This window comes from Aulonocara sp. 'chitande type north' Nkhata Bay, linkage group LG18 (genome assembly GCF_057382095.1).
Source record: "Aulonocara sp. 'chitande type north' Nkhata Bay isolate Kocher_YH1m ecotype deep benthic linkage group LG18, A_spYH_male_GT1.1, whole genome shotgun sequence".
In the NCBI taxonomy this organism is placed as follows: domain Eukaryota; kingdom Metazoa; phylum Chordata; class Actinopteri; order Cichliformes; family Cichlidae; genus Aulonocara; species Aulonocara sp. 'chitande type north' Nkhata Bay.
The window spans coordinates 24876015-24977600 of NC_141361.1; the positions used below are offsets into that span (position 1 = coordinate 24876015).

Sequence of the window (101586 nt, forward strand, 5' to 3'; positions counted from 1 at the left end):
GAACCATTAGGACAGGGCGGATCCAGGCTTTCAATTTGATTAATCCAAATTCCGACCCTGCCATCCAAACTGTACAGGACAAACTGAGGCTGGCAACAGTGTTTTCAGTCTTTTGTTATGCAATTTCAGCAAGCCCTTATGAACTGTAGCCTCAGTTCCTGATTCTAAGCATCTCATTAGATGTGGTCTTCAGGTGTTGTAGCTGATCTGCTTGGAGGTTCAATGTGTTATTCAGAGATACTCTTCTGGATAATTTCGATTGTCTGCTCTCAACAAGTCATTTCACCCAGAGAACTGCTGCTCATTGCAGTCTGTTTTTTTATTTTTTATTTTTTTTAGCATTGGCTGTAAACCCTAGAGATGTTTGTGTGGGGAAATCCCACACAGATCAGCACTTCAGAGTCACTTACATCACTTTTCTCTTCCATTCTGATGCTCGCTTTAAATTTCAGCAGGTCGTCTACATGCCTAAATGTTACTGCTATGTGATTGGCTTGTTAGATATTCATGTTAACAAGCACTTGAATGGATGTCCACAACAAATTGGCTGGTAAATTTATACAGTACTATACAGTAGAACACCCTTTAACTCTTCAGGGGAGTATTTTTAATAGACAGACTTAAAAAATCTATGAGAACTTTTTTTTTTTTTAGCAAGTTTTCTATTATTGGATGAATAATTCTCAAAGCTGCCAAAAAAGTTGCTGCTGCCTCTACAAAGAAAATAGGGGTCACAGAGGGGCATAACAAGCAAAAGAGAAAAGAAAGAAAGGAAAACATCCCTCCACCCTTGTAGAATCCCAGATTTACAACACAAATCAGTTGAACAGACACAACTCTAAAGCAATCTGTTTACCTGGGACAATAGGAAACAAATTTAATAGACAGATTTCCACACAGCATATAGGATCAAAGTCCTGTAAAAGGCATATCTTACTCCTAGAACAGTTTCAGTCTTTGATCTATTATTTCTTATCACTATTCTGCACCAAGACTTCTAATGTCTGACCATCAAATGTCGAGAAGTTTCACAATCAGGGGTTCAAGACAAACAGTGATTCTGCTTTTAAAAGCACAACACCTGTGCAAGTGGCCTTCATTAAAGCACGTTGGCCCGATGGGTTTGTTTTCTCTGAAATCATTTATTTCTACTGATTAATCCCCAATGCATTCCCATGCTGCAATTTATTGCGACTCTATTTTTATGTGCTCCTCTGAAGGAGAAGCTTTAAACGTGCTGCAGAAGAAAATCCATGTACTTACTTAATAGACCTCAGTTCTATAATAAATTCCAACCAAAGCAACAAAATGTAATGGTCCTACTAAATCAAAGGGGTATTTTCCAACAATTAAATTTTTTTTTAATGAAATCTCTCTTTGTATTACTATCCCTCCTTTACAGCACAGCTGGCCAACAGGGTTTTACAAGTATTGACGTGTAGAATACTTTTTTTTCTCTACATATGGCTATTTTAAATAGGCAGACTTTAAAAATATACATATATCTGAACTTATGTACTTCAAGTTGTCTATTATTGGATGAGTAATCCTCACAGCTGCATGGCACTAACAGATATTTGACGGACAGTCCTCTGGCCACTTGACACCCCGGCAAGTATAGGCTATTTTAGAAATGCGTGTCCTAACTCCTCCAGCACCAACGCCGTCTGCGCCCAGCCCCTCTCTCTGTCTCCATCTAACCGATCCCCTCACAGCTGTGACAGTGAAGCCTGTACAATGTCTTAGTGAGAGCATGCAACAGCTGCGAGCTGCGCGTCACACACGGCAGCCTGCGAGAGGTGACTGCGGGCTCTGAATGCAGCACCCATTCTTAATATTTCTGCCTGGTAATACAAAAACTATGCACATGAATTATTAAATTCCATACTGCAAGGCTTGTGCTGTATAGCACGAGGTAATCGGCTACACGCCTGTTGATTTTATGTGCTTTCCATGGACCAACAAGTGGAAATGTGATGTGCAAACAGACACAAATTGTTGCCGTCGTGTTTTTCCCTTAAACATGCGGATACTTTACGAACAAGGCAATCATGCAGAGTTGGTCATAAATTTTAGTGACGCTCGGGATGTATGTGGGCATGTTGGATATGGGTGACGTAGCAGTAAAAAAGTGATTTCTGATTATACAAGGCGGTTATGGCAACACTGACAAACTCGATGCATTAGGTCCGCAGTGGCTTAACATGATCGACCCGTCAGTGTGCGGGATTTAAACACCTTTCTTGCATAGTCCCGCTCCTGTAATAGGCCAATCTTTAACACTCGGGAGTGATCGATCTGCTGCAACCTGTGCGCATGGCAGGGAATGGACCGATATTGAGTCGAAGGCGGTGTTTTGGCTGTATAGTGACGTTTTAAGGCAGGTCTTGGTCAAACCTACCAATGATACAAGTCGGTCCTATTCTGCTGGGATTGATCGCAATGAACGGGTGTCGGAGCTCTGCACGGCAAAGGAGCAACCACAGCGAGACGAGGCGATCAAGGGGATGCGGCATCGGTACGCGGGAGCTGTCCATCAGCACCAAATCCCCGACGAAAACCGAGGAAACAGCAAGCAGAGCCGAGACCAAGTCGCGCCTGTTTTCAGCCTGCCGCCCCCGCCCTCTTCTCACCACCGAGATCGCACTTCTACCACCGCCGCTCATCGCCAGAGCCTCCAGGAGCTCCCCTGTCTGAGCCAGCCCTCTCGGAGACCTGTTCACAGCGGCGACCCTCTACCTCTGGCGAGCTACGACACCGCCCAGCGACCTTCACACCGAGTCAGTGAACCTAACACCGGGCAGCCGGCACACCTGCACCAGGATCCCTGGGCCCCGGCCGGCTCTCAGCTGCAGCAGCAGCAGCCTCCGCCGCCGCAGTCAGAGAAGCAGCCCGTTTTTCCGAGCTGCCACTGCAGTTTTTCAGAGCAGGAGGCGAGCTTGTCTCAAAACCAGTCCCATCCTTTCCAGCCTCTCCCACCTCATCCCTCCCCGCCTATTCCGCCGCCTATTCCGCCGCCACCAACGTCGTCCTCTTCCTCTCTGCTCTTTTCCCGGGAATCTAAGAGGGGGGATCGTCTCCGAAGGAGTGCCAGTAATTACCAACAGGCAAGCATCGTGGAACGCTGCAGGGGAGGAGGAGGAGGAGCAGGAGGGCACCGAGACCACAGGCAGTTGTTGCAGCAACAGCAGCAGCAGCAACAGCATCAGCAGCAGCAACAGCATCAGCAGCAGCACTGTTATTTAAGACTCCAGCAGAAAGACCCCTCCCCTGAAGAAATCCGTGCAAACTCACAGAAAGGGCGCTCTTTAAATGTATGCGAGTCAACCGAGGCTAGGAGAGCATTCGAGTTTCAGACTCAGGACCTGCAGCAGCAGCAGCAGCAGCAGCAACAGATCCCACAATTACGAGCGCAGCAACAGCTACTGGTGGGGAGCAGCTTGCCTATCAACTACTGCGCCAGCGACTCAGGAGAGCTATGTAGGACTCATCGGGCTCCACTGCTGCAACAGCAAGAGCAGCAGCAGCGGCAGCAGCGGCAGCAAGGCGCACTGGGGCTCTGTCCCCAGCGTCCGCAGCACTGTGAACAAGACCGCAATAAGTCTGGGAGGATCACCGCGCAGAGCGACCAGCCAAACAACCGCGACTCCCGCGTAACCCCCCCGGTAACACAACAGGCATACGCGGGGAACTCGTCCGCGACTACCGGCAGCAACAGCAGCAAAGACAGCCCCAACTACGGCTCGAGCTATCACCTGTGGCCCGAGAGTCCACATAAAGGAGAGGAAAGGATACGCATAGACCTCCACAAGGTAGATTTTTCTCCCCTACTCCCTTCCCCTCCTCTCCACATTTTATCATGCGGTTTCGGAGACAGCTCCAGATGACAAAATAAACTGCTCCTAAGATTTTCAGTGAATGACCACGCCTGCGATATGATTTTTGATAGAACACATTAACCTACGCGTTCGGTGCGCGCACTCGTGTGCGAATCGTCATTCAGTAATCTATTAGGTGGCTTTAACAGAATGCGCGAAACTACCGCACATATAACCAACTCTGTGTTTCCTTTCTTTACCTGGAAGCTTGTTTATTTCGCGTGGTCACACACAAGCGTCCGCATGCAAGTCCAAAAACACACACACCAAACGCACACTCGCGCGCGCACACACCTGTTCCATGTTGCGGTGTTGTTTTAGGCAGTACATTAGAAATATTCAAATGGCGCTGATTAGAAACAGGGAGGTTTGTGTTTTCCACAGAACATGAGGACATTTTTATATTTTGGCTCTGAGACAGTAGAGTCAGTGCTCAGCTTAATGTTATTAGGCCCTGATACCTGGCTCTGTGAGCACACTCACTTCATACATTGCTGCATGTTCCTGCTCGCAGAGATCTCTCTCCCAACAGCCACAGTGCATTCCACACTGTATTAAGACGACTAAATATCGACTGGGTACAAAAAATAAAAAATGGGAATAACTGAGGGTAGGAGTGAGTTATAACAACTCAACAGACATCAGAAGTGAAAGTGGTAACAACAAGTGGAATGTGCGTATGTCTGTCAAAATCCCCAAAAAATTGGGGAAAAAGAAGGAGGGGGTGGGAAATTTAAAGAACTATGAATGCTTCTTGATCCAGTTAGCCATTTGTTCCAAAGTCGCTGATAAAACAGTGACTTGATGTTCTTTAGGCTACTCAAAGTTGGAGGGTAAGGAGTTTTATTGTAGTTTGGACAGAAGGAAAAGATAAGGCAGACAAAGATAAATTGGAAAGTGTTAAACCGGATTGTTGATGATAATGATTGCTGATGATGTTCCCCCGCAGCACACCGAGTACTCTTTTAAAAGTGACACTGAGAAATCTAGTTCTTGAATCATGACTGAGTGTACTGATGGACCTAGGAGGTTTTTGTTTCATTTTAAAATGATTATTAAGTTAGTTGCCACCTTTGTTATTTCCTCCCCCCCTTCAGCATTTCCTCCCACTGCTGTCAAGGTGAAGTTTTTACAGGACAGGGAAAAAAAGGAACAGGAAGGCGTTGATGAGGGCTCAGCAGCATCTAAATCTCACCAAGAGGCTCCTTTTTAAAATGCCACAGCTGTTTTCTGAGGCTGAGCTGGCACCAGTTGCAAAAGGTGTTATATCGAACCACCTTGACACGACTGTTCTGAACTTGGCTCGATTTTGGAGCGTCAGCAAAACGTCCAAAAATGACCAAGTGGCTTCAGGAAAAGTACACTTTTTTCCTTGAAGTTAACAACTTCACAGGCTCTGTGAAGGAAAAATCAAGAGTAGCGTCTCTACCTTTTCTAGTTGCATAATATTACAGTTGTGTCCATACTACAGAGTCTGCTTTGATCTCCAGATCCCTAAAAAATAATGTTATAAGTTATTACCAGAAGTATGACGGTCGGCTCTGGTGCTGCTGCTGGCGTCACTGCATCATAGATGAAGGCACAGGTGATATGTTGTTCACCAGGTATCAGTTGTCTTTGGTTAGTTAGTTAAACATTAATGTGAATCACAAACAAGTGAACAAGAATGGAAAACACAATGTTTGGGAAGAACATAAGAATGCTGCGAAACTATTATCTCTATATAATAGCAAATGAGCCAATATTGCACTAATTATAGTGTAAAAACTCATTATAAAGATTAAATGAACAATAGTCCAAGTGCATGCTCATTACTGTGTAAAGAATCTGGGATTTTTAATAAGCTTAAAATCCTTTGCCAACGTGATATTGAGTGATTTCAAGAGCCACAGAGGCATTGAAAGCTGTGAAATGGTCTGAGGTGTCCGCACATAGTGGGACACCAGTCAGGGCTACAAAAAAGCCTCCGAACGAGAAGCAAGATGAATACGATGAACTTTGTGCACTCTCAAAAATAATCAAAATGCCGTTATGTATTGTAATTATCCCCATTTGTATGCAGCTTTCCAGCATGTAATTGGCACTGTGAACAAGACATTTATTATCACACAACTATTACACAATCCCGTTTCAATCATGAAAATGGAAATGAGGACGAAAGAACGAAGGAAAAAGAAAAACAATCGAGGAACTGCTGCTATGAAACTCTGTTAAGTAACAGCCCTAAGTAACAGCTCAGGTTGACCATGCCAAGTATTTTGGTACGGCGAGAAATGCTTATTTATCCGCAGACGTTTGTGGGATCGTGGTTACATCTTATTGACTCACCCTTAATGAGACAGCCCATACCCCCTCACCCATCTGAAATCCCTTAAACAAAACACTTGTGACAGAACAAGCCCGATAAAGTGTATACGGTTACAGTATCAGCACACCCTGAAACTCAATAGCTAGCCCACTGAACTGATGGCAGGTAGTACGATATTGTGTCCTGCCTCAGTAACATTGTGCTTTGAAAGCTGCGTTGCTGCTTCTATTGTGCCGGGCTGTGTAAGTACTCTAATGCCTGCCACTTACTGCTATGGTGATATTCCCTGCAGGGACATTGTAGCACATAAACACCAGTGGATTTGCTTTCCTTTAATAAGTTGTTTTTTTTGAGTATATACCAACACTGTGTGTAGCAGACACCTGTGATTAATCGGGATACAGTTTGTCTGATTCAATGCCAGGAATTAAAGGAGGTTTGTCTGAAATTTTAAATGTGATAAAATAAATACAAGGCTTTGTATGCAGAGTCATGGAAATCGAGGTGGGTTTCCTTTTTTTGCACTCTTTTTTGTTATATTAACGTGGCTTCTGTCTCTTGTTGGAACACCAAAGATGACATGTGGGAGCACAAGCCGGGGGAATCCATCCTGGCACTTTCATAGAGCATTGTAGGGCAACATCTCAGATTTTTAGATTTTCTACAACATTTTCTACAAGCTTTTCCTTATCATCACTTTTTCAATGCCATAAATGACAAATTATGGCATTAAGCTAATTTATGTAGTTTAAAAAATAATATTAATTATAAAAACACAAGATAAAATCAAACAATTGCATCAGGAGACATCTTCAGAATTTTGTTTTGTTAAAACAACAGGTCAGATCACCCAAATGATCCACTTTCAGCGATACTGATTAGAGAAAAGTAGCAAATCCATGTAAGAGGCTGGAACCAGAAAATATTCTGAAATGACACACCTTTATAGACACACTTAAATATCTCCACCGAGTAGGTTGTCTGATTGTTTTAGTTTGAATATTAGTTTCTTTGAGTGTTTGAAAATTTTACAGGAATTGGAACTTAAAAGAGATGAAACTAATGAGAACTTTTAAATTAGTGAAAGATTTCAGTCTTATTATTTTTTTGATCTGATAAAATCGGACATTCCGATATATCGGCAGATATTTTTTTTCTTTCGCAAACACAAAACATAAACATGTTTTCTTAACACTTGTTATGTGTAGTTATTTATTTACTCATTTACACTGGTTGCTGTGTTTGTGTCACTCCAAACACGTGTTGCTAACAGGAAGTTGCTGAGTGTGCTTTGGTGGACAAACCACGTGATGTCAACGCTCATACGATGTTAAAGGGTGTTTCTTCTTTACTTTTAAAATTTCCATGTATTGTTTGTTATAAAGGCCGGTACTGATGAATTAGCAAATAGCTAAACTCACCCAACGATATTGGCCTGCCAGTGTCAGCTTATATTTTCTGAGGAGCTATGTGTTACAGCTGATCAGCAGTCAAAATCCAAGCACAAGAGAAAGGTCTTCACAAATAAAACGATATAGCTTAAAATGTTTTTAAGAAAGATATAAGTTATAATTCTGCTAGAAAAATGGCACCGATGATCAATTATTAAGTAGTTTCTTGTTCATTTTCTGTCACCAAACTAACCTGTCAATGTGCTAATCATTTCACTTCTTCTCAGTTTACCCAATGTGGCATTAGAGGCTGCGCAGCAAATCAGTCAGTTTTACACTGGATAAAACTGCCCTTAAGGGAAAACCAATATAAAAAGTCGATCTAGAAAGAAGAGAAGAAAAAAAGAAAAAGAAGAAAAAAATATATTTATAACCTGGTGTCACCTTTCTCTCTTTGACCTGTCGCATCACACATTTGTTGGATGCAACAGGCCTGCTTTACTGTACTGTAGCGGTATGTATGCGTGTGTGTGTGTGCCGGGCGATTGCCAGCCCACCTTTCAGGAGAACATAAGGTTGTATGTGTCACTGCAGAATGGATGGCTTGAAAGAGGAGGAAAGCTATTACAGTAAAACCTTTTGTGCAGCTCCTGCCAAATGGCGGTCCAACATGGTTATAATCACTCTATATGATCTAGGTCAACACAGTATATATCAAAGTGCCACTTGCAACCAACTTTGTGTCTCGTTGACGCTGTCTGGAAGATTTAGCGTGGTTGTGTTTGCAAGAGGTCTGAACAGTAGCAGGGGAATGATTATTTCCTTAAAAGAGGGCGAGGAAACATTTGATTCGCCAGATGTTGCTCTTCTCCATTTAAAGCTTCTTGTTTAGCATGTAATTTTTTCTCCTTTCCGGGCATTCAATTTTTCTTGTAACCGAGATCGTTTATTTCTAATTGAATCCTACCTGGACGCTTGTGCACTTGAGCTGTCTAAATTAAGGAAATGTTGAGGTAATTCAGCTTCTGGCTCTCTTTAAAAAACTAGTTTATCTTATCATTGTGTGTGTGTGTGTGTGTGTGTGTGTGTTTGGGTTGGCTCCATAATAACGCTGAGGTAACGCTGTCTGCTGGAACTCGAAACAATTGATGTAGACAGATCTGCTTACAGCATTATGATTTACTGGCAGGCTTATGCCAGGAGAAACATTATGTTCATTTAAACTTTCTCTATCGGTCATCTCCCTGCTGTTGTTGTTGTAGGGCCTCTGTTTGTTTTGCTCTCATTAGATGCCCATGTTTCCACTGGCCTATGCATTGGAGGGCTAGCCAACACCTTCAAAGTAAACACACCCGACAGAACAATTAAATGTCAGAGACAGGGCAGCTCACATTCTAGCTCGCATTAGAAGGAGTGGCACCGCTGTATATCTCTGATAAAGCTGAATGAAGTGAGGTAGGTGTTGAGCAGTGGGGGCCTCTTAGTTTTTGGCTGCAGCTGGCAAAATACGCAGGCAGTAAGTATGAACATGAAGCTCATTTAATAATTGATTGCTGTTTTCCCTAGTTTTGTGTGTGTGTGCGTGTGTTACGGTCTGTTTAAGTGCTACACTGCACTCCAGCTCTGAAATAGATTTGTGTTACCATGTGTGTTGCTATGGAGAGATCAGCCTTGTATTGTGTAGCAGATTCTCTCTGGGTTACTGAGTTTGGTCAAGGAATCATGTGCAGAGCAAGACTATCCATTAGATTTACAAGTCATTTCAAGCCTGTCTTTGCCACATGCAAGACACACTTAACAGCACTGTTTGCACTTGACACACACACACACACACACACACACACACACACACACACACACACACACACACACACACACACACACACACACACACTCCAGCATAGCCCACACAAACACTGGCATTGCTGTAAGAGGTGTTCAAATAGTTCTCCACTTATTCTAGTTCATTTGCATTTCATTTGAATGATCCTGCACAAGGAGAGTTGTTGAATTACTTGCGGTCTAGTTGAATACAAAGAGTGGAAAGAAAGCGTGCTGGGGGGGTTTCCTCGGTCACGTCGTGGCTTCCCACGAGTAGAGCCAAGGCCTGTTTTCACTCTGTTAGCCGTCAGTGGAGTTTGTAGCTTGAGTGCTGGACCTTTCATGGTGTTTTCCTTTTCTAATATGTGTTGCTGCTTACAAATTAATTTTAAAAAACGTTGTTGGGTGCCGACGGAGGCCAATCCATGACTGGTAGTGTTGCATGTGTGTTTTTTCTGTTTAGATATGCTTTTACTGCACTGACAGTATTTTTTTAGAACAACCATGCTGAAAAATGAAGCAGTTGCCAGTAAGACACCTTCTAGATTGTTTTTCATGGTGGACTGAAAAGACAGTACTTTTCGAAGTTCAAAACACCGCTGGCTGAAATTCAGCCCCAAACCATGACAGAGCCTCCACCGTGTTTCACAGATGGCTGTAGACACTTACTGTTCTCTCCTGATCTCCTCCTCAGATATTGACAATGATTTGAAAACAGACAATATTTAAAGGAAATCTGTGAAAGACCTTCAGAAAGACTGAATAACTAATGTTCAAGACCACTGTGACAGAAAATCTTTCTCCATGGAAGAAAATCTAAAGAAATGAGAGGTGGCTCAAGACTTTTGCACAGTGCAGCATGTGAATGTTGCTTTTATTTCTCAGATTTAGTTTTAAGATTTCAACTTCAGTCTGGCTGATGTAAATCTGACCATTATTGCTTTATCATGGATGTAACCTTACATATATACAGTAGTTACATATATTGCTCAAGCCCAGTTCTACATTCAGAGTGTCATAGATTTATAACATGAGATTGATTAGATGTATTTTATAAAGTGTAGGCTAAAGTGTAGCTATCTAGATTTGTAGGTACAGTGTCTGCATTTAACTATTCAGTATTGTAATCAGATTCTAACTATTTGTACAAAGAGTAAACTGTTGCATCAAACACTGTTTACAATTAGGACTATGCCATACCATGCTGTCCTGGTATAAAGTTTTACGTGATTAAAAAAAAGTGCCATACCTTGATATGAAGGATGTAGCAACATCGTGCATCAACTTCCCTATTGTGTACAGCGATGACACAAGCCCAGACATGTCTGAGAGAAAGAGCCATGTGTCGGTCTCCGATCACCTAAGTAATTTAATACCTAAAAGGGGGGCTACCTTAGCAACCTCCAGCAAAGGAGAGCAAAATATACAAGAATTTCTTTTCTGATAAAGGTAGAAACAACTACTTGAGGCAAAAACACACTTTTGAGTACAACCAGTTTACAGAAAAGAGGCAAAACTAGCAGCTGGTGATGTGTAACCCAAAGTTAAAATGTGACTCAACCGAGCATCACTTGAGCACTCACTACATTCCCTCCATATGACAGGATGAGCAAACAGCGGATGGAAATGACAGATATGGTATTATTGTGCAGCTCGAGGAGAGTTACGAGGTTAAATTATATAGTTGTTGTTAAACTGTTTTCCCTAGTTTTGTGTGTGTGTGTGTCTGTGTGTGTCTGTGTGTGCTACGCTGTGTTCAAATTCTATGCTGCTCGTCTGCTCTGAAATGTTACCATGTGTGCTGATAGAGAGAGATCAGCCTTGTATTGTGTAGCAGATTCTCTTTGGGTTACTGAGTTTGGTTAAGAAATCATGTGCAGAGCAAGACTGTCTATTAGATTTACAAGTCATTTCACTCTTGTCTTTACCAAAAGCAAGACACACTTAACAGCACTGTTTGCACATCACACACACACACACACACACACACACACACACACACACACACACACACACACACACACACACACACACACACACACACACACACACACTGGCATTGCTGTAAGAGGTGTTCAAATAGTTCTCCACTTGTTCTAGTTCATTTGCATTTCATTTGAATGATCCTGCACAATAAGAGTTGTATTGAATTACTTGCGGTCTAGTTGAATACAAAGAGTGGAAAGAAAGCGTGCTGGGGGGGTTTCCTCGGTCACGTCGCTCCTTCCCACGAGTAGAGCCAAGGTATGTTTTCACTCTGTTAGCCGTCAGTGGAGTTTGCAGCTTGACTGTTGGACCTTTTGTAACTGGCAGTTGTCTGCCTGTTTATTGCACTAAGGAGTGCTGTTTAGTGCTGCACGCCCTCCCCCTTGTGCAGAAAGATGCCAGCCAGGATTGGGTGGCTCTTTAAATGTCTCAGTCGCATACAGCTGTGCATAACGTTTAGGCTGTCAGATGTGGCAACGCGGCAGAGCTGTGGCTTGGTTCTGTAGAGACCAAGCAGATTCTGTTTATTTGCTACCGGTAAGGGATTCTGCAACTTTACATAGTTGATTATCATGCTCGTGGTTATAGCTGTGTGTGTGGAAATGTGCTGCAAGGCTGGTGGTGAGGATGCTGTGCGCGGGTGATCTGCTTGTTGGTGAGCACTTTCCGTGAGACACATCAGGTAATCATATACGGAATAATTGATGACGAGGAAAAGAAAACAGCAGCTTAATAACAACTAGTATGTTTTTTGGCGGATAAAGAGGAGTCTGGCTGGGGAGGTTTGGACAAACCAGCAAGCAGCCTGTAGGGCCACCCTTTCTAATTAATTTTCTTTTTCTTGTGATTGATTATAGTGATTGTATTTAAGATTTATTAATATTAAAAGAAATATTTTGAAAATTGTTAAATAAATTATAAATAATTTTTGGGGAAAGCTTTGTTTGTCTCAGCTCATTTTCTTTGACCAAGCGTGTTCCTTAGAATTTAGATAATTAAATGTGAGGGCGGGGCCAGATTCTGGCGGTGTGACAGGTTCACACTGGTCAGTTGATTTGAGACAAAGTGTTAGTTCTTTATTTTTTCATGTTTGAACAAAAACAGCAGTGTGCATTTCAAGGGACCTTTCGACGTTGGCTGTGGAATCCCTGCAGGCCAATTTGTGGTCATACTGAACTAATCTCTTCTGTCTCCCATAATGTGGAATGAGGTTCAAGAGCTGTGGGACTTGGTTCAGCAGCTACAGGTGGAAAAAGAACATTTGCTACAGGAAAAGGCAACTAATCCCCTGCCGGCAGCATTTGGCTCAAGCACTGGCTCTCCGGCTGGTGACTCTCACCCTGCTCTTACTGTACCTATTGAACGTTTACTGTACATTTCTAGAGAAAGATAATGTCCAGTTTTTAGGGCCTCTTCTGGGATTGCAGTGAAGAAAATTAAAGCTACATTGAGAACCAGAAACTTAAAACCTGTTGATCAAGCTTATTTTATATGTGAACATTTGGAAGGGGAAGCTAACAATGAGATCAGGGTTAGTAATATGTGTACGGACCAAGAGCAGAGAGGGAATATCCAGATAAGATTTTCACTTTTCTTGAAGAGTTGTATGGTTGCCCTAAATCCTATTTGCAATAAAGCTTTTTCTCGAGGAAGCAGCGAGAGGAAGAGTCATTACAGGAATTTTCACATGCTCTGTGCTGTCTTATGAAAAAAGGTTGAATGGTGTGTCCCTAGGGGAGCATGTTTTGGTATTTTCAGAGACCAGTTCAATGAGCATGTGTATGACCCAAATTTTAGAACGGTTGGTGCATCAGTCACCAGGTTATACTTTGGATGTGCGAGCTGAAGCTATCCGTTGGGAGTGGGAAGGGCAACCCAATGAGCCTAGGGGCATGGGGACATCTTGTCCCGTCCCTTAGTGCTTTACAGTGCTCTAGAGGTGTCGCACCTACTAACACGGGTTGGACAGAAATTGCTGAGTTAAAAGAATTGTTAAAAAAACAGCAGGAACAGCTTAACCAGCTGACCCAGGGTCTCATGGTATTGCAAACCGCTCCCCACACTATTGCTAGGTTTAAATGCCCTGATACCGTTTTGCATAGACACTGTCAAAAGCCAGGCCACTATGTTAGGGAATGTTACACACGTGGATTCAGAGGAACAGGCACTTAGGGACCCTGCGCCAGCTGCTGTATGTACTATAGCTCAGGATGTGGGAAACTATTTCCCCTTGATCTGAAGAACAGAGCGTCAGGAGGGTCTAATAAAGGCTTACCTGCATCAGATCCCATTTCTCACATTCCTGCCCCTAGTTTAGTGGCATTGTGCCCTTTCGTGACAGTTAAAGTGGATGGGGTGCCGCTAAAGTGCCTGTTAGACAATTACCAAGAGCTTCTTTAGGGAACATTTCCAGGACGCCCCAAGGTCTCACCAGTCGTTGCAATTGCAGGCTTCCAACGGGTTAGAGATTATGTAGAGCTGGATGTAGAAGTGCTGGAAAAAATGTGCCTCATAAAGGTGAGTGTAAAGTACCACCCTGGTCAAAAGCCCTCTCCTGATGTCCCAAGAGTACTGGGTAAGATGTCCTGTGTTCACACCTAGTGGTGTGGTCAAGTGAGTGGCTGCTATGTGTTTGCAGCAACTCTTTGAGTCAGATGCAGTGTTGTTTAAGCCCCTTGTTGATAATTAGTCCCTCTCAGAGCGTGTGCTTGTCTCTCCAGGAATGGTTACTGTCAGGGAAGGCACAGTATATGTGCCAGTAGTCAACATAGGTGGTACCATGGTTTACTTGCACCCCCATTGTCCACTTGGTGTGTTAAGCCAGGCACAGATTGTAAGCTTGCCCAAGGGGATTTCTACTGTGATTCAGGAGCCCAGTCCTGTCACAGCTAGGCTTTCGTCCCATGATGCTTTGGGTAGTTCAGTAAGAGAACAGATAAGGTCTTTGTACCTCTCTTCTCTCCCTTTGTTAGAGCAAGACAAAGTTGGGGTAATGTTGTTTTCAGATGGTGACCTGGATCACACAAGCTTAGTTACCCATGACCTCCTCTTGCTTGATGATGTCCCAATGAGACAGAGGTATAGGCGTATGCCTCCCTCCAACTATGATGATGTGAGAGCCCGCATTTGCCAATTGCTAGAGAGTACTGTTATAAGAGAGTGGCAGCCTGTATGCCTCTCCCATCGTCCTAGTTCGTAAAAGAAGGACAGTAGCCTACAACTCTGTGTGGACTGCAGACTACGAAATAGTGAAACCAGGAAGGCTCAAAGTAAAACTTGAGAAGTGCCAGTTTTTCCATTGCCAAGTACAGTATCTTGGTTATGTGGTGTCAGCTGCTGCAGTAGCGACTGATCCCAAGAAGGTGGCTGCAGTAGTGGAGTGGCCAACGCCAAGGACAGTATCAGAATTAAGATAATTTCTTGGGTTTTCAAGCTGGTAGTGCGGTTTGTCAAGGTGGCTGCCCCACTCCACCAGCTGGTGGCTGACCTCACTAGGAAGAAAAATTGTTGCGGGAGTGTGGCCCTGTATGATGCCTAACAGCTCAGAGAGAAGTTTTCAGGACCTCAAACCCCTGATGTCCTCACTTGTCTTGGCGTATGCTGATTTTAGCCTTCCCTTTATTCTGAAGATGGACCCCAACCACAAAGGACTTGAAGCAGTCCTGTCCCAGGAACAAGAGGGTAAAGTGAGACCCATCAACTATGCCAGCTGAAGTCTTCATCCAGCTGAAAAGAACTACAGCTCAATGAAACTGGAGTCCCTGGCAATGAAATTCACCAAAAGAATATCTCCTGGGCCACAGGTATCTGGTGTGGACGGCTCAAACAACCCCCTCAGTCATCTAAAACACAGCCAAGCTTGCAGCTACAAAGCAACGCTGGGTGTCAGAGTTTGCAGTGTATGATTATAAAGTGTGGACAAAGCAACCAGATGCTTATGCACTGTCCAGACAACACCTCTCTCCAACAGCGGTAGGGGCGGAACCTATCTGTTCAGGAACCACTGTGCCACACGTGGTTCAAAAGGCTGATAAAACAAACAAGGCAGTCCAGGTCACTATTTCTGCTGTACCAGAATATTCAACAGATGATTTGTTGGCCTTGCAGAAGGCCAATCCTGTTATAAGTGCTGTTCTATCTTTTTGTCTGCAAGAGCGATTTCCTAGCCGTTCTGATAGGCAGAACCTTCCCCCTGATGCATTAGGATTACTGGGTCGGCTGGTGAAAGAGGGAGTGCTGCATCAGAGGTACTAGCGGCCTGATGGGGGTGAGTGTGTGCTCCAATTGGTCTTACCTGACTGTTTACAAGGGGAAGTTTTTCAACAGTTGCATACCTACCATGGTCACCAGGGAGCTGAAAGGACAACAGAGTTAATCCTGCAGCGGTGTTACTGGCCTGCTCTGGGGATGATGATTAAAGACTTGTGTCAGAGATGCAGAAGGTGTAGTGTGGCTAAAAATATCCAGCCGCAGGTTTGGGAAACTAAGGGGCACCTGCTACTGTCAAGGCCGAATGGAATTCTAGCACTGGACTTTTCTCTGCTGGAACCTGCACAAGTTGGCAGGGAGTATGCGCTTGTAATGACTCTCGTTTTCTCTAAGTTCATCCAGGTCATTCCCACTCGGGACCAGCAGGCTTCGACACAGAGGTCTTGGTCAAGGAATGGTTCTATAAGTTTGGAGTCCCACTTCGGTCACACTCTAACCAGGATTGAAGTTTTGAGAAATAGTTTTCCTCTCCTCCCCAACTAACCCAGGAGCTGTGGGAGCTAGTCCAGATAGTGAAGCTGAGAACTGTGGTTGAGTAACGGTTCGCTTGGTAGGGTAACTTGCAGCAACCTCACCTGTACCTGTCAGGGCTACAGGTAATGCTGAGGCAAGCTCAAGTCACACACCACCTCCAGGAGGAATCAGGAAGTCCACCTGAAAGACAGCTGGAAAACCAATTTACATCATCTACCATCAGCAGCGAGTGGTGGGGTACTTTCTTAAATAGCTGGCTCTAGTAAGTTGGTATACTGTTTTAATAAATTGTCAGGATGCCAATTTTCAACACCCAGGCAGAATGTAACTGGCAGTTGCCTGCATGGTTATTGCACTAAGGGGCCACACTTTCATGGTGTTTTTCTTTTTTAATACGTGTTGCAGCTTACAAATTAATTTTTTAAAACTTTGTTGCGTGCCAACTCCCCACCATGGCTCTTTGCTTAATAAATGACCACAGTTAATTTATATGGTAATTCCTGTGAGATGTTAGCCAAGTGATGCCAGGCATATAATGTATCACTGCAATGCATATGCTTTATGGCTAATTAGGTTATTGATCTGAGGCTGGTCCTGCGTTAGGGCATGATCACAACACACAAGAGTATGAAAGTATGAGTAATGTGGCTTTAAGCAGTCATTTGTCATTCCTTACAATGTCCTAAAGATGCAGATGTACAGTGATGCTCCACAGTGTGTGCGTGCACGGCTGCAGGTGTGTTCGCGCATGCGTCCTTCTACGTATCTTTGAATATTGTCGAGATGTAAGCTCACTGAGTCATTTCAATATTGCCTGCTGGCTGTTTTCAAATGTTTGTTAAACACAGTGTTTGGAAGGAGTGCAGAGTGCAATAATGGGATGTGAAAGATGTGTGATTTCATCATACTTTTGCTCACACAATCCACTAACGCTTTGCTCGCAACCTGCCCTTGAAAATTCAAGTTTGGAAAGCTCGCCATTGTGAGAATCTGTACGATGTTTGCTTTGTGTGTAGTGCTTAATTTACAGAACATGATACACAAACTATTTCCCTGCACTATTCATTCACAGCCTCCTCTGGCCCCTGATAAATATGCAGTGAACGCAAAAAACCTGATCCGCATCTAGTCAGATGCACCCTGCAGTTAGCGGTTTGTAGACAATGTGAATACTATTTGTTACCCTTATACAAACAAGGGTGTTTCTTTGGAAATAATAAAAAAAGAGTAATGCAAGCACCTAATCAGGAAGACTGTGTATTTGTGTGTATTCTACTGTGTGTGTATGTGTGTAATACATTCAAATTACTGAGGCGTGTGTGCGCACCTGTGTTTTACTATTTCCAGCTATAGTGGCTCTTCTCTAACATATGAGCTTTGCAAATTGAAAGAGAATATGAGTTGAGTGAAGCTGCTTTCCTTTGTTACCTCAAATCACCTAGCTGGAGAATATGAAATAGCTGTCATGGATAACACAAGCTGCAGAGAAACAGCTACTCCACTGGGCATTTCTCCGGTGTGTGTGTGTGTGTGTGTGTGTGTGTGTGTGTGTGTGTGTGTGTGTGTGTGTGTGTGTGTGTGTGTGTGTGTGTGTGTGTGTATGTGTGTGTGCTCGGCTGCATGTTCTGTGTTTGCACTTGGTTTAAGTATTAAGCGGAAGAGAGTGAGCGAGTGAGTGGGAGGATTGCTTTAGTTTATCATTATCATGTGCGTACCACAGTCAGCGCTTTAACTGGAAAAGGTGACATTAATTCTTTTCCAGCTTCTCATGTAGAAGAGCATATTATCCTCCACTGTATCACTGCACTGTATTCTTTGCCAGGAATGCTTCCTTGTTTGAGTCATAGCTTGCTTAATTATGCATCTGCAGTAGTCTTTAGAATGGGGATGTATTAATGGGTTTTGGATTTGGGTTACATTTCTTTTGCGGTTGAATAAATAAAAGCATTAGCAAATACAGTACTGTGCAAAAGTCTTAAGGTGCCTCTCATTTCTTTATTTTTTGATAGGAAAATGGGAAACAGGTGCAGCAATTTATTAAAATGTACGAACAGTAGTCTTCAGGAATAGTTCTCCAGGCTTCTTTTGTTCTGTTCTCTGTCCAGATTATCTCACATTGCTTCAACAATGCTGAGGTCTGGGCTCTCGGGAGAGCAATCCATGACTGATAGTGTTGCATGTGTGCTTTTCTTTTTAGATATGCTTTTACTGCACTGACAGCATTTTTTAAAATCAATCTCATTCTGAAAAATGAAGCCGTTGCCGCACTTCCTAGATTGTATTTCATTGTGGACTGAAAAGACAGTACTTTTCTGAGTTCATAATTCCATCAGTTTTGACAAGCTCTTCAAAACCTGCCTGAAATTCAGCCCCAAACCATGACAGAGCCTCCACCATGTTTCACAGATGGCTGTAGAAACTTACTGTTCTCTCCTGATCTCCTCCTCAGATATCGACAATGATTTAAAAGCGGACAATATTTAAAGGAAATCTGTGAAAGACCTTCAGAAAGACTGAATAACTAATGCTCAAGACCACTTTGACAATGACTGAAAATCTTACTCCATGGAAGAAAATCTAAAGACATGAGAGGTGGCTCAAGACTTTTGCACAGTGCAGCATGTGAATGTTGCTTTTATTTCTCAGATTTAGTTTTGAGATTTCAACTTCAGTCTGGCTGATGTAAATCTGACCATTATTGCTTTATCATGGATGTAACCTTAGTTACATATATTGCTCAAGCCCAGTTCTACATTTAGAGTGTCATAGATTTATAACGTGAGATGGATCACATGTATTGTATGAAGTGTAGGCTAGCTGTATAGTTTCAATCCACAAGTATGACTTGAAATCAAGTCATACTTGTGGTTTGTAGTGTTTTCCTCCCTGATTTCCCGTCGTCTATGATAGTGGTCTTATACAGCTGCTCCAGCCTAAAATAATCAGCTTCCTTCTAACTTTAACTCTTAGTGGTCCAGTGGTCTTTGTCTCCACTTTTTCCTCTTTAACCCTTTCATGAACAAAGCTGCTGTCTCCCGTCTCTTTCTTTGAGAGTTCGTTTTCAATCATTTGTTTCTGCTCCCCAGCCACCTCTTATTCTCTGTCACAAAGGAAAAAAAGTCTTTTAAATAGAATCAATTTACACTAAGGAGCCCAGGGGGTATTAGAAACTGCAGCACTTAATTTCATAACTTCAAAAAAAGAAAAAAAAAACCACAGAGGGAAGCTGTAGCTTAAGGCCGTTAGCACCATTCCCAGAACTTTTATCTTGCTGTAGTATAGTAGGGTGTGGGGTCTGGTTATGGTTCATCACCTGAAAACAAGATTATGCAGAGAAGAAAGTACAGCAGTGTGTTAAATTTCCTCTGGATGTGTCTCTGGGTGAATTCACATGCATGCTTTTCCAACTGGCCTCTGTTTCACTTCACCAGAGAAAAAGGGGGTAGTTCATTGCCAGATAAGGATATTCAATTAGTTTGAGTCTATGGAAGGCTGCTGCAACAGTCAGAGCACGCTGGAGCCGGGTGACATATGGTAAGGGCTCTCTGTTAGAATAGAATAGAAACTCGATATCTTCTCATTTCATCTTGTCACTGTTTCAGTAATTTTCCCAGTGGAATGTCAGGCATATACTGTCTGCTTGAGTAGATATCATTTTTCCTCCTTTTTTCAACAGGAAGACCACATGGAAGATGGCTAGAAGAGGGGAAATGTAGCTGAAAGATTCATTTGGATTTTTTCTCCATTGGTGTTTATTCTCCATAGAAAAATGTGCATAGTGTTTAGGGACAATTTATTTATTTCATGAACTGGTGTGTTTACAATTGTCAGGAAGATATTTGGCTCTGAGATCCTAAAAAATATGAGAATTTGTCTGAATCCCCATAAGTGTGTCTTTCTCTCCCTCTCTTGTCCTCTAGCTTCTCCTCTTGGCTTGTGTCTTCCTCCCATCATAAATCTCAAGCTGGATGTTTCCAGGCAACTCTCCAGTCAATCTTTACTGAGTTTGTTGCGCTATCGATCTGTCCTGTGCTATAGGTTGTCCTGGCTTCTCTCTCCGCTATTGATGTTTGTGCCTCGGGGAAAGAAAGAAACTGCCTCAGCCTGAATTTACTGGGGGCCAGTTTTCAAATGACTTACAATCACCTCGCAATGAAAATAGAAATTGTCAGGCGGTGCCGTTTATACATTGATGCTGTTGTAAAGTCTCACAGTAGCGAATGAAGCTTTGTAAGAGTCCAAGATTGTGGGATTGTAATGTGGATTATGGGCACTTAAGGGTGATAATGCCACTGTGGAATATAGGGCCACTGTGGTGCTATTGGGATGTCAAATAGCCACCCAGGGAGTAGTCGCCTAATGAGGTTGGTTTAGTCCACTGGGAACACATAAGCCAGCCATATTTCAAGCTTTTGTGGTTTGGTGTGTTTGTGAGTCTTGTGTCCCTGACCACATGCATTACTGAGCACGCTGATTAATGGGACAAAAGGTCAATGGCATGAGAAACTATTTAGGGCATAAATCATACAAAACATAATGCCCCATACGATCCCACATACATTCTTAGACATGTAATTTTAAACTACTGCTACTCCTTGCACTATTGATCATTAGCAACAAGCTATTCAATGAAGTTGAATTCAATTTATTTTATAAGGCCAGATCACATCACATCTCTGAGCACTTTACATTGTAAGGAAAACCTTACAATCTCACAGAGACACCCACTGATTGTCTATAGGCTAGAGTTGGATGTCTCGAGACCGGTCTTGGTCTCGAGACCACTTTTACGTGGTCTTGGTCTTGTCTTGGTCTCGCTGTCTCGGTCTTGCTGTCTCAGATCAACATAGTGGTCGGGAGATTTGGAGTCAACAGTATCCATGACACACAGCGTAACGTTCGATAATGTATCATGCGCAAAAGCTTTAGCTCTAAGAGCCGTGCTTAGAGAGTGCTTTGTAGTGAATCAGAATAGTCGACTCCCATTGAGCGAGAGCCGGCTCCTCCATTAATTTCCTTTCGCTGCTCAGCTGTCACACAGCGACACACAGTGGCTCAGCCATGCTCAAATCCCTCCAAATTGTAGATTATAATCTTCAGTTTGATATTACAATTTTATCTATATATAAAGTATAACTGAAACCAGTTACATATTTCCCATTCTTTAGACAGTTGTTGGAGGTGATCGCTGTTTTGTCAGATGACTTTGGGGCCAGTCAGTACCATCATGTCAGCCCTCAAAAGCACACAAAAGTTAGTCTTTTTTGTCCCGGTCTTGGTCTCGGTCTTGGTCTCGTCTAGACTTGGTCTTGGTCTTGTCTTGGTCTCGATACCCTCTGGTCTTGGTTTTGTCTTGGTCTCTGATTAGGCGGTCTTGACTACAAGTCTACTATAGGCATTGCTCGGCAGATGTATACACGGATCGGTACCTACTATAACTGAGCCCCACTTTTTTTATAGGCTCCAGCTCCAGGAAGTAAAATTCCCATTCATTTGTTTCCATTAGCGTTTCAGAAATGCTTAGATAAAGAGTTCTAAGCTGTGACCCAAGCCAAAACTACAAGCTTGGCTTGGATCACAAGAAAAATGTAAAAAGACAAGGCAAAAGGTCCACGACTGTGTAAATAATTACAAACTCATTCCATAATGCACTGCAAGCCCCAGATTCCACCAACCTTGTTATATTTAAACCTTCTCATTATCCTAGTACTCTGTGACGTAATAGATTGTAATATATTTTGCGGTGTGTGAAGAAAAGCATAGCTTAGTTATCGATACAGTTCAGTGCTGTGTTCTTGACCGCAATCACCGTTCTTGTGGTTTCTGGCGTTTTGTACTCACTGAGCTGACGTTTGCAGGTTGAAACATTTGCATTAACAGTGAATTAACAGTGGTATAACATCAAGATGTCGCTGTTTCTATTTAGGATTGAAAGTTGTTTTTAAAACAAGTGAGCAACTGTGGTTCCGATAGGAGGACATACCATCACGTTGCAGTGTTGTCCCATATGGAAAAGAAATAGTAAAAACTTATATGATTTACTCATGAAAGTGGCCACTTTCTCATTACTTTCATATATTGTTTTAGTAAGTATCCAAAACATACAAGTTTCAATATATAATTTTTCAAGGGATCTTATATCTGTTTTCACTCTTGGATGCTTTTCATACAAGTTTCACACAAGACAGATACAAACTTTATAAGATTTATATATATCTTTTCCATATGGGGTGTCTTATTTCAACATCATGGGTCACCGTCAAATCTCTATGGATTCTAAATTCCATCTAAAATCTATAGTCGCATTCACATACATATATTTACATTCTTGTTTGGCGCTTTCTTTTTCATGCTCTGTTGCATCCACCTTGAAAGTCAGATGTCGCTCCTGAGTTCAGTAGTAAAGTCAGAAAAAGAAGGAAAAGCACGATTTGTTTAGCTCCTTAGCAAGTTACAGCCATTCATGCATTACTAGCAATACAGCGCAGTGCTTGTTTTGTTGCACTTAAAAACACTACAGCACGTTCACAGGTAGACTCTTTTCACAAATACACAACACTTAAGGATTAGATATCTGCAGCGCAGATGTTGAGTTCGACAGATGTGTGCGGCTGCCGTAGTGTAGTAGTTGACACATTTGAAAAATTCCTGGTTTAACACAAATCCCCTTTGGTTTACACCAGAAAGGACGTCTACTGCCAATTCAAACATGCAGCACTACCTGCTGTTGCCGCTGAAGGGAGCTTTTTCTTAGTTTTGCTAATATTTAAGCAGTGGATTGTTAAGCCGGGGTCTTTGGAATTGCTCTAACCTTGTGTCAGTTAAAATTTCCAACTGGGAATTTGGAAATTGGGAATTTCAACATCTAATTTTAAGTCGCACACACCATCAGCACCATTGTACTCACTGCTTGTAGTTTGCTCTACACCTGTAACAAAAGTTAAGAAATAAATGACTGGTTTATGTCATCGTGTCGCAAAAAATGGGGCTAAAAGCCCCACTAAAAACACCAGTAAACTGAAAGCCAGGCCGCGACTGCTGAAAACCTTCCAAAAGTGCCACCCCACCTTGCAGCTGGTGAGAAATGAGCATTGTGTTTCCTTTGGGAGGCAGTTAATGCTGCTGTTTGCCTCTCTAGAATATTAATACCGCCTCCGTTCATTATGGCCAAATATTTGATCATACTTACTATACTAAAAACATTGACTCTTTATTTTGTGGATATATTCACATTTCCTTTCCCTTTGTGTTCACTGTGAGCATGTCCCAGAAACGGATGGCACAGGTCCCCTTTTTGAAAGTTTTTGATGTTGACGTACTGAATTCAGTTTCAGTTCAGTTTCATTTTATCGTGCCAAAGTTTTTATTGAGGTAATTTAATAGAACAAAAGGAAAGGATGACTGTAGTGCTGTGTGAGAGAAGGTATGATTTCTGGCCAGAAATGTCTCTCACAGAGTTCGTCAAACACCTGTTCTGTCCTTCTAAATGGGTTATTGGCACAAATCTGGAATCAATCAAGCAATCAGGCATAATGGGAGTCTCTGAGGGTGAACTGGGCAATACTGTTGATTAGCTGAAAGAAAGAAGATGCTTTCCTGTTTCTACATGCAGTACTTGATTACAGTAGTTCTAATATATTTACTCTCCAACCATGCAACATTTAAGGATCCACACACGGCCAGATTTAATGTACATTTTATTTTACTGTATATTATCAATCTCAGTTCACACGTTATGGTCTGTTCTGCAGATGAGTTTGTAACAGCCCTCTCCTTTAATTTGCTGAAAATTAAAATTGTCCCTAATGAGGCAATGGGTGTCCCACAGGAAAAATACCCCTCCTCCCATTAGTTCTAACGCCAATCTCCCCAGGACCTAGATTATAAAGCACACACTCACACATGAAGTAACCTTGTTGGGTCCTAATTATAACAGCTTTGTGTCTCAGTTGAACACAGTGCATTATTAGTCCTAACAATATCACGTTCCCACAGGCGTGTACCTGTGTCCTTCCTTCCGTGAAGGCTTTGTCTTGTTTTTGGCTACTTTTTCTTTCATCTCTAAATGCAGCAAAAAGAGGGCAAGAGGGAGGGTGAGCTTAACAAGACGCCAATAATTGTCTCTGTTATCAAACAGGCCATCAATCTTAATTACAGGATGCGTAGAGAGTGAATTTCCAGACAGTGATTCTACCACTGAGTTTAAAATCTCATGGACAATAACTAAACTCAGTACAAAGAAAACTCAGTACAAAGAAATACAAATCAGACCCCATGCTGTTACTGCAGATGGTTTGGACCATTTGATGGGCGTCTGTATTTGAACCAGCTCCAACCTCAGCAATTTGTATGATAGGATCTAATCCTTAAGTGACATTCTGGGCCACACTCCATACCAGTTGGTGGCGGTAATGCACCTAGAAGTTTTTTGCACACTGCCATAAAAACAGAAGAAGGATAAGGAGTGGAACAGGAGACAGGTAACTCAAAATGCAGAGAAAACACAATTAATGTGGCATTTACAAAGCAGTGAGCGAACAATATAAATCTAATGTGTGCACCATTAGACATGTCTTTGTCTATGATTGGCTTATAATTGAAAATTTACTTATACAGTAATAATGTCAGTCTGTTGTAAGTACAGAAACCTAAATAGCATTGTTTTTCTATTTTGTTATAGAACATGAGGTTGTTACAAAATCCAAGCAAAATTTTAATTATTTGTATATGCACATAATTATTTGGGCAACGGCAGCTTCTGACCTATTTATGCTGGCAAGCCCAGCTGGCCAGGATTCATTTTGCAAAGTGAAGAACAAAAACCTATCACACTGAGAGCAACAGGGCATGCAGTGGGTCTGAAAAACAGAAGCAGCAATGCTTCTAGGGTACCAGGTTCTAAAACACACAAAGAAGACCTTCAATGCTCTAAAATGACAGAGTTACACAAATTAACTGTGATTTTTTCAGCAGCACTTTCATGATGTGAATCTCTCGTTCCACCACATCCCAAAGGTGCTCTCTTATACTGATTTCTGGTGACTCTGGAGACCATACAGTACAGTGTGAATACAGTGAACTCATTGTTATGTTCAAGAAACCGATTTGAGATGATTTAATCTTTGTGACATGGTGTGTTATTTCTCTGGAAGAAACCATTAGACAACCATCATGGACATGGTCAGCGACAATATTTGAGCAACCAAAAGAAAATATCTCCCACACCCTTACAGCTCAACCACCAACCTGAACCATCGATATTTCATATTTTCACATTTTCATAAAATTCTGACACTATCATCAAAATTCTGCAGAAGAAATTGAGACTCGCCAGACCAGGCAGCATTTTTCCAATTTTGTTGTCCACTTTTGGTGAGTCCATGTAAATTGCAGTTTTCTCAGTTCGTAGCTGATAAGAGTGTCACTCAGTCTCTTGTGCTGCTTTAACTCTTCTGCTTTAAGGTTTGATGCGTTGAGCATTTAGAGACAGACTACTACATAACTTTGAGCTGAAAGTACGGGAAAAGTAACTCAAACACACATTTCAACCAAGCACTCTGGCTATTCTCTGACCTCTGACAAAGCATTTTCACCCAGAGCATTACCATTCACTGGATATTCTCTTTTTTTCCCTTTTGGATGGGTGGGAATTCTTTGTAAACCCTAGAGATGTGTGGTGACGTCAAAAAATCCCACTAGATCAGCAGTTCTCAAAAACTCAGACCAGCCCATCTGGCACCACCAACCACGCCACGTTCAAAGTCACTTATATCACCTCTCTTCCCCATTCTGATGCTCTGTTTTAACATCAGCAGCACATCTTGACCATATCTACATTGTCTTAATAAGCAGTGCAAGAGGTGTACCCATTAACTTGTTACAAACCTGCTCTAGCCTCGCTCCAGGCACACGACCAGCTCACCTCAGCGCACTTCAAGTTGTTCAGACATTACAGATTGTATCAGACATGTGAACTCAGTCCGACTTTACATTTCTGTGTATCCTGTGAGAACTTTGAACGTCTGCTTTCTCCTTACTCCCTAGAACTGCTGTGTCTTCACAAAACACTCAGAATAGCTGTAGCTTATCCCGGAGGTAGACACCCCTACAGAGATATGAGGGCATGAAGTATAAGGTGATAAGGCTGAGCACAAAGAGTCTCACCTTTTCCACTACTGCAAGATAACAGGTTTAAAATCATGGTGTTATTCCTCAGACCTGATGTGTCTAAAGAATATGCTGTTCACCTTTAAACATTTAATGTTCCAGCATGATTCATTAAATATATAATTATTTCAATCAGCTCAGCACACAGATAGCTCTGACAGAGTAATTTCCTTTATGAGTGTGGGGCTGCAGCTACTGGTTATCCCCTGTCTTTGCTAGTGCTGAGTAATGATCCACATGCTGGCTAGGGATGGATGGAGGAGCCCTGTTTCCTGCTGGCCTGTCAGAGAAATGTGACAGCGTCTAGTGTGCAGGGACAAACTGGAGAGTGTAGCCTGCAGCTCTCAATCACTCCAGGGGCTGGCAGAGACACCCATAGGGAGCTGTCTGTCTTCTCTTTCATTTATCTCTTTCTGTTTTCACCCTTTTATGTTTCCTCGATTTCTAGATCCCTACCTTACTTTGTCGCTTTTCCCGCGTCTCCCTCATTTGTGACCTTCCTTTCATATCGGACTTGTCAGCATCTGTCGTCTGCTCGCAGATTTTACACAAACACATGGATCTTCTCAAACAATTTCTCCTCGAGCTCGTTTTCGTTGCTTTACGCTGTCTGCATCAATATCCAACCTAATCCAGAGCGTGGCAGAGACTCAGCATGTACTTCTATCACACATATGCAACCCCCCGACCACCCCCACTCCTCCTGCCACACACACACAATTAAACAGACTGGCACCCACGTGCTCAAACTTACAAACACTCACCCAATTAATATTAATAATACACTATTCCATTTTAGAGTATATAAGCCTTCAAGACTACAACACAGGAGTGAGGATTTTCTATTTGATTTGAGCTGGATGGAGAATGAAGCAGAGAGGGAGAAATGCAAGACGAAGAGTTGCCATCATCTAAACTGTTCTGCACTGAGGCTTTTCAATTTCATTATAAGTCTCAATTTCAAAAAGCCTGAATGCTACGTGCTGTTCAGCCTAAAATTGAGCTGTTGGTTGGCTGGACAGGCAGCCCCCACCCATGGCTCCTCTGTGGGGTCATCAGGGGATGACAATGGTCCGGCTTGCCTTTCTGCTGTTTAGTCTGGGTGAAGGGAAACATATGAAAAGCAAAGGGGCTCGGGTAGCTGGCTAACTGGGTGAGAGTATTTTGGAATTGGTTGGGTGCTCTGAGATTTTGGAAAGCAATGTGAGGACTCTTGGTGTAAAATCTGTGAAGGACTCTTGAGTTATACAAAGAGGAATCCAGAGTTAGATTTTAGTATGTTTAAGTTGTCTGCTATTTTTATTGTGCATATTTTCAGTTTTATTATCACACTCTGGTTTATTTTTTTAGCACTAAAAAATCCTTCTCTGATACACACCAGCTCATAGTTTACTCTGAAAATGATTTTTTAACCCATATGAACAAAACATGTAGGCCATGTCTTTAAAAAAAAAACAAAATTCTTTTTCTTGCTTCTGTTTTTGAACTTGAGCACTTTTTCCTTAAATGAGTTTACAACAGCAAGTGGATCATACATTGACTTAAAATAGCTAGCCTGTCCCTGGTTGGTCCTTGACCATAATGAGATTTTTAAACAAACAAATCTTCAAAACACTTTTATGGCATGAACAAGTTCCTGCTTCCGTATGGAGGAAGTCTTTCATGGAGTGCCAAGCAAACTCCAACCAGTGACTCTGGAGTTTTTACCCAGTTGATCCCCTCTGATTTAGGCCGAAGTAGTAGTTTGCTTTAGGTCGATGTCTTGGAAGAAACTATGATTCTGGCCATAAGGTTCTCTGATACTAGCTGCAGCAACTTGCTTCAAAATTGTCTGTTCAGAATACAGTCTGTCTGTGATTCCCTTACAGTGACCACAGGACCTGCACCGGGTCTGAAACCATCAGACATGGAGCTTGATTTGGCAACAAAGTGGTTTTTCCATCGGAAATGAGACCGTGCATAGGGTCACAGTGGTTTCTTTAGTGAAGATAGTAGATTAGTGCCATATTTCCCCTGATTCTATCCACTAAAGAGCCTTTTGAAGCTTTGCCTCCTTATTGTGGTTCTCTATCAATGGAAAGAATTGGGGCTTTCTATACTTACAGCCAAGCTTTCTTCAGGCACGACAAATACCACTTGTACAGTCAACTCTTGTTGGTCAATCTATCAGCCAGGACATCACTGTGGAAGTCCAAAAAAACAAAACATTATCAACACAGCAATAAACAGGCTGGTTATGTAATGTGTCATAGAACTGATACTGTATGTGTACCGAATATAGTAATTTACTTTGTTGCTTATTTTTGCAGTTTCCTTAGTTTCAGTGGTCGGCGTTGTCTTTCCATCTTGTGCTGATGTACAGTTTACAGTGACAGTTTAATTCCCAGGCTTGCAAAATGCCTTTAAATCTCTGGCGCCAGTTCTCCTCTTGCCCTCATGAGCTGAATCTGTCGGGAGTTCTTCTTGCTGATGCTCATCATCTCTGCTCCAATGTGTCAACACACAGGTGTTTAGCCTGATTGTGTGTATTTATAGTCTGAGTATGCCAATGGACAATCGCAAACAAATGTTTGTTGCTGGCTAATTGTTCCTACAGGTAGTCTGACCAATGAGCAGTGCTCACACCTAGTGAGAACTGCAAATTAACAGATAACTATAGAGAGGGGGAATCTGTACAACTTCTTTTTCTTTTTTGCATTTTTTTCCTGCTAAATCATTGCAAGATTTTAGAAGCCAAGGCCAAAACATCCAGCATCAAAGGTAAGCAGATGCTCAGCCATAACTTGTGAGTTATATAAAGTATGATGTAGGCTAAAAATGTTGTGGCTTAAATTGTTGACATCACTAAACACTAGTAAGTTCAAGGTCTCATGTCTCATGAAACAGCTACAAAATGATGGTCATTTTGTTCTGTTCAGAACATGAGATGAGCAGGATATACAGTTGGGTGTGCCTAATTTTGTATCTGCCAAGAAGAGCTTTTATAATGTTTTTTTATTTTAATTATTTTTGCTTTTAATTCAGTTTCAGTTCATTCACTGAGTGCGTTTTTTCTTCTTCTTTCAGTTTAGTTTTGTGTTTGAAAATGTTTAGACTTAGTTTATTTTTTCTCTTATTAATTCCAACCTCAGTTTTAACCTCTCTAATTATAATTGCATGGAGGTTATATGTCGAAGACAAGATATATGAACACCAGTAAAGATAAAACAAGAAAAGCACAGAAGTTTTTGAAAGCAGCTGACTCGGTCTTGCACACATACAAAGTCTCAAACATGTAAATAAATACATCATCAGACAAGTTTCGATTTTTTCTTTTCTCTTTTGTACCTGATCAACAAACTTAAAAACTAAGTATATTACATAATAACTAACTGAAACTTTACACCGATTTATTTTATTTTTTTCTTACGTTTTTTTTTGTATTCTTAGTTTTAAGGTTAGTTTTAATGAACTATAATAACATTTCTATGAATTTCCTAATGTGGGAGTATGGCATTCCAAAGCGCAGCATTAATTTGTACTGCATGATAGGGCTGATCATTTAATTTGTTTTCACTGGAGGTGAACACTTGCTTCTTAAGAAGTCACACCCGCGTGCAGGTTGGGACAAAACACTGGTGCAAATCAGGTTGGACGATGGGCAACAGAAGCAGGAAGTCGGGGAGTAGATGGGCGTTCACAGCGCTTTTAGACTGGAAAGTGTGCCCGTCACATGCGGTCAGCAGGGTCCATATTAATGCTAATGACCCGTTTTAAGCCAGCAGTTTCGTAGAAGATCTGCAACGAGAGGCTGCGTTCACTGAGCGTCCGACACGTGAATGACAATGGTAAGCGAGAGAGAGCGGCTGGATTGCTCAGCGCTGCTCTGCGCTGCTGCATTTCTTACTTTTTAAACGTACTGTTTAAAAAAATATTTAATTTGACTGAAATGAATGGAAATGTTTGCATGGAGCGGTATGGTTGATTTGCAGTGGAAATTGTGGAAAAGCTCAGAGTGACTAATTTAGATTTTTCAAAACTTGCTCAACAGTGACTGTAGTGACTGTAATTAATCTGTTGGAAATATTTCAAAATTTTCAGCCATGAAACTGAGTGAAAGGGACGTGTTTATGGTGGAAAGTAGATACCACCAGGAGAAAGGAGAGAGGACTACACTGGCCGGGCGGCACTCTATCAGGCTGGTTTATTAGTTTAGTCCAGGGCTCGGCAACCCTAGGCACGCGTGCCAACTGATGGCACGACCATAGCTGGACTGGCCATCGGGCATACCGGGCATTTGCTCAGTGGCCCGATGATTTATTTATTTATTTATTTTTGTAACGGTATAAACAATGAAAGGTGGTGGATTGGCCAGATGCTGGCGTAAAATAACTCAGTTGTTTGGTGGTGGCTGTGGCGGAGCTTCCACAGACAGATTCAGTAACATTAACAAGTGGTGGAGGCCAGCAGGTGGATAAGGGAGAGGGAAGGCAGGAGGAGGAGAGGCAGCCGCTGGTCCGAGTGTCAGGTGAACTGAACTTCAGGTAAGAAGTTATAACCTGCAGTCTATCTGGGTCGGCAGGTGTAGTTTATTTTCGTTGTGCTGACTTTTTACAGTCAGTTACAATAACTCATACTGCGTACTAGCTAGCATGACAGAGTTTCTATACAGCTGGGTGGGTGCTATGATGTTACTGATAGTGAACTTTATTTTATTCATAAGGTTAGTTAGTAGAGTTGCCAACCATCTTAAAAAGACGGAATCGTCCCGCATTCACAGAAATTATTACCCTTTTGGTGTTGTCTAGGATGGAAAAAGACACAAAGGTGGATTTATTCTGTCGTTAGCCGCACAGCTGCCTCTTCTTCTCCTCTCATTCTCTCCCCTCCCTCTCCTGTTGCTACTTTAATCATGAAACTGATCAATAATCAGCTGATCGGCTTTTCTCTCTTGTTTGTTTATCGCCCACTTTGCGCCAGAACGGGGCAATCACGGAGGTCGCGCTAAACAACAGCACGTTTAAGCTTGATCAGCTGTTGTTAGAATGTATTTAATATTAATTTCTAGTATCAGCTGATGTTTGCTGGAGCCACAGCTGTAAAAGCTGCTGGTCATGATATCGGTTTGGTTATGTGATGAGAGGGAAACATGAAGATGAAACCAGGAGATGTCCTTACTGAATCATCAGAGCTGAACAGGTGATGGAGAAACAGGTTTACCTTTTAGGTGACATGAATGAGTTGAAGAGAAGTTATGAACTGTTTCTGAGAGACAAATAACACCAGGATCCTTTTTTAAGTAGCTGACAGCTGGTAACTGTGCAGGGGCGGGTCTAGCAAAGTGTTGCCAGGGGGCCAGGTAGAGCATTAACAGCGAAAGGGGGCACAAAGAAATACTTTCTTATTCTCATTTAAAATGTCTGGCTGTTATTAAATAATTATCTGAATCTTACAACCAAAGTTTTTATCTGATGTAAAATGTATAGAAATCATGCATATACCAACAAGACTGTACATCACTGTCACAGCAGCGTCTGTTTTCATTCAAAGGCTTTATGGCTTTAATACCTGGTGGTCTGGTCTCTAGTCAAAATTTCCCGGGCTGTTTTTTTTGTCCCAGTCCAGCCCTGGGCATGACACGCAGTGAATTAATCTGAGAGGGTGCATCAAAAAATAAATGGCCCCGCCAGCGGTGCACATCGCAAATTGGGACTTTCAGGTGTATGGACCAATGTTTTATTTTCTGATCAAACCAGAAATCTTTAATGAGCAGCTGGATTTGTCTCGCATTAACTGGCTGAGTTAATGTCAGTTAATGCAACATCGAAGCAGCTGGAATCCATAGCTTGCATTTTCACCTGCTGGACATCACTACCTGACAAGTTTAACTGTCTTCAGAACATTGCAGAGGCCTTATTGACAGTATTTGGCTCTACATATCTGTGTGAGCAGATTTTCTCTCACATGAGTGTCCTCAGGTAGCCGTCTGAATGCTGGACACTCGGAGACCTGTGTCTCTGAGTGGGAGACCAGAGATCATACATGTGTGTCTCTGTATTAACAGACATGCCATATTGGCTTAGTTTATTTTTCTTATCATTGTTGTGAGGAGACCACAAATAGCATTTGCATTTTCTGTTGTACAGTTCATTTGCTGTTATGGATAAAAAGTCTTTTTTTGTTTCAAAACAGCTGATAACTATTCGCTGATAGCTGCCAACATCTGCAAACAAATATAATTCTATAAAGTGGTCCTATATATTGTGTAACTGTTCATATAGAGCGTTATTAAATTTATTGCTAAAGCAATCATATGGCACACTGACTTCTGAGGAAATTTTAAATGGCACTCGCCATCAGAAAGGTTGCCTACCCCTGGTTTAGTCTATTGAAGTAAGCATACTAACACACACTGATTTACAGACTCACTCAAAACACAAGGATGACTGTCAGGAAAAAAGCCATCTTATACATGTGAAACGCTTGAGTCAGAATACCTCTGTGTTGGACGACCTTTTTACTGTACATTCTCACAGAAATCCACAAGCGATGCTTGAAGTAGTGGTCTTCAGTAAGTCTCTGTGATATAATTTTTTTGTCAGCTTTTATAGTTTGCCATCCATATTTGCATATCAAGCATCTCAGGAAGTTTGACTGAGACTAAAAATAACACGGGATCAGCAAGAAGTGAAACTTCAGTGTTATTTACCTCCCACACAAAAGTTGGAAATTATCTCTTGAGAATGAGTGACATCATATTAATAACATTTAAAACCAAAGGAATAAGGATATTTTGCAGTTGCTCACCAGTTACTATGACAATCCCAAGCATTTAAAGGAAAGACAGGCTTTTCTGCTTTGGATCTTAATGCTAGTAAAAGGACTTTATTGATGCATTGGTAATGACTTTTGAAATATTTATTAGAATTTAATAAAATGGCTTTCTAAATACAGATTGCTTATGGTTGAGATCGATCCAGCTGTATTTTGCGGGATGATTCAGCTCTGCTGTTTCTCTTCTGACGCAGTCTGTACATATCTTTGATTCACGACCGGTGATATTTTTTGACATTTGTGTCTCAAGAATTTAGAGTATTGTGGAAAAAGTCCCTTTCTGCTTCTCCATGAAACTTGTCTTTGGATGGAAGCATGACATGCTCTAAAACCTCCTGGTTGAGCGGCTGTGTTGACTTTGGCCTGGATAAAACACAGTGGACCAACTGCCAGCAGACAACATGGCCTTCAACATCATCAGACTGCAGAAACTTTACACTGGGTTTTAAAATACCCTGGATATTTACTTTAATCTTCCACTAAACTCCCGGACCTTGATTTCCAGATAAAGTGCAACATAGCATAGCATTGAATCCACTGGCTGTCTGGCTTGGGATGTTCTGTGTGTACTAATAATAATTTGAGATACTGGATTTCTGATGGGCTATAATGAGTAATCATTTGAAATTTATATTTAAAAAATTACTGTTTTGAGATGCCTTTTGTATTGGGTTATGTTGACTGCTTCAAGGGTTTCCTGAAGCAGAGGAAGCCAGAGGAAGGCATAATTTGTGTGAAATCTTTTCAAACTTTACTTGACACTGAAATAAATCCATATTTGGGGATTCTAATCCTCGATGTCAATAAGATGCAAACTGTTAGAATTAATTTAAATTCATTCACAAGACCCTTTTATCTGCGGGAAAAGTTAGATTAGGAAAATTCAGCTCCTCCTGTTCTAATTATATCCTCTTCCATCATCTTTGGTAGGACTGCCATATCAGCATCTAATTCTGCAGTCTTTCCTGTCATTCAAACGTAAAGTTCACTCACTTCAGTCTTCACAAGTGTACAGAGGTCCTAATGGCACAGATTAAAAAGCAATTTAATACAGGAAAGGGGATTAGAAACACTATGGGCTGCACTTATCCTTAACCTTTAGTCCTGTTCTCATGGAGCCACAATATGTGCAAGATGATAGCATCACAGGCCCAGAGTTAGTAAATTTCCATTAGGGCTGCCCTTCTGTATTCCCACCAGCACATTTAAAGGCATTAGGCATGCTTTGTCAGGGCTGATAAAAAAGAGCCAGCAGTGCTATCGCACACCCCTGACTTGTTTCGGAAAAAGCACTGTTCCATGTGAAGTTTTCATAACCCATTATGATAATCGGCCCAAGTCTCTGAAGGGCAAGGGATAGACCGGCAGATAGATGCTTCTGGGGTGACTGCTCTATAGTCTCTGCATGGATTGAACATTTTCTGTCTGCGTTGCCGGGGCAGAAACTCATTCCTATCTACCAAGAACAGCAGAAGTGATATAGGACTCAGTAAAAGAGGAGGCACATCTCATAGGAGGCACATCTCATGGCATCGGGTTAGAAGGTGATTTTAAAACGAAAGAGAAAAAAATGAGTCCCCATCCCCCTTATAATGAAGAATATACTGTTTTCAGTGGTGAAAACTTAATATTTTCACAAGGATGCTTGTGTCATCCTTTGTTCTTCAGCTTTCCTGTAAGCTTGCTGTGCCTTCAACAGACATGAAAAGCAATAAACACTTTATACTGTTTTGTTAAATTAGTGAGAAGCTGGGACACCTGAATCAAGGAGATCCGTGTTATTTTTTTCTTCTTCTTCTTCTCCTCTTTTGGGCAGCTAGCTGCTCATCTCTGCAGGGGAAAAATGTTTGTCTGACAGGAAAAAGGGCCATGCTGTGCATTAATCATTTATATCTAAATTTGTGCTGCGCAAAGATTCAATTTTCTGCACTTTGTAGGGTCCAATATTGGTTATATGGTTTTATTTATACATCAAAACCCCTTTCATCCATTATTAATTTATTTTTGAGTCATGCAGTTTGGATGGCATTTCTTGAAGGGGAGCTCTTTTTGTGGGAAAACCTCCACAAAAACAGGGCACCAAATGTTTAACAGGAAAAATCCTGCTTTTACTACTCACAAAAACAGGCTGTTCTTAATGAAGAGCTGTAACTTGGTTAGAAGCTATCAGTTTGTTACTCAAGGAAAAACCCTCCATATGTGGGGCTTTGAAACCAGAACTATTGCTATTTTGATTCATGCTGTACGCTTGGACACATGTCCTGCTAAGCACTAAATTTGTCTCCTTTTATAACCAATATTGTTTTGCAAGATCCTCTCGTCTCCGTGCCCTCTCCAGAGCTGCAGTGATGTAACTCCCACATCAATGCTCTATTTAAAGTCTAAACCTGTGCGTCTCTTCAACCTGCTGTCGGTTTTTACACCTTTAATTATTATAATTTATTTTTTTTATAAAGTTGTGGTAGTATTGTGCTAATTCCTTTGCTTCCTGTTCACAGGCCAATACTGAGCAGAAGAAGCTGAGCCATGCTGGATCCAAGCCCTCCCTCTCTGAGAGCTGTGGCCGACTCCCTCAGATAGCCATGAACACCTGCAAGTACAATGGCGGAGTGGTGAGACCACTAGTGGGCAGCCTGGCGTCCTCGTCGCGCCGCAACCTCGCGGAGCTCGACTCGGAGACGCAACCCTTGCAGACGCTGCACAGCTCTGGCCTGGAGGTGGTGGTGTCCAAGGGCAACGGCGGCGAAGACCCCAGCAAGGCATCCAACGAGAGCTTGGTCAGGGAGGGCAGTGGGCGGGGCAGTGGGCGGGCACCCCAGAAGAAGAACAGGGACATTGGCTACAAGCTCGGCCACCGGAGGGCGTTGTTTGAGAAGCGGAAACGGTTAAGCGATTACGCTCTAATCTTTGGGATGTTTGGGATTGTTGTCATGGTGACAGAGACGGAACTGTCATGGGGGGTTTACACTAAGGTAGGTTGTGCGTGCGTGCGTCTGTGTGTGTGTGTGTGATGCATGAGTGGGAGCCCTGTGTGTTGTCACTTCTATTGTTATGTTTGAGTTGTGTGGGGTTGGCAGCTGTCAGTTTCATGAAGAGTGATTATTAGCACAGACACTGACGTACAGTATGCAACAAAGCAACTGGGAGTATTGCTCCAATAGAAGTAAAAAGAAGTGTCATGTGATCTGCACAATGACTAATAGACTATTTATTCTATTAAAAGATATTGTCTTTTTGGAACTTGTTTTGTCTTTTTGGGGGGTTTTTTTTGCTGGTAGGTCTATTTTTGTCACTACTTAAAAGTTTTAGTTATTGGCATTATATTGGCACGTACCCAAAGGACTGATTCCATTGCTATTGCTATTATTGGCAGAAGGAAACTGGGATAGTGGAGCAAAGCGGACATCAAGAGCCATAAAGATTCATACAAAGAGAGATAAAGACACATAGAAATGAAGAGGTCGGCAAGTGAGAATAAAAGGTGGGAATGAAGTTCCAGCTTTTTCAAACTGCATCAGTTTGTAGGAGTGGCAATGACGCAGCACACTCTAGAGACAAGAGGGACTCTTGAACGAGGACACTGGCGAGGCAGTGGGTTTTCAGGGTCACTGTTGTGACCAAGCTACCACCCCTTGGCCTGTCATTGTCCATCAGTGTCAAACAGTCAACCCTAGTGTGTCATATATGGGGGAAGAATATCCTTCACTTAGTGCGGCACAAGTCCCACCACATTATTTTTTACTGTGGAGCTGACACTGCAGCGATATGATAGGTCACAGAGCTGTTTTCTTTCTTCTCTGGAGTCAGTAAAAACAAAGTAGAATAGAAGAGCTAGTGTTTGAAAAGTGCACGGTCTGTTGACTGTTCTCAAGCCTTGAGTTTTGAGCTGTCACAAGCCAGGAATTAATCTGACTGAAAACCTGATGAATGGATGCCATAATACTAGTTTCATACTACCATGCACCTAAACACAAAGCACTCTTCCTGACACAACCCCAAGGGGACAAAAAGCCCCCAGGTTTCTCCGACTGGCAGTGAGCTACTGACCTTTAGTATGCCAAGCAAATCTGTACACCACTACAGAGCCATCCCACTTATTTAAACTTCTTTATTTAAAAAAACACAAAAAAACCACTTGAACATTACAACAATGACATTTCTGTTAATAAAAGCAACAAAAGTACAGAGCAGAAAATCTTAACATTATGTTGCTGACAGGCACAGACTGAGATGTTAGGATGATTGCTGAGTGGCCTGCTAAAGTTTACTATGAGGTATAACGTTTGTTACATTACATTAGCTTGAACATTCACATAACATTAGCAACTGCAAACGTGTGTCACAGCTGATCTCCAGGATAACATAAAGAGAATGACCTTTTGGAGGTTGTTAATATGATCTAATACTTAACTGACTTGAATTCTTTGAAAAAATGTGGATGTGAGTCTTTTAAGAGCTTCACTAAAGTGGAAAAGGCTCGTTTGCATGTTGCTTTTGTAAATCACTTAACCTATCACCTCTCGGTCATTCTCCTCAAATGCAAAGTACTTCCAAACCCGACTCATACTCTCTGTGAGACAAGGACATTGGAAGGCCCCCTGTCAGTTCTATAAGAATTGCAGCTTTGGCATATATGTTGCCTACATTACTAAAACAAAACGAGCACTTTTGCAGTTTGCAGAATGTTGGTATTATCTGGTCACATAATCTGAGGATGCTGCATGCTCATATGATCGCACATCCTGCTTTATTGTCCTTTATTGCCACTCCTACAAACTGATTTTAATCCTCGTGTACAAAATGTTGATTTAAACTCTTAAGAAAGTGCTCAACAAAGTTCTAGTTCAAAAAATATTTTTCTTGTACTTTTTTTTAGGTCAATTTGACTTCTTTCTACAAACAGTGGACTTGTCCCTTACTGGCCTTAGAAGTAATTCTGGTTTAAGGGGCTACTGCTTTTTCTTTGTTGATCTTTTACAGTCAGTCATAAATGAGCTTATAGTAAATAAACCACTTTCTGAACAAGACTTTTTTTCACTGTCAGCAGAAAGAGAGGAATGCAGCATGCATTTGTGAAAATTTTAAAGCTGAAAATGCATAATGATCATTAATTATTCATATGATGTGCTTGTCTTAATGGGTATTTTTACTTTATGTGTGCAGGATTGGAGTGTGCTAACTGTCATGGTAATCATTATGGGCAATTAGAAGTTTTTCAATATTTTGTGAATGACATACTGAAATTATTTAAAAAGCATCAATTTTTCCCTTTAAAAAAGGGATCGATTTTGTTTTTGCCTGTTTGTGTCTGTGTGTGCATTTTAATTGTGTTCTTTCTTTCATATGTGTGTGAGGAAGGGTTTGTGGCTCTAAAATATAGTAAGTTGGTGGGGTAATCTATAGGATGATTTATGGGGTTTTAAGAAAGTCAATAGATTTGTCTGTGACTGTTACTGAGTTTTGTTCAGTCCATTCATCATACTGACCTCAGCTGAAATGGAAATGACCTAATGTCTCTGAGCAGCACCGCAGCCTTCCCACATCAGACAGGTAGCATGTGCTGTGGCTGGTCCATTTTTCCATCTCACGTCCCGTCATGGAGCAGACGCTCGCGGCTCAGCAAAGGTTTTCTGAGCCCTGAAGGAGGGAACATGTAAAGAGGCAGTGAGCACTGGGACTTAAAAATCCTTGAACCTCTGGCACGTGGATTAATTGGTTTACTCTGTATTATTTCATCAGGGACTTTCAAAACAATTTCAGACATTAGAATGTCTTGAGAACATGTCGCCAACCTGAGGGGCAAAGCAATCTAGTTGATGGCTAAAAATAATTCTGTAATATGGACCACCAAAGGACAACATATATTGAGAAGCAAGGACTGTCATCTCACTGGCAATTATGAATGATATTTCCACTTGGTTTTTTTAATCGTTTGTCGTCAGTGTTGTTATTGTAATAACAACACTATGATCATTAGCCTGCTGCAGAGCAGCATTTTTACACCATGGTTGTTAAATTGATTTATCAGTTGGCATTTTACCAACATAGAGGGTTGGGGGAGGATTTGAGTAGCACAGGTTCTCATTTTCTAGATCTACGGCCCCCATGTACAAACGCGTACACACATACAAAGAGCTTTCCTGCGTGAGCATCCAGCCGGCCTATTTATCATCAGCAGTGCTCATTGTGCTGGCCCCCTGCTAATACCATCCTTGCCTTTTCTGCACCTACCATTAAGTGGAAAGTCCCCCTGTTAGTGCTGGGCTTTGATTAATTGGTAGTTTAGATGGTGGGAAATGGTGTCCATAGATAATATCAGGCTACACCTCCACCTGCAGCTGTATTGTTTAGCAACATCCTGACTGCGCTGTTTGTGAAACCCCATTATATGGGCTCTTGTTGAGCTTCAGCTAATAAGTAGCGTGTGTGTGTGTATATGTGTTAGTGTGTGTTTGAGGGTGCTATGTATAGATGCAGTTGTGTAGTGTTATCTGTATACATATAGCTATACCATAGAGGTTAAAATGACATGTATATATCTTATTATTAAACCTAGAAAATATGAGTTGTGTAATGGTGAACACTCTTTGACTGTAATGTTGTACTCCTATATATGATACTCTATGATGTTTGCACATATTAAGAGAATGGTTTTAATTTTGGTGGCTATTTCTAATTTTGTCTCTCATGTCCTTTTTGTTTCTCACCCTAGGAATCTTCATACTCATTTGCACTGAAATGCCTTATCAGCCTTTCCACTGTTATATTGCTTGGTCTTATAATAATGTACCATGCCCGGGAAATCCAGGTGAGTGCACTGCAGAAAAAGTAACCTTTGTTTATTCATTTACCTTTTGAGATCAGTGTGGCAGAAGTTAAATATTATAAAACCTGATTTTAAAAAGTCCGTTGGGAATTCAATTTCTACTGGCAAAACTACGCTAAATACAAATCACTTAGTCTTTTTTTCTCTTTAACTGAAATTGAAGCAGACAGCTCAGTGTAACCTTAAAGCACCCACCCAAAGATAAACTTTTGGAGCTTAAAAAAATGTTGAACTGTAAAAAGTGCTTGATTGTAACCACTTTACCCCCCCAACCCGTGTAATTTTGCTTCTAAGGAGCTGGACTTTCTTGTAATTTTTTGTCTTTGTAGCTGACCTGAAGTTTTTTTTTATTTCTTTTGTAAGCCTGCCCCAAAGATACAGTTTGACAGTGTATTTTGGCACCAACTAAGTGATTCCCAGTGAGATGTTAACTTTCAACATGTTGTGCATACATTAAAAGTACCTGAAAACTATGACCTTAAGAAAAAAGAAAAAGCCAAATCTGAACTGGTTAAATTTCCATCATTATGTATGTGGGAAATCAGGAGAGAGGTATAATGTGAGTGTCTACAGCTAACTGTAAAACAAGGTGGAGGCTCTGTCATGGTTTGTACGATGTACAGTCAGACTTTGAGTCACCAGTCCATCTGGAAGCATTTGATTGACAACAGCTAATTTTTCAGCATGACAGTGACCTCAAACACTGCCAGTGCTGTAAAAAATAAACCTGAATAGAAAAGCACACAGTTTAACACTATCAGTCATGGATTGGCCTCCCCTGAGCCCGGGCCTTAACATTATTGAAGCAGTGTGGGATCATTTTCACAGGGAACGGAACAAAAGGCAGAAACCTCCAAAGATGGGCTTTGAATGTCTTTCAAGAAGCCTAGAGAACTATTCCTGGAGACTACTTCAAGAAATTAAAAGAAAGCTGCCTGAGAGAGTTTAGGCTGTGATGAAGAATAAAGGTGTTGATACCAAATATTGACTTTAAAGCTTGTTGGAAGTGTACAAACTGTGTGCTGTATTTCCATGTACATTTGCACACATTTTAATAAATCGCTGCACCTATGTTTGTAGCAAAATGTAAAGTAATGAGTACTGTACATGTGGTGTATAACTGATAAGAGACAATACTTATTTCATACTGTTTATGAAATATCTTATATTAGTTAGTGACTGCAAAGAGTCATTGTGATTTTGTGATAAAGTTTTTCATTTAATTTTTATTATTACCTTTCACTGAGCCTCAGTCTCAGGGTGTGAAATATTGCTGTTGTCAGAGCCTCTGATGGCTCAGATTCATACAGGATGTCTCGTAGTGTTGGTCCTGTGATACGCATGTAGAAATCGTGAGAGGTCTCACTCCAAAATCATTCACAGAAAATGTAGACAAGTGGAAACAAAACTAAACAGGAGAGAAACAGGACCACAGCAATCTCCAATTTAAGCTTTAAACTACAGCCAGTTAAGTAAGTATTGTAAACATTTGATAAAATGACATTTTTATAGATGTTTATAGGTGGAATAGTCAGTATTAAGTGTTTGCAATTGTCTGTTTTGATTCAAATCAATAAAATTCCATAAATAAAATGATTAGTTTTTGCTCTATTAATGATTGTGATTATAAATTGTTACTAAATAGTTTACACAAACAAAACTGACATCACTAAATATTGACATTTCCTACAAACCCCGCTGTCTGTACAAAGGCAGTGTAGGAAAACTATGTCACTGTAAACTCTGATGCATCATTAATGCTATCCTGAGTGCGACAATTAGTATTTTATATTGCTAAGAGGATGGTGGAGAAAAAAGGGCAACAGGTAACAATGGGAGATGGACTACTTTGTCTTTCTAAAGAAAGAAAATGACCCAAAACAGTAAGGACCTGGCCAGAAGCAAAGAAGAGTAACCTACATGTGCAGCATATTCACAGGAACCTCTGCAGCAGTATTAGGCTGCATGTTTTGTTGCCACTGTAGAGAAAAACCTATCTTAAATTAAAGCCGTTAACCCTTTAAACCTCAAACCACAAAACAATTGACCGATTTCAATTGTTTTTTTTTCTTGAAAATGTTGTGTTTATTAAACTTTCTCACAACTTTTGTAAAAATTATGCTTAAAGGTTTATTGCACAATTTAGGTTTTCCAGTGGGGTGGAAAAAAATCACTCTTAAATGACTCTTAAGTTGTTGTCCAGAAACACTGTATTATTTATTTGCAAACAGTAGTCTTGATGAATCTATACAGTTGTTTTCTGTTTTATTGTATTTGAGTTTCTGCAAAGTTTTCCTGGGATAACTAGAACTACTGCCATACATCTCATGCTCTGTATATTTATTATGTATTTGCCCTTAGCTTATTTGAGTCTTAGAGGTGTGTTGTTTATAAATCAAAACATAAGACACCTATGCTACTCTTGTCTGCTAGCTTGATTTACAAAGATCAGCCAAATAAAAAAAAAAGAAGAAAGAAAGAAGAATAACAATGATGATCTTCTGCTTGAGAAATGTTGGATTTCTCATAGACAAGCCCAGAGGAACTCACCATCACCATCTCCCACCATCCCAGTATACTGACATTTTTGATCTACACAAGTTTTGGCAGGTGTTTTTAATGCTATGGCTGATATTTGTAGATCAAGTATTGGCCATCATGAGCAGCATCCATGTCTTATGGATCATCTACAAACACACCAATACTATGAGGCCTCATTCAAAGGTCCATGTGGTTGAAAATGTATTAAAGATGTGTAGAAGGAAAAGAAGTTGAGTGTGGAAGGAAATTCTAACTTTATCCAAACTGACCTCAGTCTGTCTTTTCCTTCAGCTGTTTATGGTCGACAATGGTGCGGATGATTGGAGGATAGCCATGACGTATGAGCGAATCTTCTTCATCGTGCTGGAACTACTGGTGTGTGCCATTCACCCCATCCCGGGCCAGTATGTCTTCACATGGACAGCGCGGCTGGCTTTTACCTACACGCCGTCGGTGGCCGACGCGGATGTGGACATCATCCTCTCCATCCCCATGTTCCTGAGACTCTACCTGATTGGCAGAGTCATGTTACTCCACAGCAAGCTGTTCACGGACGCTTCGTCCCGCAGCATTGGCGCCCTCAACAAGATTAACTTCAACACACGCTTTGTCATGAAGACCCTCATGACCATCTGTCCAGGAACTGTTCTGCTGGTGTTCAGTATATCCTCCTGGATCATTGCTGCATGGACTGTGCGTGTCTGTGAGAGGTAAATACAGGGCTGTGAATAATGGATGTTGTTGCTGGGCACAAACCAAAATGGCTGATGCACAATTGCACTTTGTGGATTATTAGACGTCTTCTCTTCCTTCACTTATCGCTTTTGTTCCCACGCGTTTCCGTGCTCTCTGTCCTTTCCCTGAAATATGTGGAATCATCAGAATAGGTTACATATCGATGTTGTACACGTGTGCAGGAAGGCATACGCTAATACGCCCACATACTACACCACTGCCCGGCCGTTTAAAAACACCCTTGCACACGTTTCATTAGCTCAGCACTTGCTCCACGACTTCCCACTCCTTGTTTTTATTGCTATTTTAGATGGCTTGTCCATAATTCATGAGTGTTTAATTGTTTGTTTGCTGAATGGTTTGTTTTGATAATGCAGAGCAGCCCCCAGGATCCCCTAACCCGTTTTTCTCACCAAAACTGCGCAACGGGCTTCGTCTCAAGGGGGCACCAATGATTCTCGCTGAAAATGAAAGAGGCAGGGAGAAATGAGAGGCTCTCTTTTTCTTTCTCGTTTGTGCATTTGCATAGGGAAATGAGACATTAATGCCAGCTTTGATGTTTTTAAATTCATTTTTGCATAGATGGTGTGGAAGGGGGACTCGAGTTGCATGGCTGGAGAGTGGGAAAATCTATAGCAGCAGTTCTTGTCAAACCCAATATTTTAGTCTACACATGCTACACCACAAAAGCTAAACATCCCGTCAGAGGAAGGTCTTTCTTTTATTGCTGCAGCTCATCTTGCCTGCTTTTATTAAGTACCTCCCCTCCCCCTCCCGTACCCCTGCCCCCTAACTACCCACATGTTAACCTGTCACTAACCACCCCCCTTTACACGCCCTTACCTTGGGATCTTCATGGCTGGTGGATTTAAAACTCAAAAACTTTCACACCAGCTCCTCTGGAGCACAGAGGGAGGCCAGTGAGGTGTCACAGGCATGAGATAACCTCAACCCAATGATAAATAGACTGGTTCCTACATAGCGCTTTTCTACTCTACCTGAGCACTGAAAGCGCTTCATGCATTGGTTGAAAAAACACAACATTAAATTTGCACATGATGACGTCTCCATAAAGTTAAGTTGCACAAAGTCTCTCTATTATAATTGGCTATATGTCACATTTTTGCCATCATTCAGTCTTTAGCACCTCATAAAAGGAAGGAGTCATTTCATTCAAGTCAAATGCTAGTAGAGGAAAAAAAAACAAACTACATGGGTTTAGTTTGGATTTCTGAACTTAAATGAATAAGGAGTTGAGAGGCACAGAATCTCTAGAGTGTGGTTTGGTTTAAAAATGCACAAACACATGAGCAGGGCATGCTATTAATCATTTAGCCTCAGAATAATGTGTCCAGATGGGTAGATTTGTGTCTGTATGTCTACGTCTGTTACTATGGATGGGTGCACTTTAGCATGCACATGAAGGTTGTGTGTGTGTGTGTGTGCGTGTGCATGCGTGTGCGTGTGTTTGTATAATGTTTTGTTGTACTTTCTATTTCCCCACTATGCTGCTCCATAGGGATACCATGTGAGTCCTCGTTCTCTAGCCGTGGAAAACCCAACTTATCATTTTTTTCATCGAGCTGGCGCCACTGCTGCCCTGAGTGGGGTTGGAGGGTGGTGGGGAGCGGGGTGGTGGTAGCGGGGAGAAGGGGCAGCTCCTCTGAAACAAAATTGACCGATGATCCTTTCCAAACCCAGTAGGTCAAACGGAGAATTAGGAAGGGCCCTCTAGTTGGCATGAAAGTGGCACAATTCCTTTTAGTGGCTGTAGGAGGACAGCAGAGACCTACAGTGTGAGCAGCACTTTGAAGCAAGCGTCTCTTTGCTAACTGTTGTGCATTAGGCCGGTAGGAGCTGGAGGAGGAAGTTTGTATAAAAATGGAGCAACTCCTTCAAGTCACCTTCACCAGTCTGCCAGAGGGCAATTTGTCTTATCTCATTTTTTCTCTCTCTCTCTCCTTATGCAATTGTTATAGATCCATACTGCAAAAAGATGTCTTTTTAGCAGCAACTCCAAAGATTTTCGAAGACCAAAGGCCTTTCTGTTCTTTGTGTTCACACATTACCATCTCATTATGTGTCTCCCCTCACAAAACTAATTGAACAGTGTTATAGTTTTCCACAGACTTTTGTTGCTTCTACCCAAAAGATTGTTCTGCAGAGATGAAGACACTTTGTCCTCTGTTATCAAAATAAGGCCCGAGTGTGCAAGAAGAGAACGAATGTCAAGTCATTTCGTGTATTTAGCTGAGGGCACTTTTGTCTGGGCTGCGTGTTACTTTTAGCACAGCAAGATTCTGAGTGAGAGATACGTGAGTGGCATAACGCAGTTAGAGGGTAAATGAGAGCATTGCTTTCCATTGCTACATGTGTTAACGGAGACATCTTTTAAAAACAAGAGTTTGGTTTCTGCGGCGTCTCTCGTTTTTGTTTGCCCACGTGAGCCGAATGTCATTCCCCTTCCTCCTTTCTTTTAGTAAACATTGAAACAGCATGCGAGTTTTCATGTTTACTTATCAATCCCATCATTTCAAGTGAAACCAAAGTTGAAAAAAAGAAGAGGCGCTTGTTTCCCAAAGTGCTGTATGTGACTTGTATCTGTTAAATGCGCCGTAACACTGTCACATTGACCACGCTGCGAAGTAAATCAAAGGGCAGTACGGTGTGAGATTGGACGAACACGGAGTCTACCTGGAAAATGCCTAGATGGGGGGAATGAAAGACACAACCAGAGGGACTGAGAGAGGGTGGAGATGGGAGAAATGCTAATGTTACAGTAGATGGATTTAACACTGGCCCCCTTTCCCATCTTTCTTGTTACAGCCCATCCTCAGAGCTAACCTACCTCAACTAAGCTCCTTAACTAAGCTCTTTTGGCTTCTCCCTCACTACCAAAGACACCTCCCTCCCTCTCTCTCTTACTGCTGACTGATCCTTTGCAGATCTCCTACTGTACCCATCTAACGTGGCATGCTTTGCAGTTTCTCCTCATCTCTCCCCACTACTGATTCCTTGTCCCTTTGCCTTTCCTTATCCATAACAAGCAGGCCTAATCCAGCCCGAACTCAGTTACACACTTGCATGCATGCCTTGCCTGTCTCCCTGGTTTCTCACTCCTTTTTCTCTTTAGCTGTTATCTAATTCTCTTCCACTCCTGTTCTAACTTTGTTATCTGAAACAAAACGCTCTATTTCGGGGCAATGCGAGGCTATTTCTCACCTCACATACTCCATTCAGGGCCTGTAGGCTACGTAAAAGGCAAGAAAGTTTAGCTGACTTTCCCTTACAGCACAGCACCAGATTATCAGGCTCAAGATACAAACAGCGCCAGCCAAGACAGGTTGTCCGAATGTTTAACTGGACAAATGCATACCAGAGCAACTTGAACTTTCTCACACCAACCACATGTTTACATGAAATATTCAAGCAGGCTTTGTAACTTTACAGTTTCCAGGCTGTGAGCTCAACCAAACTTATACAAAACCGAAATGTTGCCGTTCCTTTGAGTTTCTTACAGTAGGTTTACATTTATAGTCTGATGCTGCAATGTGGGCAATGTAAGGGAGCCTCTTTGATTCGACGTGACATGTACTACTATATTCACCAGGGACAGTTAGATTCTTCATTGTTTCACTTGATGTGACAGCGTGCTCGCTCTGCAGGCCTAGTATTGATTGTAGCCTATCAGCGCATGTAAGCCCACAAGGTAAATTTGCATAATATGTGATAAGCACTGGGACAGGTAAAAGACTGACATGCAGTAACATAAAATTAAGTTAGTTCTCTGTTTTTCATCAGTTACTGTCTCTCTCTGCAGTCTTGATGCGATCATATGCATTCAGAAATGATTTTCCGAAAGACAAAGCAGCGGTGGATTTGCTTCTACCAGTTTACACATGGAGTTGTTATCCTGTCTAGGAGATCCTCCTGCTTGTTTCAGTCTACTCTTAGAAAGGGAAAAGTCTGATTTGGGGGAACGTCAGCTCCACTGACTCCTCCTATTAATGCCTCACTGGAAGAACAGACTCACTGCTGAGGCTTCTGCTCTGTGGTTCTCACGTGTGGTAAAACAAGTAGTTTAATAAGCAAAACTGAAAGGTTTCTTTACAGCTGCAAAAAAAGGGACAAAAATAAAATAATGACCTGATGATTAGGATTTGAAAACTTGAAAACTTCACAATCATTTGGTAGGTCTGTTTTTTTGTGTGCACCTAAAAGAGTTAAAAGTGTAATGTTAAAGACAGTCTCTGTGTTGTGTGCAGAAGTAAACCACACATTGTGGAAGGCTGAGTGTACTGAGAAGATTTGAAACATGAAAGAAAATGTTTAGATGTACTGAGTTGGCAGTGGAGGTGGAGTGGTAGTGTTTCGGTGTTTCTGCGTGTCCCATGATGGTTTAATACCCAGAGTGTGCATCAGAGGATGAATGAGTTACTTCTTGGAAAAAAAATGTAACATTTACATGGAAATAGAGCTGGGCGATAGAACGATAACGATATGTATCGCGATATAACTTTTACTCGATAGAGAAATTAAGCTATCGCGATAGACCTCGCTGCTCTTGTCCTCTTAAAAAAAAAAAAAAAAAAAAAAAGGTCAGCCAATCCAAACTAAGTAGCGCAGAGCCGAACCAATCACAGCCGCAGCGTCACGTCGCGTGACTTGTTACGTACAGCACAAGTGCCAAGCCGCACGTGTGTTTGTTTGGGAAGCAGCCAGCTGGTAATGGAGGAAATGAGTGTGCCGACTAGAAAAATCAACCGAGCGTGACCGAAGAGAAAACAGATGATGGTTCCAACGCCGGAGAGATTGTCGAACGGAAGAGCCATAGAAGTTCCGTAGTTTGAAGGTATTTCGGCTATTTCAAGTCTGACAAAAAACAGAGTAGCTTGCATTGTAAATTGTGCCGAAAACAAGTCTGGAAATACAATAAACTGGTGCATGCGTCACACTGTGCGCCACGTTATTGTTTCGGTGAAATGAATTTCTACAATACTGTTACTGTTAATTCTACTCTCTGCAGTGTTTAAATGCTTACATATACACACAGTTACTGTCCCTCCACTAGAGCTGGGCGATAGAACGATAACGATATGTATCGCGATATAACTTTTACTCGATAGAGAAATTAAGCTATCGCGATAGACCTCGCCGCTCTTGTCCTCAAAAAAAAAAAAAAAAAAAAAAAAAAAAAAAAAAAAAAAAAAGGTCAGCCAATCCAAATTAAGTAGCGCGGAGCCGAACCAATCACAGCCGCAGCGTCACGTCGCGTGACTTGTTACGTACAGCACAAGTGCCAAGCCGCACGTGTGTTTGTTTGGGAAGCAGCCAGCGGGTAATGGAGGAAATGAGTGTGCCGACTAGAAAAATCAACCGAGCGTGACCGAAGAGAAAACAGATGATGGTTCCAATGCCGGAGAGATTGTCGAACGGAAGAGCCATAGAAGCTCCGTAGTTTGAAGGTATTTCGGCTATTTCAAGTCTGACAAAAAACAGAGTAGGGTGCACTGTAAATTGTGCCGAAAGCAAGTCTGGAAATACAATAAACTGGTGCATGCGTCACAGTGTGCGCCACGTTATTGTTTCGGTGAAATGAATTTCTACAATACTGTTAATTGTACTCTCTGCAGTGTTTAAATGCTTACATATACACACAGTTACTGTCCCTCCACACACACGACTCGGTTCTGCTTCTATGCCCCAGCTTTGTTTACTTTTTCCCACCGAGGCTTCTAGACTTCTGATTGGCCAGCATTTCGGCACGGTTAGGAATCTAGCGCCACCTGCTGCTTTGGCATGTTCATAGCAGCGTTTTCCTTCATTTCTGCCTTTATGTGTGGACGGGATTATTTTTTAAAACGAAAACGGAAAATCTCAGTTTTCAAAAATACCCGTGTACGTGTGGACGTAGCCTCAGTCTCTGACTGGAAGCGCTAATTCGTCATTCGGCTTTTGTCAGACTAAAGTAACTGTTAAAACTGTTTGAAAAGCTCAGCTATACAACAAGGAGAGATTGAGAATTTCCTTTTAGTTCTCAGTTTATTTGATATTGACAAAAGTTAGTCAGTTTTGTCTGTTCTTCTGTAAAACAAACTAAGATTTATTTTTAGAATTAATATTTTGTTTCTAAGTGGAATTGACAATTTAGTAGTCTGTTTTGTTTGTTCTATTTTGAAACTTAAACGCTTTAGCGGCTGCCTTTTGTGTAGTTTGCAATATTTGCCTTTATTTATCTGAAAAAGTCTCATGTTCCTTAAGTACAGCTACCCTGTTGAACTTATTATGGGAAATAAATATTTAAATAAAAACAAGCTGCTGATTATTTCACATTTTACTTGTGAGCAACGGCACATTTAAATCTTACAAATATAGTTATTTGGCTTATATCGTGATAGATATCGTTATCGCCTGAAATGAAAAAAAACATATCGTGATATGAAAAAATCTCATATCGCCCAGCTCTACCCTCCACACATACGACTCTGTTCTGCTTCTATGCCCCAGCTTTGTTTACTTTTTCCCACCGAGGCTTCTAGACTTCTGATTGGCCAACATTTCTGCACGGTTAGGAATCTAGCGCCACCTGCTGCTTTGGCATGTTCATAGCAGCGTTTTCCTTCATTTCTGCCTTTATGTGTGGACGGGATTATTTTTTAAAACGAAAACGGAAAATCTCCGTTTTCAAAAATACCCGTGTACGTGTGGACGTAGCCTCAGTCTCTGACTGGAAGCGCTAATTCGTCATTCGGCTTTTGTCAGACTAAAGTAACTGTTAAAACTGTTTGAAAAGCTAAACTATACAACAAGGAGAGATTGAGAATTTCCTTTTAGTTCTCAGTTTATTTGATATTGACAAAAGTTAGTCAGTTTTGTCTGTTCTTCTGTAAAACAAACTAAGATTTATTTTTAGAATTAATATTTTGTTTCTAAGTGGAATTGACAATTTAGTCTGTTTCGTTTGTTCTATTTTGAAACTTAAACGCTTTAGCGGCTGCCTTTTGTGTAGTTTGCAATATTTGCCTTTATCTATCTGAAAAAGTCTCATGTTCCTCAAGTACATCTACCCTGTTGAACTTATTATGGGAAATAAATATTTAAATAAAAACAAGCTGCTGATTATTTCACATTTTACTTGTGAGCAACGGCACATTTAAATCTTACAAATATAGTTATTTGGCTTATATCGTGATAGATATCGTTATCGCCTGAAATGAAAAAAACATATCGTGATATGAAAAAATCTCATATCGCCCAGCTCTACGTGGAAACTGTTTTGAAGTGCTTCTTAGCTTGAGCAAAACAACTATTGTTGGAGTTGAGAATGTAAAGTGTGTTACTGGGCTTGGAAGCTTACTGAGGAGCTTTTCTAGAGGTGTCTCTATCCTAATTCAGTGAAACATCTGTGATGGATTACTGTCAATCTGATAACCTTTGATGTAAGCACACACTCCAGCTCTGAAACATTAAGATTAAGGGTGTCACGAATGGAGTTTCTTGTCTGTAGATTAGGGAGGACAGTCCCAGCATAGCACAGAGAGACCTGACTTCATGAAAGGAAAGACTGACTGTAGTTCTCAGGTTAATTACGAAAGTTTGCAAGGGCGCACACACAACACTGTAAAGGGCTTAGGCCAGCTGACATTATTTACTTCATTATTCATAATTGAGTGACTTGCAGAAAATCTCTGCAGTTACAGCATACTGTTTGAAAGTTTTCTCACTGACCCTGTAAAAATAAATTTAAAAATGCAGATGTGCTAACACACTCTGAGCATTTCTGGAAGCAGAGGCCCAGAGAAAGCCTCGTTGAGGGGGGGATAAAACCTTGAGTCAGCAAATCCAAAGAGCTTTCAGTTAAAAATAAAACATTTTAGTTGGTTGACAGTAGTGCAGTAGATTTAGGTTAATTCTTCTTTAAAGTGTGTGCATTTTTGCACTGGCACTTTAAAATTCATTTTCTTCCCTGCAATATATATATAGAGGAAATCTAACAGGTACTTAATTTAAAGCTAATATCCAGTTTCTGCAACATGGCGAACCTCCATGTGGTTTATATTTCGTGCTAATTGACCGAAGCACAATTACATCAGATCTTGTGAGACCGCCACTCCTCTGTGTTTGATTTCCTGATGACAGGTCACTGTGACATTGAGCCCCTTGACTGCTCAAGTGTGTTTAAGAATTCATTTGACAGAGTTGGATTTGGGCACAAAGCCAAGAGGTGAAGATTGCTGCAGATTCGTCTGCATAATTTCATTTCATGTTTGAATTGCATGACATATACTTTCATATAAAAGCTTTCTTCATTGTACACATTACACAGAAAGCAGTTAGAGAACTTGGAAATCTATTTTGTTCCTAAGCTGTTTAAACATGGATATTATAAAATACATGTACACAGCCACCCCAGTGTAAGAGGTGATATGCATGAAGGAGCCCTACAAGGGTACAACACTGTTGCCGTCCAGGTAATCACCTGCCTCTCCACAACATGGAAGCTCCTCTCAGATACTGCAGCAGGCAAAATGTATAGTCAATACATGAGCACACTTCATAGTAGCTTTGGAAATAACACCAATGGGTCAAAGCATCACCAGGACTCCAAGACCAGGCAGAGCAACCTGAGAACCACCTGGATGCCCCACATATGGACACAGATTCCAAGCACACCAGATGTCTCTGTTCAGAAGAGTACCGACCTAGTAACAGCTAAGATACTGCATAGGACCCTCAAACTCCCAGACCTGAGGACCCAAGCTTGAGGACCGCAAACATCACCCACCAGGTGGTGAGAGGGAGATGTATATAATGTGTGTATATGACCACAGGCCATAAAAACAAGAAAACACAAATAAAGATTTAGAAACTTTCAAAAAATTGTTTCACATTGAAAAATATTATTATTCATTAGGCAAATAACAAACTTTAATGAATTAATATTTCTATAAATTTGAGCTGTTACACTGAAATTCTTTAAGAAGGAATTAATCAAATCAAATAAAAATTTCTGTTCAGGAATCCAAGTAGATCACTGTAATTTGGCATCTTAACAACTATTTTTTATTTTTATTTTTTTAACCAGTACATTTGAAAATCTAGGTTAACAACAATAACACCAACATTAAAATATTTCAGTTAAAGAGCTTGTGCATACTGGTGGATTAACCATTACTGAAACATAAAAACAATTTTGGTAATTACCAATACAGTTAATTTAGGGCATAAACTTTACAGTGGGTTGAGTCTAAACTGCATAATAATAAAACCCTCAGAATTTTTAAGTTTTACATATTTTTAACTAAAACGTGTTCCATGTTCATCACATTAGATTGATAGCATGCTAACATTTGTTAATTACCCATAATTAATTCTTTCACACATTTAATCCATAACTAAATTTTACCTAATCGTGCCATTAGAGAAAACTGAAAATCTGGTCTTGTAAAGTTTCAAAAATCACAAATCAATCTCACGTTGGTGCCACAGGAAGAATCTGGGATTTTAAAAACTCTGTACTGTATTGCTTTGAACTGTGAAAACTCGCACCATATTTAAAGTGGACTTATTATTCCGATATTATCATACCCAACTCCATATTTTAATTCTTGGACTCTGCTTGAGTAGCTTTGCATAAATCAGTTCAAAATAATCCATATATAGCTTACACTGGGACTCGGTTCAGCCCTCTGTCTGAAAGAAGCAGTTTTAGCTCCTCTCCTTCAGAAGAACATTATCCAAAGGCCATCCTCCCTTCTGGTTGAGTGTTTGAACACCAAGTGGGTGGGAATACTGTGCTCACAGCCAGAGCTGCTCAACTGAGATGACCATACACCTCCTTTCTCTCTCTCTGACTTGTACTTTTAGTTCATAAAGAACTAAGAGCAGAAGAGCTCTTGGTAAACTGAGCCTAAAGGTACAAGAAATCCCAACGATTCAAAAGCCTGAGCTTTTGTCTCGTACATGGCAATTTAAAAAAAAATTCAGCCATGTTAAATTTGTAATGTGATCCATTTTTCTAACACTATAAATATGATAAAGCATGTAAAAATACAATATGTCCCCTTTCAATTTCAGCAATTAGCAAATGTACAGATTTTTTTTAGTTTGCTGTGCTGCTTTGCTTGCTTACTTTTGTGTATTGCTGTGCTGTAAAAACACTGCTAGGTTTGCAGTTTTTCAAAGAAGCTGTCATTACTTTGAGTTTAATCTGCTCATGTTTATTGCAACTAAAACCCCTCCCCCCGCGGAGCATCCCGATGTATTTGTTTAAAAGTCATCACAGCAGTGTTCAGATTAAATTTTTGGCATTCTGACTTTTTTTTTTTTCCATTTATTTTGCCTCGATTGAACATCTGGACAAAAGTGGTGATGTGGTGTTACTATATGAAGGTGATGACTTCAGAATGTAAAGCACGAGCTTTTCAGTGTGAACAAAGTGCTTGGCTCTTTGCTTCGCTGTGCCGGCTGACTAAAGAAGGCAAGAAACAGAGGCAAGGTTGATGTTCTTCCTCTAGCATGTTTGAAATCTAAATATTGTTGTACTATCGGGTTTTGCAAGTGTTTTTTAATTCATTTGTGCATTTTAGGCGCACGAAGCACAGTAGTAACTTTTATGTGTGTGATACCTTAAAAAGCGCCCTTGTTCTGAAGGAAACATCTGTTAAAATATTTCGCGTATGTGAAGGAATCCAGTTCGAAAGGAAAACCTGAGTGTATGTGTGTGTGTGCATGTTGGCAAGGTTAAGTGCGCCTCATTCACATGTGATCCATTCTTGCTACTTTATTTATAGAGAGGCTGTGTTGTCAGCCTCTGTCAAACATCTACAGACAACAGCAGCTGAAAAATGAAGTGATTCCATTCGTGCACATAAACAGAGAGCATAGCCATGTTGGGAGGGAAAAGGCTGATTAGACTACACCGATGGTGATTTGAACAGGCCGATATAGTCATTCACAAGCAATTGTTTATCTCGTTGCTGGTCAGCTTAGTTAAAACACTGCGACTTGAGACGTTGCCTTATCGGTCTTGTGTTGTGGTCATCACACTGTCTCGCAGAACGAAGGCCTCGGTGCTCTTTTGGATGTAAATGGATGTTGTTGCATTTGATGCTGGATAAATAATGTAATCTGTAAAACGTTTGGGTAATTGATCCAAGAATAATGCATTTGCTGTTAGTGTCTGTCAGGGAGAATTTAACCAGGGGGGATTACAACTATCTGCTCTGGACATTATATATGTCCTGTCCTGGAATAAGTTGAAAGTGGTGCCAGCTCTTCTCCATGCTATTCCAAAACTTGACACAGTATATTGAGAGCCTTAAAACGCTATTGATTTGCTCCCATTTCAGCCTCTGTCTCTGCTCCAGTACTGCTGTCTTCTGCTCTTTTTCAGAGAGCTGAAATATGTGCAATGAAATGTCCACCAACAGAAAAACAGGCGATAAAAGAGAAAGCAACAATGCCTCTTTGCATTGTTGCCAAGCATATTTATAGGTCATATTTACAACAGAGGCGACCATATTGTACTGCAATAAACTGTTCACTGTGCTGAAAGGTGCAGCACATTCCTGCCTGCCTTGGAGACGTGACTCATTCTCTGCATGCCTTGATGACAAAATGAATGAAATTAACATACTAGTCACTAACATTGTAGTCACTTGCAATTACAATATTTAGCCAGCTGATCAAGTTTATCCCCATGGCAGTTATCAAAGGGCAGCTGGTGAAGTGTTGGGATGCAGGTAAAAGAGACAGGGGTGTCAAATTCAATGAGCTTCTTCCTTTGTTACTCAACCAGTCCTCACCCCACTGTTTACAAATGAACAGTACCAAGAAGACGTAACGGTCCCCTTTCACATGGTAATACTTCAGGATTTGTCATAGGTGGTGTTAATCTCTAAATGGACCCTAGGTTTTTCTGTTGCTCCCCTGCTCTCAATATACTGGCTTTGAAGCATGCAGATGCAGACATGTTTTTTATTCCTGCATGGTATTGTACAGACTGCTTCTCTGCATGTTATTGAAAAAGCTTGAATCCCATAGACCACACACTTTTTTGACATTCTGTGGGACAAAAACGCTCAGCTATTTTTCCCCCGGACTTTGAGCATGAATAGAAAAACTTGAGAGTGGGAGTTTTAAGAAATGTGGAAGGCATGATTAGTTCATTTATGGTGTTTGGTAACAATGAACTGTCTTGGAGGAGAAAGAGGAAACGGTTTTTCTATGAAACTGTGAATCTTTTTTTTTCCCTCCTGGTGTAGAGAAAAACTTCATAGACTGAACCCCAGCTGTTCTGATATGTACTTGTGCGCTAATTAGAGATGATTGTGCTGGTCATTCTGAGTTCATAGGCTTGGACGCTGCTGGATATTTCAAACTCATCGGAAATTCATGATTGGCCCAGTTAGAACTCCCTTTACAAAATCCTTAACCAAATCCCAAGAAATTAGACTCAGAGTCTAGATTGCCTTGTCATAAGGATGTTAGCGTGATGTTGTCTGAAAGTGCTTAATGAATATTTGATTTTGACTTCAAAATTAAATCTTATCTGATCTCCTCCTAGACAGCCCATTGGGAATAATCAGGCGAGTTGAATGAGGGTGGGTGAATGAGGCAGATTTGCCTCCGTGATTGACTTTTGCTTTGCTGTGGAAGGTATGGCAATGTCATCCTCAATCCAGCTTTGTGTGCGTTGTGTTTTTTGTTACACAAGTGTCTTTACGTATGCACTATGGGCCTTTTGGTCCGACATTTTCAAGCATGGCTGTCAGTTTGAACTGATGATTTGCATTACCAAAACTTCTGTCGGGGCAACTCTGAGAAGGAAGGAAGGTTTTTATTAAACGTTGACCAATAATCCGACTATTAGTTTGATTTAAAGAAGAAGCGTATGCATTTTTGGATGCACTGATGTACCTTCTGGTGCAATACTGAAAATAACTTAAAGCCATGGCACTATATCCAGTCACGCTGAGCAACATGGCCTCTCTCTTTGTCATTTAAAACTTGCTTACTATACTTAGTATAATTTCTTTCCATTTTAAATCAAGATGATGTCATTTGGCCTCAGACTCTTTTTTTCTTTTTAAATTTCCCATCATTCATCTCATCAAGTGCCTCATTTTCAAACTGACAGATGGTGAACATCATGGTTTCAGTTTCAAATCAGTTATTTCTATTAGAAAGTGATTTTTTTCCCCTGCCTTCGCATTATTCTGAGCGTCCTTCCCATTAAAAATATGGCTCTGCATTAAAAACTGTCTTAAAGATGAAGGAAAACAGAAAGGAATTCTACTGTTTTTTGCACATGTACTGAGTAGACCTTTTCTTTGTTGTTTCTCACTAAAATCTGCTGCATTTTTTTTTAGAACTGGCTTTATAAAACAGGTGTCTCACCTTCCAACATGATTTCTTCCTACTCCTCGATCCTCACCACCTCCACCACCTCCGCTCACAACCCGTTTGGTTCACACAGCACCATGTCATTCTTCAGCATGCTCACATTCACGAAACTGAGTTCCAGCTTTCCTGACTTCTGCATATCTCCATTGCCTTAGGTATCATGACAAACAGGAAGTGACCAGTAACTTCCTGGGAGCCATGTGGCTCATCTCGATTACCTTCCTCTCCATTGGCTACGGAGACATGGTACCACACACCTACTGTGGGAAAGGCGTGTGTCTGCTTACAGGGATCATGGTAGGTTCATCATGTCTTCAGTTACATAAATGTATAACAGAACACACAAGACAACTATGATCAGATAGAATGAAACCTCAAGCTCAAAGTATTATCATGCAACCTGATCGTCAGATTTCAACTTGATTCCTCAACATATATTTGTTTCTCGCTTCCTCTGTTTGTTTGTTTTTAACCTACCAGAACATGTATTTAATTCTTCTTCTGTAGAGCTCACACACTGGTCATTTATTTGAAAGAACCTGAAATGTACTATGTATATATGGAGATCTATGTAACACCAGCCAAACACAATGTAGTGTCCATATAAGAAAGAACAGTTGCTGTTTTTGTGCAACAGGGAGCTGGTTGCACTGCGTTGGTAGTTGCAGTGGTAGCCAGGAAGCTGGAGCTAACCAAGGCTGAGAAGCATGTCCACAACTTCATGATGGACACACAACTCTGCAAACGAGTGAGTCACAGTAAACTGTAATAGTAAACTCTTATAATATGCATTTTGTGTTTGTAACAGTGATGAGAATGTTTTGGTTTATAACTCTTTCGAGCATTCTCAGCTCAAAAAATGTGTGACAATTTGCTTCTTCCAGTCTGTTAATTTGACTGGGATTGTAGAATAAACAATACACTTACCAGCCACTTTATTGGGTACACCTCTTCAACTGCTTGTTAATGCAAACGTCTAACCAGCCAGTCACATGACAGGAAATCAGTGCATTTAAATATGCAGACATGGGCAAAACAACATGCTGAAGAAACCTATGTGTGTTTTCTGCCGACTATTGGTTTTAATCGTTTGTAACTATTAAACCCTGACTCTCTCTCCCTTCGTCCTCTTTCTGCTCTTTTCTCTTTCCCCTCACCCCCCACAAGTTGTGGCAGATGGCTGCCACTCCCTGAGCCTGATTCTGTCAGAGGTTTTTTCCTGTTAAAAGGGAGTTTTTCCTTCCAACTGTTGACAGGGGGTTGTTTGGGATAGCTTTCTAATATTTTAAGGTCTTTCCCTTACATTATAAGAAACTTTGAGGCAATTTTTGTCGGGAATTGGCTTTATATAAATAAAATTAAACTGAAATGTATGCAGAAGAGCTCCTCTGAATGCACAATATGCCATACCTTGAAGCGGATGGGCTATAGCAGCAGAGAATCCGGCCGGGTGCGACAATGGACTAACCAAAACTTGACAACAGAAGATTGGAAAAACATTGCCTGGTCTGATGAGTCTCAGTTTCTGCTGCAACATTCAGATGGTAGGGTCAGAATATGGCATAAACACCATGAACGCACGGATCCATTCAAGCAGACTGAACACTCTCACGTAGTTTGCAGTGATGCATTTTGGTTCTCTTGGACTTTACTCTGTGTAAACAAACCAAACCACGGGGAAAGCTACAAGCTTACAAATTCATAAACTGATTTGGACCAGAGTAAATGAACTATAGGTGCTTAAACGCACTTAGTACCAGCTGAACGCCCTTTAAACACCACCTGTCCAACCCTTAACACCACAGTGTACCCAGCTTCCAATGGCAGCTTCCAACAGGATAAAGCCCCATGTCGCAAAGCTCAGATCGTTTCTTGAAATGACAAGAAGTTTCAGTCCAACAGGGCAACTTTGTGATGTGGTTGAATGGGAGATTTATGTCATGGATGTGCAGCTGATAAATCTACAGTAACTGTGTGATGTCATGAGGAATTGGCTCTCACAAATCCAAAACCAGTATTAGCTAGGTGCAACTAATGAAATGGCTGGTGAGTGTGTGTATGGAGTCAAATACAATGAGTTTTTGGCACATGTAATTCTAACTTAACCTTTTTTATTGTTTTATTTTTCTGTGTGTAACCACTTTTTGAAATTATTGTTAATCATAATAATACACACAGATGGGTGCTTCAGTCTGTAATCTGTCAGAGCAGTTCAAACTACTCTATGTTATATAAGTTTCTCGCCCTTGTTTCATAGGTAAAGAACACAGCTGCCAATGTACTCAGGGAAACATGGCTCATTTACAAACACACAAAATTGGTCAAGAAGATAGATCACGCCAAGGTGCGGAAACACCAGCGCAAGTTTCTCCAAGCCATTCACCAGTAAGTTCACTGCACCTTGTGTGTTTTGCATAATCTAATCTAAATATGACAGAGACGTTCACCACAAACTACCAAGGAGACTTTCAGCATGGCCTAAAACCAGAACTAATGATGCTCAATCTTTAATGCTACTTGTGGTTAACATATTTAGGCTGTATTATCATTTGAACTGTTAATCTGAGATAATGTAATTCTTACTGATTAGCTGTAAAAGAAAATAGTCCCTTTGGGTTCATTCCTTAATGTTATTTGTTGTTAGGCAGCGTTATCAGCTATAATACCACATAGTTGTGTATATCTGATAGTATCAACAATGCTGTTTTCCCACAATGTCCTCTCCTTGAAGACCATTTCCTTTGATTGTCATACACATATGTAAGCTCTCACAGATGGACACATACAGAGCGTGCGCGCGCACACACGTACACTCACGCACACACACACACACATACGCACAAACACTCTGCAATCTAGTGTAATGGTCCTTCCTGTTCCCCTCCCTTGCCCCCCTCTCCCCGCGACCCTCTTTTTACCCTGTGCTTACAGTGAGAAGTGTAATGGTTTTCGCTCGTTTCGTGAATGTTGTGGGGTTAAAAATCTGTACTGTGTTCTGTCTTTGTTTTGCTCTATCACCGCAGAGCTCAGAAGTAAGTTGAGTCTTCTATGTATCCTCTTCCTACTGTTTCTTCAACATCCTGCTCCTCCTCTCTCCATGTCTGCGTTCGACATGCATGTAAAAAAAAAAAAAGTTTACTTGTTGCTAAAAAAAAGAAGAAGAAGAAAAAAAGGATGGATGCTGAATTGCTGTTTTCGGTTGTGTGTTGTTTTTTTTTTCTTTACTTCAGTGTTCCATTTACTTCCCTCTCCCTCCCATTTCCCCCCTGACTTGAATGAACGAAAAGCATCCACATTGTCGATAGTGGAGGGCTGTCTGGAGAGAACGTGTGAAAGAAAAAGCATCTTGCGCAGAATGAGCTTGGAGCTTTGTTGGCTTGGCCAGCAGTTCATAATCATTGATGATGTAGTGTATATTGTTGCCCATGATTAATATAGCTGCTCTGGGGCTATATTAACCTGCATCAACAGAACTCATCCTACACTCCTGAAGGTTTTGTGATGACATAAATAAGCACAGTGTTCTATCCTGTAGTTCTAATGTGGATCAAATGCTTGCTGTTGATTTAGTCTTGATTTATGCTGTTTTTTCCCTTTCTAATATGAGATCAAACAACAAGGCCTTGTACATGACATCAATAGGATGGCACAAAAGGCACAACGCAACATGTACATTGGGGTTTTGTAGAACAAAATTGTACTCAAAATGTGTTACGCTAATAAGTAGAGCTTTTACCTCAAATAGTCCCAATTCTTCGACAGCCATAAGGGATGACAAAGCCGGGCAAACAGACACATACGAGCTGGAGCAGTTTCCCACAGAGATAGAGCCGTAAGCGAGCAGTCTCACTCTGCTCTGATATACTGATTTGCACATGAATAAATGCCCTTGAATGTCATCCTGTCTCATAATTTGCCGAACAGGGAAATTCTTCCCCTCGCACATTCAGATGATGGCTGTGTGATGCCACTGCTAACAATGGCATATTATGCACATCAGCGTTAACAGTTCTTACAGAGCCATAATGTATTTGATTAGAGATAAAGAGGCGCTTTGTTGAAGGCATCACAAAACATGTCCAATGTATCATCGTGCAGCATTTCATTTAAAATGTTTGAAATGTCGATGTTGCCGTATGTTCAGCAGTGTCATTAGGCAGTTTATTTCTGGCAAGTTTCATCCTTTATCTGTGGCATCCACACATACACACATCAGCTCATGCACATATGCACTCTCTCTCTCTCACACACACACACACACACACACACACACACACACACACACACACACACACACACACACTCACAATATCCAGCACTGAAAACACCCAACTCGTTTCATTGTGCACAAAGTCAGTCATAGTCACTGCACGCTTACTGAATGACCGGTGTGTATATCTGAAGTCCTACCACTGAGCTGTGTGTAGCACTGACAAAGGGCATGCCATCTTTTTCCTTTTTTCAATGTCTTAGTTTTGGAAAGAGATGGGAATGTTTTGATTTCAAACAGGTTTTGGGATTTTCTTGTATGGAAGCATATTGCATTCTTGCTCACAGGGGCATTTTTAACTCCTAATAATACGTTTCTTTCACGTATTGAGCTCCTTTTCCCACTTTTTCAAAAACTGATTCTTTTTTTGGCTTGTAACAAGATCACTATTAGCATCATTTCTCATTACAACAAAAATACTTGCTGCCACCTGCTGCTTAAAGGACTGTAACGTTGTGAAAAAAAGATCTTGTTATAACAAAAAAGAGCTAGCTTAAACATGACAAACAGTCTATTTTTTTTTTTTAAATGAGTGTAGTATGCTTCTGTAATTTTGCATGTTTTGATTGGTATTGTATTGACCAAGACCAGGAATGCCTTTAATATATATTTATATGCATACACTTCCATATATGTGTATAAATATAAATACATAAAGAAAATATTTACAATGCATGTCTTACTTTCTTTTCAATGTCATCAGTGAAAGAAGTGTCCTGATAAAACATTTGTTGTTCCTCCTCCTCCTCCTTTCTTTTCTATTGGCCCTCTCTGCCCCTCAAAAACCTGTCTCTCTGTGCTCTACTCCTTCAAACTACCCTCCTTCCCCTTCTTCACTCTGCTCTCCTCTCTTCCTTGCTGTCATCTCTTTCCTTTTGTCCACATTCTCCTTCCCTGTTTTTCATGTTCACACCTCCTTGTGCGCCCACTCAGACTGCGCAGTGTTAAGATGGAGCAAAGGAAACTCAATGATCAGGCTAACACCTTGGTGGACCTGGCAAAGGTAAGTTTTCCAAGTTAAAAATCTAACTTAATCTTTTGAAGGTTTTGATATAATTTGTGCTGTGATGATTTTAACTTGCCATTGCTATTCTGTCTTTATTTAAACTGACTGAATGTATATTCTTCTATTATATGGAGATATTCTTCTCAGGAAGGGCCTAAGCAGGCTCTTTCCAAGGACATAAACTACAGGGAACCCCAAGGTTTTGTCCTAGGATATTTTCAGTGTTCTCCCCGTGCACTTAAAAATTGTAGCGTCTTTAGCTTACCGCATAAAGCTGATAGGTGAGCCAATCCTGGGACTGCATCAAGTTGTACATTCTTTTTTTTCTTTTTTTTGAATAGTCAGCAAAAAAACCCTAGGAAAATAGGGTTGTGCCATATCATATCATCCGCAAATACATAATAAAAAAGTACCATATCATTATTACTATATCCAAGGCCTGTGTTTACATTCCCCAGCACACAGAATAACGAGACAAGCCTGGCATGTCTGAGAGCAAGAGCGTGTATCATCCTCTGATGATGATTTGGTAACAAAAAGGAAGCTACTTCAACAACTAGCAGCAAAGCTCACTACTTTGCAAAATATGCAAGAAAACCTTTCAGACTAAAGGTGGAAACAACTAACTTTTTATATTACTTCAGGCAAAAACACATTGAGTACAACCAGGCTTCAGAGGAGGAGATAATAGCAACTTTTTATATGAGACCCAAATGTAAACAAATAACTTGAGCAAACATTGCTGGACTACTTGCTAATTCTACTGCATATGAAAGGAAGAGCAAATGGTGGATAGAAATTACTGATGTGATTATGTGGTTGAAAAGCAGGGTTTTAGGCAACTGGTTAAAATGCTTGGCCCAAGATGCAACATCCCAGGTAGACAATATGTGCAGCTCTTGAAGCGTTAGAAGGTTAAGATTGCTTTAGTTGTTCAGGCTTCAACATTTGAGAGGAGTGCTCTTTTTAATCTAATACTTAATAGTTTTTGAGGGCTAATACAAATGTCAAACATTACGTCATTCAGTACAGGTCATCAGTTTCATTCTTAAATATAACTTTTAAAACTTTTACTGTTATGTTATCTATAGTTTGCGGGAGAAGATGAAAATACAATCAGTCAGAATCAATTCTAACTTTATTTCATGGACTATTTTCTCTGTTTTTTGGCAAATTAAGCTCCTATAGAAATCATTAAAGTGGTAAAGTTATTGTACACAATAAATAATATAATTGATATTTATTTCTTTTATTTATTAGGTCTCCATTGTTAACTCCTTTTCAAATTTCATGTTTGACATTATCATACCATTTTAAATTCTACATCTACGCATCACATCAAATCAAACGGCACCTGCACTGCCTTAAAAAGTGATCTTGGCCAAGCTAACTCTTTGGAGAATGAACCCTAATGCGAGACTACTCAGTTTGAAGAACCTGAACCTGATGACACACTGTAAACAGCATCTGTCCATAAGAGGCTGAATACAGAAATGCTTCAGTAGCTTCTGTCTGGCTGTACAGATGTCAGCTGAGGCACCAGAGCTGAGAGGGGGTTCAAAGGGAGGTGCATGGCTGCATTGACTTCATTTGATGTGGATGGCATTTGCACTCCAGTGTGTATTTTAAAAGGTTCCAAGGCCAATCGCTTTAATGTGTGTTTACTTGCGCCTTACTGTGCTCAATGGTCAGATCAATCTGCATACACCCTACAGTGGCTCAGCTTTATTTTCAAACCCCATAGAGATATAAACCTTTCACATCTGGATTTTAGATTTGATTTCTGAGGGGCACACATGCCTGGAGACCCTACATGAGTATTTTGTAATCTCTGCACATGACTGTTAAATTGCAAATCTTATCAAATGCTCTGTGATGTTGAAGAATGCAATATGTTGTATATAATGTGTGATTAATTTTGCAATATCGAAAACTGCTTAGTTGAGATGCAATAATTACTTGCAGATGCCTCATGCTGAGCTGGCCAGAACTGCATGAACTGTTAAGCAATAAGTACCTAAATACTAGAGATGCTTTTCATTATATAAATGAGTTGTGTCAAGCAAACACATAAAGGATTAAAGACCTTCAGGAGCTATAAATGGATTGGAGAAGTTGGTTGTAAAATCTATGGGAAGATAAAATCTATGCTGACTTGCTGAAACTTTACAGCTCCCCTTCCTACTGCTTCCTTTAAATTATTTCCTCCTCTGCTGTAATATATTTACTGTAGTTGTCTACTCATGGAATTTATTATTACTGTTACATTAAGGTTTTTTTTTTCCTTAATCACTATATGTGTCCTACTGTATATCATCTCTTAATTTTAGTTGTTGCAACAAGTTGTGAAACAGCTTCTTAATGTTTCTATCTTGCCTCTTCCTCCCTTGTCCCTCCTGTCTCTGTCCTCCTGTTCCTTCTTGTCCCAAAACACATTTACTTTCTCTCCTTCATTAGACCCAGAATGTGATGTATGACCTGGTGTCGGAGCTGCAGGAACGCAGTGAGGAGCTGGATAAGCGCATCGGCACATTGGAGGACAAGCTGGACTCAGTGACAGGCAGCCTGCAGGCACTGCCCTGCCTCATCTCGCAAGCCATAACCCAGCAGCAGCAGGACTTCCTGGACGGCTTTGTTCACCGCTTTCGACCCGCTTCGCTAGCCTCTGAGCGTTCCGAACGCTCCGAGCGATCCTGGACTTCCACCGCCCGTAGGCGGCGCTCTCCCTCCACAGCACCACACACCTCCTCTGATAGCGGATAACCTTGACAAATCTTCTGTAATCACCTTTGAGCCCTACCTTTCCCAAACCAACGTGTCGCCTCATTCTGTCCCATCCAATTCTGTCTCATATCTGCTGGCAAGTCCATGTCTGGACTAATAATGAACCCACATCTTGGTCCGTGACCTGATCCTTGTCCTTTCCCTCCCACTCATTCCTTCCTCTCCACCTAATGAAAAAAAAAAAATCCAGAAAACCAGTTTCTCTGTGACTGAGCCTCTCAGCACAGGCCTGATTAGAGCTACTCGAAAAGAACAAAGAAAAGCAAGCAAAGACTTAAATCAAGAAAAAACAAATGCATCCAAAAAAGAAAAATAGAAAAAAAATTACAAACTGAGATAAAGTAGAGATATGGTTTATGTTTTAGCCATTGTATGGCTGTCCAAGTTAGCTTTTTTTGTAAAAGCCCTTGTATAGTTAAAAAGAAAAAGAAAAAGACTGAGTTCAGGGTTGCTGAGGTGAGAGCTGGCTATCACACCGGAGAGTCCTTAACAACAAGGGGGGAAGTTGGTCTGTGGAGCTGAGGGCCTTGGCTCACCTGCTGGCCCTCTGAGGCCATGGAGGACATCTGTCCACCCATCTGTCCGTCTACCTGTTTGTCCGGTGAGGAGAACAAGACAAACCATTGGACTTCCCTTTCAAATGACTAGTGTCATGGATTCTTTCCCATAGTTTAGGGTGAAAGCTTTAGGAGAGGCTACAAAAGCTCTGACTTCAGGTCAGTGATTGAAAATGCACTTAAAGGGGAGGAGAAACTGTTACACAAATAAATAGCAATGGGGATGCATATGGCGTTACTACTGGGTAGGAAAAATGATCACTATTGCCAACTTCAAGGTATCAGCTTCCTTGTTCTTACCAAGGAAAAAAATGAGAGCGACTATCTTTTTTAGTTACATATTGACATGTGATTTTTCAGTGCCTGAATGTATAAATAGTAGAGGGTTATTTAATTACTAATTTCAGAGCTTTTTTACGATGTTAACAGTCTAAATACAACATTGCATTCCTTTTTCAGATACATTCCTCTCCAAAACTTTAAAGAAAATGTCTAACATGCATAACATTGCCTCCATTACACCGCAACTCTAAATGTTTTGAAAACCTGTTTTTCTATTTCTAACACAGCGACAAATGGAGAAGTACAGCGAGAAACCCGTGGCGAGACAGATTGAGAGCATATTTGTGTGTTTCAGAGAACAAGTTCACTTTAAGCTCAATGCTGCACACTCATACACAACAAATATGAAATATGTAGTAGTCTACCTTTCTCACTACCACTAATTAGAACTTCCTGTGGTCTTCAGAAAATTGCATGGCTTGAGGTCTGCTGGGATACAGGCACAAACACATCACTGGTCAAACTGAGTAACTAACCCAGCTCTTTTGCATGGTTCTGTCCAGAAGTAGTTATGGATCACACCCAGATGGCTCTGGTTATTTATACGCTTGGTTTCATTAGATTACCTTTGGTTTGTTGGTTGCTTTTCTTTTGTATTATATTTTTTAATTTTGTTTTCCCCCAATTTTTTATTTTGCGAGGATACCTGTGTTTTTTTAGAGTTTCAGAACCTAGAGAATTGCAGCAAGTTGATCCTGTTTAAAATATGAAGAGAGATTTAAAAAAAAAATCAGTATTTCCAAAAAAAATCCTCAAAAATACAAAAAATGCTGAAGAAACTTTTCGGGTTACAAAACAGTGAACTGATCTCAAAGTAAATAAACCATAGTTTTACAGTTAAAAAAAAAAGAAAAAACGATTAAACTTATATGCTGTCTTGTAGTCTAGTATGTTATCACTGCCCCTCATGTCTGTACTTTAAATATAAAATTAGCTTTAGATTGGCTTAACTGGTGGGAGACTGCAAGATTAATTTTTGAGTATGTTGTCATATACATGCGGAGGAATTTAAGTAATAAACACAAATTCACATTAACTACTTACATTCCTGAGTCCAGCCAGAATCAAAACAACCCGAGATATAAGCTAGCTCTAGCTCCTCTTAAGCTATCGCTACCATATTGTGTCACTATTTCCATTATGTAGATTATACTGGATGCACTGGGGGCTTTTTTGTGAGGGGTTTTTTTTCTCAGAGAGCTGCAGTGACTCATGGTTTGTAATGCTAGCACTGACTAGGAAAGTTTAGAAAAAGATGCATCAGGAGTTCTCTGTTATATTGAGCACAACACAAACTTTGACTAGTGAAAAACAGACTTAAAATGTACTTATCAAAGAAACTGAACAGCCAGTTTCTTAAAATATCTTTTAGTATGACAAGAGCAAGACAAAATACTCAGATAGACCCTTAATTATAGTTCAAGCTTTATTACAAATAAAGTCTAATTAAGTCAAAATTATTCTGAACAGTTGTTATAAACTGGGAAATTGGCTATAGGTACCAAATCCATTGTAAAGATTTTGCTTCTACTGTAAAATTGGGCATGTCTGTCAGAGCTTCTGAGTTTTGTCACTTTCAGTCTGTGGCTTCAATTGACTCATCAGGAGCATAAGCTAACTGGTTTCTAATACTAGCTTTATATTTACTGTACAGACCTGTAGCCTAAGTGGACAGCTCTCAGTAGTAAAGTATAACATTGAACTGTTCTTTGAGGCCTTTGCTTTGGTTATCTGAGTGGTACAGTGATGGATAAGAAGTGAGGGGGAAACATCTATGAAAGCATGCACTGGCATATTCTAGTGCTGTGATGACTTGCAAAGTTTAATTTGAAGACAAATATTTAGGATTTTCCCAGAGCACATTAGAACAGAACAGGAGGTCATCAGGTTAGCAGGCTAGGATGATTTAAACAGTAGATTGAGTCCCAAAAGAACGCTAGTGCTAAATCTCATATTTGTGGTCCCTTAAGCAAATGGACAGGTGTAGGATCATTATAATTTCCATGGTCTTAATTATTTCCAAGCTGCTTTAGGCTTAACTGAGTCTAGGTCCAACCCTGTGAGAGAACAAACAGGTTCGCTATCTCACAGGCTCTGGATTGACCAGAGAGCACTTCTTTTAAGAATGTATTCAGTTTGCTACAAGTGCAACTTAATCGAGCATGAATATTAGCTTTTTCCCTTTCAACTTGAGTTGATGAAGCATGACTCTTTACTGCCCCCACCTTTAGCCTTTCCTATCTCAGAGTGCTACACTTCTCCCTAATAGTAGCCTATAAAGAGATCTATCATGCTTTTGCAGTCTCTGTTTCAATCAGTATCATCCAATTAGTCAGGATGGCTAAGCCTATCTGCTTGATTACAGCCTTACCTGCCTGTTTCTATCTAAGGTTTCCACCTTGTCATTACATCTGGTACGCCCTCACGTTTTTCATCTGTCATTATTAAGAATATCAGTCCCTCATACAAAAGTAGGCTTGACAGATGGCCTGCAGAAAAGACATTGAAGTGGTTCCAAAAAAAAAGAAAACCCCAAACAAAAAAAACTGCAAGGGAGGAAGAAGCAATGGAAACCCAGGTCATGTCCCATTTTGTACTTGGTGTGTAGTTACAACAGAAAGGATCACAGATGCTGGAGTCTCTTCCCCAGAGAGACATAACAATGCTGGTGTTAAGGACTTCATCGGGTGGCATGAAAAAAAGCAAAGACTTTGCTCATTCACTGACAGGAAGGTTATGAACAGCAAGATTGGGTGTCCTGTTAATATGACCTCATTGTAGATGTCACCATTTAAACAGGACAAAGCTGAAAAGGTAAAGGTAGGTGGCTGCCAGCATGTCATAGGTATGTAGAAAAAAAAATGCCTAGAAATTACACGAGGGGATTGAAATTCTGGCAGTTACAAAAGAAACCCCCAAAAGACCTTTTATTGTTTTACATTTGCAGATAGGAAATTTAATCCAGGATCTGCTGTTCCTTACTCTGTTGTAATTGGTTTTCTTTGTATCCCATCACAAAGACCAGCCTAAACACCATTCTAATATTTACTGAACTGATCCTTTTCTAGAAGATGAAACACATACACAGTATTTCATAGTGAAGTGAGGGACATTCATGATGTTGCTCTGATAATGGTAGATAAGACAAAATGATTAACACATCCCGGACTTTTATTATAAGTAGGCTTTCGTCATAGAGCAGGCATCAGAACACACTTCTGCTGAGTACAGAGTGAACCCCCCACTCCCCAAAAAACTGAAAAAATGTAACCAAATCATTGTTCTGTGTACACTGCCACATGATGCATAATGTACGTAGTAGCACTGGAATAAATCAACTTTTAATGGATGGCAAATGGGTTTAACATGTTCTCTGTATACTGTTCATTGTTCCTTCATTTTGCAGGTGAACCTTTGTCCTAACAAGGAGAGACACCAAGGTCAACATTAAAGACTATCTTCATCTATGACCGTTATTCTTTCTTTTTCTTCCGCTGGGATTTGAAAATTCCGTTTTGAATAATCTTCCTAATGCTTTACTTCCCGTTTCATTTGCGTACTCCAATCTGAAACTTTCCCATGCCAAGAGGGAAGGAAAATGGCAGAAGCCCAAAGTCAAATGTGACACTTGAAAGGTGGGTTGGCAAATGTGTTGACAGACGCAAACATCACACGTTTCGTCCTGTGAAACTGAGGCATGGGCCGTCCTAAAACATGATTACAGGAGGAAGTATTGATATAAACAGCACTCCAGAGGACACGCAGCTGCTGGGGCGCTGTTCCAAGGTGAACTGTGAGCTGTGCACAACACACACACTCGTACACAGCCATTAATGTTCAAATAACAAGCTACTATTCATGTCCACATGCACAAACAAGGCTCTGGCTGGTTAATTACAGTAAAATCTGCAGGGACTTGGCAGCAGACCGATATCCCGCAAAAGTGGCAGAGTCAGTCACCCTGTTGTTGTTGCTACACAACCCCAAAGACATGCAACCGTGGAAACACAGGGAACAGCTCCTCAACAATCCAATTAGTACAAAGTAATTAAAATATTGTTTTTATCCTCTAAAGTGATAACAATCATATGTGACATTGAATGCGCTCTCATAGAACTAAATCTCGCTTTACGGTGGAAACCCAAGTAGGAAAGAGAGGCAGAAATTGTGAAAGGTGCACACAAATTATGCCGCATGGCCATTCTTTCCTTCTCTAACAATCTGTCTTAATAAACACATTTAATTCACTCAGCTTATCCTTGTGCTGAAGTGTGAAAAGCAAGAATAGTGGCATTAAATTACCAGCAATCTCCCCTAGAGGGTACTGAAGCTCAGCCAAACAGTGAGGAAATAGGAGATGGAGTCATGTTGCAGAGGACTGAAGATCACCCTTGGAGTTTGGAATTACAGGGGGAAGAAGAATCAGCATATAGGATCCTGAAGAGCACAGTTTGAAAAGATCCTATGGGGAAAACTTGCAGAAGACATGGGGAAGTGTTTTTATTAAGTTATTAAATTTATTACAAGGCTGACTTTTCTCAGGAACGAGCAGCTAGGAGCTGCATTATGCTTAATGCCCTGCATATAGCTTTCAACTAATGTGGTTTGGCATACACTCGGGGAAATCAGAGAGAGTATTGATTTTGGTTTTGGTGTAGTGGTGGAGAGTGGGTGTGAAGGGCCTTTTCATTCCACCAAATGTTTTTTTGAGTGTCACTTATTTCAGCATCCATCATTTCTCTTTCTGTCTTTTTAGCTCTATCTGTATCTCCTCATCTGCTGAGATCCGAACAGAATGAACGGCTGCAAATGAGGCTGCTTGCTGGAAGCTGCCATTGCTTCTCTGCTTCATTTAGCAGTGAAAGAAGGCGGCAGCTCTTTTCAAAACTCTCAAACCATATGCTAGGACTTCAACTGTGAAAGTGTACATGCACTATATATTGCGTATGTGTATGTTCACACTCACACATGCTTGGATAGCTGGATGTTTTCCACTTGAAAGGATCATTTCAGCCAAGGCTAAAAACTCAGATTGGTACACATACAGTATTGTTCTTGTTTCTGTGTAGGCCTAGTTTCCCTATCAACTTAACACAGAGTCAGCTAACATGATTCATTGATGCCTCATCTGTAAATTTTTGCTCATGTACATAAGTGGCTCTCAAATTGGGGGGCTAGCTCCATCAGTGGGTAAATACAGTTTTTATATATATATATATATATATATATATATATATATATATATATATATACATATATACATATATATATATATATATATATATATATATATATATATATATATATATATATATATATATATATATATATATATATATATATATATATATATATGTATGATGGGGTACTGGCCCACAACCGAGATGGGCACAATAAATGTTGTTTATGAAACCATGATGATCGACACTGTTATTTCCAATCTAAGCTGACACACTGACACTACATCACACCTCACAAGGACTCACTCTTCACTATATTGCCTTTATTTACATCAGTAAATAATCAGCAAAGCCAGTGGTAATGGTGTGGCCGGTAATGACAGGTTATTCATATCAAACAGCTGACTCATTAAACCTTTGCTACCTGCTCTCTTGACAGCAAAGACCAAGCAGGTATTTAGGTTGTCATAGAATTAAGCACTTAGTTTAAAAAAAAATCATAAAGTGGAAGTTGAAAAATATTCAATTTTGTACCATTTGATGTATTTAGTATTTAGTATTTATTTATTTATTGTCATTGTCAAGAACAATGAAATTGCATTTGGGGCTTCCATACAACCCAAAAAAAAGAAGAAAATAATAAATACCCCTTAAAACCCAAGTGTACATATTTAACCCAGTGTGACTCCAATGCAATAAGACAATCCTTAGCAATAATGTTCGTAGAAATTCAGACAAAGACCTGAGAAACATGACAAAATACAACAATGCAACCCATTCAATATTATTGTACTGTGAGATATGATATCAGATATGATAGTTATCTATTTAAGAAAGAGGGGGGGGGGGGGGGGGCAGGAGGGGGAAGAGAATAAAGATATGATGCACCAATGTAGACCAGTTCATTGCTATTAAGAAGTTGGATATGGTTATTGTCCGTGAGAGGGGGGCAGAGAGTTCAGGAGCCTCACAGCCTGTGGATACAGGCTGTTGGCCAGTCTGGATGTTCTGGCCTGTATAGACCTGTACCTTCTCCCTGAGGGCAGCAGATGGAAAAGGTGGCGCGCAGGGTGATGTTGGTCCCGCAGGATACTGTGCACCCTCCTCAGACAGCGAGTGGGGAAGATATTACTGATCTCTGGCAGACTTGTTCCAATAATTCTGCCAGCTTCTTTCACCACCCGCTGGAGTGCTTGCTGATCGGCCTTGGTGCAGCTGGGGAACCACACTAGAAATCCATACGTCAGAACGCTGCTGATGGCACAGTTGTAGAAGTTCAACATCAGAGATCTGGGAATGTGTGCGCTCCGCAGTCTCCTCAGGTAGTAGAGGCGCTGTTGGGCCTTCCGTACAACTGAGGTGATATGGTTGCCCCAGGACAGGTCCTCGGTCACAGTTACCCCCAAGAATTTAAAACTGCTCACCCTCTCCACCGCCTCACTGCCAATGAAGAGAGGCAGGTGGTTGTTATGACCCCTCTTCCGGAAATCTACAATGATGATGGTGATGCCATTATGCTTATATTTAGATCAGTAAAATTCTGCCTGAGTGTGAGGCATGTACCTTTTTCAGTTTCCAAACCGAGAGGCACTGTACTAAGCTAGCAGTATTACCTCATATAATAACATATTTAAACATGCTTTTGCATTGTCCTCCACATTATATGCAGTTGAGTAGGTGCCTGTGTTGCAGCAGTGGACAACTATGGTAATCCCAAATGAGGTTTAGCCCAACGCCCAGGGCTACCGGAGGTCCACCAACTCCCTATGCACTTGATAGAGTTGTTCAAATTATAAGATCATTGTACTGTATAGGATATGAGTACTGCTTTGTGTGTGCGTGCGTGTTTTCTGTAGGTGGGGAGGGGTGGTGGACTACAGATGTCCTTGCCCCGAGCTTTCTCTACATGAAAATCTGTTTTGGAACAATCGCTGGCACCGAGTGATGCCACGCTATACAGCAGGAATGATTCCTGGAATCAGCTGTGGAGGGTTAAATGATACATAAAAAGACATGTATCACAATGTCATCGCTTATGGGAAGTGTTCCAGTAACACTTTAGAGACGTCATCATCAAAGCCTGCAGTTTCATCTACAACTAAATGTATTTTATGAATTTAGCTCAGAGGACATGACTAATCTTAAAACGCAGATTGTAGCCATTATTCACAGGGCCACGTCTGAATACACTCAGTGCAACACTGAAAAGGTAACTGGGAAAGATAGCCACATTAAATGGGATAAAGAGACAAACCAAACTCAGAGCAGGAGAAGCATGGGAGCCTGCTGCCCTCTAGTGCCAAATACCCAGCTCCCAGTCTAACACAAAGTCACAGCTGAGATGAGAATGAATAATTCATAAATGATGGGATGATAAAGCAGTATTATACCAATGCAAGATACGAGATGTAATTGATAATATGGGTCGCTTATCAAACACTTTCTCAACTCTAAAAAGAAAAGTGAAATCTCATGGACAAACTCCTGTTGCTGATAGTCTTAAGTGATATGCGTAATGCTTTAAGAACTGCTGACGTGATGAACTTTTGTGTGTACCCAGGAGTCCCTGATCCAGTATTAATTACTAGATTGTGTACTTTTTTCCCCACTCTTTTAACCTATTTTTATCAGCAAAGCGCCAACATCATGCACTCCATGAATGTCAACAGTTTCAGCCACTCTCTCTCCCACAGATTAACCTAGCAGTGCCAGTCAGCACCAGCGCAGGGGCGGTTCAGGTTTAATGTTTAAGCTTTTAGTACCACCTCTTTTGTCCACACACATTAGCCAATCTCCCTGTGTGTGCTAAACCAGGAGTGAGTCACCCGAGAGATTGAAGAGAGTGAACTGTGTGGGCCTGCTGGACAGTTGCGGCTCAAAAATCCTATGAGATAGTGCCATCTCTATGTTACCAGAGAGTTGGGGTCAAGGTAAGCTGTTGGATTTGACATTTGAAAAACAAATGTAGACTCAGGTGTCCCGTTTTTTAAAATTCAGCGATAGTATCACGACAGTAGTGAAGTACACGGAGCCGCGGCATTGTGTGAGTCACAACTCACACAAGTCCTCTGTAATTAGCAAAGCCCAAGCAGTACTGGAGTCATGTTGGGGTCTTTTTTGGAGTTGCTGTATTCCAGCAATTTGTGGTGTATGTGTCATGCTGTTTGACATGGTGTGACTAATGGCTTTCCACTAACACAACTGTCTTTTAGAAATCTTGAATCGAGGCTTTCCTTCATTTTCCATTCAATATAGAGATATTGTGTCACCATATATTTGCAACTGGTTGAGGAGGTCTATGCACAAGATACCTCACTGTATAAGAATCTGACATTTGTGTTTATCGGGAAGGTTTTTATTTTTAACTATATCCTGTAAATTTTAATTCAGTAGTAGAAACCCACAAATGATTATATATCTATCTATAGATAGATATATACATACACATATATGTGTATAGATATATGTGTATGTATACACATATATAGCTTCATTTTTACCCTAATAAACTGATATACAGATGTTTGAATGTTATTTGTAGAATGCTACTATTCTTTCTCTTTCCCACAGCTTCTCTTTGTCTTGCCGTGGTAAAGATTCTGCGATTTTTCCAATGAATTCCCAAAATCAGCCCACAGCATGAAATCATTCAAGAAACAAGACCAGGAGGGTGTGGTCGGGTCCTCCACCATTAAAGATCCACCAGTTGCTGTATGGGTTACTCACACACCGGATAATATCACCGATGATGGTGAGGATGATGCGACCTCCACAGGTCGCACATCCAGTTCTCCACCTTATGCTGAGCAAGAGAAGGAAAAAAAAGGAAGCCTGAAAGACAGATTGAAATCCCTCATCCCTCAGTCATGGGGCAAAAAATGGACAAAAGAAAGCGACTCTGAAGCCAGCACAACTGGTATCCAGATCCTACCCAATGGGACCAGAGTGAGCCCCCCTGTAAGTCCCTTGGTGGAGCGTCGGAACTGGAATGAATCTCTGGGGAGCTCCAGTCACAGCTCACATAAGCCTTTGATAAGAGAGAGTCCCACTGACGGTCTCTTTGGTCACGTCCCAGTAGAGGAGTCACTACTGTCCAGCATCCACCCTGCAGAGTATTACGCTGAGAAGGTGGAGGTCTACAAGCAGAAGTACTCTTATTTGAAATCATGGCCGGGATTGCTCAGGCTTCTAGCTGGACTTCAGCTCCTATTTGGAGGAATGGTTTTTGCGTGTGTCATTGCTTACATTCAGAAAGACAGTGAATGGTCCAACAGCTACGGACTCTATAATGGTGTATACAACAATGGGATGGGCCTGTCTGGGTACAGCTACAGAGGTCCTATGACTCCTTTCATTCTAGCTGTAGCTGGAATCTCATGGATCCTTACTCTGTGTCTCCTGGTGGTGGGAATGACAATGTACTATCGCACTATACTTCTCGACTCCTCGTGGTGGCCCCTGACAGAGGCCTTCATCAACGTGGCTCTTTTCCTGTTCTACATGGCAGCAGGGATAGTTTACTTGAACGACTTGAATCGCGGGGGGCTATGCTACACAACAATAGGTATTAACCCCATCGTCGCAAATCTGTGTCGGGTTGATGGTGGCCAGATGGCAGGAACAGCTTTCATCTTCATCAACATGGCCCTGTATCTAGGAAGCTTCCTGGTATGTCTGAAGATGTGGAGGCATGAAGCTGCACGTAGAGAGAGGCAGTATTTTGAGAACCAGGTACAGATTTTTACTCCTCTGTAAACAAATATGAAATACAAGGTCAGGTCTTCTAAATCTGAAGACTGACTGAAATACATTTCAAAGCTGCATATATGAAGGTATCCTCATGAATACAGTACAGTTAAATTCTCTGTGAAAGGCTAATATAGTGGAAACCCACCTTTAAATTGCTCATCATTACAGTTTTTTCTGTTAAAGTTGGTTAATATTTAGCTCATTTCTTGTGTGGCAGTATTTTAGAATTTTAAAGAACAGAGTTGCACCTGCAAATGTAGCTATCACCTGCATCTTTGGCACAAGGGCAACTACTGTCACAGTCTGGCAGAGGCAGACGGTGTGGACTGACAAAAAGGACCCAAAACTTGAATATTAACAAAAAGCAAGTCGTTTAATATGGCTGATTTAAAAATAAAAATAAAAGTACAAAAACAAAAGGCAGAGGCACACAGGAAAAAAAAACTAGAACTAAACTGGGAAAATTAACTGCTGAACAAAAAACAAAGACCAAAACCTTGAACATGGAAAAATCCTGGAAACATGATGTGGAACAACAGACGACCTGACAATAAATGAACAGAACACACAAACTAAACAGACACAAGGGTGATTAGGGGAAGTGGAAACACATGGGGAAACAGCTGACACTAATCTGACATAACCAGGAAGCAAAGCTGACTATACTGACATAGACCTTCAAAATAAAACAGGAAACATGAGACGCAGACATGACAATACAAACTTGACAACAAAAGACACGCAGCATGAAACACATGAAGTTAGAGGGAAACTTAAATACAAGGGTACAAAACACAAAGGGAATCTAATAAACAAATGAACTTCGCCAACCTAATGAACTTTAAACATACACTATAAACATTAAAATAAACTAAAACTCAAAACGCTGGGTCAAAAGACCCAGGATCGTGACAGCTACTTTGTTCCAGTAACAATACTGATAATGATAAAATAACATCAGCACTGCTCCCATGACCGTATCATTTCCCCACTGGCAAATAAACAGGTCTAAGAGGGCTGCCTGCTCTGTGACGTTGCAGGTTTGATAGAGCTAAATAGAAATATCAGATACACAGATGATTGGAGGTTTAGCAAAATATATCCCATGAGTAACCCACAGCAAATATTTGAAGCATAAAACAAGAATGAAGCAAATTAGTTTTCAATGTATGGCCTTTCCAGCTGTTGACAACAACATCTGGGCCACTGTAGGCTAACAAAACAACCATATGTGCAGAGTGCAGATCGCCACATAACCTGTGCAGTAAACATGTCTCTATAGTTTTCTGTAATGGTGTGTTGGGATAATATGTATAGTAATGTAAAATAAGAAAGGATGAGAAGCCAGATGTGAACATAATAGTTCCATTAAAGAAATGCAGCTGTATTTTTCAAAATAAAAGCCTTCATGTAATGATGGCACATGCCAGTATAGTGTTGTGAACATCTTGTTCATTTGTTTTGTATTTGCCAAATGATGTTTTTCTTTTACCTTCAGCCTCAGGAGGAGTTTCAACAGTCCATCCCACTCAAACCGGTAACAACAAAACGCATATCATTCAGGGATGATGAAGCTGACAAAGCGCTGAGTAAAGATTATAACAATCGGGATAATCTTCTACATGACGTCCAAAAGAATCCAGTCAATCTGAACCCCAAAGTGCACATCATTGCAGACTACATCATGTAAGTTAACATTTATAAGTTGAATCACACCATTAGTTCGAAACATACAGAGAATCAGTTTTACTGTGTGTCTCCTTTCTGTAGCAAGTATCCAGAGATCAGCTGTGTGGAGGAAAGGGAAAAGTACAAAGCAGTTTTCAATGATCAGTATCAGGAATACAAAGACCTTCACAGAGACATCAGTGCTACTCTGAGTAAGTTCAGAGAGCTGGATCTCATGATGGAGCGACTCCCCCGAGAGACAAGTAGCAAAGAGGTGAGATTCATACCGACCTCCCATCGGTTTTCCTTTTTTATATGGGAATTAATTACTTTGTTATTCATATAGGACCAACGCAGGATTCAAAGTATTGTAAAGAAGTATCACCAGAAAAGGAATGTAAGTGACAATTTTTTTTAACCTTTTTTTCTGTTTTTTTAATGACAGTATAAACCGCGATTTCTACAGCTGCTCACTCTGAAATCAATCGTAGCAATTTTCAAATTTAACCATAGCGGTATTAGAGTTCTGTGTTCTGCCCAGGTAATAGTAGCTTTTATTCGGTAATTGTCTACTGATGCAAATAATTCTGAAAAATCATGTTTAACACAGATCAATTACAGAATGAATCAGTAAGAAAGGTTGGAAATAGAGCTTTCAGGCATTAATCAGCAGACTGTTGTGTGCATGTTTCGCAGGACCCTACTTTCCTAGAGAAAAAGGAACGCTGTGACTACTTGAAAGCCAAATTGAGCCACATTAAAAACAGAATCCGTGATTATGACCAGGAGACCATGGCAGATGGTCAGACATGAAGAAGATCAGAAACAAGTGTCCACAGCAACTGATGAACTGATGAAATAAAAACGCTTTTTAAAATGTCTGCTTCTTTGTGTGACAGACAACATTCTTCCTTCTGGAAAAGTCTGATTGTTGCGCATCATTGTATTTTCATGTACAATTAGATCAATGTTTACACAAATTCTGGTTTGTGACATGATTATATTCCTTGGGCTACAACATTATAAGAGATGCTTCTTCTGTAGAGCTTTGACTTGACGGTTTTGTGTTTCTAAATACTTTCTTGTCATTTCTGTGAAGGCCGAGCAACGTTCACATGCTTGATGTAGAAATAAAATAAAGTTAAAGGATTGTTATATATCTTTCTGTAATATTTTTTTACAACTATATTAATTTTATGCTGTTATTTCTTTACTTTTCACTTTTCTTCTTTGGGCATCACAGCGAAAGCAAGTTCTCAGTTAAAAAACTGCAGGTGCCAAATTAACAGAACTTGGAAACTGGCAATAATTTTTAATCTAATGATTTTAATATATTCTGGAGATTTCATAGTTTCTCTGATTTAAAATGTTAAATAGGAAAATGCAGCATAATTTCTCCAAATTGTATTGTAAAGTAACTCGGCTCAGAAATATTATTCTTGTTCTCAGTAGACTCTGCCACAGGCACTCATAGAATACACAATGTAGAGATATTATCTATGAAATCCGCCGCTGTGGTATTTCTATTAAGACAACAACAACAACAAGAACAACAAACCAAACAACAAATAAAACCACCTGTTGATCCTTTCTCTTGTCATATACACCCATTAGAACAGATTTATAGTCACTGGCCATGTTATTAGTTACACAAGTTATTAGTTGTACCAGACTCAACTACTTTGGACTTAAGGCCTGCCTTAATAGTTAATTAGCATAGATTCAACAAGGTGCTTGAAACATTCCTCTGACATTTTGGTCCATATTGACATCACCATCACATATTTGCTGCAGATTTGGAAGCTGCACATCTGTGATGTTACTCTACACATCCCAAAGCTGCTCTGCTGGATCTAGATCTGGTGACTGTAGAGGCCATTTGAGTATAGCCAACTTAATGCTATGTTCAAGAAATCGGTTTGAGATGATTTGAGTTTTGTGTTATGCTGCTGGAAGCAGCCATCAGAAGATGGGTACACTGTGGTCATAAACGGATGGAGATGGTCAGCAACAATACTCAGGTAGGCAGTAAGGTAGTAAATCAAGACTCATCAAACCAGGCAGTATTTTTCCAGTCTTCTTTTGTCCAGTATTGGTGAGCTTGTGTGAATTGTAGCATCAGTTTCCTGTTTTTAGCTGACAGCAATGGCACCCGGTGTGGTCTTCTGCTGCTGTAACCAATCACCTTCAAGGTTTTGAAGGTCTGAAATACTTAGACCAGCCTGTCTGGGAAAAGCAGTTATGCACTTATTGTTATGATTTTGTAGTTAAGTATCACTCTGCATTGTATAAAGTATGAATCATAGATCACATGAATTGTACTTTTACAATTATATTAGAATTTATCAAAAGATTTGTCAAAAAGGTTTCGGTCTAATGCGTGGACTGGGCTGAATATCAGTAGGTTATACTTAGGTTGGAGGTTGTAAACTGCAATTTGAATGTAGCAGGAGCCTGGGTATAAAATCTCACGAGCACGTGGGTGAAGCAGGTCGTTAGCGGGTGAACGGTGCCCCTGCTGAGACGCTCGGTAGCTCCGGAGAGTGTGGGTGAAGCTTTCGAAACTTTCATTGTTTTGTTAGGAGAAACTATCCATCCAGTAAAATAAAGGCGAAGTTAACGATCGTTGATGGGATATAAAGCGGACGGTGTGGTGGTGGCCAGGAGTCATGAACGACGCGGTTTAAGCAGCTGAACCTGGATCGGTGTAAAGTTTATGAGTTTTTCACGGCGCTTGGGTAAGTTGCGTAACTCATATGTCCTTGTTGATTCCTCTCTGAAGTTTTTTTACATTTAAAGAGAATTTTCTTAATTATTATTGACCGTCTAACCTCGCTGATGATGCTGATTGATTAAAAGAAAACCTCCGAGCATTAACAAATGAGTTTAAAATATTTTACGACCAAGTAAAATGCTCATATTTTAAACACGTTATGACAGTGGACAGAAGTGTTTTTTTCTGGGCTGAAGTGGAATGAGCCTCTTTTAATGTAGAGATGTTCAGTTATGTACAATTAGCACACAGTTGCAGTAACAGAGGAGTACACGAGTTCGTTATTTCACGGGTTTAAATCAAACAGAAAAAGTTAAATTTGGGGGGTTTAAGTTGTATCTTCACCCCTCCCTAAGTGGTGCTGACAATCAGCAGGTGCTCACAGGTAACATGCAGAACAGGGGCTATGTCTGTGGCTCTCCACTGCTGAAAACACCACGCATGGCTGCTCACCTCTTATCTGCTGTGTGTCTGAATAATTGAAGCGTGCTGGGTTTGAGCTCATTGGAGTGATGAAGTGTGGGTCAGCTACACTAGAAAGGGTTCAGGGACGGGCTGAGGTGAGAGTGCTGCATGCTGGTGAGCTGAAAAAGGTGCTTAAAACTAAAACGTAGCTACACTTAATTAGGGCTTAAAGGGACAGGGAAAATGCGTTGGAAGTGAATTCATCTTTTAGATTTTGAAAGTCATTTTGCTCATCAAAACATCCCACTGAAGAATTTACACTATAAAAAATTGAATTAAAATACTTAGCGTAATAAAATCTCCTATTAAATGCATTATGTTATAGTGCTGATATCTATATAGGCTCAAGTCATTTACCCTTGCATTAATTCTGTCTCATTTTCACCCCTCTTCCAGGTGAAATTGGAGCATTATCCAGTAAACCATGTATGAGCCTCGGTACTATGATAGCCCCCCTGTGTACAGCCCACCCTACAGCACTACCTCCCACAGCTTGTATCCCCCAAGGAGTGTCCAATCCCCTCGAAGCCAGAATGCCCCCTATACCTACGATGTCCCACCAGAGTCTTACTACATGGAGGGGAAGCCTCAACACTTCTACCGCTGGTTCTCACCTCCTGGTTTTGTCAAGACCTTCCAAGGAGCCACGGTGCTCATGTGTTTCCTCATCTTCGCCTTAGTAGCGTCAACTTTGGTGTGGGACATGAACAGATTTGGGTATGGGGGATATGGTGTTGTTGATGCTGGAAGTGTTGGAGGGTTGGGGTCAGGATATTATGGAGGTAGCTACGGCTATGGCGGCTCCTACATGACGCCTCAGTCTGCCAAGGCAGCGATGATTTCCATGGGTGCCATCAACTTCCTGGTGTCACTGGGGTTCTTGGTGGCGAGTTTCTCACGGTCACGGAGCATACGGACATGCAGGTTTTACCTCACTGTGTTCATCTGTGATATCATCTTAGCTGTCCTTCAGGTGAGTCTGTCTCACCCAACAAACAAAGCAAGTCACAAATATATTCAGTTGTTCATTTTCATCAAATCCCTTCGATCAGCACTCATCACCCATCCATTCATCCATCCATCCATTCATTCTTCTTCTGCTTTTCAAAAGCAGTTGTCCTAACAGGATACACCCTGGACAGGTCACCAGTCTATCGCAGGGACAGCATATGAGAAACAGACAACCATTTAATTGACTTGCACACCTTCGGCTAGATTAAAATCACCAGCTAACCTAACATGCTGCATATCTTTGAATAGTAGGAAGAAGCCAGAGTAGCCAAAGAGAACCCGCACAGATACAGGATAACATGCTGACTCCATGCAGAAGGACCCCACTCAGAGGAGGAACACAGTATAGTGGTTCTATGTTCTCTGTGGGCTGATCAGTGGGATCCTCTTCTGATCAGTCAGTTTTGACCTGAAACTGAATTGCAGCCTTTTGTGTTCAGAAATGATGCTAAATTAAACGTTTGAGCCAACTTTTTAGTGTAAGTAGAAACTACATGAGACTTCTGTGTTTTTAATCTGTGGCATTGGCAAATCACTTATTTATTATGATTAAATTTGCTTTCGGTTTGTCGTCTAGGGCATCATTGACATCATCTTTGTTATTGGTGTGAACCCGATGTCTCAGAGCTCGCAGAGCATGCTGTACAACCCCATGCTCATGATGTGTCAGAACATCCAGGGCAGCCCTAGCCTCAGTGGCAGCGTGGGGGCCGGTTTTCCTGGGGGGTTTCCTCTGTTCAATCAATACCTGCAACACTACTGCTACATGGACCCCGAGGAGGTTAGCAGGAAGTATCTATCTATCTATCTATCTATCTATCTATCTATCTATCTATCTATCTATCTATCTATCTATCTATCTATCTATCTATCTATCTATCTATCTATCTATCTATCTATCCATCCATCCATCCATCCATCCATCCATCCATCCATCCATCCATCCATCCATCCATCCATCCATCCATCCATCCATCCATCCATCCAAAGTTCACTCTTTCCTCAGGCAGTGGCGTTTGTGTTGGGTCTTCTGGTGGTGGTGGCTTTATCGTTTTCTGCTTACTTCGCCTACAAAACCCGCAGCAAGATTTGGCGCCATGGAAAAGCTAACATCCATTGGGATGAGGCCGTGGCCAGGCCATCGGAGGGGCAGGATATACAGGACTGGGTGAGTAAAGTCTCATTATAATTTTTGAAACAGCATATAAATGGGGAACTGATGTTTATCAGCTGAGGATAAAAAAAAAGTGAATTAACAAAAAGATGTTGACTTATTTTTGTATAACTTCATTTTTTACAGTGACATCACTTCCTAAACAGTCACAATTGCTTTTTTTCAGATACCAGCACCAATGAATTCCCAGCATTTATATAAACAATCTGTTGAGGTTTTCATGCATTGACAGTGAAAAATGAGTGTCACAAAGTCACAATACCTGTCGATGTTGAATCAAAGAATACTGGTGTTTATCCTTGACACTCCCAGGTTTCACTCTGACTGATGATTAACCAGACTAGTGATAACAGGCACATAGAAACCATTTAACAATGACAGTCAGACAGCATTACAAGGTCCAGGTTTTAGCTTTTAGTGACATGAAACTGATCAGGAAGCTCATAAAGTAACTCACTTTATGGTTAAGAGCCAGGTTTTAAGTTTCACTTTGCACACAGTCTCAGACCGATTCATTTAGAACCAGAAGAATTTGTGGTAAACATATTTTTTTAACTAGTTGTCCCTAAATAAAATTAAGTTGTTTTGTTCCAAACCTCACAGATTTACAACATATGACATAATATATTACACCATACAGCAACAAAGACGGCAATAAATGAACCTCACGTAGCAAAGGTGTCGGCACCTCGTTCAGTAATTTTTTAATTGATATTATTCTCCACATAATCAGCCAAAACCCACAGAAACCAGTACAATATCCATCTAAAGAAATGACCCTGAACAGCAGGTTGACTTCTTAGATTTTATCAATGGGATAAGATATGTGCTTTGCTGTGAATATGATGCAGATTACAAACATTATTTCTATGGTGTTTCTGTCACATTTATTTTTGTTTAAATTTACATTACATAAATTATGACTTAGAAACCAAAAAATCTACTTAAAGCTGAGACAGATAAAAGAGACAGACAGAAATAGAAGCTCTTGACTAACATGCAGCACCACTTTGTTCCATCGGTCAAGATTTTACCCACAGAAAAAACATGTGCTTGAACTATAGTACCAATTTGTACACATTTAATGGTTTTTCATTATTTTCATACATGACAGTATAGTAGAACAGTCCTGAAGACATCAAAAAATTTAAATAACACAATTACAGTTTACAGTCGTGGTAATTTGGGGCTTTTAATTGACACTCACTCTCACAAACATTTGATTAAATGTCCCTCAGCAAGTTGCCCATCAGCCTGTATGGGAATTAGAGAAAATCCAAAATAAATTCAAACTCGTGCACCCACTTCTTGTTGTTTCTTTTTAGAGCCATTAAAGATGAATGCTGTATAATTATTTCACCATGCAAAAAGGACAGTTCAAAAAAATAGCCCCAAATTACCATAACGTTCAAGCCCGTGATGAGAGCATGTAAACTTCTGACCTTTACTGAATGTGCGGAGCAAAAAATGTGAACAAAGCATTCCTCAAATAACCTCCTTTGCTTTGATAACAGGTTTGAGCGCTGTTCATTCTGACAAGCGACTTCCTTAAGTTATCATAAAAATTGTTTCCAGCAGTCTTGCAGGAGCTGCCAGCTGCGATAAGCATTTCTTGACTGATTTCCTCCCTCTGCATCCCAACCATGATGGGTTTAGGTCAGGCTGTTGGAATGACCATGCCATCTGATGCACAACTCCATCACTTTGCCACTTGGTCTGCTACAAAGCTCACAGAACGTTGAGGTGCAATTTGGCTCATTGTCATGTCACTAATAAACATCCTCCACAGCACGTTTATTAATGGGAACATACTGCACATACTGTCCAATCTGCCTTCTTTGCATTTCTCAGAGATGCAGGTATGCTTCATCTCAGATTATGACCTCAGCAAGGATGTGGGGTTTGAGGAATTTAAAGAATTAGTTCTTTTGTGGTTTTATTGACGCATGTGTCAATGAGAGGAAAAGAAAAATTGGTTTGAGAGCTTTTCTCAGAGAGCATCAGCGGTCCAGCATTTACCAGCTATTCCTGCTGCTTTGATGCTATGTGCTCTTTTTATTTCGCAGTAGCCTGATGCGATGTTTAGCAGCAATTAATCCATTAAAGTAGCCATGTGACATGAACGTATCAGGCCCACCGTGACTCATTAGGGCAAGGGAAGCAACGTATTCAGTAAGTTCAGTGAAGTCTTGGCCTACATTCTTCCTATCAGCGCAAAGCATGTACCAAGTTGCTTCATCAAGAGGCAGGCCCTATTCTGGGGCACTCTTGTTTCGCACTGAAGATGCTTGCCTTGCAGGGAGGCATATATAATGTATGTGGCATGTATAATGAATAAAAAGGGTTGAGTTGCCTCTGTGTTGCTGTGTGAATCCCTACAGAGTGTGGTGGCACTAAATGATTCAGTCTGTGAAGGGGCTGCTACACACTGCTGCAGATTAGACTCCTGGCTAAGACGTAATTTCCCCCGGTTTTGTGCTACATGACTGGAAAAGGGAGATAATTGAGGGAATATAGGAAAAGTAGATTAAAAGAAAATGCGTTATGATATCTGAAAACTGTGCGTTGCTTATGTTGAATTTAAAAAAAACGTAATTAATGGGGCTTTTTTTTATCAGCATCAGGAGTTACCCCAGAGTCGAACAGATGACAAGACCTCCTCCAAAGGAAAAATATCTCAAGGTTACAGAGAGATTTTATTGTGATGAGCGTTTACATAATGTCGCAGATTCTATGGCTTACAAATTACCATAATAGTGAGTCAAAGCAATCATTAAAAACAGCTTTCCTGGGTAAATTTCTAAATTCTAATAGTTGGCAGCCCTTTATAGACAGCACAATCATTTAATTAGAAATATCTGCAGATTTAGGTAGTAATCAGAACCATTACTAATAATAATCCCGATGTCTGGATTTAACAATAACAGCTGAATGTGCACCTGTCTGCCGCAGTGGATCAAATTCCTTGTAGCTTTCCTCTAGGTGCTCCCCACCCACACACCCCCACACCCTCACATGGGGGATTGACTTGCAACCCTGACATTCATAAGATCTATTTCACTGACTGCATTTTTCAAACATCAGCTCGCTAGACCTTTATCCTGTGTGACTGCACCCTGTTACAGAAATAGGTCAGACAAGCCTTCATTAATGATGCATATGACAGTGGATCAAATGAGGCGTAATGCAGTTCCAGTGTCTGATATTCTCCGTACCCTATAAGGATGTTTTCTTTTGACAGTGGTTGCAGCATCTGTTACACTGTAGGTGTTAAAATATCTGTCTGATAAACACATGCGACTCTTCGCCGCAGTCTCAGCCTTTTCAGCGCGCTGCTGATGATATTGATGTTCACACGCTCTCACACTGTTAACGCTCTGGTGGAATGCATCTCACATCAGATGGAACCGGGAAATTGTATTGTGCGCGTGTGTCCTTCGAATGAATCGCCTCTGTTAGCTGCTGAAAGAAATGAAGAGATTATTTTAGGTGAGGGGGAGCTCATCCTGAAAACCTGGAGGAGTGCTTCTCTCTCTTTAATGGCTGAATGGATATGAGAGCTGTCACACAGTCATGCTGAGGCCAAGGCTAGCGTTTGTGTCTGCCCTTGTATCAGTCTGGCTACATGTGAACGCGTCTGGCAGGGACACGCCGACTTTCAGCCAAGTGTTTCTGAGCAGTTTGGAGAACCCTCCAGTTCTGCACTTCTCCACTTAGGCGACAGAGTCAGTCGAAGGATTTCTTTCCGGCTTAAAAAAATACATCTCACAACTCTGGAGGATTATATTATTTATATCATCGTGTTAAATATGGCGTTATCTCAGAAAACACCAAGATAAAGACTTCAGGTTATTCAAACCAGAGGTCCTGGAAGTAAATAAGGAGATTATGATTTGACGGTCCGGATGTTGTCTTAGGTGAATCATGTTGGAGAAGTGCGCAGCACCCAGCAGGCACCGACTGTTGTTGTGTCAGAGAGAGCAGCGCCAGACCTGAGGGCGGAGAACAGCGCGGTCTCCTACGGCAATGGAGCAGTCAGCATCCACAGTGAGGGAAATTACAAAACCAACAGGTGGGTGATGTTTGCAGCAAATGAGTCTGTGACGCACAGATTCTCCAGTGTGGCCTGTGTTCAAATAATAGGTCACATTACAAAAACACACACACACACACACGTTTGGCTTCAAATCCAAACAAGTATGAAGTACAAAAAGCAAAAAGAGACACATTTTCGTCACAGTGTCAAACACATAAGTTATGTTTCCCTGTTCCTGATCTTCAGTTAAGTCTTGATTTTCCACAGTTTCTCTGCAAACAAGAGCAAGACACATGGTGCTGAGCCTTTGTACCAAAACTGCAGGGCCAAAGTTTGTCCCAGCAGCTCTTCAGATGAGAGTGACAGCATCAGGTCTCCACCTTATTACGTGAAGAAGGAACGGAAAAAGGACAGAGAGCCAATGCCTGCTGCTCAGGTGATGATCGAGTCGCAGTATGAAACTGGTTACACCACAGGAGACACCGGCAATGGGCTGGACCGGGACCACACAGATTACCTCTACAGGTATGTCCTGAGGTTGCTGCAACCTCAGAGAGTTCAGTGTGTGAGAAAGTATTTACTCAAAGCAAAAGAAGCTTCAGTGGTGTTCAGAGTAGTTTAAATAATAAATACAAAATATAGTCTTGAACCTGAAATCATAAAAACTACACGTCTCTTTATTTAACAAGAAAAATGTGTTTTTACTCATATAATGTTAAAAATATGCATTACATCTAAATGAAGAGTCTACGTGCTGGTTTAGATGCATTTCCTTCCTTTTAACAGTCTCTTAATTTTTTTTTATGAAGGAATAGAATTAAATAAAAAAAATGCTGAATATCACTGCAGATGTCGACTAAGCAAGAAAAATTAGCACTGGTATCAGTTTTTAAAAATCCCCTTTGGTTATACCCACGATTAAGTAAAGATCATACCCTGAGGAGGAACAATTATCTAATCAGTCACATCTTTAATAAAGAAATGACACAGTATTTATAATATTTTAGAGTAAAATACAGCAATATCAGAAAGAAGTGGTCAGGATCACAGTTGCCTCTAAGGGAGTTCAGCTAATTTAATACTGGTGGAGATACTAATGAAAAGCTCCCCTTTGTATCTGCCATTGCCCCAATAACAGTTTTAATGTAACAATGATTTCATGTCTTGGTATTAACGCTGTTCCAGGCTGTACCCAGAGATAACTTCAGATGAGCAGCGCAGAAGATACAAGAAGGATTTTGACTCAGATCTGTCGCGCTATAAGATCCTCTGCAGCGAGCTGGATGACATCAGCGACAAGATGCACAAGCTGAGCCGAGAGTTGGACGCACTGGAAGAAGACTCCATGAAGTACCAGGTAGAGAAAAACAGGAATAAGGTGCACAGAGTGGAAAAGCCAGGAGAATATATCAGCCAGTCATGGTTGTGGCTTTTGTATTTAAGTATTTGACATTTCCCAGCATAAAGTCAGCAAAACCTTTCTTTTTTCTTTTTTTAGGGTGTGGCAGATGAGTATAACCAACTGAAATGCCTTAAAAGTGTGAGTATAAGAAGATCTGTGATGTCATAATGTAAAGTTTGCAGTTTCTTCACTTTAGAGAGAAACTGAGTAAATTAAACATACACTAACCTAAAATCATAGATCGAATATAAAAGATGGATATGCCTGCTGCGTCATCACTCATTGGTTAAATTAAAGATCAGTTGTGAAGCGTCAAACCGAACATTTCTTCCAACGTCATCTTAGCGTTTTGAAATCAACGCAGCTGGTGAAAAAGTGGGACACTGCATGCTAGTCGGCTAATGACTTGTTTATCATAAGTTGTTGCTCCTTCTTTCTAACTCTGCTGAGGACCATTTCTTTAAAATGACCTTTGTTTTATAATCAGTAGGGCTTGAAGCTGGTGATTAAGCCCATAAACTTTTCTGATGTCTTGCAGTAAGGGAGCTGAGGGGTATTTTCTAAATTTTTTTCAGTGGTCACGCAAACAGAAAAAATGCAGGATTAGAGTCACCAGGGAAATCAATAAAAACAAAATTGGCAAGACTTTTTCACCATCTTTGCTTGTCTGAAATCTTCCCACATGCCATTTCATCGTTCTCTGATTTAACAGCCCAATTTGGGGGCTTTGGGGGGACCATGTTACATCCCCAAATAGGCCTAGATGTAAGGGGAATTACATAATACTAGATGGGGAAACATGAGGAGGCTGTTTGGGTCAGTTTGAAAAGATTTATTGTCAGGTTGTGAATAAAAGGAAGCAGAAGTTCATTTTAGGAAGAGACAAAACCAACACAGCAACCAAAATGAAATAAAACCCATTGACTGATGAAGCTACTCAACAGAAAAGCAGACCTACTGCTCGACTCCCTAGCAACCAAAGATAAACAAGAGAAAAAGGGGAATATGAGAAGAATATGGCAACTCTCCCCTACAAGCTCCCTGTGGTCACAATAAATCAGTCGGGTTTAACAAGCAAAAACCAGCTAGGCACATAAGAAACCTACAAAAAAGTAAAAATAAAAACTAGCTAAGCTAAGGAAAGGCAACTTTAGTCAACTTCTATAGTCCCTGGAGAGCATGCAGTGGCTGCAGGACTCATACCAGCACCAGTGACATGAAAAGCAGGAACATCAGGAACTAGCAGTAGGGGAGGGTGGAACCCAGAGAAGGACCTGAAAGCAGAATGTGGCCATCTATATACTTTTTAATCTCTTTAAGGGGAGCTATGACATGTTTTCATATATTAGACAAATGCAGTTAGCTTTTTTACAGTCCAGATTATAAGATAAACTAGCTATCTCATTCCTGCACTGTAACACTACTACAATTGACAATATTGAGTTTGTTAAATATACACTTGTTTAAATTTTGTTTTTTCTAGACGCCTGAGTATCAAGCAAAGAAGAAGCAGAGTAAGGAACTTCGGCAAAAACTTTTCCACATCAAACGTCTGGTGAAAATCTACGACCAAGGTTTCTGCTAGTGTACATTATTCATCTGTCCAGAAAGGTGTGCTGACAAGAATTCATCCAGCATTTACTGACTTTTCCTTCACTGGCTGCACAGAACTTCCCAGCTAGTGTCACTAATACTGGTCCTACAGCCAGTGAACCTCATTTCTGTTTTTGACATCAATGTTCATGAAGCTGTAAGCATACAGCAACTCTGTGTGTGGTTTTAAACTGCATAGGAACACGGCGCTGTCATACGTCTGTCACGATGTCTGTCATATTTAAGCATGAGATTTCAATTTCAGTTGTAATTTAATTTAAATATATGACAAACTATGTAAGAATACGCTGGAAGACGAGCGTAATGTAAATAAAGAAGCAAGTGAAACTCCTGTTTTTGTCATACAAAACTACTTTCAACAGCAAACTTGCAGTACATGTTGCAGTGTTTATTTGGCATTTTTCATACAGATGAAATTACAACACATTATTCAAGAAGTAAAAAAAAAAACATAACAAAAGACACATCGTCATCGTTTGATTCTTTTAATAGCGTTGCCATACACATGAAATTTTAAATCTTAAGAACTCAGTAACACAAAGATAAGAAAACATTAACAATATTGTTCCCCTGCCTCTACGGCGTGGTTGTGTGAATTGTAGACTGAGGGAAGAATATGCAAAGAACTTCCAAAATGGCCCAGCAGCAAATCAAGAAGCAGGAGTTGCACCCTTCCTCTCTGGTTTCTTAAATTGCTAACTGCTGAATCGTGCTGAGTTTGGAGTGCGTTTTTCATCATTTCCTTAAAAATACCTAAAATAGTCCTGATTTTGTAAACCCGCCTCTTGAAATACCCATGTGAGGTAAATTCATGTGGACCGGGGAATCCCATCTTCTTCTAACCCGACAGACCGTATAATCTTTTGGCATTGAATATCCTGCAAGCGCAGTCTTTTCACCAGATCCTCATCAATTACAACATCATTCACAAACAGCAGAGACACACTCAAGATGCTAAGAGATGAGAGCATGAACAGCTCTACGTCGTATTAGTTGTAATGGCATTCAGCTTCTTTCTTGACATCTCAACAGATGACAGAGGTATTTTCATGTAAATACAGGTAGGAAAAAAAAAAGAAACATTTAGGAGCTACCATTGAAGGCAAATACTTTAATGTTTAAATGAAACTTTAATTACATAAAATAAAACAGTATCAACTTAGCAGAGATCCAAAATAACAGTTGAACATGCAGAAAAGACAAAAGCCGGGCTCAATATATATATGTACATATTTCAATACAGTTTTCGGGAGATCGTGATCTCCAGAAGCGTAAACTGGAATTTAACTGGTAGTGTCGATTATTTACTCTTAGAGCTGTTTTTGTCAAGCTAATTCTTGTTGTTTTAGAATCGTTTCAAACAGCTAAACTCAAGTAGGATTTAGACGTCAGCCTGCCGTTTCTCAGTGCATATGTGAAAAAAGAAAACAAATATATATTTATATATATGTATATATAATAACAATGATGTTTGATCAAAATAACGCTGAACATTCAGCGAGTCAAAACGACTGAAAATCAATTTGGGGGATCTAAGACTCGTGTTACACAGGTGTCTCAAATTTGTACTGAAAAACAAGGCAGTTGTCAAAAAGAAGGCGGTTTCTGGTGAACAAAATTTACAGAGGTTTGTGTTTAGGAAATATCAGACTAAAGCATTCTGATGTCTAGTGAGGTATTAGTCCGCTCTCATCTTACTATGCCTTTTTTTTTAAATCTTCTTCAACTACACCACCAGTGAGCCCTGTGGATGAATTTAAATGCGCTGTTTACTCGATGGTCAGGCAGTCACAAGTCGGTTCATCTCGTTTTCTGGGTGTGAGGACCATCTCGTAGGATGATATGATAGACTTTGGTGAATTTTCCTTGGTTTTATCTCCTTTCTGCTCCTTTTCAGGAGCTCCTTAGTGTCTTCCTCGTTGTTGAGGTAAGAGTTTCCCTTCAACAGTGAGGCGCACAGATCGATCCATAATAGTGATACTTCATCATCCTGTTGTCAGTTATTTGGTTAAAAAGGTCATTGTATCACAAATGGCGAGCCATGGAAAATGAGCCTGGTGTGGGAAACACTGCTCCTCCGATGTTTGTTGGCAGGACAGTTTTGTTCTCTAAATGTATTTCTAGTGGGGTGCTGCTGCCCTCTACATGAAACTGCAGAGTCTTTAGTCACTATGACATGTGGGTGGTGACATGACTGGCTGTGGTGGCCATATCGGAGCCCAGCGTGAGGAGCTGGTCTCCGGCCTGGGACCTGGCACCAGAACGACAGCACTGGCAACAAGACAGCTCCAGCTTGGCACTGGCTATGCTATTCTTCTACTCTCTTCTTCTGGAGGCCCATGTGGAGTCTGAGGGCTCGTTCATGAGGGGGAATTGAGCGGTTACAGTACAGTGCATATGATGGCCAGCTGGCGCTGCAGTTTGATAACCACACAGATGGATAGTGATGAGTCAGGAGGTTTCCTGTGGGTCCTTGTCGTCACTATTACCAGACGGAGACCTCGTCTGTCAGGGAGCTACTGTCCTGGGACATACGGCCAGCTGATTGAGTTTCCGGAGAGCTGCATGTCCCGGATCAGCGTCTCAATGGGTGTCTTTCCTATCAGGCGCATGAAAAAGAGCTGGGAGATGAGGCTGGCAGGAACGGCACGCAGGGCGGGCAGGCGCAGGAGGAGGCGGCCGAAGCGCTGAGGCTGACTCGGGTACTGCATCCTCTCGTACTCTGTCAGAGCCACCTGAGCCTTCTCCTGCAGAGACTCCACGTGTACTGGGTCTGTTAGACCACAGGCATCTAAGAGGGAGGAGGGAGGAGGCAGTTACTTAATAGTGTGGGCAGGTTACATAAAGAGTCGTGATGAGCCTAGAGGAAGGATGAAATCCCAGCAAATAATGTAATAAAACCTCCCAGAGGGAAACACGTGAAACCAGAGTGCTTCATCTATGGATGCTCTCAGGCCAAAAAATGATTTATAAGCCTCACTTAAAAAAAGTTTTACTTTAAATAATGATCGCTTTTAGAGGTGACAGTCGCTATAAACTATGTCTTTAAGGCAGACACTTATGTAAGACTTAAGTCAGGAAAAGCTCAGGGCTCATGCTGATCAATGGTGCTGCTAATTACAAAGCACTTAAAACATTACTGCATTTTCAATGACAAGCCAGGAGATGGTGCCATAGGAGGTAAATTGTTCGATGAATGCCTTGGACTAAGTGGCTTGTTAGTCTTCCAGCAGTTCTTTGTGTTTTTTCTCCATGAAAGAAGAAGAAGGGTCTTTTTTACAAGATAAAGCTGTTGGATGTTTGCCAGGCACCATCTAACTGTGAGGATTTGTACCATTCTTTTGTTGATCTAGCTGTGCTAAATGACAGCAGGTGAAGTCAACAAGCAAGACGTTTTCTGCTCTTACTAGCCACTCGAATCACTAATCACCTGGCGAGAACAGCGCGATGGCCTTGAGACAGCTGTACTCAGCAGAGTCCACCTGTAGCCTGGTCAGCTTGTCCACCTGGTCCTGGAACACCCTCACCTGATCCATGAAGGACACCACGCGCTCCGCAGACATGGGCGAGGAGTGGAAACCAGCTGCAGCCAACAGGGGCGCCATGTGGAGCGGCAGGGCAGACTGCGCCGCGCTGAGGATGAACAGCTCGCTCCAGCTCAGTCTCAGCAGGGCCACCTGAGGATTTAGTAGTGTCTCAATCAGTGACACCCCCCCTCAATACTTTAATGTCTACTCAGTTCATTCTGCTTATCTTTTACAGTTCCTGCAATATAATCTGATAAAGAGGGAAGAGTCTTTCAAAGTCAAAACTGTATATGTGGCGTTTAATTAGAAATAATCCTCTAACCTGGTCGGACACAGGCAGCTCAGGGAAATAAGGGATGTTCCTCGCCCACTCCACTGTGCTGAAGAGTAACCGCGCAGCCAGTTCACAGATATTATCTATTCCCATAGCGTTATCAGGACCGGCCTGCTGGTTGTACTGGTGTCCGTAGCGACTGTTGGGGTAAGGCTCGGCTCTCAGGAGCTGGGAAATAAGTTCAGACACTGGCTGACCACCACCACTACCTCCATTGTTGTTGTTATAGAACTCGCCGCCTCCAAGGCCACTGGCGCCACCTATGGGTGTGATGGAGGGGCTGAGGCTCGGCTGAGGTGGGATGCGACCGCGTTGAACTGCTGTATTTTGGTTGGGGGACAAAGGGGAGGAGAGGAGAGGAAAGGAAAGGGTTTGGAGAAGAAAAGGGCAGAATAGAAAATTGCAAAAGACAAGGGGAGGTGATGGAGGGGATTTGGTTGAGAAGACCAAAGAGAAGAAAAGTTAAAACTGAATTCAGCCAGCAGTGCATTTCTGATTACCAGGCCTGACTCAATTAGGAAGCTATTCTCTAGCATTGAAAGCATGCACAATCAAGCTCAGCTCAAAGCAGGGCAGAAACCAGTAGAGATCTCTCCATTTGGGGATATTAATTCCCGGTATGAGCATCTGCCCTTTTCAAGCGTCCTTGATCAATATGCCCAATTCACACATACAGTAGGAATGCGGCTCACTAGCTGACTCTGACCTCTGACCTCTCAGTCAAGGTAGTGGAGCAAAGGGAATCTCTCTCGTTTTCTATAGGGACTCATAATGTGTGTAGTTAGCGTACTTTGTGATCTGTGATTGCAAGGAATAAACCAACTGAAGGGACACTGAGGGAGGATGTCTGTGCTTAGAATCTCCTAAATGTTGATGTCAGTTTTAAAAAGCCTAACAAATGTGTTTGTATACAACTATTTATTTATTTGTTTGTTGTTGTGTATCTGTCAGAGGGACATTTACTGATGGCCTCGCCTGATCCTCCACTTAGGGTGAAGTTCCCATATTGGATTCTTCTTGATTGAGCCAACAAGTCAGAGGATTTCTGTAGCTTCAACCAGAGGTTTAAGCCTCTGGGACGCAGGTGTCTTAGCCCTGTATCCCTCTCACTCACTGTTACGCAGGCACTAGATTAAGCCACTTAGTACATGGCATTGAGCTGACACGCATGGCTTGCTAAGCCATGATAGGACCTAGAGAACCATGTGTGGCATTCTCTGCACTACAGAGCACAGAAAAGGCAAGATCACACTAGCAGATAATTACTACTATACTTTAATGGGTTTTTATTCTTTATTTTAAAAAAGTATCTGACGGAAATAACGAGAAGACTCTGATGCTTAGTGCTGAATGTCACTTATTCCCCCTTTTTTATAGTGTAGTGGTTTACACATTTGCCTAACAAGCAGAAGATCCCCGGTTCTTTGGGGTTTACGTAGGGAAGGGTATCCAACATATAAATCAAATAAGCAGAGCTACCCACTGTGGCGACCCATTGTAAATACAAGAGCAGCTGAAAGTAGCCTCTTTTATTCATTCAGCTGAACTATTTCCACTATTGTGCAATTACAATCACAGCATTTGCCACAGTGTTTCTTATTCTTATAAAGTGAATGGATGGTAAAATAATTTGGGGAACAGGATAGTTACCTTCTTTGCGCATGCCAACACGGAAGCACTTCTTCAGGCGACAGTACTGGCACTGGTTCCTGTGGTGCTGGTCGATCTGACACTCTCTATTTGATCTGAGAATAAACCCGCCAAAAAAAGTCAATTAATGAATAATAAGTCATTAAATATTTGATTGTCTGGAAAAATGAAGTTGGCCTCATGTCATCGCAAACAATTCTGCAGCACATGCAGCAGAGCAGCATTACAGATGTGTAAAGTTAATAAACATTTGCCTCACATCACACCTCTTACACACTGTATTTACATGTATTAAAATACATCGACCACACTGTCCTGTAATACAGTTAATAACGGTCAGCTCTACTGCGGGCGTCAGTTTGTGTGACGTGTGATCAAAAGCGGCCAAACATGATGACAAATATAAGAACAAACCCCATACAGCGAGTGGAAAAGCTGCTCTGCTCTGATGTGCAGCCATTATCTTCCTCTCAAAAAGAACAAACAAAAAATCTGATGAGCATAAAAGCTGTTTGCAGATTAGTGTCAACAGCCTGATGCCAGCACTTCCTTTTAACAGAGCTACTCAACATTAATATTGCATTATGAAACTAGATTTTCCACGAGGCTGCGCACAACAGGATGGCGCCCAGAGAGCTGATGGCTACATGGTTCAGTCATGTAGCTTAACTGTATGTAGCTGTGTGCTGTGCACAACAGACGCTTTCATTATTATTCAAGTAAAATTGGCTAAAATGTTATCATGGGCTAAATAAGTCAAATGAACAGCAAATAAATAAATAAATAAATAATTGTAATTAATTAATGGATTCAGACAGTTTTTTGATCAGAAGTGAACAGAAATAATCTGAAGTGAGAATAGCTTGGCATGGCAAAGCATGCAAGCTGAAGAGCACGGAGAGTTTTTTAGATCGATTTAAAGAAATGAAAATAATCACTAGTTTCAAAATTGTAATGGCGATCTAGTGAACACATATAATAAATATTAGCTACAAATAATAGCTGATTTGATTAGTAACGTTTCTGTTATTTTTGGGGAATAATTTAGTCAGAAAAAAAACAGATAATAGAGAAAATGTTCTTCCCACATGAAAGCAGTTTGTTTTGTGGCACTTAAAGTAGTACACCCAGTACAACAAGACAAAGAAATGCAGCGAGTCCTTACATTTAGGAAGTTTATATTTGTCAATAACAACTATTTTTTCAATATTTCATTTAGGCTACAATTTTTTTTTTAAAGAAAAAAAAACCACATGGGCGTATTTTTAACGATAACTAATCTCATTTCCTCTTTCACCTTCCAGATCCTGTATTAAGCGGGTTTCTCAACGCTGTGCGAGCTCAGCCCATCAATAAATCAAAAAATAACAATTACCCACAATGCCTCACCTGCAGGTGTAGCTGAGGTTGCGCCTGACGCTCCTCTTGAAGAAGCTCTTGCAGCCCTCGCAGGTGAACACTCCGTAGTGTTTCCCGCTGGATTTATCCCCGCACACCACGCAGTCCACCACGCAGGCCTTGTCATCTTCTCCGGCTTCCATGTCGCTGCCTCCCGCCTGGGGAGAACCGTCTTCCTCCTCCCCCCTCAGGTAGCCCTTGTCCCCCAGCCCGTTAGTGCCCCCATTGGGATCTCCCCAGCCCCCACTCACCATGGCCATCGCTTGGTTACCGAACCACCGCAGAGGAAAATGGGACAGGCAGCCAAGATTTCTGGTTGCTGTCAAGGTAACATAAATATCAAAAAGTCCAGACTGTGTGTGCGTGTGTTTTCCCCCACCTCTCCCTCTCTCAGTTGTTTATGAAGTCTCTGGGTTATTATACAAAAGAACAGAAAGAAAAACAATCCTTGGGGTTGATGGCAGATGTCAATGAGAGGGGGTTAAAAAAAGGAGGGGGCTTTAAGCCTTTGAGTGGAAGTGTGTTTGGCAGGAGAACGAAATAAAAACAAGAGCGATCAGTCTCCTCCCACTCCACTATGACCTGGAAACAGTCTCAGTGTGGCAACTTTAAGTTTTGCATGCATGTAGATTTCAGTGTCTTGTGTCTCCCGTGCTCTGTCTTTATCCAGCTCGTAGCCCTTGCCTGGTGTTTTCGTCCTCTTCTTCAGACCAGTTCCTGAGATGGTTAAGGGCAACGAGCACTGCCCAGGAAAATAGTCTCAGCCGAGGAACCTTACACAGGAAACACACATTAAGCGCACACCCTCCAAAATTAGAGCAAAACACAAAATCATTTGCAAGCAAACGACACGAGGTGCAGAATCCCGTCTCGCGCTGCTCTGCATGCTCTTGTCCTCTCACACACGTACAGCCCTGTCTCTGTAGCAACAGTAATGGCTGAAAAAGGACCTCAGCATAGCTCGCCTCAGCACATGCCTGGAGACCATTTCACCGCCCCTCTTAAAGTACCCCTAACACTGAATTTGCCCTTGCTAGTAGCAGCTATTCTGTGTATGTAGAGTCCTTTGAGAGAAAATGTCAAGCTTACCTTAGAGCAAACAGTAATGTGGTGTCTGTGGCTCCCCTCGCTGAAAAAGAAATCCTCTCGTCGCTCTAGAGATCTTCCTGAGAAGGCAGGCAACTCTTCTCTCCCTGCTGTAATCCTCTCAGCAGCAGCAGTAGCATTGTGACCCGTGATGGAGACATTCCACACTGAGCAAACCAAGTTAATGTCCACGCAGCAGCTGCAACATTTTCAGGTGGTCACGGCGGTCCTCAGAGCGATGTTGGGGGCAGCTGCAAAAGCAGCAGCGGTGGCAGCAGACCTGGCGACGTGGACTGCCTGCACTCACTTCCAAAATACACACCAGCAGATCCCCGGCACAAGGAAGTGATCTCTCTTCCTTGCTTGTTGTAGCTTGTTGTAGCTTCAGTTGTGACACAAGCCTCTGTGCTTCCTGCTTCCACAGAGAAAACCCAGAAAAACAAGAGAGCGTACAAGAGGGTGTCCGTGTGCTCAGCCCTCCATAGTTCCTGCGGTCGCTCTCCAGGCGCCTGTGCAGCCTCCCTCCAGCCTTTTGTCAGTGCTTGTCCACCAAGAACTAATGACTTGCGGCCTAGCCCCTGTGTGCTGCTTTTCGCCTCTGTGTGTGTGTGAGAAGCTTTTCCCTATGGCTCAGGCGATCAGAAGGAGGGGGTTGCAGAGATGGGTGCTCCTCTCACCCCTCTGTCTCTCCCTCTCCGGCTTCACAGTCCACAAATCAGATTATGATTCAAGGAAATGGCTGAGCTCGACACACAGACTGAAATTCTCAGCATTTGCTTTTTTCCCCCCACCTTCTGTCTCTCTCTCTCCTCGACCCTCTTTCCTGTTGTCTGTTTTCCTCCAACGTATTTGTAAGTGTCTGTGTGTGTGTCTGTGTGTGTGTGTCTGTGTGTGTGTTTGAGAAAGAGAGATCAAGCAAAGCCGGAGAGAGAGAGAGAAGGAGGGAGGGGAGCAGGAGTGTATGCAGAGGGGGAGGGGGCTGTGTGTGTGTGTGTGCGCTCCCAGGGATTTGACACTGCTATTCAAGCCCTGTGGTTACCATGGTGCTGGCTGCCTTATATGGCCATTGGAGTCAAAGAGCAAAGAGAGTGGGCTGTGTAGGGCAGCGTGCGCACACAAACACACACACAGGAAGAATGTGGAGGATGTCTGTCTTCAGAGATGCAGAGAGCATGACCCCGAGGCCTCAAAAACCATCCCGACAAAACCAGATTACCCAGAAGCCCCACAACAAACACATGCAAGCCAATCTCCTGCTTCGCCTTTGTCTTTAAGAGCACCCTCAGATTCATGCTTTCATGTCACAGTAAACTTTATTTTTTAAGAAGCCAAGCGAGGTAGCATCGAGGTGAACTTTAGTTCCCAGCGCAAAACCGCACTGCGCCGTGACCGGTGCTCTTTGATCCCGCGTACATGCGAGCAGTTCTCCCGAGAACACTTTTATTGTGCTAGAAAATAGAGGTTACCATTTAATGGTCACTGCTCATTTCTCAGAGGTCCTCTGTTTTCAGCGCTTTGTTGCTGCACACGGTGTTTTGTGTCGGAGGTTACCCCGAGAGGTCAAGCTGACTTTCACGCCCCTTGCCACGCTAAAAGCCCGGGGTCAGATTCCGATAAAAGGGTTGGAGAGGAGGGACGACAACCTCGGATAAGAGCTTCAAGAGATAAGTGATGAATCTGCTTGTAAACTGCGCAGCTTCATGGGGGTCGCAGTCGAAGATATGGATAGATGAAAGTGCCCTGAGAGATCCCATTATATGCAACTTGTCTTATCTAGAGATTGTGAAGGTATCTCCCCCCCAACCCCACCCTACTGACAAGCAGCTGGTTAGCCCCACCCCCATCTGCACTTTTATTGCATTCCTAAATCTAAATCCAGCTTTACCGCTCTCCCCCTGCAGAACACTGTGTGTATTTGTGTGTGTGTGTGTGTGTGATAGAGAAGCATTGTCCTAACCATTGTGCAGCTAATGGGTCATCAGAGGTTTGTGTGGGAGAGAGTGTGTGTTAATTTGAATGAAAGTCCCTTTAATTAGGCCTCTGTGCCTGCTTATTGTCACTTCTTGTGTTGAGAAAGATTAGGCTTGTCAAATAAAAGGCTGCTTATAAAAGGAGTGTGTGTGGAGGGAGATGAGATACCCAGCAGGGCCGATAATCAATACTTTTTGTATCTGAAAAACAGTAAATTTAAAGAGTTCCCATTAATTGCCCTGTCGTTAGATGTCAGAAGATTTTCAATTTGGCATTGCAGGTCAGAGGATGTATTACAGGTTGATTTACGCAATCAAAAGAATGTTAAAACCATTTTTTTCTGAGTGTTTTGTGTAGCTTTATCGCATTATAAATAATGCTGTCAGTAATATTTTAGAGCTCTTGTGGATTCAAACCCCTGGATTCTGAACTTTTTAGTTTTTTTCCCTTTTTTTGGCCTTTATTTTGAGAGGTTAGTACAGGGAACAGGCAGGAAACAGGGAGAGAGTGAGAGGGGGATCTGACACACAGGAAGTGGTCTGACCTGCACGCAAACTGAGGCTCCGGCAGTAGCCTTTGGCATTTGTGTCGCCTCCTCAACCGGCGGAGCTTTAACAGCACCCAACTGCCCTTCTTGTATGCCATTATCCATGCAGGTTCAGCATTAGCGCACCAGATTGCTGCCACTGACATGTTCTGTCTTCAAAACATGTCAATGGCATCTTCCTAAACTCTCAGTTTTAAAAATGTCAATAATAAAATTGTCATTTACAGAACCCGAATAGCATTTCGCACACAACAGGTGTGACATTTAAGATCACTTTTTGCAGAAAACAATGAGAATATTTTACATTCTCGTCACTTCAACGCCAGCGTGTCTGTCCGATTTAATGCTGCTACTGGGGGCAGCAGAGGTGTGACCTTTGGACTTGCAGGATGTGATCGCTCCCAGCGAGAAATCCAGAAATGCAAGACTGTGAAAAATATCTGTCAAGCAGCCAGAACAACAGACACAAACGTGCATACACATAAAATAGTGAAGTCTGACTATCTAATAGCAGTTTAAACATTTTGGAGATTCTCTTTAGGTCAACAGGGTCACGCTACTCAAAGTGCAAAATGCTCCCAAATTGGCATGTTAACATATTGAACATAAATAAATGAAATAGAATATTGTTTTATTTGTTCAACCTTTTGAGCACTGCTTCTGTGTACAGTGGTCCGTTGCTATGATGCGGTTCACTTTTCGCGGCCTCGCTGTTTTGCGTATTTTATTTTTGCATGCTTTTTGTTTTGTTTTTGTTTACAGCACGTCCTGATCGGCTGTAGACCATTGTCAATCAATCTCCTACATGCCATGTCTCCAGCTTGTCAAATTTACATAAATCTTCGATCGCTAGCAGTGTAACTCTGAAGTGCTGTACTTTATGTTTGTAAATGTTTTGCACCTTCAAAGGCACCTACAGTAGCACCCAAAAGGCAGAGGAGGATGCTAACCATCGCCGAAAAGATTGGACTTCTGGACATGCTAAAGGAAGGTAGAAGTTACCGTAAGCGAAACAAAACAGTCAGATAAGTCCAACTTTACTCAACTCATTCTTCTTGCTTCCTCTGCTCCCGTACCATTGATTCATTAATGTTGAATTCTGTGGCAGCTGCTCTATTCCCATCTTCTGGACCTGAAAACAAGGTTTGATCTTTGGTTTTATTCTATGATACTGGAAATATTTTTCTACTAAGATTTGAACTTTGAGGGTGTTTAAACAAGAGAGAAAAGTGTGAAAATGTTCATGCCTGTCTGAGAAAAGTGTACAAAGTGTGTAGTGAGGGGTTTTACAGCCTTAAAACATCTATAATAATTGTAAAAAATAAAGTTGGCTACTTCGCAGATTTCACCTATCGCAGGTTATTTTTAGAACATAAACGAGGGACCTCTGTATACCTGTTACTTGTATTACACTTTTGATTGGTGT

The 101586-nt window shown here is 41.2% G+C and overlaps 4 protein-coding genes across 5 annotated transcripts; 3 read left to right on the forward strand and 1 right to left on the reverse strand.

Annotated features, from left to right (window-relative positions):
- Positions 1-2445: 2445 nt before the first annotated feature.
- On the forward strand, positions 2446-68931 carry kcnn1a (potassium intermediate/small conductance calcium-activated channel, subfamily N, member 1a). Its single transcript, XM_086273536.1, has 9 exons — positions 2446-3812; positions 35606-36079; positions 39820-39915; positions 42766-43184; positions 56772-56913; positions 57254-57364; positions 58874-59001; positions 61820-61889; positions 64350-68931. The coding sequence occupies exons 1-9, from the start codon at positions 2508-2510 to the stop codon at positions 64653-64655; spliced, it is 3051 nt and encodes a 1016-aa protein (XP_086129662.1). The 5' UTR covers positions 2446-2507; the 3' UTR covers positions 64656-68931.
- A 3325-nt stretch (positions 68932-72256) lies between these two features.
- LOC147308653 (MARVEL domain-containing protein 2-like) lies at positions 72257-78329 on the forward strand. Its single transcript, XM_086270677.1, has 6 exons — positions 72257-73685; positions 74326-75486; positions 77003-77190; positions 77275-77446; positions 77519-77569; positions 77869-78329. Exons 2-6 carry the CDS (start codon positions 74395-74397, stop codon positions 77983-77985), a joined length of 1620 nt encoding a protein of 539 aa, XP_086126803.1. The 5' UTR covers positions 72257-73685; positions 74326-74394; the 3' UTR covers positions 77986-78329.
- Positions 78330-79653: 1324 nt separating this feature from the next.
- On the forward strand, positions 79654-90282 carry ocln1 (occludin1). Its single transcript, XM_086270676.1, has 9 exons — positions 79654-79910; positions 80807-81383; positions 81999-82202; positions 82428-82589; positions 86513-86667; positions 86899-87156; positions 87817-87988; positions 88130-88171; positions 89517-90282. Exons 2-9 carry the CDS (start codon positions 80835-80837, stop codon positions 89616-89618), a joined length of 1644 nt encoding a protein of 547 aa, XP_086126802.1. The 5' UTR covers positions 79654-79910; positions 80807-80834; the 3' UTR covers positions 89619-90282.
- nr2f6a (nuclear receptor subfamily 2, group F, member 6a) lies at positions 90015-98551 on the reverse strand. Of its 2 annotated transcripts, none has more exons than XM_086270679.1 (6): positions 97646-98551; positions 96548-97329; positions 95159-95253; positions 93497-93825; positions 93078-93324; positions 90015-92438 (listed from the first exon to the last, which is right to left on the reverse strand). In XM_086270679.1, the coding sequence occupies exons 2-6, from the start codon at positions 96814-96816 to the stop codon at positions 92164-92166; spliced, it is 1215 nt and encodes a 404-aa protein (XP_086126805.1). In that variant the 5' UTR covers positions 96817-97329; positions 97646-98551; the 3' UTR covers positions 90015-92163. The 2 variants fall into 2 exon arrangements, with proteins under 2 accessions (XP_086126805.1, XP_086126804.1); XM_086270678.1 differs by having other exon boundaries at positions 93497-93828.
- Positions 98552-101586: the final 3035 nt, after the last annotated feature.

Coding starts and splice junctions, on each gene's coding strand:
- kcnn1a (XM_086273536.1), top strand. CDS start 2,508: ATGCGGCATCGGTACGCGGGAGCTGTCCATCAGCACCAAATCCCCGAC. Junction 36,080..39,819: donor CATGGGGGGTTTACACTAAG/GTAGGTTGTGCG, acceptor TTCTCACCCTAG/GAATCTTCATACTCATTTGC. Junction 56,914..57,253: donor GTCTGCTTACAGGGATCATG/GTAGGTTCATCA, acceptor TTTGTGCAACAG/GGAGCTGGTTGCACTGCGTT.
- LOC147308653 (XM_086270677.1), top strand. CDS start 74,395: ATGAAATCATTCAAGAAACAAGACCAGGAGGGTGTGGTCGGGTCCTCC. Junction 77,191..77,274: donor ATCATTGCAGACTACATCAT/GTAAGTTAACAT, acceptor TCCTTTCTGTAG/CAAGTATCCAGAGATCAGCT. Junction 77,447..77,518: donor GAGAGACAAGTAGCAAAGAG/GTGAGATTCATA, acceptor TTATTCATATAG/GACCAACGCAGGATTCAAAG.
- ocln1 (XM_086270676.1), top strand. CDS start 80,835: ATGTATGAGCCTCGGTACTATGATAGCCCCCCTGTGTACAGCCCACCC. Junction 82,203..82,427: donor GCTACATGGACCCCGAGGAG/GTTAGCAGGAAG, acceptor CTCTTTCCTCAG/GCAGTGGCGTTTGTGTTGGG. Junction 87,157..87,816: donor CACACAGATTACCTCTACAG/GTATGTCCTGAG, acceptor ACGCTGTTCCAG/GCTGTACCCAGAGATAACTT.
- nr2f6a (XM_086270678.1), bottom strand. CDS start 96,816: ATGGCCATGGTGAGTGGGGGCTGGGGAGATCCCAATGGGGGCACTAAC. Junction 95,254..96,547: donor AACCTCAGCTACACCTGCAG/GTGAGGCATTGT, acceptor GTTTATTCTCAG/ATCAAATAGAGAGTGTCAGA. Junction 93,325..93,496: donor AGCTGCCTGTGTCCGACCAG/GTTAGAGGATTA, acceptor CTAAATCCTCAG/GTGGCCCTGCTGAGACTGAG.